The sequence below is a fragment of the Hemiscyllium ocellatum genome, chromosome 17 (genome assembly GCF_020745735.1).
Source record: "Hemiscyllium ocellatum isolate sHemOce1 chromosome 17, sHemOce1.pat.X.cur, whole genome shotgun sequence".
NCBI classification, from domain to species: Eukaryota; Metazoa; Chordata; class Chondrichthyes; order Orectolobiformes; family Hemiscylliidae; genus Hemiscyllium; species Hemiscyllium ocellatum.
Genome location: NC_083417.1, coordinates 61,664,469 through 61,808,647, shown reverse-complemented (window position 1 = coordinate 61,808,647; position 144,179 = coordinate 61,664,469). Strand labels below are relative to the sequence as shown.

The following is a 144,179-nucleotide window of genomic DNA, read 5'->3' as shown; positions in this document are numbered from 1 at the left end:
GCTGAGAAAATGGTGGAGGCATTGCTGGTGGTCTTTCAGGAATCACTGAAGTCAGGGATGATCCCAGAGAACTGGAAAATGGCTATTGTAAAACCCCTTTTCCAGAGGGAAACACAAGAAGAAAAAGTATAGTACAGTGAGCATGACTTCAGTCCCTGCTAAGATTTTAGAGTCCATTATTAAAGTGGAGATTGCAGAGTACATGGAAATGTTTGGTAAAAGAATGTTTCATCAAGGGAGGTCATACCTGACAAATCTATGAGAATTCTTTGAGGAGGTAACAAGCAAGTAGATAAAGGAGAACCAGTGACAGGATCTATTTGGATTTCTGAGATGGTGCTGTACTGGAGGATGCTAAATAAGATTCCATGTTTTAGTGGCAAAGTATTGTCTTGGATAGAGGATTGGCTAACTTACAGAAAGCAGAGAGTGGGGATAAAGGTGTCTTTTTCAGGGTGGCAGCCAATGACTACTGAAGTTTTACAGAAGTCAATGTTAGAACCACAACTATTCATGTTTTACATTATAAACCTTGACGAAGGAGCTGAGAGCAGTGGTGCTAAGCCTGCAGATGAGACAAAGGTTGGTGAAGGGACAGGTAGTGTTGACAAGGCAGGGAGGCTGCAGAAAAACTTGGTCAGGCTGGGAGAATAGGCAAAGAAGTGGCAGGTGGAACACAATGTGGGAAAGTGTGAGGTTATGCAATTTGGTAGGAAGAATAGAGGTGTAGACTATTTTCTAAATGGGGAAGGGTGTGGAAATCAGAAGCATGAAGGGACTTAGGAGTTCTAGTTCAGGATTATCTTAAGGTTAACATGCAGGCTCAGCTGGCAATTAGGAACGCAAATGCAATGTTAGCATTAATTTCAAAAGGGCGAAAATACAAAAGCAGGGATGTATTTTTGAGGTTGTTCAAGGCAACCTGACCACGTTTGGAATATTGTTTTGGGCCCTGTATCTAAGGAAGGAAATGCATCCTTGGAGGGGCTCAGAGAAGATTTATAAGAATGATCCTTGGATAAAGGGCTTGTCATATGAGGAGTAGTTGAGGATTCTGGGTCAGTAATCAATGGAGTTGAGAAGGATGAAGGGGGATCTCATTGAAACTTATAGAATCCTGACAGGTCTTGATAGAGTGAAAGAGGAGAAGATGTTTCCACTAGTAGAGATAACTAGTATCCAAGGACACAGTCAGAGTGAAGGGGCACCATTTAGAACTGAGATGTGAAGGAATTTCTTCGGCTAAACAATGATGGATCTGCGGAACTCATTTCCACAGAAGTCTGTGGAGGTCAAATCACTGAGTGTATTTAATACAGTGTATTTAAGACAATCATAAATATAATACCACTTGAGGATGTGGGTGATGTAGAATAGGTTAAAAAAGACATTGAATTCTGTAGGTTATGGAAATGGCATTCTCTCCTCCTGATGTGACAGCATAGCAAAACTTTAAATACATTGAGAAGCCTTAGATATGCAGAAGATTTGTTAAGAGAGGCAAGTTCTCATGATCTCCTTGTTTTGCACAGTTGTGGAGTGAGACTGTGCTAGTGCTGCTGCAGTATCACTGGGCTTCAGCCAAGAAAAAACCAATGGACCCAGCACCAGTACAGATGCAATCATATCAGTCACATCCATGTGCATAATTAAATAGGGTGTCACTTTTAGAAGAGTAAAAGCCACCATAATCCCAGATACCATAGACCTGCACTCTCATTAGAGATAAGTTTAACCTGGGTCACAACACCTTAGGTAAGGGGTGAGATTGAGAAACCAGGAGCTTCATTGTAGGAGAAAGTGAAGACTGCAAATGCTGGAGAGTCACAGTCAAAAAACACAGCAGGTCAGGCAGCATTTGAGCAGCAAGACAGAAAACATTTCAGGCATAAGCCCTTCAACATGAATGAGAACTTCATAGTAACCTCAACTGGCACAAGAATTGAAACCACACTGTTGACATCCACTGTTGTAAACCAGCTATCCAGTCAAATGAGCTCACCAAGCAGTGTTCCTACTGCTGAGCCAGGAGATCTGGTTCAAGTCCCACCTGCTCCAGTGGTGTGTAATAACATCTCTGAAAAGGTTGATTAAAAGAAAATGCCTTCTGGCAAAATTACAACATGGCTCCTTAATGAGCTGCGAAGCTTATTAACAACCTTAATTATAAGACCATAAGACATAGGAGCAGAAATTAGGCCATTCAGCCTATCGAATCTGCTCCACCATTCAATCATGGCTGATAAGTTCCTCAACCCCATTTTCCCGGTTTCTCTCTGTAACTCTTGATCCCTTGCTCAAGAACATATCTATATCAGTCTTAAATATTCTCAATGACCTGGCCTCCACAGCCTTCTATATTCCATATATAGCAATAAATTCCATAGAATCACCATTCTCTAGCTGAAGAAGTTTCTCCTTATCTCCACTGTAAAAGGTCTTCCCTTTACTCTAAGGCTGTACCCTCAGGTACTAGTCTCTCCTACCAACGGAAACATCTCAACATCTATGGCACGGTGGCACAGCGGTTAGAACCGCAGCCTCACAGCGCCAGAAACCCAGGTTCAATTCCTGCCTCAGGCGACTGACTGTGTGCAGTTTGCACATTCTCCCCGTGTCTGCATGGGTTTCCTCCGGGTGCTCCGGTTTCCTCCCACAGTCCAAAAAATATGCTGGTTAGGTGAATTGGCCATGCTAAATTGCCCGTAGTGTTAGGTGTAGGGGAATGGGTCTGGGTGGGTTGCGCTTCGGCGGGTCGGTGTTGGGCCGAAGGGCCTGTTTCCACACTTAAGTAATCTAATCTACTGTCTCCAGGCCATTCATTATTCAGCATGTTTCAATTAGATCCCTCCTCATCCTTCTAAACTCCATCGAGTATCGACCCAGAGTCCTCAAACATTTCTCATATGTTAAGCTTTACATTCCTGGGACCATTCTCGTGAATCTCCTCAGAACACGCTCCAGGATCAGTACATCCTACATGGGATATGGGACCCAAAACGGCACACAATACTCCAAATGTGGTCTGACCAGAACCTTAACAAGCCTCTTAAGTGCATCTCTGATTTTATATTCAAGTTCTCTCAAAATAAATGTCATCATTACATTTGCTTTCCTAACTATTGACTCAACCTGCAAGTTTATTTTGGACTAGAACTCCCAAGTCTCTTTGCACTTCAAACCTCTGAATTTTCTCCCCATTTAGAGCCCATCCCTCTCTTCTTCCTAACAAAATGCATGACCTCTCACTTTTGAAAATGTGTTGCTGGTTAAAGCACAGCAGGTTAGGCAGCATCCAAGGAACAGGAAATTCGACGTTTCGGGCATAAGCCCTTCCTCAGGACTTTTTTGACCTCTCACTTTCCCAAGTTGTACTCTGTCTGCCACTTCTTTGTCAACTATCCTAACCTGTCCAAATCTTTCTGCAACCTTCCCACCTCCTCAATGCTACATGCCCCTCTACCCTTGTTTCATCTGCAAACATAGCTAGAATGCCCTCAGTTCCTTCACCTAGATCGTCAATATATAAAGTGAAAAGTTGTGGTCCCAACACTGAGCCTTGTGGAACACGACTTGTCACCGGCTGCCATCCTGACAGGGTCCCTTTTATCCCCACTTTCTGCTTTCTGCCAGACAAACAAGCTTGTATCCATACCAGCATATTACCTCTAACACGACAGGCCCTTAGCTTAGTCAGTAGCCTTCTGTGCGGCATCTTGTCAAAGGCCTTCTTGAAGTATCCCACTATCATACTCCAGAACAAAATCACAGACTGTCAGAATGATGCCAGTCACAGCAGCTAGCAGGACAAAATTATGCACTTGCCTGTCACCATTCCAGCCTTCTACTTTCTGACTGGAAGTCTTGCTCCTCAAGTCAGAAATGGAAAAGTATTCCTCATTCTTTGCCATAGGGATATTTATAAATAAATGGGCATCACAATATGTTGTTCAAGGAGGTGGTCAATTCTCTTAAGTGTTTTCCAAAAATTACTTGCAGTCTAACCAAGATGCAAAATAGAATAAATCACTTGGTTAACAAAAGACAAAGATGCTACGGCGCGTAAAAGAATAAAAGAAAACCTTTCATGACCTAACCTTGCCCCAGAATTTCACCCTTTAGGAACATACATGAACACCTGCAGCATTAACAGTTCATGTTCAAGATCTATTTCTGTTGCAATCTGATATGAATATTCACTTTTATCTTTGGAAGGAAGCAGATTAATTGCCTGATTTGCACATAGTCCAAATTTTGTTTTCAGGGTGAATAACAGATGGCTACTCTTCAACCGCACAGTGGAGGCAAAAGTAAAAAAAAAATCACCTTTGAGGGCTATCAAATGTTTTCAACATATCACTGAATATCAATACAAGCTAGAATGTTATGATACATAGGGCATGGTAATGAACTCTATTTAATTTCGAGCTCTTGAACTCCATTATCTGCACAATGAATAGGCAATGGATCAATATTGAAATGAAGAACAGCAAAATGAAAGAGCTGGGCTAGATTTTTTGGTTTTCACTTTCAGCTGAGGATGATGCCTGTTTACTGGTTTGCTCCCTTGGATGCTCATTGAATGGGAATCACTCACATCATTGTTACGCACCTTAGTTGATCATTATTTGACAGATTAAGTTTTAAGAAATAATTTTAATAGATGGCCTTGAGAAGTGGATTTTACTTGAGAATAATGTGATTTATTCATATTCTGCAGGTGGGTTTTGTTTCTTACTCTCATGATTACTACCTACATTTTTAGAAGTGTTGCCATGGCCTTTCCCCAGTTTAAATGAGCTTCTTTATAGAAGGTGAAGAGGGTATTCAGTGGATGAGTATGACATGAAGACTATTCAGTGGGAGATTAGGCTTTGCATTGCTCTTTTATGGGTTTTTGGCCTGAGTTTTGAAGGTATCATTTGGAGTATCTGTGAACAACAAACTGCAAACATTGTCCCCTCCCACAATTGAATATCATCACACAAATGCATGAAGAAGCAGAAGTACATATTGTTTTCAAAACCTGGTGCATTTTAACCTTTTTTTCATACTCCTTACAACAGTAAATTTTGGATCCAACCAGAGATCAGGCTATACTAGACTGGCATCATGTAATGAGATAGAATTAATTAATGATCTCACAGTAAAGGCACCCCTAGGCAACAGCGATCAAAATATGATTGAATTTTAATTTGTTTTAGGGAAAGAAAAGGTCCAGGATTTGTATTTTAAGCTTTAATAAGGGGAATTATGAGGGCATGAAAAGAGAGCTAGCTAAAGTGAACTGGCAAATTTGGTTAGGGCAAAAGTGAATCAAGATCATTCATTTTGCACTTCTGGTTGATGGTGGTTGAAAATGTTTGCATTTAATTTTCTGGGATTCCCCATAATGGGGAATGGGTATAATTGTGAAACATTTGTGGTGGCAGGCTGCACAGTGGTTGGCACTGCTGCCTCACAGCGCCAGAGACCCGGGTTCAATTCCCGCCTCAGGCGACTGACTGTGTGGAGTTTGCACATTCTCCCCGTGTCTGCGTGGGTTTCCTCCGGATGCTTCGGTTTCCTCCCACAGTCCAAAAAAGTGCAGGTTAGGTGAATTGGCCATGCTAAATTGCCTGTAGTTTTAGATTAGACTTACAGTGTGGAAACAGGCCCTTCGGCCCAACAAGTCCACACCGACCCGCCGAAGCGCAACCCACCCATACCCCTACATTTACCCCTTACCTAACACTACGGGCAATTTAGCTTGGCCAATTCACCTGACACGCACATCTTTGGACTGTGGGAGGAAACCGGAGCACCCGGAGGAAACCCACGCAGACACGGGGAGAACGTGCAAACTCCACACAGTCAGTCGCCTGAGTCGGGAATTGAACCCGGGTCTACAGGCGCTGTGAGGCAGCAGTGCTAACCACTGTGCCACCGTGCCGCCCTAGTGTTAGGGGTAAATGTAGGGGAATGGGTCTGTGTGGGTTGTGCTTCGGTGGGTCGGTGTGGACTTGTTGGGCTGAAGGGCCTGTTTCCACACTGTAAGTAATCTAATCTGATCTTCCTCTTGTTAATGTTTAATTGTCCACCACCATTCATGAACCTAGATCTCCTGGCTCAGCAGTAAGGACACTATTTGGTGAGCTCATTTGACTGGATAGCTGGTTTACAAAAGTGGATGTCAACAGTGTGGTTTCAATTCTTGGGCCAGTTGAGGTTACTATGAAGTTCTCATTCCTGTTGAAGGGTTCATGCCTGAAATGTTGACTGTCTTGCTACTCAAATGCTGCCTGACCTGCTGTGCTTTTTGACTGTGACTCTCCAGCATTTGCAGTCTTCACTTTATCCTACAGTGAAGTTCCTGCTTTCTCAATATCACCCTTTACCTAAGGTGTTGTGACAAGTCTGCAGCCATTTGATCCATTAGCTGTGGGATCGTTTAGCTCTAACATTTGCTGCTTCAATTACTCCACTGCAAGTAGTCCTCTGTTGTAGATTAAGGACTACTTCATTTTACGGTCTTAAATGTGCTTTTCCTGGTATGCGGTCCTTCACTCTTAATTGAACCAGGGTTGACCCTTTCATATTATTGTTGAGAGTGTGGATCTGGAAAAGCACAGCAGGTCAGGCAGCACCCGAAGAAGAATCGATGCTTTGGGCAAAAGCCCTTCATCAGAAATAAGGCTGTGAGCCGAGTGGGTGATGAGATAAATGGTGGGAGGGGGAAGGGTTGCTGGGGGGCAGATAGCTGAGAGTGCGATAGGGAAATGGAGGTGGGGGTAATGGTGACAGGTCGGAGAGGAGGGTGGACCAGATAGGTGGGAAGGAAGATGGACAAGTAGAACAGGTCATGAGGATGGTGTCAAGTTGGAAGGTTGGAACTGATATAAAGTGGGGCGAGGGGAAATGAGGAAACTGGTGAAATCCACATTGATGCCATGGGGTTGGAGGGTCCTGAGGTGGAAGATGAGGTGTTCTTCCTCCAGGCAAGGAGGAAGGCAGAGGTGGCGTTAGGAATCTTGAAAGGTAGATAAGTCCCTAAGGCCTAATGGAACCTAACCTCAGCTACTTAGGAAGGCAAGAGGAGATTGCTGGAGCCTGGACAGAAGTCTTTGTATCCTTTTTAGCCACAGACAACATCCTAGAAGGGTGGAGAATAGTCTATCTTGTTCCTTTGTTTAAGAAGAGCAATAGGCACAATCCAGGAAATTATAGGCCAGTGAGACTGAAAGGTTCAGTTGGCCCTGCGGATCCGGCTGCAATGCTCGATGAACTGCTCCCTAAGTTTACGTTCGGTCCCCCCAGTGTAGAGAAGACCACACTGGTATCATCTGATGCAGTAAGCTAGGTTGGAAGAAAGACAGGCAGCTGGACCTCCCAGTCACTGCCCACTTCAATTCCCCCAACCACTCCCTTTCCGACATGACCATCCTTGGCCTTCTCCATTGTCAAAATGTACCACCGCGCAAACTTGAAGAACAACACCTTATCTTCCACCTAGGCAGCGTACAGCCCGGAGGATCCAACATTGATTTCTCCAATTTCAAATAATCTCCATCCAAATCCCCCAACTTCCTTCCCAACCCCTCCCCCTCCCTTCCACTGCTCCCTGCCACCAACCAGATTTTATCTTACTATTGACCAACCAGGTTGTACCCTCGACCTGTCTTTACCCATCCCCACTTCGCCACCCTGCCCCATCACTCCCTTTATCTGCAGCTCCCCCTACACCCACGCCAAGTCCTGAAGCAGGGTTATGCTTGAAACGTTGACTTACCCTCCTCCTCCTGATGCTGCCTCCTACCTGTCTATTTTGGATTCCAGCATCTGCATTTTTTTTTGTCTGTAACCGTGATTGAATGGTGGAGCAGACTCGATGGGCTGAATGGACTAATTTCTGCTCCTATGTCTTATGGCCTTGTGGCTTATATTTGCCAAGTTTGCTGTTGGTACATAAAGAAGGTGTGAGATTGATGTAACATAGGGCTCCAAAGCAATATGCCTGGACCACCCGTTTGATTGATCACTATTTGTAAATATGAAAAACTGCTTTGTGTGCGTTAAGAGGCAAGGCATGACAGAAGTATGGTGATCCTGTAAATTCTGAATGAGGCAGCAATGCAGGAGAAGGCATGGTAGAGATACTATGTGTGTCCGCGGAGGTGCAAAATGAGTGCAGTAAGAGGGCAAGTGAAGAGTGCTGAGAAACAGACTTCTCCAATCCATGAGATGGGTATCCGTCCCTGTATGCAAAGCGTCCTGGCAAAGGCATTCCAATGCAAGGTGTTGGTGCATTCCAAAGCACAGTACTGAAGTAGGTAACTGTGTTTGAAGTGAGTCAGACATGTACCATCATGATGCCATGAGACTGATGCCGTGTGTCCAATGCCAACCTCCATGGATGGAGATGTTGGGAGTTGAATTGAATTGAGTTGAGTTTATTGTCATGTATACCAAGGCACAGTGATGAAAAGCGTTGTCTTGTGAGCAATACAGGCAGATCACAGAGGAAGATTTGTAGGAGCAAGTGGACGAATTGGATTTACCAAATACCTGCTCTAACTTTCATTTTCATGTTGGAAATTGTCACTTTCTATTTTCTCTCTGCCAGAAAAGCAAGCTGCATATAAAGGGACTGATAAGAGGTAATAATGAGATGTTAATGCACAATAAGTACCTCTCACCATTCACTAGTGAGATTCCTGTCTCAACATTCAAACCTTGGGTGGAGGCAAAATCAGACATTTTTTTCTTGATGTTGGGAATCCCATTTTTTTCAATCTTGCTGTTTTTTTCACAACTGACTAACTATTGGCCACATCATTCAGAACCTGAGAAAATTCAGCCCAAGAAGACAGATTTAAGATAATTGACCAACAAACAGAAGTGGAGACAAGAATCCCTATGTAGCAATAAAGAATAGGGTTGTGAGACTGGACAGTCAGCTGTTCCAAATAAATGGCTCATGTCTGCCCCAAATGATTTCCTTCTATGTTGTTGGTATTTAAAATACATAAATAATATCAGTGGGAACAGATCCAATGGAAACATGAGCAACTGGTAAAAATCAGTTGGAAATTGTTTCTCAAGGAGGGAGAAGGGGGATAAGATTTCTGAAAATAAATTCACTGGCATGAGGCAGTAATATTGGGAAATATTGAAATATCGATTCTTAGCATCCAAGATGGAGGACACAAAAAATTGTGGCTGTACCAGCTGCTCCGTTTTTGAGGTATTTCGGGTGTTGGAACTGATTTCCTTGAATTCTAGGAGCGGTAATTACTGTTTTATATGCTGCTGCATTGTTATGGAACTGTGGGGAGAAAAGGATAAAAAAAAATTGGCACTTTAAAAAGGAGGAAGAGACCACATGGTCAGTGAATCAAATGAGAAAGAAACCTACACTGCTGTCTACACAGCAGTGAATCTGTACAGTTACTGCCTTTGCTGTTTGAGTTAAGGTAACTCTGGACATTAGAGTGCATCTAATAAAAATTAACAAACAGTGAAATTCACAGCTGACCGTGAAGAAACCTGTGTGGGTTCCTCACAATAGCAGCTGCTAAGTGTATAGTTTTCAACTGTAAATTATAAAACTGCAATAGTGAATAGGGCAGGTTCCTTTTTGAGATCTGTTTTTTAATTGAATTTTACAAATATAAAACATAGGTACTAAGTTAGCCTGCAGCAGTGTTTTTTTTACACCAGTTAGACTGTGCTATTTTCTGGTCGATAGATTGTCAAGATCCAAAGAAGGCTTTTAGTAGAGTGATGCACTCTTCCTGTTGGATGACAAAGACTAGACAGAGTTTCCATGTTACTGATGATGATGTCTACAAAAGGTGTCTTTGGTTGTGAATCCTATCAGATTGCATGGATGACTTGGAGTGACAGTTAGAGGTAATGAGGAATTTACAGGAGCTAGTGGGTGTGATGGATGGCAATTATAGGAAGGGAGAAAAACTGCAGATACAGTCAGGTAGTTGGTTTACCTTCAGGAAAGGTAGGAGGGGGAGGCAGGTAGTGCAGCAGTCTCCTGTAGCTAACTCCATCGCAAACAAACATGCTATTTTGGAAAATGTAGGGGGTCATGGACTCTTTGGGGAATGTAGCATGAACAGCCAAGTTTCTGCTACCAAGACTGGCTGTAATGTAATGAGGAGTATGTCATATTCCAATCGATCGATTATGTTAAGGGATTCTCTCGTCAGAGGCATAGACAGATGTTTCTGTGGCCGATAGCAAAAGATCAGAATGGTGTCTTGACTCCCTGGTGTCAGGATCAAGAATGTCTCTGTAATATGATATCCCAGTCCTGTGTTTCTAATCATACCCTGAATTCATCTGCCTCCCTTGTTAGGCATCTTGCATTGAACTAACTGAAGTTCAATTTATCAGTCCTAACTCGTTCTCTGCTTTGTTCCTGCCTGTTTCATTTGCTCCTTTTCCCAACTGTACCAGTCTCAGAGTGATCTCTTTCCTCACTATCGCCCTGCCACGCGCCCTCCCCTTACGAGTTTAAATCCTCCCGAGCAGCTCTAGTAAATCTCCCTGCCAGTATATTAGTGGTTAGGTGCATTCCGTCCTCCTGCTACAGGTCTCTTCTATCCCAGAAAAGATTCCAATGATCCAAAAATGTGAACCTTTCTCCCCTGCACCAGCTTCTCAGCCATACATCATCTGCTCGATTCTCCTATTCCTACTCTCACTAGCTTGTAGCACCAGGAGTAATCCAGATATTACTACCATCGAGGACCTCCTTTTTAATTTCCTGCCTCACTTACTATATTCTCCCTTCAGAATCTCATCCTTTTCCCCTCCTATGTCATTAGTTACAATGTGTAAAACAACCTTCTGCTTGTCCCTCTCCCCTTTGAGAATATTCTGCACTCTCCTGAGTGGGGGAGGAGATGAAGGTGATAGGTCAGGGGTGAGGGGTGAGTGGATAGATCGAAAAGAAGAAAGTCAGGTAGGACAAGTCATGGGGACTGTGCTGAGCTAGAAGTTTGGGGTGAGGTGGGGGAAGGGGAAATGAGGAAACTATTGAAGTCCACATTGATGCCCTGGGGTTGAACCCAGGACTTCAACAGTTTCTTCTATGCTACTTTCTCCCCAGCCCCATCCTCCTCTCACTTATCTCTCCACCCTTCAGGCTCTCTGCCTGTATTCCTGATGAAGGGCTTTTGCCCAAAACGTCGATTTTACTGCTCCTCGGATGCTGCCTGAACTGCTGTGCTTTTCCAGCACCACTCTAATCTAGACTCTAGTTTCCAGCATCTGCAGTCATTGTTTTTACCTTCTTAACAACACTAACAACCTGGGTGCAACTTTCAGGGATCTGTGTATATGGTCTCCAAGATCCCTCTGCACATCCACGCTACCAAGAATCTTTCCATTGACCCAGTACTCTGCCTTCTTGTTGTTTTTCCCCAAGTGCATCACCTCACATTCAGCTGCATTTAACTCCATTTGCTGCCTCTCAGCCCAATTCTGCAGTATATCCAAGTCACCCTGCAACCTGTAACATTCTTCCAAACTGTCCACTACTCCACCGACTTTCATGTCATCTGCAAATCTACTAATCCATCCACCAATGTCTGCATGCTATTCATTTATAAAAATGATAAACAGCAGTGGTCCCAAAACAGATCCTTGTGGCACAAGTGTAGTAACCGGATTCCAGGCTGAATATTTTTCATCAACCACAACTCGCTGCCTTCATTTGGAAAGCTAGTTTCTAATCCAAACTGTTAAATCACCCTCAATCCCATGCCTCTGAATTTTCTCCAACAGCCTACCACGTGGAACCTTATCAAAGGCTTTACTGCAGTCCATGTATATCACGGCAACTGCCTTGCCCTCATCTACATGCTTGGTCACCTTCTCAAAAAACTCAATGAGTTTGTGAGACACGACCTGCTCTTGACGAAACCATGTTGACTATCTAAAATCAAATTGTTACTTGTTAGATGATTATAAATCTCATCTCTTAATATCCTTTCCAAAACCTTTCCTACAACAGAAATAAGGCTCACTGGTCCATAATTATCTGGGTCATCTCTACTGCCCTTCTTGAACAAGGGCACAACAATATCAATCCTCCAGTCCTCTGGTACCAAACCTGTAGACAATGATGATTCAAATATCAAAGCCAAAGGCTTTGCTATCTCCTCCCAATCTTCCCAGAGAATCCTTGGATAAATCCCATCCGGCACAGAGGACTTGTCTACTTTCACTCCTTCTAGAATTGTAACACCTGTTTGCAACTAACCTCGATCCTTTCTAGTCTAATATCTCGTACCTCATTTTTTTCCTCTACAATATTCTCCTTTTCCTGAGGGAAAACTGATGAGAAATGTTTGTTTCACACCTCTTCGATCTCCACAGGTTTCACAGAGATACTAAACAAGCATTTTGCATCAGCATTTACTGTAGAGAACAACATAGAAGATATAGAATATGAGGAAATAGATACTGACATTTTGAAAAATGTCTGCATTACAGAGAATGAGGTGCTGGATGTCTTAAAATGCATAAAGGTAGTCAAAACCCCAGTACCTGATCAAGTGTACTCTAGAATTCTGTGGGAAGCTAGGGGAGAGATTGCTGGCCCCTTGCTGAGATACTTGGATAAATCCCATCCGGCACAGAGGATCAATAGTCACAGGTGAGGTGCTGGAAGACTGGAGATTGGCTAACATGTTGCTACTATTTAAGAAAGGTGGTAAGGAAAAGCTAGAGAACTATAGACCAGTGAGCCTGACATTGGTGGTGGGAAAGTTGTTGGAGAGAATCCTGAGGGATAGAATTTACAAGTATTTGGAAAGGCAAGAACTGATTAGGATAGTCAACATGACTTTGTGAGAAAAATCGTGTTTCACTAACTTGATTGAGTTTTTTGAAGAAGTAACTAAGAGGATTAATGAGGGCAAGGTGGTGGATGTGATCTATATGGACTTCAGTAAGGCGTTCAATAAGGTTCCTCATGGTAGACTGTTTAGCAAGGTTAGACCACATGGAATACAGGGGGAAATAGCCATATGAATACAGAATTGGCTCGAAGGTAGAAGACAGAGAGTGGTGGTAGAAGGTTGCTTTACAGACTGGAGGCCTGTGGCCAGCGTTGTGTCACAAGGATTAGTGCTGGGTCCACTGCTTTTCATCATTTATATAAATGATTTGGATGTGAACATAGGAGGTATAATTAGTAAGTTTGCATATGATACCAAATTGGAGGTGTAATGGACAGCGAAGAAAGTTACTTCAGAGTACAACGGGATCTTGATTAGATAGGCCGTGGGCTAAGGAGAGGCAGGTGAAGATTAATTTAGATAGATATGAGGTGCTGCATTTTGGAAAGGCAATTCAGGGCACAACTTATACACATTATGATAAAATCATAGGGATTGTTGCTGAACAAAGAGACGTTGGAGGACAGGTTCACAGTTCCTTGAAAGTTGAGCCGCAGGTAGATAGGATAGTGAAGGCAGCATTTGATATTAGATTAGATTCAATTCCCCACAGTGTCAGAACAGACCCTTCAGCCCAACAAGTCCACACCAATCCTCCGAAGAGAAACTCACCCAGACCAACCTTCCTCTGACTAATGCATCTCGTACAATGGGCAATTTAGCATGGCTAATCCAGTTTATCTGCATATCTTTGGATTGTGTGAGGAAATCGGAACACCCAGAGGAAACCCATGCAGACATGGGGAGAGTGAGTAAATTCCACACAGGCAGTCACCTGAGAATGTAATCAAACCTGGGTCCTTGGCACTGTGAGGCTACTTTGCTAACCACTGAGCCACCGTGCCACCTGGCACAGTATGCTTTCCTTTATTGGTCAAGAGTATCGAGTATAGGAATTGGGAGGTCATGTTGAGGCTGTACACGACATTGGTTCAGCCACTTTTAGAATATTGTGTGCAATTCTGGTCTGCCTCCTAACAGAAGCATGTTGTGAAACTTGAAAAGGTTCAGAATGGATGTTGCCAGCATTAGAGAGTTTGAGCTATAGGGAGAGGCTGAATAGGCTGGGGTTGTTTTCCCTGGAGCATCAGAGACTAAGAGGTGACCTTATAGAGGTTTATAAAATCATGAGGGGCATGAATAGGGTAAATAGATAGGGCATTTTCCCTGGAGTGGATGAGTCCAGAACTAGAGGGCGTAGGTTTAGGGTAGAGGGGAAAGATTTAAATGGGATCTATGGGGCAACTTTTTCACGCAGAGGGCGGTACTCGTATGGAATGAGCTGCCAGAGGAAGCGGTAGAGGCTGGTACAATTACAACATTAATAAGGCATCTGGCTGGGTATATGAATAGGAAGAGTTTATCTCTATTGTACATCTCCATGACTCTACATTTAGTAGCATGGACAGAGGGATGTTAATCATAAGTAAGAAGTGGTCAGTCTCCAACAAGGAAAACAGTAGAAAGAGTAATGGCATAACAAGTACAAATACTTGGATTGTTAACAGTGCTTGCAAAGAGTTGTGAAAGAAAAGAAATTCAAGTATAAAAATAAGATTGTTAAGAGAGAACAGTCATGGTCTTAAGTAGTCTGGTCCAATGTGGCAAATCCAGAGCAGATATATAGAGTAAAAGTTATGTGAAATTGAAACCTCAAGGATAATTGAAGACAATTAAGTAATATTGTATCCGAACATCTGAAACATACAAGGATGTTAGATTGTGCACAACTTATAACACAAATTATTTACAAAATGTCCTGAACTACCTTTGGCCCATACAGCAAACGTGCCATTGAAGCATTAAAGGCTATAAGCTGTCCCCCCCCAGAAAAAAGTTACTGTGATCAACTCCACCCTGTTAAGAAGATTGCATAAATTGATTTGTTTTCCTGAAAAGTCTAAGGTAAAAGTATGTTGGATTTAGGAAGTGAAACTAAGTCCTCTGGCCCAATAGAAGACTCCCTGAGAATCTAGACCAGATGAACTGATATACCAACCAAATGTATTAACAATATCAGGTAAAAGTATCCAAAACAGTAAAGTTTGCTTTGAGGGACATAACTCTCCATGTTTGATAAACTGCTATGCTTAAGACTAACTGGCTTCAAAACTTCCTAAGGTTTCTCCCATTCCTTCAGCAGAAGCCCCAAATAAACAGTTATTTTCAATTGTTTTATACATTGTCTCTGGTTGTCCTGTTGGCCTCACACTGCAGTGCTAACAGAACCTTGGAAAACTGCATAGTTTGAGAGACTTTTTATCCATGCTAGGTAAAAGTATTAAATCCGGATTAAAGACTTAAATCATGTGCTGCTGAGTCCGAAGGCATGACAAGAAGTTATATCCCTGAAGTAAGTTAGTAACCCCAAGGTGTGAAGTGAAGGTTACTCGCATTATTGCAAGTCAATTTTAAGAACCAAAGTTTGATAAGTAACCTGTCAAAATTCAAGCAGGAATAAAGCTATGTAATGCAAAGGACCTACCTGATGTGCTAATTGATTACGAGAACTCAAGAAAGGAGTAGACGAATAGATAACAAATCAAAGTGGGATCTAGATAACAATGAGCTGATACTCTAGGAGTAAATGATAATATACACAAACCGATTCTGACCCTGATCTAGGTGATGAACAAAATTTAAGGAAAATACAGCTCAATATACATTTAACAATTGTAACTCCAACATTCTGAGTGTAATATGTTTCATTTGTTCTGTCAAACGTGCATCATTGTGAAGAACAAATCTGGAATATAAAAATGAAGTGCTCTTAGTATTCCTTTGACTATTTAATTCAATGTCAAATCGACCTAGAGATGAAAGAAAATAATCTTGGAGCTGAACCAAGAAAGCAAGACTCCAGAATTAACCATTTGGAAGAAAAATGAATAGAGTCACAAATGGTTTAGTGATAGTAAATGTCCTACTATTGGTAAATAGTAGAAAACATCAGTGGTGGAATCTTCCACTCCTGGAGGAGGTAAGAAGAGTGGCAGGTGGGGAGATTAACTGGGCAAGAGTTAAAACTTCAGAATCTTCACACAGGAATAAGCTCTAGAAATTACATTTTCTAATCTTAAAAAGCAGGTTGACCTTCCCGACTTCAAATGTCTGGAAGCTTTCTGCACATTTTTGCATCGCATTACAAGCACAATTTGATGGAATTTAGACATGGCTCCCAATTAAGTTCTAGCACAGCAGGTCAGGCAGCATCCAAGGAATAGGAAACTCGACGTTTCGGGCATAAGCCCTTCATCAGGAATGAGGAGAGGGTGCCAGGCAGGCTAAGATAAAAGGTAGGGAGGAGGGACTTGGGGGAGGGGCGATGGAGATGTGATAGGTGGAAGGAGGTCAAGGTGAGGGTGACAGGCCGGAGTGGGGTGGGGGCGGAGAGGTTAGGAAGAAGATTGCAGGTTAGGAGGGCGGTGCTGAGTTGAGGGAACCGACTGAGACAAGTCTGAGACAAGACATCCCCCACCAACCCAACCTCCACTCCCGGCACCTTCCCCTGCAACCGCAGGAAATGTAAAACTTGTGCCCATACCTCCTCCCTCACTTCCCTCCAAGGCCCAAGGGATCCTTCCATATCCGCCACAAGTTCACCTGTACCTCCACACACATCATCTATTGCATCCGCTGCACCCGATGTGGCCTCCGCTACATTGGGGAGACGGGCCGCTTACTTGCGGAACGCTTCAGAGAACACCTCAGGGACGCCCGGACCAACCAACCCAACCACCCCGTGGCTCAAAACTTTAACTCTCCCTCCCACTCCACCGAGGACATGCAGGTCCTTGGACTCCTCCACCGGCAAAACATGACAACACGACGGTTGGAGGAAGAGCGCCTCATCTTCCGCCTGGGAACCCTCCAACCACAAGGGATGAACTCAGATTTCTCCAGTTTCCTCATTTCCCCTCCCCCCACCTTGTCTCAGTCGGTTCCCTCAACTCAGCACCGCCCTCCTAACCTGCAATCTTCTTCCTAACCTCTCCGCCCCCACCCCACTCCGGCCTATCACCCTCACCTTGACCTCCTTCCACCTATCACATCTCCATCGCCCCTTCCCCAAGTCCCTCCTCCCTACCTTTTATCTTAGCCTGCCTGGCACCCTCTCCTCATTCCTGATGAAGGGCTTATGCCCGAAACGTCGAGTTTCCTATTCCTTGGATGCTGCCTGACCTGCTGTGCTTTAACCAGCAACACATTTTCAACTGTGATCTCCAGCATCTGCAGACCTCATTTTTTATCCCAATTAAGTTCTACCCAACTGAAAATACATGCCTTCATATATCTGACTACATTTAACAGGGTAGAAATACAAGCTAGCATTAGCTGGAGTTCAGTAGTCAGCGCTTTCAACTTTGATTTTAAAAGGTTGTGGGTTCAAGCTCTACTCTGGAAATTAGAGGTGTCGTGTAATACAGTGACTGTATCCCTACCTCTGTGTTGGAAGGTCTGGGTTTAAGCGCCATCTGTTCTGGAGGTATGATATGTATATAATTTATCATAAGTTTGAGTTTTTGAGTTAGTAACATGTGGGTTTTCTTTGAGCTTCAAGTTAATAATTAACTTCGAAGTAGTTTTACAGACATAGTGATTTCTTTTATAAAAGAGCTTTTATGTCTGATTTTAGGGAGAATGGATTTGTTTGCCCCACTGTATGAATGGTGTTTTGGGTATTATACCAGGGATGCATTCTGAGTACAAGCTGTTTTGTTTCTTTTCAATTTATAAAGAAATGTATTGAAAGTAGTAGGATTTTATACTTTAATGTGTGTTTAAAAATCTTTGAATTGATGCTAAAAGTAGATAGTTTGGTTCATCCTATTTTATCTTGATTTCTTTTGTCTATAAACTTCTATCATTAAAGCAGGCTGCTGGCATCTCTGCTTGATGTGCCCTGTTTTCACATCTTCAAAATGCTGTCCCATAGCTGAATACATTGGCTCATCATCTACATGGGTCTGAGCATGGGCACAACCTCCAGCAGTCCTTTGAATCTTAGAGACCTCAAAGATTGCTTCCTCTGATACCTGTGGACCTGAGACCATGATGTGCTCACCAGGTTGTAACTCCAAATCTAATCTAGGTATGCACCACCAAGATTAATCTCTCTGAGGTGGAGGAGGATGCATGAGAATGCTGTGCTGGTGCATCCTCTGACCTCTCAGAGACATCATCCTTTGAGGTGGTCAGGGTTGTTGACCTAAGCTGAAAAAGATATGGAGGAGAATCTGGGAGAATGCTGTCCCCCTTGCTTCATGGTCTTGTTGTGCATAACACTTGGAGCGGAGAAGAGAATGAATTACCGGCTGGACCTGCACAGTCCCTAATCTGAACAATCTGTCATACTGCCTACACATTTGAAACAAGCAGACTGGCGGCATCCTCACTGGCTTTCTGTGAGAGTCCTATTTTTCCATTTTCACAGGCATGGTCAAGGTCATCCATTACCTGCTCTGCAGCCTCCTCTACGAAAGGGGTGAGGATTAAGCACACCAGGATGCTGTTCCAGAAACTTTAACTAGGAACCAGGAGAGGGAACTCTGGTGGTGGGTCATAGGAGCCTCTGCTTCTCAGAAAACCTGGGCTCATTCGTCAAGTAGCGTGTCAAATGAGATAATGAATGTCTACAACAGCCATTCTGGCAGGTAGACAATCACAAGTAACAAGCTAATCAGCGAATGATTGCTGTTGTACTGAACAGTAGCAATGATTGACCAAAAGGATTTGATTTTCACTGAGGTAACTGAGCATTTCCTGAACTTTCCTGGACTCCTTTCACCTGCGCCGAGAGAGAGGAAGATGCCAAGTTGTCTGCCTGGAGAGTGGTGGGTGAAGGAGGAGACTTCTGGTGGCAGCAGGAACACCAGGATGAGTCGGACATGGCTCTACCCGTTCCAAAGTCTCAGTGAGCAAGGAGTAGGTCCCCGGCTGACTCCTCTGGCTTGGACTCACAGGCTGAGCTGAGGCTACAGGTTGGCAGCTAGGCCTGGGCACCTGAAGGAGTAGAAGCATAGACAGCAAGGTCTGGAGGAGTGTAAAATGGGGAATAGGAGGTATGCAACCTATGCATCCGCAGGGCCATGGCTCCAGCTCAGATGCAGTGGTCACAGGTGGCGGCGGCAGAGGCCCGTAACTTAGATTCCAGAGCCCAATACAGGCACTCCACAGCCCGTTTCAGAGACTCCGGCCGATGTCAAATAGTGACTGAATGAGCAATGGAGGAGGAATTAGAAGAAGAGAGAAAGATGAATTCTATGAATATAATGCAAGATTTTATTGCAATGTTTCAAGATGGTGCCAGAGCATGGTGACACTTTGCATGTAACATGTGAAGAAACATTTTTTGCTATATTTTAATTTACGTTATAATAAATTGAAATCCTTTCTAGAGAAGGAAATATATTTCCTTCTAATCTCAGTCAGTACTCTGTGAATTACCCTAACACATTTAGGTCTTGGTTTTCTAAGCTAAAGAACTGAAAACAAACTAATGTACTTCAATGTTTACACTCCAAGTGGTGAACCAACACAGTTAAAACAATTTTCCGCTAACACTCTACAGGTCACTACTAGGTCACTGTTTCAGAAGGACAGTCTAACCCAGTTATGATTCTTAATTTCTCCCTGTATTCTTCAATATTAATGTGATCTTCCATCATAAAGACTGATGTGAAATATGTTTAATTCCTCTGCTATTTCCTTGATCCCGGCAACTATTCCTTCAGAATCACTTTCTAAGGGGCCTATGGTCATATTGACTTCTCTCTTCCTTTTTATCTATTTTAAGAACCTATGTTAGTTTTTATATTACTTACCAGTTTATTTTCCCTCTCTTTAGCATCTTTTTACTCCTCCTCTGCTGAATTTTGAATTTATCCCAGTCTTTGGGGCTTTTTCTTTTAACACAATACTCTTTTTAACCTTCTTGATTACATACAACCTCCTTGACTCTCAAGCTGAGAATCATGAATTACCTTCTTAAATGACCTCCACTGCTTGCTTCTGTCTTTCCTTCTAATCTTTCTGCTCAATCCATTTTTGCTAACTATCCTCATTACATTGTAATTCCCTTTATTTAAGTGAAACGTAATTGTTTCAGACCCAAGTTTCTCACTTCAAACTGAATATTAAATTTTTCATGTTATGTTTAATACTTGCTAGAGGATCTTTAACTCTGAGGTCATTTATTAAACCTACCATTACCTATTATAAAATCCAAGACAGCCTGTTCCCTGGTGGGGCATCATGACATACTGCTCCAGGAAACTATCCCTAATACATTCTATGAATTTGTTACATGCTCCCATTGGTTGTTGATATATATACCTTCTCCTACAGTGTGGCTACTGTCTGGGGGTCTATACACTATGCCTACTAATGGTTTCTTGCACTTGCTATTTTATACCTCCATTAAAATGGACTTTACATCATCACAGCCTAGACTGATCTCTCACAGCTGTCCTCATTTCATCACTGATTAACAGTTTTACCCCACCATCTTTTCTTCTTTCCTGCCTTTCTAAAAGGTCAAATACTCCTGCATGTTAAATTCCCAATTCTGACCTCCTTGTAATGACGACTCTAATGGCTAGCAGATCATATCCATTTACACTGATTTGTGCCGGCAGGTTTACTACCTTATTCTGATTAATTTCTGCATTAAAATACAAATCTTTCTTTCGGCTTACTTTTTGACATTTTAAATCATCCTAACTTTACTTTGTCCCATGGCCCTGTTTGCTTCTCACCCTTGATTATCCTGTCTACTGTTTTGCATTTTACAGCCCTTCCTTTTATTATTTTCCTTGGTTTTCTTTTCTTTGTCAGCCTGCTTAGATTCCAATACCCCTGCAATTCTAGTTTAAACCCATCTGGACCACATTAGCAACTACTCATTCCTGGACCTGCTCAGGTGTAACCTGCCCCATTTGTACTGATTCTACCTTCCCCAGAAGTAGTCCCACTGTATTAGGAATTTGAAACCCTTCTTCTTGCATCTGAGAACAATCTCAAATTAGGTCAGATCAGCAGGATCTTGAAATTAAAAAGGAGCAACACAGGCCAACTGATGCTCCCAGCTTGGAAAGAATGAATGCTTGTGTGGAAGGCCTGGCGCAGAGTGAAGGTGATGCCCGGTGTGTTCTGCTTCAAGGACTGTAATGCTGAACGTTTTATCTCTTTATTTTTCAAATTTACTCCTAAGATTTTGTACCTAGGTACTTTTGTACTTCGGATGGCGTCATAATTGGCAACTTTGTAAACTTTTCATTGCACTCATGAGTACGTGACAACAAACCTAATTCTAATTCTATATATAGTACCTGGATCTTCAACCTCAGACTATCCCAGTGGGAGCAAGAACATCCTGTCCAGCTCTGCCAATACAAGTCTCTGTTGAACTTGTCCAAAAATTTGCATGTATACAAATTGAGCTGAAAATCACACAATCTCACAAAAAATCTTGACCTACCCCAAGCAGAAATGATACTCACTTTTAGTCCTGCCCTAGGACTTCTACTTCAAAAGGCAGACTCAGGTCAATGCTTTAAAATAATTATTACCTAATACTAAAAACTCACTGTTTGCATTCATTCTGTTGTTGAGCAGAAGAATCAGTTAATCAACATTGAACTGGCCAAACCTGCCTTAGCATTAAAATCTCTATTAATTGTCAGGATATTAGGATCTGTAATTCACTGATTTGTTCTTTCTTTAGATGACAGTCAATGAGATGAATAGTCTGTTATCTTCATCATTTTTTCAACCTCTGGAGGTTAATGCCAACAATTCTTATTTTATAGCTGTTATATGTGCTTCACTAACTTAATTATTAAACATATATTTAGGGTACTTGTTAGAACTTGCTCAAAAGGAGAGGAAATATGGCAATAGTCATTTCCTGGGGCAATATTTGTTAACAAGCACATCCTCATTTAATTGTTCAGTCTTCCATCCCACGGTTCATGTACTAAAGATAGGCAATACATTCAGGAAGCTGAGACAGTTCCTGATGCAATCATTCTCCAGTTAGTCTCCTTGGTCACAGCTGAGCAACCCTGTTTTCTGTTCATGTCTTATGGAGTTAATAATTGTTGTGTTGTTCTGATTTTTAAAATCGCATTATACTTTATATAATTATCCCACACACACAAACACACATGCACATATAATATATACAGTTTCTATTGCAAAGTCTGAATAAAATTTAGCACTAAGAAATAAAAATAAATTATGCTGGAAAATACAAACCGTTAGATCTTACCAGCCCTCTGGAGATAGGTCAGGAGATGGGGGATCTCAAATGACAGCAGAAGGTGCCAGGATGATAGTATAGAATCGAATCATAGAAACCCAACAGCGTGGAAACAGGCCCTTCGGACCAACAAGACCACACCGACTCTCCGAAGAGTAACGCACCCAGATGCATTCCTCTACCCTATTATCCTATATTTACCCCTGACTAATGCACCTAACCTACACATCCCTGAACTCTATGGGCAATTTAGCATGGCCAATTCACCTAACTTGCACATCTTTGGGTTGTGGGAGGAAACCGGAGCACCCAGAGGAAACCCAAGCAGACACGGGGAGAATGTGCAAACTCCTCTCTTCATGTATGCTTGCTACTATGGCATATCAGAAGTGGGAATAACTGACCAATTACTACCCACTTTCTGCCTGCACCAGCATAGTACCAGCTTCTACAGTGGCTACTATTGTAAGGGCTGGGCCACCAGCTAAGCTTGCTGACATTTCATCAGTTTCATGAGATATGGGCATTGTTGGCTAGGCTAGCATTTATTGTCCATCCCTAATTGCCCAGGGAGCAATTAAGAGTCAAACACGTTGCTGCGTGTCTGGAGTCACATGTGAGTCAGGCTAGGAAGGATGAAAGATTTCCTTCCCTGTAGGGCTTTCGGTGAACCAAATGGGTTTTCACAACAATCAACAGTCAGCAGTGGTTGCAAGATTGTGGTTAGACTTTTTTTATTTCAAATTTTTTTTATTAAATTCAAATTTCACCATCTGCCATTGTGGGATTCAAACTCATGTCCCCTGAAACACTAGTCTGTGGTTCTAGATTACTAGCCCTGTAACATTACCACAACTGGTAGGCCAGGGGTGAGGGTAGGATGCTCCTTTATGGATACTTTCTGGTCCACGGAGGTTCCCCCTCAGTAGAAATGGTAGAGGACTACAGGGTTGCTCTCTCTCATAGAGAGAGATTACTGGTGGTGGTTTTAACCTGAGATCACCTTTCTTCAAGTAAGGGTGGAGGTTGAGAATGAGATTCCTTCATGATAACCTCAGCCAGTGCAGGAATTGAACCCATCCTGTTGGCATCATTCTGCATCTCAAACCAGCCAATTAGCCAACCGGGCAAATCAATCCCCTATCGGGGGCAATCGGGAAGGCAAATGGAATGTTGGCCTTTATTATTAAAACTGTACAAGGCATTAGTCATTCATAGCTGGAATACAATTAATAGTTTTTGGACCCTTATCTAAGGGAAGATATTATGGCATTGGAAAGAGTCCAGGGAAAGGTTCACTAGACTGGTAACAGGTATGGAGAAACTGTCTTATGAGCAGAGATCAAGGAGGTTGAGTCTGTACAGAGTGGAATTCAGAAGAATGAGAGGCTCATCTTTGTTGAAACATACAGAATCATATCATCCAGAAGAGGCCCCATCAAATCTGCACTGACAAAAATTACTCTAAATCTACATTTGCCTCACTTTCCAGCACTTGATCCATAAACTGGAGTATTAGAGTCATTCGGCATGGAATCAAACCCTTTGGTCCAACTTGTCCATGCTGACCAAGTTTCCCATTTGTCTGTGTTTAGCCTGTATCCCTCTTATTTAATAACATTTCAAGTGCTCATCCAAGTATAGTTTAAATGTTGTGAGCTTTTCTAACTCGCAGATTGTGCATTCCAGATTTCCAACACCCTTTAGGTGAAAAAGAGATTCCTTGAATCCCTAAAATCTCCTGTCCTTGCAACTTAAAATTATGCCATAATTTCTTGGGGGATTTAACAGGGTAGATGCAGAGTGGTCATTTCCCCTCGTGGGAGAGTCTGGGATCTAATGACATTACCTCAGAGTAAGGAGTCTCACATTTAAGATAGAGATGAGTAAGAATTTCCTCTCTTCAAGTGTAGGACTGCCAAGGCTGGGTCCCTAAGTATATTCAAGGCTAAGATTGACACATGTTTAGATTAGATTAGATTTCCTAGTGTGGAAACAGGCCCTTCAGCCCAACAAGTCCACACCTACCCACCAAAGAGTAACCCATCCAGACCCATTTCCCTCTGACTAATGCACCTAACACTATGGGTAATTTAGCATAGCTAATTCACCTCACCTGCACATCTTTGGAGTGTGGGAGGAAACCGGAGGACCTGGAGGAAACCCACGCAGAATATGCAAACTCCACATAAGGCTAGAATCAAACCTGGGTTTTGGTGCTGTGAGGCAGCAGTGCTAACCACTGAGCCACCGTGCCACCCTTTTTTATCTGTTATTCTAAATGTAAACCACACCAATCATCTCCATAAGATTCCAGTCAGTAACTCACTCTTGGGTATCTGTTATTCCATGTATAAACCGCCCTGAAACTTTAAAGTAGATTTCAGCTTGTATCCCACTCTCAAGTATCTGTATATAAACAGCCCAAACTCCTCAATTAGATTCACTCCACAGTGTCAGTTAAGCAATATATGAACCACACCTTACCCTTTGACTATACTCTGATCTGGAACTCACTCACTGGTACCTGTTACTCTATGTATAACATACTCCAAATCTCTCAGTTAGGTTTCAGACTGAAACTCACTCCATGTTGTGTTATGAAATACATAAACACGCTGAGACCATCAATGAAATTCCAGTCTCTAACTGGATTTGTCAGAAAAGTTGATGCCCATGTGACTGAAGAGTCAGTAGCAGATGTTTGAAGCTGTTTTTCAAAAAAAAAGGCAATTGATCCCAGATCAGTTATGTAGAGTTGCAATAATCTGATGCCTTTTCTTTACTATTCTCCTCCAATCCCTGGGAAGATCTGCTCCCACACCACGTTCCATCCAAATTGTAGACTGTAGCATCGTGTTCAATTGCTGTGTTTTGTCTTTTCACTTGAAAACCCCAGACCTCCTCTGAACAAAGGGTTATGGTGAAGTTTAGGCAGGCAAGTGGAGTTCAGGGTTAACAGATCAGTGACAATCTTATTGAGCAGATTCAATGTGATGAATGGCCTGAATATCTGGTTTTGTTGTGTTGTTGAAGGGGACTGAGTGAGTTGCTACATATCTAGTAGGTAATATACACCACTGCTAATGTGCATCATATGGAGAGAGTAAATGCTTAAGGTGGTAAAGGAGATGTATGTCCAGTAGGTTCATTCTTTTCTGGACAGTATTTTTGAGTGTTCCTCGATCTGCAGTCATCCAAATGGGCAATATTCTATCACATCCCTGATTCCCATTCAAAGTGGTTGGACGTGCATAGAGTTCATCCGTCAAACATGGGGGGGGTGGGGGGGGAAAACGACTGAAAAGTTGCGAGCATCTTTTGCAATACATGGACTCCCAGAGGTGTTGGTCAACGGGCCATCAGGGAATTTGAGTATTTCCTAAAATTGAACGGCATTCGATATGGAAGGACAGCTCCATATCATCCATCGACCATTGATCTGGTGGAAACAGCAGCCCAAATTTTAAAGGCAGGCTTAAAGAAACAGCCTACAGCTTTGCTTGATATCAACTTGTTCCAATTTATGTTTGATTATAGGACCATTCCTCATGCAACTATAGGGACAGCTCCAGCAGAGTTGCAAATCGGGAGAAGACTCCACACCAGGTTAAACTTGATCACCCTGGACGTTGCGAGGGGAGGGTGAAACGGCATCAGAAACGTCAATGCTGGACGCAAGCCTCCTCTAAATGAGAGATGCAATTTATGTCAGGGAATGGAGGAATTGGGAGAATGGAATAGACTTTTTCGGTCGGTGATGGTCGGTGATGGTCGGTGGGCGGCACGGTGGCACAGTGGTTAGCACTGCTGCCTCACAGCGCCTCAGACCCGGGTTCATTTCCCGACTCAGGCGACAGACTGTGTGGAGTTTGCACGTTCTCCCCGTGTCTGCGTGGGTTTCCTCCGGGTGCTCCGGTTTCTTCCCACAGTCCAAAGATGTGCGGGTCAGGTGAATTGGCCATGCTAAATTGCCCGTAGTGTTAGGTAAGGGGTAAATGTAGGGGTATGGGTGGGTTGCGCTTCGGCGGGTCGGTGTGGACTTGTTGGGCCGAAGGGCCTGTTTCCACACTGTAAGTAATCTAATCTTTTTACAGGAAGCAGCGAGTGGGGATGTACAGTCAAGGTAACTTGGTTGCTTTGTAGGGAATTCAGATACTGCCTTGATGTTAAGGGCAGTCATCTTCACCCTTTGCTAATTCTTTAATGGAATGTGTGTACCATCAGCAAGGCTAGCATTTCTTGTCTGACTCAAATTGGCTTTGAATTTAGTGACATCTAGACTGAAATTGAGATGAGCAATTAATTCTAGATTTATTATTTAGCCTTCATCCCTGAAGCGTTAACTTAGGCCTCTGGATCGCTGGGTAAATGCCTGTTTTATAGCTATGCTGGAGCAGCTTGGCTGAACTAAATTTAGTTTTGAAGTACACGTCCTCTGTGCGTCTCCTAAATGTTGTCAGGACACATATCCATCACATTATACTGCCGTAATAAGGACTAGAAATCCTACATCAAAGGACCTCAGGAGTCAGTTGCATTCGATCATGCACTTATTACTTCTAGCTGACAATGAATGCAAATGCTTGACCCCTATACCGATGTGTAGGCTTCCGTCATAATTGGGATTGGGGATATTTATGGAATTGCCTCCTCAACTTTAATTGACCATCACCATTCAGGACCAGATATGGCAAGACTGCAGAGCTTAGTGTTGATCAATTGGTTTTGAGATCACCTGGTTCTATTTATTAGGAGCAAGTGAGGACTGCAGATGCTGGAGATCAGGTTTGAAAAGTGTGGTGCTGGAAAAGCACAGCCGGTGAGGCAGCATCCGAGGAACAGGAGAATTGATGTTTCGGGCATGAGTCCTTCATCAGGAATCAAGTCTTCCTGATGAAGGGCTTATGTCTGAAACGTCAATTCTCCTGCTCCTCGGACGGTACCTGACCGGCTGTGCTTTTTCAGCACCACTCACTCGACCCAAGTTCTTTTTATTGCATGCTGCTTCTATTGTTGGGATGCAAGTAATCCTGTATTATAGTTACTTGGAGATAGTGAGGACTGCAGATGCTGGAAAGTCAAAATTGATAAAGTGCGGAGCTGGAAAAAACATAGCAGGTCAAGTAGCAGAGGAGCAGGGAAGTCTGTGTTTCAGGTTAGAACCTTTCATCACTTTATTGACTCTGTGTTATAGTTAGACTATTTAACATGCCACACCTTCTTTAGGTATACCTTGTGTTGTTGCAGGCATTCTCTTTTGCACTCTTCATCAAATCAGACCTGATCCGTTGCCATGGTAAAAATGTTAGAGTAAGGAATATATTGTGCATGAGAATACAGATTGTGGTTGAACACAATTCTACTGTTACTGATGGCCCATTGTGTCTCATGAGTACCCAGTTTTGAATTGCTTTTTTACAAAATTTTGCACACAGTAATTCCATTGACAACTGTGTAAAGACAGAAAAATATTAACATCTCAAGTCTGTATACCTTGTCTACCAAAGTGAAAGTCCACATCTGAAACAGGATCCTGTGTTTTACAAGAATTACTGTAGCTCTATATATTTGAGGTTCCTTCTTGATTTTAAGAGTTGTTTTTGCTGTAAACTAGAATAGAGAACACTTATTCTAGACACAACGCCATTTGACCCATGACCCAGACCACATCTTCAGCACGAGCCTCCCCAGCTAGCAAAATAACACATGTCTCATTGCCCCCATATGACCATATAACTCCCCTACCAGCTTCTCAGTCTGGCAAGATCAATCTCCTGATTCAATTCTACTATAAACTGTTGGTCTCTTATCAGTTAGTTCACTTGAGCTAGCACGATGGAAATGGCTTCAAATGAGGAAAGCACTCATATGGAGATAGTTATGGGAAGGGTTGGATTCAGAGTTTCGCCAAGTTATTTTCCAGAATCGGCCCTATGAAGCGAACCAGTCATAGTGGAAACCACAGGGCGACAGTGTAAATGATTGAACAATTTTCAAATGCAACTACAGATTGACATAAATAGAATCTTTACATTTGTATAAGAAACTTTCTGTAACAAGCAGTTCCCAATGATTAGTGTTGCCACATGTATCAATAATATAACTGCAACAGAGTTTGTTTCAAACCTAGTTAATATCAAAGAACACAAGTACAAATCTAACTATGTTAAAAATCACACAACACCAGGTTATAGTCCAATAGGTTTAATTGGAAGCAGATTAGCTTTCAGAGTGATGCTCCTGATGAAGGAGCGTCGCTCCAAAAGCTAGTGTGCTTGCAATTAAACCTGTTGGACTATAACCTAGTGTTGTGTGATTTTTAACTTTGTACACCCCAGTCCAACACCGGCATCTCCAAATCAAATCTAACTATGGTTGTTTCAAAACTTGAATTTAGTTTAAAATAAAACTAAAGAAGCACATCTTAAAAATCAGCTAATTAAATTAATACATCAATAAGAGAGATTGTAAAGCCATCAATATTTCATTATCATCCCAGTGGTTAAGAGACAAAATATAAATTGCTGGAAAAGCTCAGCAGGTTAGGCAGCATGTGTTCCAGCAATTTCTATTTTTGTTTCTGATTTACAGCATCTGCAATTCTTTCAGATTTTAGTTGAATTGTGTATATTAGGGCAGGAAGGTTTTATTCTTGTACCAAAACTAACTGGTGGAATCCTAACTGTACTCTGAAACCATTAGGCTGCAGAAACTCACTATCAGCTGTTCAAGAAGAAAAACCATCCTCACTTTTCTAATGGCAACTGGTTTGGTAATAAGCAATATCCCTGGCAGCAATTTTCACATCCCAAGAATTAAAAATTAAAAACGCTTTATGGGAGATCCAACATGGCAGCAATCTGAGCCCAGCCGTGGTGATATTTTTGCACCCCCCACCTTACTTTTGTTTGGAGAAAATTGATGTTAAACGGTTGTGAAGCCGTTTAAATCCATTTGCTGTGGAGCCTTGATTGTCTGAGCGAGACGGGCAGGGAGCTTGGGTGGCTGGAAACAAGTGGTAATCCATGAGTGCCGGTTGTCCAAGTGTCTCTCGATTATCCGGCAATTCACATCATTGTTGCTGGTTAGCTGATGGCTGATTGAGTGCGGTTATCAAACATCTCTCGGTTATCCAGTGATGTACACCATAATGCCGGTTAGCTGATAGCTGGGTTGCTTGGTGCTCTTTTTACAGGGCCTTGGGATCTTGTTTGGATTTTCCAGGATTCAGATGATTGATGTTCGGATAGTCGAGGTTCTACTGCAAATCTTTTTTGAGTGAGCAAGGATGATGAAAGGAAAGCATACAACCAAGCTCCAACACACAGGCCACCCGCCGAAGGCATCGGCCGGGCTCAAGACTCCTACTGCGGATGCAGCTGCATCTCCCTCAGCAGCTGAGAAAGAGGTACCTGTGCATCAGAATGCCGCTGAACAACTCGTGGTGACCTGAGGGATAATCAAGGAGTTGATGGAAGACAACCGTAATCGGCCGGATCTGATCTCGGTCATGCTACAAAAACATGAGATGAAGTTGGAAGGGCTGGGAAGCAAGCTGAAGAGGTCGAGTGGTGAACTGCAACCTTGGAGACTGAGGTTGATCCTCGCCGGGGCAGATCCAGGCCCTCGAAAAGCAGGTCCGGGCCTTGACTGAACAGATCGATGATCTAGAAAATCAAGGTGTGAGGAAAAATATCCGGGTCATTGGGCTGCCGGAGAGAATGGAAGGTGGGCACTCTTTTGACGACTGGCTTCCATAGTTTCTTGACTGGGATGCCGAGGCAGACCGAGTGAAGGTTGACAGAGCTCATCGGGTTGCAGTACGCAGATCTAGTCTGGATCAGTGCCCCTGCCCGGGCCTGGTACGATTTCTAAGCTAAAGGGACAAGCAGAGAGTCCTGGAATCTTTTAGAAGGATGGGGTAAGATCCACAGGCCCTGACCTATCAGGGAACTAAGATGATGTTTTTCCAGGACTTTTCTGCAGCGGTAATCCGTCAAAGGAAATTGTTTGATGAGGTCAAGAGATACTTAAGGGACCTTGGTATTCAACATTCGATAAGATACCCAGCGGTGCTTCATATTACTCATGGGGAGATGGTGCGGTCATTTGACACCTCAGAACAAGTGAAAAATTTCTTGGACACTTTAAAATAATTTGGATGGATTTATAGACGTGGACAATAATGTTTGTTTTTTTTCTGGCTATGTTTCTTGTAATGTTACCCTTTCTTAAAGAAGTGCTGTTGGTGTTGTTTTCCTCCCATTAGGATTGGTGTTGATATATAGTTGGGGGTGGGCGGAGTGCTCACTATTTTGTCTGTTTCCTTCTATTGCTTGGGTCTGGGGTGCAGCTTGAGCTGGATGGGGGAATGGAGATGTATGTGGGAGGTGTAAATGCCTTCTGTGGGCAGAGGGCAGAGTCCCCATTATATGCCTTTTATGTTTTGTAGTTAGTTTAGGGTTTTGGTTTTTCGTAAATAGACTCCATGAGTCTTCTTCTGTATGGGCCCCGCATGCTGTAAGTTGAATTCTTCCTCTTGGTAGATCAAAAAGTGGTTGTAAAGGATCATGTCTAGCAGTTTCTTAAATGGTGCACCTGGAATGTTCGAATGATCCATTCGCCAGTTAAAAGGAAGAAGGTGTTGTCGAGCCTCAAAAAGGAGAGGGTGGATGTTGCCCTGTTGCAGGAGACTCACCTTAATGACAAAGAACACTTGAAGTTACAGCAGGGCAGGTTTGAGAGGGTGTTTTTCTTGGTCTTTAACATTAAAAGCAGGGATGGTAGGCTATTCTCATCTGGAAGAATCTTCCAATTAATTTAATAGATTGTGTTCAAGATGAAAATGGTCGGTTTGTTATCCTTAAGGCTCAAATAAATGGCGAGGAATATGGTATTTTAAATGATTATTGTACTCCAGCCCAACTTCTTAAAGTTTTGACTGATGCACTAAGCTGATGGTCTTTGCGTTGCAGCATATTATATTAGGAAGGGACTTTAATTGCCTTATGGATCCTGTGCTGGATAGAATGCCAAAAGGCCCCCCAAAGCTTTCTTCATAATCTAAATAGTTGGGTGATCGAAGTATGGAACTAGGGTTGGTAGACATTTGGAGATGTCTCTACCCCATGGGCAGGGACTTTATGTTCTTTTCCAATCTTCATAAGTGCCATACAAGGATTGATTATTTGTAACTCCCGCGGCTTTTCTAGAGTTGGTGGTATCTTGTTCAATTGGGAATATTGCCATCTCTGATCATGCAGCAGTATACTTAGTGGTCGATATTAAGGGTAATGCAATGGACTCAGTACTGGCAAATGGATCCCTTCATCCTCAAAGACAGCAAGTTTGTTGAGTACTTTTCTAGCAAATTTGAAGCATTTTTGGGCACCAAGTCAGGCACAGCTAGTAATCCGTCCATTCTTTGGGAGACTGCTAAGGCCTATGCTAGAGCGATAATTATCTCAGAGTCAGACAGTCAGAGGTGATGGAAGGGACAGCAGCAGCATCTGCTCAAGGCACGATTGAAGGCAGCTGAACAGTACATTACAGTGGCTAAGCTGCAGCTGATCACAGCCCTTCGATCTGCCTTAAACATGCTCACGCATATAGCCAGAAAGGAACTTTCCTTTGTGAAGCAAAGGTTGTTTGAGCACGGTGATATGCCAGGTAAATATTTGGCATATCTGGTTAGGAAGGTTAATGCCTCCCAATCTATTGCTTCTATTAGGGAAGGGAATGGAACTCTTACTTGTAATGCTAAAAAGATCAATGCAGTGTTTCAGAGGTTCTGATCTGAACCAAATCAGTCTGAATGTTGTGAGGATAGATGGGATAAAATGGAATCTTTTTTAGGAACTTGGATCTTCCTGGGGCTGTCTGCTGAACAGGCTTCTCTCTTTTGTGCTCATTAACAGAGTAAGCGATACAGGAGGCAGTGGGGCAACTTCAAAGTGGAAAGGTGCCCAGCCTGATGGTCCTCCCAGTGAGTTTTATAACGAATTTGTAAACATACTGTCAGGACCGATGCTAAACATGTACAACTATTCATATAGATGTGATTGTGGTGCTGGAAAAGCACAGCCGGTCAGGCAATATCCGAGGAGCAGAAGAATTGATGTTTCAGGCAAATGCCCTTCATCAGGAATGAGGAGCACTTATGCCCAAAACGTTGATTCTTCTGCTGTGCTTTTCCAGCGACACATTTGTGACTCTGATCTCCAACATCTTCAGTCCTCAATTTCTCCATATAGTCATGATTGCCTTCCGCCATCGTTGGGCGAGGCCAATATTTCTCTTGTCCTCAAGAAAGGGAAAGCCCAGAGGACTACAGAGCCATCTCGCTTTTAAACTCTGAATTTAAAATTTTGTCTAAGACTTTGGTATTGAGGTTGGAAGGAGTATTGCCCTCTAATATTAAAGAAAATCAGACCGGCTTTATAAAAGGTCACAGACCCTCTAATAATGTTAGGAAGTTGCTTAACATAATTCAAGTGTGGCAGCAGCAATCGGTTCAAGGGTTGGTGGTCTGTTTGGACATGGAGAAGGCATTTGATTGGGTGGAATGGCCACTTCTTTTTTATACCCTGGACCTGGGTGAAGTGTTTACTAGATGGATAAGGAGAAAGTGAGGACTGCAGATGCTGGAGATCAGAGCTGAAAAATGTGTTGCTGGAAAAGCGCAGGTCAGGCAGCATCCGAGGCTTATGCCCGAAACGTCAATTCTCCTGCTCCTTAGATGGATAAGGGTCCTCTACAGTGATCCCCTGCCAGTGGTTCTCACTAATGGTATATGGTCTGACAATTTTAACATTAGTAGGGTCAGTCAGCAAGTCTGTCCCCACTAACCTTTGCTTTTCACATTGGTGAGTGAGCCATTGGAGGAGGCCAATTGTGAGAACCCTAATATAGCTGCCCCAAAGAGGGGGTCAAAGGTGCATAAGATTACTCTATATGCGGATGATGTTCCTATTTTTCTTTCAAACCTGACAGTCTTGGTGCCCTGTTTGATACAGTGTATTAATTCATTTGGTTCTTTCTCGGTTACTAGATCAATTTTTCAAAGTCAGAATCTAGGCCTACAGGGGTCTTGGGGAATACGTGATGTGGAAGGTGGGTTCCCCTTTAAGCGGGCACAGGGATGTTTTCTTTACTTGGGCCTCTCTGTTACCCTTTGATCAGTTATTCCAGGCTAATTTTGTTCATTTGTTTGACAAGATTAAACAAGATCTTCAAGGATGGGGGCCCTTCCAATACCATGGTTGGGTTGAATCGCTCTTATCCCTTATCATACCCTTTGTGGATGCTCCCTTTCCTCTTTCCGAAGCAAAATTTTAGAAATTGAAAGTCTGCTTTAGTTCTTTTATTTGGCAATGTAAGTGACCCCTTATTAAGTTTGCTAAACTGCAATTATCCCAGGGACTGGGGGAAGTGGACTTCCTGGACATTAGAAGATATTAACGAGCTCCCTCCTATCATTTGTAAGTGATTGAGCCTGTGGGGACTTAAAGTGTCTACATGGTTAGACATTGAGGCCTCCCAGACAAAGTGCCCTCTTAACAACCTGCTGTTTTTAGACAAAACGAGGACAGTTGTGGAACATTGCCATAATCCAATAGTTATTACCATGGTCAAAGCATGGAGGGCAATGAGGCAGATGGAGGGTAATATGATTAAAACAACTTTTCTTACTCCATACTTGGCATGCTAGGTTTATGGCCAGAGACAATGGATCCTGGGTTTAAACTTTGAGTAGATAGGGGAGTCTCTTGTCTGGGTGATCTGTTTGAGGGTGAAACGTTGATGTCATTTGATCAAATAACTCGGAAATATGGATTGTTGAGTAGGGACCTCTTCCGTTTCTTTCACATTAGCGATTTTATTCGAAAGGAGACCACGCTCTTGATTGAGTGTTATAGATCTGATACGGAAAAGAGGGCGCTTCAGGCTAAGAGCACTCTTTCAGTGAGTGCTCTCTACCATTTGTTGGGGGAAGGTTCCTCGGTTGACATCGAGCATCTATGAGAGGTCTGGGAGAGAGAGAGTTAGGAATTGAGATCACTTCGGAAACATTGGAGGACATCTGTGCAAATATGAGGAGGATTTCAATATGTAATAGGATCCATGCTATACAGTTAAAGATTCTTCATAGGATTCATTTGGCCCCAGATCATCTTGCAAAATTTAAGCAGGGACCAGCTTCAACTGCCCCAAATGTAAAATAAATACAGGTACCCTCACGTATTGTCTGTGGTCCTGCCATAGGCTCCGTACATATTGGAGCGCTGTGGCAGGAGTAACAGAGAGGGTCTTGGGGATCGAAGTCAAGGTGGATCAGGTCTCTGTGCTACTCGGATTGCCGAATTTACCTCCCTTTGATGTACATGGGAAAAACATTTTTAACATATTGCGTGAGGAAGAACATTCTGATGGGCAGGGTGTCTGAGAACCGCCCCCCCCCCCCGCCCCCAGATCTGTCAGGGTGGTGTACATTAATTATAGAACACATTCCTTTAGATTTTCTTACAAAAATGGTGCACCAGAAAATGGACAACCTTTATAATATATGGCAGCCCTTTTTGAATTATTTGGAAGCAGATCTGTTCAGCATTTTGATTAGGACTTTTGTTTAGCCATGATGGTTTGGTCTGATAAACTTAATACCATGAGAGGAAGAATTTCGAACAAATGTTGGTTTAATAACTGAAGCTATGGGGTGTGGTTGTGCTCAGTGACGTTACTTTTTGTTTATTGTTTTGGAATAAATGTAGTGATTTCTTTTGTTGAGTAGTATAGTAGTTGGTTTATTGTTGTTTTTGATGTTATGATGCTACATTTTCATATTTTTGTAACTTTCTAATTGTGTAAAGAAAAAATTTCAATAAAAATATTTAATAAAAAACCCTTTATGCCATTAAATATTAAAGATAACACTCATCAGATACCGAGAACTTGCTACTCAAACACCACTTGCAATATAAATCCACCTAATTGATGAGTTTCTAATGGAATATTATTGACTTGAATTATTGGGAATACTTTTTCCCATTAGCTTTGGAACCCCAATGCAAACCATAATCCTACACCTTGTGGAAAACACTCACTCAGCAGTGAATTTTCTTAAATTAGCCAAGTATTGGTCAGCAGGCAACCTTTCCTTTCAATTAAGGGGAAGGGAAAAATGCTGAGAAGAACAGCAGGCTGCCTTTTTCAAACTCAAAAGATGCAGCAAGATAGAAATGTGTTCTCTTCAACTTTTTTAGATATTTTCTTATCAACCTGTTCAGAGATGTTGTTATACACCACTGGAGCAAGGACATGAACCTGGACCTTCTGATCCTGAGGTAGAAACACTACCACTATGCTACCAAAGTCTTCGATGTCCAGGTCCCATGAATGAATAGAAGAAAATCTTAAATTAAAAAAGGATTTCGCTGCTGGCCAAAGGTTCAGTTCTGCTACCCTCTTTAACAACAATGTTTTGCACTTCGAGGTTAGAGATGATCAATCTGTGTTATTCAGCATTTTGAATGAGTGATGCAAAACCAATCAGCTTAGTGAATACTGGTGGCATCAGATCAGGTCAGGGGAAGTTGTTATGCTTCACATGATTGGGAAAGGTTATGTGACTCGTACAGAGATCCATCAGAACTTGCCAATAAAGAATACATTAAGGTTATCATGGGAATCAAAAAGATAATAATTTCCTGAATTCATTTGATAAATAAATAATTAGCAGTGAAAATAGAGCCATGAAAGAAGAGTTTCCTTTTTGCATCAGTCATGCAAGTGTTGGCAGCCTTGTTCAGGTAATATCCTGCGTTAGTGAGACTAGATGGTAGTAAATATATAAAATTGCACCTAATACAAAATCATTTTGAAAACCATCTGTGTAATAAGTGCACTTAATGACTGGGTGAGAGGTGGCTTCACCTTGTTGACAGGATATCTTGGTTCATTTTTCACTTATCTTTAGTTTCTAACTTCATTCAATGCAATCCTCTCCCAGTGCTCCACTGGACATTTTGCAGTCAATCTTCCATTCATATTAAGTAAGTAAAACAAAAGTAAGAAACTTACTTAAACACTTAATTATTAACTCATTTTCATACACATAAGTACTTGTGTTGAGTTCCAAGATGTCCATTTATTTTCTTATAACATAAGAGTTGGACTTCAGTAGCAAAAGTTGAGATTTCCTGATCTGGAAATAAAGATGGCACAGTGGAGCCTCTCTGTACTTTAGTGCCCTGTACGTTTAATTTTTAAGCAAACAAAATTATCAAAAACTAAACTGATAGATTCTGAAAAAAACTATACAGGACTTATAATTTTTTGAATAGTTTGACATATTGTGTAAGTCAAGTAATTAATTCACTGTATTATCTTACTTCTGAGTAGTTATATTTCCTGCACCAATTTTAGCCTGAAAAGTATATGAAAGTATTCTATTTGTAACAGAGCAGAAATCATTATGGGCAAATCATGAATATCAATTGTTTTATGCCTTCCTTTATGGCATGCTGTTCTACGAAATGTGTAAGATTTTAAATTTCAGATCAGAAAAGACACAATCCTGTTTCTGGATACTTATTTTGCTGTGAACCACAATTGCAATTTATTGTCCAAACATTTTATTATAGATAAGAATGACTTCTTATTCAGGTGTTATGGATGTGCAGATACACGTTGTGCCACTTTGCATTCTCACAAAATGTGAAAGGATCAACTGACTAGTCATTGCAAAAGCGGAGAGTTTCATTTGTGGCATTTAATTTTAACACACGCCCAGCATGAACCGATTTAAAAATGAACATCAGAAACTCTAAATACATGAAGCTAAAGTATAACCATATGTATAACATTTGTTTCAAAACTGCATGATTTTTAGTGATAGTCATAATTGCAGCTTAGCAATGTTTGGATACCATCACTGTAGTGGCTGATTTACACAAGTGCAGAAGCCAGTATCGGACAACAAAAACAGTTCAGTGGTAATGCTCCCATATTTAATTTGTTATTATTGTTTTGTAAATACCCGCAATATAAATCTAATATGTGACTGCCTGGTTGTACTATGTACAATATACACCGTTAGCTGCCCAGATCACATTGTAATACCCTGATGAAGTCACTGTTGAATACCTTCCCATTACTAGAAATTAGCACCAATTTCACAAGATACCTTGAAATCACCACATCATTTTGGACTGATTAAAGAGCTACCATACAAAAATTAATTCTGATTCTAATTGAGCATTTAAGCTGTGATCCTGAAAGTTTTAAACTTTAAACTGCAACTTGAAACAGTTAGGTTAGAATAAAGAGAAAGGCTGTTAGATGTTCCCACCTTTTATAAATACTTAAAGTAATGTGCAGTGTGAAATACAGACCCAGTGTGATCTCATTATGTCCTGCTCAGAATTGCCACCCATTTGCTTTGGATCAGACAATCAAGGTTTTGAGTGGACGGTCTGAACAAATCTCAAACATAAGCTGTGACCCTGTAGCAATCCACAGTTTCTGGTCATTATCCAAGAAATAATAAATCTTCCTTTGGTCTCCCTACATCTTATGACAAAATGCAACATGTGACTGGCTGGCTCAGAATTGAAATGTGGGATTCCAGAAACATTACAGAAGTGCATACAGGAATATCTGCAATCCTAATCACATCTTTCAATTGCCTCTTAATGATTTCAAAGTTTTGGCTGCCTTGCCTAGAAATCTATTTCAAATATTGATTATTCTACAAAAGAACTTTCAGACATTAGACCTAAATTTACCGTTCGATAGATTGCATCTGTGTATTGTTTCCCTTTTGTAAGCCTAACTTGGTAAAGATCCAAACTTTATCATTTTATATTGTCCTTAAGCTAACCGTTCAGTCATTTCCTGTCATGGTGGAAGAAACAATGTTTCTATAGGGTTCCCTTATAACTATATTTCTCTAGCATTAGATCTTCAATGCACCACCTAGGGAACTCAAATGTCTTTTTAAGAAACACTAGCGTTTAATAGATTAATTCTTTATTCAAACTTACGTATGCTGTATGTAGCTCAAACTTGCAACTGCTCTAATATTATTTAACTTCAAATGTCAACTTGAGAGACAACCATAAGTTTCTCCTGGTTTTACCCTCATGTATGCCAAAATAATTCATGGCATATCAATCATTTCCCTTCTGATGTGCAATAATTTACATTTACCTGCACATGGTTTCACCATTACTACTATTACCACTTAAAGATTTAACTAACTCATTCTTTAGTTTCTTGACTGCCTCACTAATATTGATTGCACCACCTGATTTAGGAATTTTTTTTCATTTCTGAAATATTAACTTTTAGATTTCGACAGCCAAAGTGCTGTGGCTTACTTGAAACAGAAGGAATTCCCGTAAAGAACTTATTGGCTACACAGCACAATAATTTTTCTGTCCACTATCCACCCCACTGGTGCGCTCAATAAAAGTCAACAAGTGAATGCTGCTTCCTAACCACCAATCACTTTCTTAACCATTTCCAGGTTTTACATTAACTTTCATCAATTTGTTCCAGATTCTTGGACATCACTCTATCAAAACCTTCTGGAAGTCTAGTTAACACAACAATTAATTACATTTTTTAATGATCCTCATGAAAAGAAAAAAAACAGGTGTTTGACATTGGAGAATGTGAACAGTAGAAAGGAAAGATGAAATGTATCTAAGAGAAAGTGCACAATAAAACAGAATGCATTTCAGAGGTTTGAAAGGCAAAACGAAAGATAGTAGGAGAACAGGCAGAGAGCATCACAGCTGAAAGTGTGCCCAATGATGTACTTAAAGTCACAGAAAACAAGAAGTTGGAGTTAACTGTACGTGGGTAAATGGATGGAGGAAATGCAGGAGGGAGCTATGGATTCCAGGTAAAGCATTAGAATCTTGAAGTCAATACTCTTGGAGTGTGGTAAACCAACAGAGTTTAGAAAAGACTGGAATGATGCAACTGAAGAATTTTTGCGTGCAGGATGAGAACCATAGAGTTCTGAATAAGTTGTACTTTGTTCAAGATGGAAACAAGAACGTGAGGTGAAGGTGGAAGCGGTGTAGCAATGTAGAGGTCATCTTAATAATTGAGAATGAGAAATGCGACAAAGTTCTATAGAGTCTCATTTAGACTGATGTGCAATTACAGAAATTAATGGACATTTGGGAATCATCAGCTGCTGAAAAGATTTCAGATTTACTGAAATACTAGTTGTGGAAAGTTTAGACCACCCAACTTTTTCTACTGGACTGGCAGATAGAAATTGTATCAATAGCCTTTGGAGGAGATGAAGAGGTAGAGTTTGATTCTGTTGATTATATGCCTAACCTGACCCCATGCTTCTCCATAATTTCATCAGGGGTCTCCGTAATTTGATTGAGGGAATTATGGATAAATAATGAAGAAACAACACATCATAAAACTTCCTGCAGTTCATAAAAAGTTAAAAGTGAAAGTTAAGTTTTGCTATATTTTAGGGCAACCTTGATGATCTTCTAGCATTTGTTAAACTAAAGGCTGCAAATGTGAATTCTTCCAAAGTTGAATTATGTACTTGGCAAAAAGTGATGACCCCATACTTTAGACATTCATTACATGCTGACATTCTTCTTAGGTCAAAGCCATTTGATGTCAAATTATCCTCATGCAATTTCCTCCACTAATTGACTATCTCCATTCTATTACAATTCTGACTCCAATCCAGGGACAGGTTGTTTAATAGATTCGAATGCTAACAAGGACATCATCACTCTTTATGTACAATATATTCTACAGCTATCAGAATATAAATGATCCATAATGGGAATTTTTAACAGTTAACTCTATCCAGTTAGAACTCTATCTTGATCTAGCTTGATAAGAATGACTGTAATCAGCAGGTTTTAGTCTTCGGCCAGGAGAGAGAAATCTGCATTCAGCAGGCATCAGCCTCTAGATTCCAGCCCAGAGTAAGGTTACTGTCAAGGAGACCCTGCTTTCAGCCTAAGAAGGTAAGCCAGGACTTCTGGTAAACTATTTTTGTGATGCTTTTATGGCAGCAACAACCAAACCTATCAGAAAGGCACAAGTGCAAAGCTTTAAAAATAAATTGATAAAGTTCTTTGGTCCTCTACTAAAGTCAGTTGAAATTACCTTCTGTACGTAGAACAAGTGTAACCACATTAGAATCATAATGTTGACAGGACATCTCATTGAATCAGCTAGGTCTAAGTATTAGGAGAGTAAATGACAATTTCCAAGTGTTTGTGATAAGTTACAGTAAGTAACTTACAAAGGTACAATGGAATAGCAGATATCTCCCAATTACTTAGTTGTATTATTGAAGCTCACTGAATGTAATTAATGTAACTGCAATAAGTCTAAGGTATGAAGAAACAAGGCAATTTTTTTGTACCTGCTCCAATGAATGTATGATTTTTCTAAGACTCACTGTAGTTATCAGCAGTTGTCCCATCACCAAATCATGATGATCCTAGCCAATATTCAGAAAATCTTCTTTCAGTTAAGGAGTGGCGATTTTTCAGAGGACTAAAGCAATGGGATTAGATAAAAAATATTTATGAATTAATCCTAATGAATAACGTGCACATATGGTATTAGTTATTTCAAGCCTTGTAGTTCATCATCTCTAGCCAGTAAAACTCCTCTTGGGAGCCTTCTCAGGCCACGCTTCAAACTTTTGTACCATCCCACTCAGCACAATTTAAGGGTTTGGAGATAAAGAGGTATGGAAAGCATTCCTTGGAACCACATCACAAATTCTTTTAACCCGATAACACTGGCACCATCTCAAAATACCCCAAATTCTCTATGTTTCTTATGTTAATGCCTTATTTAACATCATTGAGCAGGACTGTATAAAATAAAACAACAAAATTGAGAAGTAATGTCACCTGGACTCAATGACTGTGACCCAACTGCGAGCCATCTAGTAACAGCATCAATGAGAGAGTCAAACCCATTCCTGCATTGACCGTTTACAATACAGCAGGAGTCTTGGTGTGCCTTTCTTCTGCAGCTGGAGTATGGCATAGATCAATCCCAAAATGCAGAGCAGCAGAATTAGTGGAACAATGACAATTACTATATTCATTGTTCTGGTATAGTCATCTACAGGGATGTTAATATGGATATCCACTTCTTCTTCTCTCTCTTTTCCCTTCTCTTCAGTTGTCTCATCTTCTTCATCATCCTCATCATCAGTATCATTAGCATCATCAAAATCATCAATATCAAAATTAGGCTCCTTGTCATCAAAACCAGGTTCAACATCCTGATGGCATCCCATCCAGTCACGAAGAATGGATTTTGGATAACCAGGTTCTGTTCTCAGCAACTGGTTGTTAAACTTCCAGTATTTGGTACCTTTGTAAAAATGCGTGTAAGCTGTCAATCAAAATATAAATAGCTTTAGAAATGACATTGCAAGAAAAGTACCACATAATTAGTTCATTCAGCATTTTTACTCGATCGATACTTTATGTATTGATGATCATTATGTTATTGACAATTTTAACACAAGACGAAAACATTACATTTTTAGATGACATCAATTTGGGACAGTGATGCTTAGTCAATACTGAGGAGGGCTGCAAAAATTTACATGACTCCATAAAAAAATTCACAGAATGGACATTGCATTTCATTGGACATGGCAATTTAATTTCAACACATAATTGAGATATTTTAATTTTTGTAAGTAAAGAGGGCACATATTAGTTGTAAAACAAAAATGTATATAGGACTGAAGAGTAAAAAATTTGAGTGCAAATACATGAATTACAATAGGTAGCAAGACCAGTTAACTGGGTCATAATGAAAAGCAGCAAGCACTAAGGGTTATTCAGAGTAACAGAAGAGTCCAAACTGTACTTGGGCATAGAAAGCTCGTTATAAAGCAGTAACTAATAGCTGAAGTCCAGGTTGCATCAAATTTTTTTAAGAGGATTTGTCGCTGTGAAGCTTAGTGCTTTCTTTCACTCTATCCTAACAAACTGTCCTAATTAATTACCAATCCTGCCCCTGTGGAGCCTCTCTTGTCCAATTTCTGCCCCATCTTACCATAACCCATTCCGAGAACAACTTGCTACTCACCAGTGGAATTCACTGACATCCTTTGTACCCATGCCATCATACAGACCTGTTGTGCACCCAGTCAAGCATTCAGTCCCGGACTGCCCTGTATGGTTCCTGACATTTGCTCTTGGCGTAGAAGACAGGGGGAAATTGACAGCTCACTTTGTTGGCAGGGTCCTGTAGGCTGTGCAGGATGGGATGGTGCTGACATAGAACTTCCTTTCCCACCCCAGGACCAATAGTGATAGTCACAAAATCAGGCAATGCCAGCTGGGTTCGTGATTGTCATCCAGGTTAAAGATGTTTGGAAGAATGCCCAGCACTAAAAAAAAGATCAATGTTCTTTGCCACTCCACCAAGATTAGGCTCAGCATCTCCTTTCCAATGACTCACACTTACTCTAATATTACTCCTGCACTCACTTCCCACCAAGGTTCATGAACTACTACTCTCACTACTGCCAGCAACATCTTCCCTTACCTGTTCTCACCTATCCCAATCTCCAACACCACTAGCCTTGCACGCCTTCTACACTGCTTATACACACTCTTGGACCAACTCTCCATCTGCATCAAATGTGCAGTCACTGTAGTCCCAGAAGATCAATAGGTTTGCTCTTTCATTAGACAGAGACAATTGGTGGTGGGTTTAACCTGAGGGTCACCACAGCTCAGGCAAGGGGCAACATTGGGAAGGCAGGGACCTTCATGGCAACCTCAGCTAGTAGAAAAATTGAACCCTTGCTGCTGGTATCTTGCTGCATTGCAAACTAGCTATCACATCAACTCAGCTAACTAGCTTACCAAATGTCATAGCTGATCCAACAAATTTTATCTCCCCTTACCAGCCTTTCTCTTTCATTCCAGGAGGGAACAACCACAGTAGAATAGAAAAAAATCAAGACAGGTGGAGTGCTGCCTGATATGTAGCTCCTCACCCTGATGAGATCCTGACTTTGACCATTCTAAGAAGGGCCAGAATTGGCATTGGAGGCTGCCCTTTGTTGTTCCAGGACCCCAGAGTGAAGGTGATCCTCTTTGACTTGGCTAAGATCCACTGGTAACAATGATAAGTGTCCTAGTTTTGTGCCTGCACAAAATGACAAGGCAAGACAGCTGTTCTGTGAGCATGGTACCAATGTCTGAGTGGGCAAAGCATTAAAAAGCAAGAACTGGTGATGCAAGGCAGGAACGCTATGAACACCCAGGTATGCTCAGACTGAGTAAGCACTATAAGAGCAAGCGAAGAGCCAAGAGATGCAGCCTGGCCCAGTTCATGATCTGGGCATATGTCCCTGAGTGCACAGTGTCCTTGCTGTAGCATTAAAATGATTGCTGACTGCGATACAGAATTGAAGTGCAAAGGTGCAGAAGCCACATGTAAGTGAATCGGAGATGTGCCATGAGGGTCCTTACGGGTTGGCACATGTCCAATGTCGAAGTCTGTGGACATGGGGTGCATTTGTCCACCATCTACAAGACACAAATCACAAATGGGGAAGGCTATTGCCTAGTGGTACTATTGCTTGACTGTTAATCCAAAGCTCAGGTAATGTTCTGGGGACCTGGGTTCAAATTCCAGATGTTGTCAGATGTTGGAATTCAATAAAAATCTGGAATTAGAGTCTAATGATGACCATGAATGCATTGTTAATGATGGAAAAATCCATCTGGTTCACTAATATCCTTTAAGGAAGGAAACTGCCATCCTTACCTGGTCTGGCCTACATGTGTCTCCAGACCCACAGCAATGTGGTTGACTCTTAACTGCCCTCTGGGCAATTAGGGATGGGCAATAAAGCCTGGCTTAGCCAGTGATGCCCTCATCCTGTGAATGAATTAAAAAAAGAAGTGTGATGGAATACTCCCCACTTACCTGGATGAATGCAGCTCCAATAAAACTCAAGAAGCTTGACACCATCCAGGACAAAGCAGCTCACTTGACTGACACCACAACCATTCACTTCCTCCAACAACCAACACTCAGTAGCAACAGTGTGTACCACCTACAAGACACACTGCAGTAATTCATTAAGGTTCATTACACAGCACCTTCCAAACCCATGACCACAGCCATCTAGGACAAGTTACAGTAGAACACCACCACCTGCAAGTTCCCTAAGAAACTCACCATCCTGTGTTGGAAGTATACCACCATTCCTTCAATGTTGCTCGGCCAAAATCCTGCAACACCCCACAATAACACAATATGTGTTTACCTACAAAAGATCAACTGCTGAGGTTTAAGAAGACAACTCACTACTACTTTCTCAAAAGCCAGTAGTGATGAGTAATATATGCTGGTCCTGCCACAAAGCTTACATCCGATGAATTTTTTTTCAAAAATGTGGCTAATGCTCATGGAGAATGCCCTAGGATATTGGAGCACGGTTCCCAACAATGGTTCAGGGCAAGAGGCAAATTACATCTGCCAGGTGCTCATTCTGGTCTTCTTGTTGAGTTTTCCAATGTTTTGCTTATTTGGTTAGATGCGAGTTTGAATAGTAATAGAGTGATTTGTGGCATTAACAATAATGGCCATCAACTGGCATCACGTCGCTGCCTTTTAAGAATCTTGCTATGCTGCTTCTGAAAATCAAAGAAGATTGAGCAAGACTTTCTCAACCTTTGAGATGGGCGTCAGTGCGCGTGATGCCTGATACTGCCACACGGCTTGCTGTAGTCCACATCACTCAGACCTCATGAGATTCTGCCCTAAGTGACTATTTTTTCCACTGTTATACTATTGCTGACCTTGCACTCTTTATAAAAAATTATGTTTCATGCTCACATCATATAACAGTATAGCCATTACCTGAAGTTAAATGCAATTTCTTTTCATTTATCAAATAGAAGCAATTTCCAGCATACAATGTGCTCAGCAGTTTCCACTTAACTGGACTTGCTATTTTCTTATAATTCTCCAAATGGAGATTTTGCTTACCTCCATCATCAGTAAGGAAGGCCCCCTTTGGTGAAGGTGGGATACCTTTCCAAACACTGATAGGCTTTGGATAGCCATTATCTACTGCTCTCCTTTCTTCACTGAAGCGCCAGTACCTGAAATTATCAGAAAGTCTAATCAATATCCAGTGTTAATCAACACCATAAAAGACAAATCAGTCTCTCTTAAACTCACATTATTGTCTACATAAGGGATATTAAGTCTGAGTAGGTAACTCTACATCAAAGGCCATACAAGGTCAACACACCAGGTCAGGTAATTAAATTCAAGGCAGCAAATAACTCAAATGAAATATGAGTAGACATATTTATACAAAATACTTTTTGAAGTGCATTGGGCAGGGACATGTTATTGAATACTTCCAGTGCAGAATCTGTGCCAGATCACCATCAGTAATGGCCTGAAAACATTTTTTGTTATTATGGAAGTAAAATGTCTTTGCAGTACAGTTAGAGAAGTGAAGATCGTTGCAATTCTAACACTAAGGCCAGAGCTCTCTTCTGCAATCCCACACGAATATCTAAATGTAAAATGGCATGAAACTCAAAACAAACCTGTCACCTCTGAAGAAGTATGTCTGACCAGTGATTTCCCACCAAATAGCTGCATCAATCCTGTCATGAGGCATTCCAGCACCAAGTTCCATCAGATGACGAGGGTACCCTGGCTCCAACATCGCTTCATTGAACAGCCAGAATTTGTCACCTGGAAATGAAGAAAGAATACTATTAACCTTTCAATCTAATTTGAATTCTATAAAACATTGAAACCTCAAGACATTATTCTTATGCTGCCATAAAAATATCTTTATTTTCAAAGTTAGAAATTTAATGGGTGACATCTTACATCCTGAATAAGCTGTGTCATCAGTTTCTTCCATTTTGTGTAAGGTGGATATTGTTACAGATATAGGTAGATCCTACCTAAAACACTGGTGTCAGGAATTTCCTTGGGTAAATTTCCCACTCTGCAACTATATTATTGTAATTCTAATGAAGAAAAAGAAATCAGGAGGAAACAGCCAACACAAGTCCACAACAATCTAAAAAGAGCACCGTCATAAATGGGTTTCTACCAATCTGCACACAGAATGAGCACCATGGTTAATACAACAATTTTGAAGCAATTTTGGCCCATTTGTTTCTTTTGGCATTTATATAAAAAAACGTCATCCCCAGCACCATCACTGAAACTAGTTTCCCAAATGAAATATCCTTGCTGAAATGTTTGGAACAAGTTGAGGAGTATCTGAAGCAATTTGTGTTGTGTGAGAGGTACTCTAATGTCTACCTGGTGTTCACATATATGTATATCTACAGACATAGGTCAAAGGGCCTTGAATAGCAGAAAATCAGAGCCAGGGGTGGGGGGAGTCCTAGGTTTCTAGTTAGGTTGTTACAGGAGGTGTGATGGCGCAGTAACTTGGAAGACTGAGGAACGTTTCAGAGCTTCAGAAGCATACTATGCTATCAGGATGCTACATAAAAGACATGCCAAATGATCGTCACTCAGTGAAACCAAATGCCTACATGTGCCAACATGCTAATAAGTATATCTGTAGTCAGTTCTGCACTTGCCTCAGAGTAAAATGAGGGGATCTGTTTTTCAACCTTTCTGTAAGTCTCTGCTTGAACTCAATCATGACAGTTTCATCCCAGTCAACTGGAAAAGTCAGCATCAGATGGCGTCATGGCAGATTTAAAGGGCTGCCAGCCCTGTACTTAAAGAATCCATCAGATTTATTGAGACACCCGAATTGCATCTTCATAAGCCAAGTGGCCTGCTCAATGGTCACATGTTGTCCTTTCATAGGTGTTATAACTCTCCTTTGCATCTGTACAAGAGATACTCATAGACATGAGGATCCAGAGCTTTAGTGGGTAGATCTTGTCAACATAGTACACCAGCTGCAGTCTAACCAAGCTGTTATACAACTGAAGGAGTACTTCTCTACTGCTTTGCTCAAATCCTCTTGTGAAGGCTAACATTCCATAACCTTCCTAATTGAAGATTGCACCTGCACACTAGCTTTCTTTGACATATTAACAAGGATACCCAGTCCCTTTGTATGCTATATTTACAGTTTCCAACCTCTCGCTATTTAAGAAATAATCTGCAAATTTGTTTCTCTTACCAAAATGGATAACCTCACATTTTCCCATGTTTTCTGCCCATTCACTGAGCCTGTTCAAATCCACATGAAATCCTTTACATCTTCCTCACAATATAATTCCTGCTTAGCTTTGCATCAATTGCAAATTTGGAAATATTTCATTTGGTCAGTATGTCCAAATCATTGATATATGTTATGAATATGGGGCACATGTACTGATTCTTGTGGGACTACAATAATCAATCTGCCAACACAAGAATGACGCATTTATGCTGACCCTGTTTTCTATCCGTTGTCAAATCCTTAATCCATGCCACTACATTAGCTCTGATTCCCATACGCTTTAATTTTGCTAACCAACTTTATGTGGGGGCCATCAACAAAAGCATTCTGAAAATTCAAGTATACTACATCCACTGACTCCCCTTAATCAATTTTGTTAGTAACACCCTCAAACAGCACCAACAGATTTGTCAAACATAATTTCCACTTCACAAATCCATGCTGATTATGCCCAATCAGTTCATTATTATCTAAATGCCCTTTTATCAAATCCTTTACGATAAATTCCAGCATTTTCCTTACTACTGATAGGTCTGTAGTTCTTTCTTGTCCTTTCTTAAATAGTGTGGTGACATTTGTGTGTTTTTAATCTTCAGGAATCATTCCAGAATCTATGGAATTTTGAAAGATAACTACCAAAGCACTAATCACCTCGATAATCAGCTCCCTCAACACTGGGATGTAGCTATCAGGTCGTGGCATCTATAAACTTTCAGCACTATTCAAATTTCTCAATATAGCCTCATGTTAATTTCCTTCAAATTCTCATTCTCTCAAGTCACTTGGATTTCTAATTCTGGGAGATATTTGTATCTTCTTCAGTGAAAACAGATACAAAGTAATCATTTAGTTCTCTGTTGTTTCTCTATTTCCTGTTACAAATTCTCCTGAATCTGTCTATACGTTTCTGTTTCACATATTTGTGGAAGTATTTAACAGTCCAAGTTTACATCTCTTTTCCTAGATTGTATTCATATTCTATTTTTCCTTTTCTTCTCAGTTTCTTGGTCTTCCTTTGTTGCATTCCAAAAACCTTCCAGTCCTTGCACTTATTACAATTGGATGCCACTTTGGAAACAATTCTTTTAATCTTATATGACCCTTCATTTTCTTTGTCACCCATTCTTGACTGGCCTTTCTGCACCTGGGAGAATCAATGATGGCCCCAAAGCTGATGATCCCACCGAATGACTGTCTGGATTGGTGTGGTAGCACATACAGTTAACAGCTCTCTTAAATGTCCCTTGGTCACATCCTTAATTAAGATCTGCAGACTGTGAAATTTTATCCATCTCTCCAGTAGATTCCTATATAGGGCTGAAAAGTTGATAAGCATAGAGATCTTTGGTGCAACTGACATCAGAAGTCCATTAACTTTCGTAAATGTCAGTTCATCCTCTAAAACAGTGCAGAGATCGATGACAGTCTGTCTGGAGAGTGGTTGGCTTCACTGACACTTGGACTTTTGAAACAAGTTCGACCTCATGCATTCACTTTCTCCTCAAGATAGCTTTTTCTGTACCTTTGGCTTGCTCCTATGCATATTTCTATGACTGTTCCTGAGATTTCCAATGTGCCCCTAGCAGTGGCTGAACCTCCCTGTCTCTGAGATGGAACTCCCTAATGAGGATCTAAGGCCAAGGTGGATGTGCCTTACAAGATGAATCTCGTCCTTATTTCTGGTCTTTCTACTGAGTAGGCTTCCCCATCGTAAAACCCATCTATCCGTTCTTCTTCAGAGAAGTGCCACTGCTCCAGATGAACATGCCAACACATCCACAGTTCTGCCGATGTCTGGTAGTTTCCTTTGTGAACCGCACATCCTGCCACTGCATACTGACTCTTTCGATGAATACGTAACAGAGCCAACACTTGACTCCTAATTTAATAGGGTTGGACTCAAAAGAATTCAAAGGGGTTCCCATGCGTACATGGTAAGATGAGAAATTTGCCATGAAATTGCAGTAAATTGGTAATTCAACAAGCTTAACTGGTATTTCTACTGCCTTGATGACTGAAGTCTGTGCTCCATGGTTCCTGTTAGATAAATACAGTCTTCCCATTTTCTGGCTGTTCCTAGCTGCTTCCAAACTCACTTTAAATCAACAGGTTAAATTCTAGTCCGTATTTCTGCTGAAAAAATACTGGCTGTTATTATCAGCAGCAGAGTTAATGTTTGAATCCAGTACAAATCTTCCTCAGTACTGAAAGGAGCTGGGTAATGCTCTCCCCATGATTGTCTGCAGCAATGATCCAGGGAGAAAATGGGGACTGCAGCTGCTGGAGATCAGAGTCAAAAAGTGTGGTGCTGGAAAAGCACAGCCAGTTAGGCAGCATCCAGGGAGCAGGAGAGTCAATGTTTCGAGCATAAGCTCTTCATCAGGAATGAGGGGATGGCCCCAGGGAGCTGAGAGATAAATGGGGAGGGGGATGTAGCTGGGAATGTGATAGGTAGATGAAGGTGAGGGGTGATAGTGATAAGTCGGGGAGGAGGTGGAGTGGATAGGTAGGACAGTTCAAGAGGGCGATGCCAAGTTGGAAGGTTGGACTGGGATAAGGTGGGTGGAGGGGAAATGAGGAAACTGGTCAAATCGACATTGATCCCGAGTGCTTGGAAGTTCCCAAGGTGGAAGATGAGATGTTCTTCCTCCAGGCGTCAAGTGGCTAGAGATTGGCGGTGGAGGAGGCCCAGGATGTGGAAGAGTGGAAGCACAGGTTTTGCACTTTTTGCCCTGGCAGGCGTAGGTGCCGGGAGCGGAGGGTGGGTTGGTGGGGGGCATGGACCTAACAACGGATGCACGGAGGGAATGGTCTCACCGGAATGCAGTTAGGACTCTAAGTTCTTTGAATTCTTTCCTTAAACCTTCTTTCTTCTCTTCATTTTCATCTTCTGAAAAACTACCATTTTTATCAAGTTTTGGGTCATTTGTCCCAATAATTCTTGGGAGTGGTTTGATGTCAAATCTTGCGTTAAAGTTCCTGGGAAGCATCTTCAGGTATTTTATCGAGGTGAATGCACTATATGAATACTATTGTCACTGTCAGAACAAGAGCATGCCGGCAACCAAAAATTCTCCTCTGCTGATCCTCCATCATGAAGACACTGCACAGTAATCTCAAGAACAAGAAGGTCATTTTAAAATTGGATATTATAAACATGGTTTTGGAGAATGGGAACAGATTGAACAGGCAATACCTTTGCTGCACAGGCACAGCCTTTGATGTGTGTGAACTCTTTACAGGGCATGGAAGAAAACTGAAGTCCCTTCCCCCCACCACATCCAGTGGTGGATTCAAGACTTTCCTAACTTAAGACAAATAATACTGTTTGGCCAACCTAAAAAATGTTGAAATAATTTATGATTGCTACTCTATGACTAGTAACTATTTTCTATAACAGAGGCTTTGCTAAGAAATTATTTTGGACCTGTGAAACTACTAAGCCTATTCACTTTCCACAGCCAGCATCTGTCCAATTCTGGATTTGGCAAAGGGCAACAGCCCTATCAGTATGCTGCATGGTTTCACTCATTGTGTGTACTTGTAAGGAAATAGAATCTGTAAACAGCCTTCTGGGAGTGCTCATGTGATGCAGAGGCTGCCTCACCCACAGCTGTTCTGTGCTTATGTTTGGGAAATCTAAATGTTCAGCCTTAGCCCTCGATACAAAGTAATGATGTTTCATCCTGCCTGGAAACAATGGTAAATATACAACAAACACACATTTTCCTGCACTTTACACCAAAGTCTCCTGAAAAAGCAGATAAGAAGTCAAGCCACTTCCCACCTATAAAAGAATCGTTGTTGAGCAAATACAAAAAAAATAAGAAAAAGGCTGAAGGTCAAAGGTTTAAGCATCCTTACAAATTAAAAAAAATTATATTGTTTGCACTTTCAATTACTTCCATGCTGAACTCTCATTTGCTCTGCAGGGCACAGAGCCAATAGACACAGTCATGCAGAGGGAAATTTCAATCTCTCCCAGCAGGTGGAAACTGGATAATTAAACAGAATAGATTTAACACCAACACCAAAAAAAAGTCTATTTACACAGCATCTTTAACATAGTAAACATTCCAAGATATTTCACAAAAGCATTATGAAAAAAGATCTGACCCCAACCTACATGAGGAGATATCAGAGTGGATAATCAGAACTTGATTTTATAACATTTTAAGAAGTTGAAGGAGATCTAAGAGGTAGAAAAGCAAAGGATTCAGGGAGTAAATACAAAGTGAAATAACTCCATGAAGGCTGCTATCCTGTCACCAAGTCACCCTTTGTTTACATGTGCAGAGTACAAGACACTGGTCCAACTAGGTCAATGCCAGCTCCAAGAGCGAACAGAATCCCTGACACTCCTATTTAAATCTGTCTGCCAGCACTGACTGACTGGACCAGGTTAACAGCCCAAATCAGGAACTCATATTCTGAGATCTATCTGGTTGACCTTGTTCTAATCACTACATCCCTCCCTCATCTAATTTCTGGTTTGTAAGCCCATTCTTACTCCTGTTGTTTCACACAAGGCATTTTCGCACCAGGTCTAGTTCCCCCACCTCTGTCTCGAATACTGGTGGCATGTACTGGACCGTAGCCCACCTCTTGCACCCAGAGGACTCAGCCAAATCTCATCATCTTCTTCAGGCGGTAACAGTGTGGAGGCTTCGGCATCTGCTGTGTCCATCTCATCCTCAGAGGTTTCTTCAGCACTAAGCGGAGCGGGAAAATCCATTAGTTCTGAGAGCCTTGCCGCATGTTTTGAGGAGCTGGGTATGTTTTGTTCCTACCCAGTTTGCAAGGTTGCAGCTTTCACGTGATCCATGTGCTTGTCCAGGACCACCTCACTGACCCGAACGTTGTATGTCATAGGACCTGACCTCGCATCATTGATGCCCCTTACCCATGTAGAGCTATTCTCATGATTTTGACACCAAATTTTGTCCTCTGAAGTAAACTGTCTTTTTCATTTCGAGGCATTTTGTGTCCACATTTGATGTCGTTTCACCCTCCCTTCCACCCTCCACCCGCCCCCCCCCCCCCCCTCCCCCCTCCCGCCCAGGTTCAGGAAGATCAGGTTTAATCTGGTGCAGAATCTTCACCCCATCAGCAACTCTGCTGGAGCTGTCCTTGTAGTTGTGTGAGGAGTGATCTTATAATCAAACATGAACTGGGGACTGAATGGTATCAAGTGAAGCAATACGTTGTTTCTTTAAGCCTGCCTTCAAAGTTTGGACTGCTCTTTCTGCCAGACTACTGAACGATGAATGATATTGAGCTTCAACTTCAGGAAATACTCAAATTCCCTTTGGGAAACGATGGCCCATTGTCTGTGACCAACCCCTCCAAGAGTCTGTGTGTTGCAAAAGATGCTCACAATTTTTCAAAAACCAAGTTTGACAAATGAACTCAATGCACATCTAACCACTTTGAATGGGCATCGACAATGATTTAAAAAATTCAGCCTAAGAAAGAATCTGTATAGTTGACATGTAACTGAGTTCAGGGTTTACCTGGCCATTCCTATGAAAATTGGGGTGCTCTGGCAGTAATTTTTCTCCTTGTTCACACTCTGGGCACTGCCCCATCAACACAATTATATCAGCATCCAATCCTGGCTAGCAGACATAATTCTTGCCAATATCTTTATTTTAGAAATCCCTGGATAACCCTGGTGGGGTTTCAGCCAGTATCTGTTGGTGACCTTTGCTTGGGACAATTTCTCTTGCTCCCCATAATAGTATGCTGTCTCTACATTGATCTAGTCTTGCTAGGTCCAGAAAGGTTTCAATTCTGGTTGTAATGGCCCTTTTGATTCTCCCATCACCACCAGCTGTTTACCCACAGTCTGATATTGTCAGCGGTGACCAAAACAGTATTCAGAAAGTTAAAAATCAGAATGGACGCTTCTTGTGGCAACACCATAAGTGTGTATTACCAGTGGGAGGCGGCTCAAAGCATCCCCATTTGCTACTTGGCCTCCCAGACTGTAGTCCAACTTGCAACTGTTATCACTCAGAACGCTGAATTTATCCTGAAGCTATGGGCGAGATGACCTGGTCCTCTTTAAATCGCACTAGCAGAGGGTGTGGTCCATTACCATTACAAAATTCTGTCCCTTAATGCATGGGTGAAACTTTCTCAAACAAAGATGGCCGCCAAACCTTTCTTCTCAATCTGGGCATTTCATCTAGGCATAATGTTTGGGAATCATATGCTATCAGGTATTCCTCTCTGCTGAGCCATCAGTGAGCCAACACAACCCCAATACCATAGAGGGAGGCATCGCATGTCAGCATTACATCTTGCTTGGGATTGCTTTCTAGCCTCTTGATCTCTGCCTCTACTTTTGCACGTAGGTATTGTGGCACTGGGCAGGTCTTGCAGAATTGTGGAATTGCTTCTCTATTGACATATAAAGTCATAAGTTACATAACACCAGTTTACAGTCCAACAGGTTTATTTGAAACCACAAGCTTTTGTCAGGCAACAAAGGAGCAGTACTACAAAAGCTTGTGATTTCAAATAAACCTGTGGGACTATAACCTAGTGTCATGTGACTTCTGGCTTTGTCCACACCAGTCTAACACCAGTACCTCCACATCACAACATATAAGGTGGCCTTGGCTCCTTTGATATTCCCTAGACCTTCCTGAGAAATGTCCAGGTCTTTAATTAGGACTTCACTCAGCGACTACTTCATAACTGAAAAGTGTTAAGTCAATCAAGTTGAATCTTTCTCAACCAATTTTATCTCATCAAGCTTGGGCCTAGGTCTTTTACTGCAACCAATGTTAACTGAACCAGTTGCTTCTCATAAAGGACTGGTACTAAAGTTGTACCCTTAATCTGTAGGGGCTCCCCTGCATTGGGTCTCAACTTGGCCGAGCTCTTACACAAAATTAAGGATTGGAGTCAAAAGCAAATTTTAGTAAAGATTGGTTCTGCAATCATTGATGCAGCCATGCTGGAATTGATGTCCATTAGAATAGGGTGACCATTTAACCAAATGGTTTTTTCATTGTTTCTGGTGGTCTTTCCAGGGTGTGCACTCTCATGGAAATGGGCATATGAGCTCTTTACTCAATATAGGCCTATTAGGATTCTTTTGCTGCCTCGGATTCACATAATGGCAGCAACTACAATGGACTGCTGGCCCAGATCCTTGAGAAATTTTAAGCGTTTGGCAGAGACTTGGCTTTGTTTTGGGGTTTTGCTATTAGCTGAGCTAGAGTCCCTCTGTTCAGGAAACGTCTTGAGTGAGGTTATACAATTGCCTTCAGTCAAGTGGTGTTCCCCAAGTTCAGTCAGCCTGGAGAGGATGTCCACTTCTGTCTGAATAACTTGTAATTCATCAGCTCCACTTGCTGCATTCTCTAATGATAAAGCCCGTTGTACTGCTTTTTAAGTCCATTTGGGCTTCAGTTAGTAGGTGCTTTTGCATGGTCACATCATTAATTCTGCATATCAAACAGTCGCTCAGCATCTCACTAGGATTAAACCAAACTTCCAAGGCTCTGCTCAGGAATATTACGACCCCAAGCTTCCTCTAATTCACAGGTTCTAAAAAGAAACAGTGCAAGATAACAGATGATGACATATCCCACCAGATCTGCCCAACACCTTCTATGCTTACTTTGAGCAGAATTTCGGCAGAGAGATAACACCTATTCCAACAAGTCCTCGCAAACCTATCCCAACAGTCACTGCATCAGGGGTCAGGTCAGTTTTCCTTCGTGTGAATCCAAGGAAAGCGATGGGACCAGACGGAGTACCAGGCCATGCACTCAGAGCATGCACAGATCAACTGGCAGAGAGCTTCAACCTCTCCCTGCATCAGGCCACAGTCCCTGCCTGTTTCAAGAGGGCCAACATCATCACTGTGCCTAAGAAGGCTCATGCAGCATGTCTCAATGATTACCCCACCAGTGGTCCTAACTTCGGTGGTCATGAAGTGCTTTGATAGGCTGGTCATGCCATTAAGCAACTCCAGCCTCCCCACTACTCTTGACCCACTCCAACAGATCCATGTCAGATGCCATATTACTTGCCCAACACTCCTCCCAAGAACATCTTGACACCGAGAATGGCTACTTAAGAATCCTACTCATTAACTACTGTACAGCTTTCAACACGATTATCCCCTCGAGACTCATTACTAAACTTAGTGATCTCGGACTAAGCCCCACTCTCTGCAACTGGATCCTCCATTTCCTGATCCACAGGCTAAAATCAGTAAAGATTGGGGACAATATTTCATCGTCACTAACACTCAATACTGGAGCCCCCCAGGAGTGCGTATTCAGCCCCCTACTGTACTCACTGTATACTCATGACTGCGTTGCCAAATACCAGAATAATGCCATTTACAAGTTTGCTGATGACACCATCATAGTCTGTCAAATTCAGATGGCGGCAAAACAGACTATAGACTGGAGGTGGTAGACCTGAAAAATGGTGTACTGAGAACAACCTAGCTCTCAGTGCCTGCAAAACCAAGGAACCCTACTTTTTTACTTATGTCCCCCTACACATTAACAGCACAGAGGTGGAACTAGTGGAGAGTGTCAAGCTCCTGGGAGTGGTCTTCCACAACAAGCTTTCTTGGATTCTTCATATGGACGCACTGGTTACAAAAGCCCAATATCTCTTCTTCCTCAGGCAGCTGAGGAAATTTGGTATGACGGCGAATACCCTTGCCAACTTTTATAGATACGCTATCGAGAGCATTCTGTCTGGATGTATCACTACCTGGTATGGCAACTGTACTATTCAAGATCAGAGATGGTTACAGAGAGTGGTGAACTCGCCCCAGACAATCACAAAGGTCAACTTCTCATCCATAGAATCTATTTACCAGGCCTGCTGTCAAGAAAAGGCCACCAGCATTCTCAAAGATCCATCTCACCCTGGCAATGTTTCTCTACAACCTCTACCGTCAGGAAGAAGGTACAGAAGCCTGAACACATGCACCAGCCAGTTTCGCAACAGTTTCTACCCTACTGTTGTCAGAATATTGAATAGGCTCACAAACTCTTAACATTTGCCTGTATCTGTGTTTTTGCCACTGTTTACCTATTATTTACTATCTATGATACTTAACTATGTAATCTGCCTGTATTGCTCGCAAGTCAAAGCTTTTCACTGTGCCTCGGTACACATGACAATAAATTCAATTCAATTCAATTACCCCAGCTAATGAATCAGTGATCCCCCATTCCATGCCCTGAGGATAGCAAAGACACAGAATGATGGGACAGCACAGGGTGTGGCGATGATGACTCAGTGTGAGGAGGAACAAGTGCTACATTGGGAATTGGTATGGTTGAAAATTTGGTTTGGTGGGGGTAAACAGTTTCTCTTTGTTATAATATTTTTTAGCCTTTAGTAGCTAAGCTTTAGTAACTTAACTGATTAAATAATTAAATAAACCCGGTTAGACAGAAATGAAAAGGATGGTATTGCACTGTGGCTGCAAAATATGGGAATCTGTAGAATGCTGTGCTGTCCCTGATGACCTTATCTGTAGTAAATGTCCATGGCCTGAGCAGCATCAGCTCCAAGCTGTGAGTGCAAACACTTTGAACATCTGGTAGGGAACAGTTGTTGGGCCAGCTTGTTCGAGCAGACTCTCATAGGCTAGGTTGAACTTAAGAGCAGACCAATACTAAGAGGTGGAGCTTATCACTGTGTTAAGTGGCTATGGGTATCTAACAGATCATGATGGACTTAGCCTTTTGACTTTTAGAAATTTGTTGATCTTTACTTTAAACATACTCAATGACTTAGCTCCCACAGCCCTTTGGGATTGCGAATTCCAAAGATTCAAACCTTGCTGAGTATAAAAGAAATTCACATTTTGCTCCCAGTGGTAGCCTTGTTATTTTCAAATTTAATTCCCTAGTTTCAGATGCCCCAATCATGAATTTTACATCCAACTACACAGTTATCTCTTAAAATATCTTGTAGGTTTCATTGAAATCACCTCTCATTCTTCAAAATTCTAGAGAATATGGCCTATTTTCCCAATCTCTCTTCAGGGGGCAGTCCCATCATCCTTGGAGTCTGATAAACCTTTATTGCACTCCCTCTATATCAATAATATCTTTCCTCAGGTAAGGGGACCAAATGCAAACAATACTCCAGGTGCAATCTAACCAAGGTTATACACAATTGAAGCAAAATTTCATGACTCACCTTGTGATAAAGGTTAACATACCATTAGCTTCTTAAATGCTTGCTGTACATGCACCTTACCCTTCAATGATTTATTGAGTAGAACAACTGCTCTCCTTTGTATATCTACATTTCTAATCTCACATCTCCACATTATATTTCAACTGCAATATTCCTGCCCACTCACTAAGTCTGTTTAGTCCCTTTGAAGCCACTTTGCATTTTCCTCACATCATTAATATTCCTACCTCCTCTTGTGTCGGTTGCAAACTTAGAAATATTACATATGATACTCACATCCAAATCAGTGACGTATACTGTGAGCACCTGAGACCCCAGTACTGATTCTTGTGTTACACCAATAGTCACTGGCTACCAATGTGTACTTGGTCCATTTATTCCTACTCTCTTGTTTTCTACCTGTTGGACAATAATTATTCCATGCGAGGACATTACTTCCTACTCATGTGTTTCATGTTTCTAACCAAGTTGATTTGGAGAACGTTATCAAAAACGTTCTAAAAATGCCAAGTATTCTATGCTCACCTATTCACCTTAATCAATTCTGTTAGTAACATCAGCAAGAAAACTCCAAAAGATTCAGCAAACATGATTAAACATTCCCAAATCCATGTTAATTATGTCCAATTATATTTTCCAAATGTCCATTTATCTCATCATATATAATTGATTCTAGCATTTTCATTGCTTCTGCTGTAAGGCTGAAAGATCCATTGCTCCCCTTTTTCTTTTCCCTCTCTACTTAAACATGGGCTGACATATGCTGCTTTCCAATCTCCAAGAACCATTCCATTATCTTAGAATTTTGGAGGATGATCACCAACACATTCCCTATCTCCATAGCTACCTACTTCAATACTTGAAAAGTAGAATATTATATCTCAGGAACTTATCAATCTAGAGTTCCACTTATTTCTCCAACACAACCTTCTTATTACTACTTATTTCCACTTAATTCTTCATTCTCTCTACTTCCTTAGATCAATGATTTTGGGCAATTTCTCGTACCTTCCTCAGTGAAGGCAGACATAAAGTTATCATTCGGCATCTCCGCTAATTCTCTATTCTCCATTATAATTTCTCTTGATTCTGCCTTTAATGGATCACTTGTATGTCCACCAAGTATTTCCTTTTATGGACCTACAGAATGCAGGTTTTTTTGCATACTGGTTTGCATTCATATTCAATTCTTCACTTACTTATCAGTTTCTTGGTCTTCCTTTGCTGTAGTTTAACATCCTCCCAATGCTCAGGTTTGTTACTACTTAAAGGTCTTTTAATTTTAAACAATCCTTAACTTGCTTCATTATCCATAGACGACTGACAGACTTTTCATACTATGAATGAATGCATAATTGCTGCAAACAAAAGTAGTATTTCTTTAAAGTCAATGGATTACATATGTATCATCAACTGTTTTTAATATATTGACCCAATCCATTTCAGCTAATTTGCTCTCATACCTTCAGGTTTTATTTTATTCAACATTAACAACCTGGCTTCAGATTGAGTCTCACTTTCAAATACAATAGAAAATTCCATCATATTATGATTACTCATCCCGAAAAGTTTTTTTATACAAGATTATTAATCTTTTGGCAGTATATCACCAGCTCTAAAATAGACTATTCTACGGTAAGTTCCTCAAAACACAATCCCAAAATACCATCCTCAACACTTCCAAAAACTCATCCTCCATAGCATTAGTGTTCATTAGGTTTACCCAACCTATATGCAGATTGAAGTCAACCATGAATCTTATGTTACCCATGTTACATGCTTTTCTATTCCCCTAATACCATGTCCCACACTACCACTGCTGTTTAGTTGTCTATAAAGAACTCTAACTAATGTTTGTTGTTGCTGAACTCCACAAAAACAGATTGCACACTTTCTAATGAAGAGTCACTGGACTTGAAATATAACCGTGCTCTCTCCCAACTGATGCTACCAGAAGATTCTTCAGCAATTTCTATCTTTGTTACACATTTGTTCTTCTAATCTGAGATCTTCACATACTAATGAATCAATCCCATCAATTATTATAAGCACAATATCATCTCCTTTTCCTTTCTTCCTGTTCTTCTTAAATGTTAAATGTCTATGAATATTCAGTTCTCAGTCTTGGTCTTCATGCAGCCATATGTCCACATTGACAATGAGATTGTACCCGCTCATTTCTATTTAAATAACCAATCTTGTCATGAATGCAGTATATATTCCTGGCTTCTAATTTCACTTTCCATTTTTTTTACTTTTAATTACCAGCTTTACTTCCTTCGAATTTGTACTGGCTCTCGGATTTCCAATTGCTTGACAAGATAGGTCAAACCCTCAACTACACCTGCAAATTTCTCTGTAACGATAATGGTCCCAGTGCTATTAAGATGTAACCATCTAATTTGTACTGCCAGAACCAGTCCTAATGCCCCAGAAATCCTCTCCTAACCATTTTTTCAGATAGTGTTAAATCAATCAATCCTCCTATTCTTATTCTCATTACCATGTGGCACTGACAGAAATCCTGAGATTACTACTCAAGGAACAGATTTTAATTTCCTTTCCAAGTGGCTAAAATCCACTTTCAGGACATCATTCCTCTTCCTAAATATGTACCAATGTGGACCATGACCTCTGATGTTCAATGTCTCCCATAAAGATGACCTGTAATTGCTCCCCGACTTCCTTGATCCTGGCACCAGGGAGGTAACATTTTGAAGTCATGTTTATGACCACAAAAACATCTGTCTGATTCTTCAGATTATTGAATCCTCAATCACTATCATTCTTTCATTCTTATTCTTCCCCTCGTAGACAGCTGAGTTCCCCATAGTGCCTGTAAAGATTGCTTCTTTAAAATCTTGGACAGCAAGGAGAAAGATATATTTTTACAGACAGGGCTTTACCAGGGTGGTTGCATAATTTCACAGCAAGGAATTTGATACTTGTTGTGAACTCTGCTTTGTATGCATTAGCTCTTGTAATGTACAGACAATAAGAAGCCAAGCATTGTTTATAAGTGAATGTGTTTGGATCTTGACAAACTGAGCAGGTTAGAATTGGAAACAAATTAGAGAGATACAGAAACAGAGAGAGAGAAATGAACAGAAAGGTATACAGAAAGGTCTCCTCAGTAGAAACCTCCTGTTTCTGTGGTTAAAAAAAAAATCTCAGTTGAAACTTGACAAAACCAGTTGCCTTTGCTACAACAATTGCTGTGGACTGTGACTATTGAGCTGGTAAATCAAGAGGCATTTTACAAGTGAAACATTCATTCTGAACACAAACGGCACATTCAAATAGAATGTGTGTGTGTGAGAGAGAGAGAAAGAGAGAATGGGGGGGGGGAGGTGAAGTTATAAGGGAATTAGAGTTGTAGTTACTTGCGTTATAAGCCGATGGTTTATATCTGTTAACTGTTACTATAGTTTGATTATTTTTCAGTGCAGAAATCTGGTCCTTGTTCTCTCAAACATCAGTTGTCAGGTAAACTGAGTATTATGCATACCCTAAAAAAAGCTTTAACATTTGGTACGATTCAGGAGTGGCAGGGCTCAATTTACTATCATAGAATCCCTACAGTGTGAAAATAGGCCCTTTGGCCAGTAAGTCCACACCGACCCTCTGAAGAGTTACCCACCCAGACCCATTCCCTATTATTCAACATTTATCCTGGACTAATGGACCTAACCTGAACACATCCCTGAACACTATGGGCAATTTAGCATGGTCAATTCACCTAACCTGCACATCTCTGGATTGTGGGAGGAAAACGAAGCACCCGGAGGAAACTGACGCAGAAATGGGGAGAATGTGCAAACTCCAGTCACCTGCGAGTGGAATAGAATCCGGGTCCCTGGCACTGTGAGGCAGCAGTGCTAATCACTGAGCCACTGTGCTGACCTCTAAGGAGCCATTACTTCCCCAATATCTGAGGCCTGGACCTCAAACTTCTGAAACTGGTGACACCTTCTGCAGATACATTAATTTAAGGCAGTTGGTCTATCTGGACCTCTGGCTGACCACAGTAAGTATATTCCATTTGGCAAAGCTGACCTGCCCTATCATAGCTTTTACAATGATTGTTTACAATTAGAAGAAGAAGAATAAGCCACCAGTTACTCACAAATCAGGTTCTTCACTTTACCAAAGTAAGAGCTAATTATTGGAGGCTAAAAATATATAAAAAGGAAGGAGCGTCTCCTTCCCCTCTTTGCATTATTTGATTTTTAGATCTGGTCATATTACTACACACCACATGCCCCACCCCATCTCCTTTTCTGTTAAGCTGGCATTGAAGGCCTGTTATTACATTCGGTAATCTTTGTTATGACCACATCACCCAGATAGGGATTCCCAATTCATTATGATTCCAGATGAGACACCCCAAAGTCATTACATTCCCAGTGAGGAAGAGGAACATGTTCACCCTCTTTATTCAACCTCTATGCAGACGAGTAGCACTGAGGGTGGCATCTTTTTCTGTTCTCAGAAAAAAAAGTATTCAAGCTTCTAAACCCATTTTACAATAGCCAACTCATTAGCTAGGTCCAGCTGCTCTTAGAGAGCTTATACATTTCTTTTTTAAGGCTGGAATGAAACATAATTTCCTTTACTTAAAGACTAATTAAGGGAGGCACAGAATCCTTTTGATCCACAACTCGGTGACTTTTACTTTAGTGATGGAGAGGGATAAGTGTGCACTGCAGGGCAAGAGTTATAGCTGGGGGCAGGGAAATTATGATGCGGTGAGGCATGACTTAGGATGTGTGGATTGGAAAAACAGGCTTCAAGAGAAGAATACTAATGATATGTGGAGATTGTTCAAGGAACAGCTACTGAGTGTCCTTGATAAGTATGTACCAGTCAGGCATGGAGTTAAGGGTCTTGTGAAGGAGCCGTGGTTTAATAAGGAATTGGAATCCCTTGTGAAAGGGAAGAAGGCGGCATATGTAAAGATGAGGCGTGAAGGTTCAGTTGGGGCGATTGAGAGTTATAAGGTAGCCAGGAAGGATCTAAAGAGAGAGCTAAGAGCAGCGAGAAGGGGACATGAAAAGTCCTTAGCTGGTAGGATTAGGGAAAATCCAAAGGCTTTCTATAGGTATGACAGGAATAAAAGGATGACTAGGGTAGGTATCGGTCCAGTCAAGGATAGTAGTGGGAAGTTGTGCGTGGAGGCGGAGGAGATTGGAGAGACACTAAATCAATACTTTTCGTCAGTATTCACTCAGGAACAGGACACTGTTGCTGGTGTGAATATTGAGTCACAAGTGATTAGAATGGATGGCAATGAAGTATGTAGGGAAGAGGTTTTGGGAATACTGGAAAGGATGAAAATAGATAAGTCTCCTGGGCCTGATGGCATTTATCCTAGGATCCTCTGGGAAGCTAGGGAGGAGATAGCAGAGCCATTGGCCTGGATTTTTATGTTGTCATTGTCAACGGGAATAGTACCAGAAGACTGGAGGATGGCGAATGTGGTCCCCTTGTTCAAGAAGGGGAGTAGGGATAGCCCGAGTAACTATAGGCCAGTGAGTCTGACTTCTGTGGTGGGCAAAGTCTTAGAGAGAATTGTAAGGGATAAGATTTATGAACATCTGGATAGGAATAACGTGATCAAGGATAGTCAGCATGGTTTTGTGAAGGGCAGGTCGTGCCTCACAAACCTTATTGAGTTCTTTGAGCAGGTGACTAAGGAGGTGGACGAGGGTAAAGCAGTAGATGTTGTGTATATGGATTTTAGTAAGGCGCTCGATAAGGTACCCCATGGTAGGCTAATGCAAAAACTACGGAGGTATGGCATTGAGGGTGCATTAGAGATTTGGATTAGAAATTGGCTGGCTGGAAGGAGATAGAGGGTAGTAGTTGATGGTATAGGTTCATCTTGGAGTGCATTTACTAGCGGTGTACCTCAAGGATCTGTTTTGGGACCATTGCTTTCTGTTATCTTTATAAATGATCTAGAGGAGGGGCTTGAAAGCTGGGTGAGTAAGTTTGCGGATGACACAAAAGTCGGTGGAGTTGTGGATAGTGAGGAAGGATGTGGCAGGTTACAGCGGGATATAGACAAGTTGCAAAGCTGGGCAGAAAGGTGGCAAATGGAATTCAATGTAGCTAAGTGTGAAGTCATTCACTTTGGTAGGAGTAACAAGAAGATGGATTACTGGGCTAATGGTAGGCTACTTGGTAGTGTGGATGAGCAGAGGGATCTTGGTGTCCATGTACACAGATCTCTGAAAGTTGCCACCCAGGTAAATAGTGCTGTGAGGAAGGCATATGGTGTACTGGGCTTTATTGGCAGAGGAATTGAGTTCCGGAGTCCTGAGGTCATGTTGCAGTTGTATAAGACTCTGGTGCGGCCTCATTTGGCGTATTGTGTGCAGTTTTGGTCGCCATACTATAGGAAGGATGTGGAGGCATTGGAACGGGTGCAGAGGAGGTTTACCAGGATGTTGCCTGGTATGGTAGGAAAATCGTATGAGGAAAGACTGAGGCACTTGGGGCTGTTCTCATTGGAGAAAAGAAAGTTTAGGGGAGATTTGATAGAGGTGTACAAGATGATTAGGGGTTTAGATAGGGTAGACACTGAGAACCTTTTACCGCTAATGGAGTCAGCTGTTACAAGGGGACACGGCTTTAAATTAAGGGGTGGAAGGTATAGGACAGATGTTAGGGGTAGATTCTTTACACAGCGGGTTGTGAGTTCATGGAATGCCCTGCCAGTAGCAGTGGTGAACTCTCCCTCTTTATGGTCATTTAAGCGGGCATTGGATAGGCATTTGGAAGTTATTGGGCTAGTGTAGGTTAGGTAGGATTCGGTCGGCGCAACACTGAGGGCCGAAGGGCCTGTACTGCGCTGTATTTTTCTATGTAGGATTCGGTCGGCGCAACACTGAGGGCCGAAGGGCCTGTACTGCGCTGTATTTTTCTATGCTCTAAAACCATTTTGCTCACTGAATGTACCAGCTCTTGGAGCATTTGAGTCAGTGCTGATCTCTTGTCTTTTTCCTGTTGTTTCATCTAATTATCTAATGCCTGCTCGAATTCCTCAATTGAACCTGTCTCCACCACCTTTTAGGTATTGCCTTCCAAACTCTATACCACTTGTTCTATGAAATGTTTTCTTCTCATCTCACATTTGCTTTCTTTCACGACACTAAATTTTAGTAAATTGCTAAATTAAAGATAAAATAAAACTTTTCACAGAAATTAATCCTTATAACATTCTCACTCACAAAAGCTCTCACAACTATGGTATGCACTAATTGTCATATGGTGATGCAGTTTAGATAATTAAAGGCTGACCTCAAACAGTGGTGAGAGAAGGGATTTAATTTCAAGGTGAACTAGCACCAGTTCTTAAGAAAGACAAGGAGCTGTTCCATTAGGATGGGATCCACTTAAATTAGACTGTGAATAGTATCTTGACGAATCAAATAACAAGGCCTATGGATTAGACTTTAAGCCACGTAGATGCGGAAGGAAAATTTGGCTGAAAAAGATTTAGAAATCTTAAGAGAATAATTGAGGCAATGGAGTAGTATAGCACGTAGGAGACGATACAACGGGTGGGACAGAGAGGGAACTGAGTAAGTTCTATGTGAGGAATAGGAAAAAAGAATAAAGACTCTGTATTTGAATGTACAAAGCATCCACAATAAGACAGATCACAGGAGTGACACAAATAGACAAACATGGTTTAATCATAATTACAGAGACATGGTTACAAGGTTACCACAGTTGGGAAATAAATATTCCAGGGTATATAATATTTTGAAAAGACAAACAGAATAATAGAGAAGGATGGGTAGCCCCTGGTAGTAAAGGAGACGTAAGGACATTAGTAGGGAAGTATCTTGGCTCAGAAATTATGAAGTAAAGTTTATCGGTAGACATTAGTAATAGCAAGAGTCAGTAAACAGGACTCCTAACAGCAGCTATACCATTGAACAAGATTCAGAATATTGGAGTGGATCACAAAGGCATTGCAATAATTTTGAGGTACACTGGATGAGGCAAGGTATCCACAAGTGAAGGATTCCTTGTGTGAAATTAACCTTGATGCAACCAACCAAGGTAAGGGGAGAGGTTGAATAAAGAGGGTGGACATGTTCCTCTTCCTCACTGGGAATGTAATGACTTTGGGGTGTTTCATCTGGAATCATAATGAATTGGGAATCCCTCACTGGGTTTGATGGGGTCATAACAAAGATTACCAAATGTAATAACAGGCCCTCAATGCCAGCTTAACAGAAAAGGAGATGGGGTGAGGCATGTGGTGTGTAGTAACATGACCAGATCTAAAAATCAAACAATGCAAAATGTCCAACTGGATAGACTAGCTGGGATTTCTACCCACCTTCTGCTTCCCTTCACCATCCCTGCACTTAACCTTGTTTGACTTAAGTATTAAAGAGGAAATGGCATTTGGCTAAATTGATGTTTTTAATCTTTGTGCCAGGGAAATCCAGGACCTTTTTGCCCTTCTATTTGAAATGAGGCTAGAAAAGAAATGGAGATGAATTGACAGTGGGAGGTGGTATTTATGAGAAGGATTCTAGGGATTACCATCCGGAATGACCTCATAGCAGTTCACAATTTTTACAAAGACCGCGTAGGCTCAGTAAAATGAGACTGGGTCAAATTATTTCTGACCAAGCTAGTAGTATCCTCAAATTTATGTCCCATGAATGTCAGAGAGCAAAATGGGAGATGGTGCAGAGGTTATGGGACAATGAAGACTTTTCTAGTGTTGAAGTATTTGAAAATAGAGCTGAGGCAGTGTTCAGCACATCAATAGCTGCAGCACTGTTCACTTGAAGGTAGCTTCCAAATGAAGGAATTGAACAAATAGGGAAAACTCAGAAGTCTACTGAACAATATAACCATATTCATCTTCACCTTTGAAACATCAACAGCATACTGCCATGCTTCCAAAGTGATTAAGCTATTCTGCCAATTTTTTTATAACAATATGACCCACTTTTACTTTCAGAATTTAAACCTGTCACATCTCAAAGTCAATAAATTCACCCTGTAAAAAAAATCAACCTGTATCAATGAAAATGAGTAATAAATCAACATGAATTCGATATGAAGTACTGAACATTTGCTACAATGCCACCATCAAGCAATTCACCTTGTCAGATGAATTGTAATAAACTCTTCCTTCCATACCTTGGGAGTAATAAGCACACAAGGGCTAATTTTAATATTTGTTGAAAAGCAGTAATTTGGTGGGCAAAGTATATTCTCCAGCCAACTTTGTTTCTGTCTTGTATCCAGATTAATTTTAAATCCTGAACCACATTTGGATATAACCGATTGGCTTATGGAGCTAGCTTGTTGAGGAGAACAAATTTGGCCCCCTCAATTGCAGATTAAGTGGAATATATTTTACTGGGTCAGAAGCACCATTTCTACACCTCCTTACATTATAAAAATAAAGGTAACAATAACCTTAAGCAGATTTTTGACTGGTCTATTTAAGGACTGCTGAGAGGCAGCTCCAAGCAAATTCAAAATGGTACTCCACTTTTGTGTAACTCAAAATTCCAACACCCATTGATTCCCAAATTAAGTGCAACCTTCAGTTTGAAAAACTTCAGTGATCCATATATCTCTAGTGTTGCTACTGCTGAAATAAAACCATCAAACCTATACAGCAGATTAATTTTATAGCAATTAATACAACAGTTTATTCATGAATCTCAAGGTTGCTATTTGTGACCATTGGCTCTAGTAACAGTGTCTTCAACAAATGTAAACTAATACATTTGAAGCAAGTTCATTGTCAATATGGAGATGTGACTGGTGAGGAGTTTTGACCTCTTCTATACTGATGTTCCATCACCTCTTATCTATGCTGCAGAACTATTGGAAGTCACCTGCTTTTGTAGAGTGCAGAGCCTCCAGAATTGCAGCAACTTTATTCATGCTGGTTTGACACCGATGATAGCTCAGCTCAAAGTGGTAACCTTCCAATGTAAATAGGGTATTAAACTGTACTTGAAAAGATGGTGATTAAAAAAGACACGTAATGCGCTGTCCTCATTCTCGTTCCCTACTGGATACAGTCAGTCAGAATTCATAACCAACCTTTAAAAAACACAAACTTTCCATCATGCCGTTCATATGCTGCATCAATATTGGGTGGCAGTCCTCTCCAGAAATGACCGATAGGCATTGGATAGTTGTCGAGTACTCGGTTATTTCGAACCCTCCAGAACCAAAGACCCTATTTAGAGATGAGAGCAAAATCAGGCCGCACAGACACCAAATTTTGGATCTGTACAAGTTCAAAATTTCTCACGTAGTATATAATTTATAGATTTTTAAAAAATGTCTGTTATCATAAAAAATAATCCATAGTTGTAAGGGACCAAACAAGCCTAACTGATTAGTATAATTGTTATACAATGGTATAACTGTAGTCCTGTGAATCAGTAAACTTTGGTTTAGTAATATCATCCTTATAGGCATCTTACAATAATAAGTGATTCAGCATCAAAATTATATTACTAACCCAAAATCTGGGTACACATCTGGATAATTCCTTTATTGTTATTTCCAGTTGTCTAGTAATATATGTTTACATAGAACAAGGCAATCAGATAACTTCTTCCGCAGTTACTGCCTCTCCACACATTGTTAAGAGACACAACTAATTATTTATGATTATTCCTCTTTTCTGCATTACTTACAGGGGATGGCAAGAGTATCTGTAGACCACAAATTTATCACTGTTAATTCTGCTGCAGGTTACTTGACATTCATTACCACATGTTTGATCTTAAGATTTTAAAAATTTACGACACAGACGTACTCTGGTATACTTGACAAATATCTACATTTTTTAAAAAAACTCAATAATAACATGTAGACTATTTTTACCTTAAATACAAACATTTCTCCCCGCAACATGGCCATAGAATCAAAATTGCCATCGCATATGTTCGGACCATATTGGGTAGGTCCATCGGTAGATCTGGGAATATTTGAATCAGGGTCCCTGGGAGATGGTTTTCTCTCCGTAGGTGTTTTGGGTTTCTTTGGTCTCCGTGGTGTCACAGTTGGCAATGAATTTGTAGGTTTGGGTTTGCTATCTGGTGGACCTAGAAACAAAGCAATGAATTTTAAGAACCTTAAGGCAATCAATAAATTACACACTTGCAGGGGAGAAGTGAAGAAGGAATGAACTGAGGGAGAGATGCAAATAATAAAACTCACACACACAGTGTGAGGTACAGACTATTAATTATATGAAAGATAATTGACTGATAGGTTAACTCTAGTTTTCTCCCATTTGTTTTCTACTTAAGTTGCCAGAGCAGCAGAGTGCTTCCTGGAACTTTCTGCTTTTATATCAAAATTCCAGCATCTCATTTTGATTTATTATTTTTACTAGATCTCTTGTGATTCAATGATTAAATAGATGTAATAGTGTGGCCCTCAACCACAAAGACCACCAAAGTCCTTGGTTCATCACTGTTCTGTATTGAACTAGATAATCTTTACTCTGACTGAGAGCACTGTAATTGGTCTCTTTCCAAGCCAGCAGAGGGAAAAAAAACAGAAAATAACCAAGGTTACTGCTTCTGATACAATCCTAGTGCAAAAATGACATGGCATAAATGTCAGGAGACTGTGTTGGCACTGATGCTCACTATATTTGGAGAACAGTTACTTGGATCAATCCAAAAAGCTGTCAGTGACCATGGAAGCATACTTCAGTGTGAGCCAAGCTTTTAGAAATGCATATGGCATCTGTGATTAAATTGAAAGTCATGACGCAATGGAAGCATAGACCAAGCTTAAATTAGAACTGTATTCAAACAAAAATTGGTGAAGAAACTCATCAGGTGTGACATCATTTGTAGAGAGAGAAACAGAATTAACATTTCAAACTTAGCAATCCGTCTTCAGAACTGGAGTTCTGAAGCAATTTCTTGTTTTGTTTGTTTTGGACCTCCAGCATCCACAATTCTTTGTTTTATACGGCACTGCTGTGTACTGTTATTAGGAATTTGTCCAAAGGCTGAAACACCTCCTGCGTGTCTACCAACAGTCTTCTTTGCCTTCAAAATATTAGAAGCATTCTTTACCTGCTGTGAACTTTCTTTAATACATAGACAGAGCTGGGAATTACAAATGAATGATCACAAATGAATCTCACATCAAAATATAATTTAGAGGATAAAGAAAGTAATATCCCTCAAGCTCACCATAAATTTGCTGTATCCCCCTCAGATCATCTTCTGGAAGCACAAATTTCTCTGTATCCATCCATTGGTAAAAGGGTGCCATAATGGCACTTGGGTTATTCGAATGTTCTAGGCCCAGAGCATGGCCCAACTCATGTACTGCCACAAGGAACAGGTCATTTCCTGTAGACAAAAGCAATAGATTTTAACTAAAACTAGTTAAACTGTAACATACCACAGTATAATAATTTTGAAAACCATAGTAAGATACATTTTTCATTTCATGTTGGAGAACAAATGTGGCTAAAGGACAGAAGACACGGGGAAATTTTTAAAAATGCAAATGTACTGGTTAACATAGCATCAAATATGACATGGGATCAACATAATTTGTACTTCAGAGTACAGTTAGAACAATGCATTGATATCATTTGACTCTACTAAATGGGGAACAAAATAAACATCAGATCTATAATTTTAAAAATTGCCAAGAAGCAGCTGGAGAATTGTAGTAACGTTACATATATTCAAGAAATAGTCATTTGTCAAAGATAATTAGTTTATCTCCCATCATAAAATTCTCAAAGTAAATCAAGTTGATGCTGCATATATTTCATAATGTTCTCTAACAATCCAATTTACTTTGAAGAATTTTGTAGAATGACTTTCGTTGTTATGTGTACTCAAGTACAGGAATACAAGTATATGGTGAAAAGTGTACAAAGTGGCCATTCTATGGTGGCATCATAAGATACAAAATCAGAATTTACAAAAGAGAAATGAAAGAAACCACTGCACTGAAAAACGACTGACTCTCCTTTATATACATGTTAATAGATATTTTCTAATCAACCTGTTTAGGAATGTTATGACACATGTCTGAAGCAAGTGGAACTTGAACTCAGGCCTTCTAGTTCAGAGGTAGGGACACTATCACTGTACCACAATAACCTTCAATATACAAGTCAATAAATTGTTCATCTTCAAGACAGGTCCTCACTAGCAAGGCAAGCATTTATTGTCCATCTTTAACTCCTGCAGCGGAAGGCTGCAGATTTATTTTTAATAAACTTGTTCATATATATTATGACAGCTCTGGAGCAGGTAGGATCTGTACCTGGACACCATGGCTCAAATGTAGGGACATTGCCACTGCAATACTCGAGTCTAATGTACATGCTGATTTTTTTTCCCTAATCAACCTGGTCAGAGATGTTATTTCATTAGTGAATTGAATTGAATCGATTATACAATCTTTAATATGAATTATTATACAATCTTTAACAAACCCTATATTCCATTCATCTTGAAACAAAAATTCTAACATGAATATTTCTATTTTATCACAATTTATCACAAGGACATCAGCAAATTTCTTGAAAAATCACTTCCTTTTGTTAAGCAGTCCAATGTTTACTTGTGTCACCCCACTTTATTTTTAAAACTGACTTTTTTCTTAACGTCCTTTACATACATAAGGTTCATTCTTAATTTCATTTCTGTAATACTGTGCATCAAGTGGATGTGACCCCAGAGTGAACAATCATCAATGTTGCATTCTGTAGGCACATTTTCTCCCCCAGTTGGCCCATATACAAGTTATATTAAAACATTAGGTGAATACATAGCCATATCTGGCACTTCTACCAGCACAACTATCTCTGTAACCAAGGGATTTCAACTATGCTTTTTATGTTTGTCGATTCCAAAGCACATTTCCTCCCAATAAAAGTTTAATGAATCCTGCTGCACTTGACAAACTATCAGGATGATTAGCAAGTGAGGTATCATTAAGAATTATGAATTTAATTCCTTCCAGATCACCAAGGGCTGGAAATCTGAATATATAGTGTTATAAACTTAATATTTTTAATATCTTATTTGCCTTGAGCACTTCTTTAACTATCAAATTTCAAAATGGTATTAAATTCTAATACATCAAGGCATGCATCCAGCAGTTTGTGTGCATAACCAGTTTATTTACCCAATTAAATTTCTCAGCTGGTCTGTCTCTTCCTTATTTATGGAGTCTTCATTTTACTTGGATCTAATCTGATTTATCAATATCCTATTAACATTCTCCAGGTAACACTGTTAATTCAGAGTTATTCCCAACTCAGTCTGGTGAATATCTAATCCTATATATTTAAATGTTCCTGAAGCTTAAGTACAGGTACCAGATTTGAATTCTGCCTTAAACCCATTAATTACAATGATTTCAAATTCCTTACTTGATCTGCACAAAATATGACTCCATCTATCAGAAAGACACCTGAAGGTTTCACCCATAGTGCCAATAAAACATGGCAAGGTCTGCAATAATTGGAGTTAACAAAATTTTAATGGGATGGAATGTACTGAAACATACTGTATTCTAGAGGCATCCTCCAGGCAACAAAGATTTATTTAACTTCTAAAGAGCTCAAGTTACATATGGTGCGTCTTTTCGAGAATGTGGAAACATTTACTTCCCTTTCTGCTGACTGGCCTACAAATATGCAGTTGAATATCAATTGATCTATGTTCCCAAGTATTTGTTGCTAACAAACCCAGTAATAATTTCAAAATTGCTTTTTCTGTAACAGGTGAACCTACTTTTATATCTTCTTCAAAATCTCAGACCACAAGCCTGGCTTTAGGATTGTATGTTCCATCAGGAAGCACCTGCATTTCCATACACAGCCATCTATATGATAGGGCTGGCTGTTCCCTGTTTTGCACTAATGTGTACATCCCAAATCTTCTTCACCTTTGCAATTCTGGTTAATCAGCATCTTTTGCTAATTTGTCTTAGTCATTGAGGTCTACAGCATAGAAGGCCCTTTGACCTTCTATGCAGGTCAAAATCGACCATCTAATAATTCTAAACCCATTTTTCAGTACGTGTCCCATAATATTGGATGCTTTGGCACTGCAAGTGCACATCTAAATACTTAAATGACACGGTGGTGTCTGCCTCTACCACCCTTACAGGAGGTGAGTTCCAGATTTCTACCACCTTCTGGGTGAAAACATTTTTCCTTCCATCTCCTGTAAACCTTCTGCCCCTTACCTTAAATTTATGCCCTCAGTCAGTTATCCCTCAACCTAATCACATCTTCTAATTGGTTCATTGCTACTAAGTATTTTGCCTTTACTTTATCTATCACTTGCTGCGTATGCTGTTTTATAGCTTCACCATATCCATCTATATCCATCTATATGATAGGACTGGCTATTCCCTAATTGTACATTCCAAATCTTCTCCAGCTTTACAATCTGGCTGAGCAGCATCTTTTATTTATTATGGAGCACAATTCTGCTGCTGCTCATAGCCCACAGTGCCTGATCGATGCCCAGTCTTGAATTGACCGATGCCCAGTGTTGAATTGCTTGGTCTGTTCAAAGTCTATTCCATTCAGTGCATTGATCATGTCGTAAAACATAACGGAGAGTATTCTCAATGTGAAGACAGGAGTTCATTTCCACAAGGATTGTGTGGTGATCATCAATACCAATACTGTCATGGATTGCAACAGGCAGATTCGTGAAGGTGAAGTCAAATATGTTCAAAGATGGTTTTTCCCTCTTTTTGGCTTCCTTTAGGACATTACCAGCACAGTCAGTAGTCCCCCTTGGTGGTGGACAGAGGGCACTCCTTCCACCTTCAGTGTTTTTGCTAAATGCAGTTCAACATGAAAGAGTACTGAGTCATCAGCAGCTGGATGGAGGGAGGAGTACAGATTCAACGTTGAGGATTCCTCAGGCAACTCCCTCCTAAATGTACACGATTTTTTCACCACTTTTGCTTGTCTGTCCTGTAGGGGGATGGTGATGGTGTCATCTGGGGCATGGTGTTTTCATGATTCCATGAGTATGACTATTTTAGGCTGTTGCTTGACCAGTCTCTAAGACAGCTCTCCCAATCACTAGCCTTGAAATGTTATTGAGGACTTTGTAGAATCAACAAGACTATGTTTGCTATTGTCATTGGCAGTGCTTCAGCCAATGCCAGGAGGTCCATACAAAATCATTCCTTTTTTGCTTGCTACTGGTTAAAACAATAGCTAGGTCATTTCAGACAGCAGTTAGGAGTTGACCACATTACTGTGGGTTGTATGTCATATATAGTCCAGACCAGATAAGTACAGCTGTCTTCTTTTCTAAAGGGCATTAGTGAAGCAGGTGAGTTATTAAGACAATCGATTGTGATTCCATGGTCATTTTATTTTAATTCCAAATTTTTATTGAATTCAAGTTCCATAATCTGCCCTGTTGTAATTCAAACCCAGGCCCCAAAACATTACCTAGGTCACTGAATTTCTATTACATGACAATACCTTGAGGCCTTTATCTCCCCTTTACTTTGTCTACTATCTCCTTCTGGACAGTTTAACATCTTTCTCCTATGAATAGATTCCTTTCAGTGGTTGTGGTCTCTTTCTGAGGGCATGCTCACTCCCAGACCCACTGTCCAAGCTTACACTGTGTTTTCTGATCTTCAACGTGGTAATATTTCATATTACTAATTTTTTATTCCCAACCCTGATCTCTGGCTGTACATTAAACCAACGTAGAATCATAGAGTCATGGAGATGTACAGCATGGAAACAAACCCTTCAGTCCAACTCGTCCATGCTGACCAGGTATGCTAAATTAATGTAGTCCCATTTGCCAGCACTTGGCCCATATCCCTCTAAACCCTTCCTATTCATATACCCATCCTGATGCCTTTTAAATGTTATAAATTGCATCAGCCTCCACCACTTCCTCATTCCACACATGCACCATCCTTTGCATAAAAAAGTTACCCCTTAAGTCTCTTTTAAAGCTTTCCCCTCTCACCCTAAACCTATGTCATCTAGTTCCAGACTCCCCCACCCCAGGGAGAAGACCATGTCTACTTACTATTTACTTTCTAGTAGCCATCCCTGCTGCACTTAAATAATTGTCACATTCTCCACAGACTAGCTTTCTGGCACGTGTTTAGCTGTAGTACCCATTCATATCAGTTGTTCTTTGAGACAATGCAGCCTCATTTTGATTATCAGGCCTGACTTGTCCATTATCAACAGTTTGAGCCGCATCGTTGTGTAACATTTGGCTATGAGGTTTACCTGGTTCCTCCTTGCTTTCCCTGATTCCTTTAAAATCAGCAAGTTAACGATCCATACCAAGCAACCATGAAAAGTATATACAGTTACTTCCCATGTTGTACAGTTATGTTTCTGTCTTTACCAATATCCTTTCCTGGTCCTTTCCATTCTTTAAGCCTCTTTCTCTGGAGGTAAAACACATCTCCATGTAGTAAACTGATTTCCAACGGTCATATATTATATTTTAATGTTCACTAAATTCCTTGAGTCCTTGGCTTCAACATAAGTTTTCTGTTGGCATTCAGTGCATTCCCTTCCCAAGCTGGGGCTGATCACGTATTAATGATGGAATGTTAGGAGTTCTACCAAAAATTAATGGAAATGGATTATGTCCTCAGATTATTTGCTCAGTGGTTAATACTGTTGCGTCACAGCGCCAGGGACCTGGGTTCGATTTCAGCCTTGGGTGACTATCTGCATGAAGTTTGAATATTTTCCCGGTATATCTGTGTGTTTCCTCCGGGTGCTCTGGTTTCCTCCCAAAATCCAAAGATGTGCAGATTAGGTGGATTGGCCATGTTAAATTGCCCATAGTGTTCAGGGATGTGTAGATTATGTGCATTAGTTAGGGGTAAAGGTAGAATGATAGGGTAGGGGAATGGGTCTGGATGGGTTACTCCTAAGTGGGTCAGAGTGGACTTGTTGGGCCAAATGGCCTGTTAACACACTGTTGGGATTCTCTGATTCTCTGATAGTGCTCATGATAACTTATAGTTTAGTTGCTATGCCAAAAGTTCTGAGCTGTTTTGTGCATTAGGGCTAAAAGGAGTTCTGCTGCCATATTTATATCCTTTATGTTTATATTTGTACACATATTTCTAAGTTCATTGTTATCAAATTATCCCCTATTACCAGTGAAACATTTTGTCAGTGGTCCAGGTCTGATCCTTACCCACTTTTCTATTACCTTTTCCACAATTATCTTATATTTGCTAGTATTATCGTCAAAAGAAAATATCTGGTCGCTAAATCAACAAAGTGTAAAATGATTTCTTTTCTTGATCCAATGTTTTTAAATGCATAGCCCCTGCATGGTTGAAATCTCTTGGTTGGGGCAGATTTACTATAGTTTGTGACAGTGTCCTTCTGTATTCCTTACAAATCTCATATTTATTATTCATCCCTTCTATAACCTTATTAAACACTCTACCCCTTTTCCTATATCCTTTACTAAAATTCTTAACCTTTTTTTGATGGCGAAATGTCATTGCAGATTTACTTCAACTGAATTTTTGTTCAACAGAAGTGTTCATTTTTTTCAATAATATAGAAGATGAGTAGTGCTGAAAAATATACAATTTTGTCAAAACTTTCCATCTTTCACTCATCAGGACAATTCACAAGAATGCCAATTCAAGCAGAAAAACAACATTTATACCACAGGAGAGTGCTGATTGATGGGTAAGTGGCTTTGGATTGGAAGAGGTATTGTCGTATAAAATGCATCCATAAATGGTGACTGAATTTAACTGCCAGGCTTTAAATTTTAAACCAGACAGGTTGATTCTGATTGGTTAGGACATTATTGTGGGAAACAAATGAACAAATGGCTGTCACATATTTTAATGAGTGGAAAGGCACAGTGTCTGTATATATTCTTTTTGTGTGCAAAGATCTGGTTTCTGTATATTATTATATATAGTTTTCAGTACAGGCACTATATTGCCTTAAATTGGTTGTCAGCGTGATTCTTCACACACTCAACAGTCCAACAAATTGTTTTCGCAATAGCAGAGGATGGTTTCGATCCATCGACCACGGGGTTATGGGCCCAGCACGCTCCCGCTGTAATGACATTTTAGCAACAGCAAAGGATGGTTTCAATCCATCAACCGCGGAGTTATGGGCCCAGCACGCTCCCGCTGATGAAGGGCTTTTGCCCAAAACATCGATTTTCCTGCACCTCGGATGCTGCCTAACCTGCTGTGTTTTTCCAGCACCACTCTAATCTAGACTCTGGTTTCCAGCATCTGCAGTCCTTGTTTTTACCTACTCCAACAATTGTTGTCTAACTGCCAAATCGCATTTAATGATGGACACTGCGTTGAGAGTTTTGCAAATTTGGGCAGGATGGGTATGGTCATTACCTGGCCTGTTGCAAACAGCTGACGGACTATGTTGTTTGATATGATCTGCCATTCACATAGCCATTATAGCTAGCGACACACCAGCACAGAAATTCACATGCATTACTAACATGTAGATAGGCAAAGTGTACTTTTGACTTGACAGCAACATCCCATAAGTGTCAAACACCACTTGTATTGAGACTGCATGATAGAAGTGTGAATTAATTAGCTTCATTTGTTGCTCGTACATTGAAATATCTTATCCTGCCAGGGTAACCTGAGGTCAACTGGGCACTTTTCAAGAACAAAAGTTTAGCTTCTTTCTGTGATATAAAGCGAGAAATAATCTGATCAAGATAACCATTATCACAGAGATTGGTTTTGATGCGCCCTATTTCAGCATCAAGTTGGCAGTGTGGACAAATCACTAAAGCCATATTTACAAGGTTGCCAATCTCAGAGTGCATAGAACTATGGTATCAAAACCTTTAGGGATGAGTGATTATATGTTTGAATATGCTTGAAATTCAGTCTGAATCCAAGATATTAAGTTGGAATAAAGGAAATTATGAAAGTTTGAGAGACAAATTCATTGTGGTGCATGCAGACAAAACTTATTATAGCAACTATATTTTCCTTCAAAACAAAATCCAAATCAGTCAACTGCAGTTAACAAAGATAATTAAGGATTGCATAAAATTAAAAGAAAAGGTTTGAAAAGAAATAGTAATAAACCTGTGGATTGGGAGGGTTAAAATAGAACAAATGAGAACCAAGAACTTCATAAAGAAATGGAGAATGGAATATGAATTTAAACAAAGAAAATGAATTGCATAATATTCCACTGCTCCTCTGAAAGCCTTAACTGCGACATATGTCAATTGAAATCCCAAGAATTTATAATGGAGAATAAATAAATGGCATGAAAGCCAAATAGCCAGATTGTGCTATCTTCACTGAGCAAAATACAAAGAAATCTTCCAGGATTAGAGATGCAAGGGACTAGGAAGAATAAAAAATTAACAGAAATTAGTATTAGTAAGAAGATTGTATTGGAGAACTTAATGGGACTCAAGTCAATACGCCTTTGGGAGCTAATACTCTACATCTCAGAGTGATGGAAGAGTTGGAGATCAGGGATATATTAGTTATGATCATCTAAAACTTTACAGATTCTGGAATGGTTCTTGCAGATTGGAAGGTAAGGAGGGAGAACAAAAACAAGCAATTACAGAACTGTTAGCATTATGCAGTAATAGGGGAAAAATCATTTAATAAGAATGTGATGAATGAATACTTGTATAATGATAGTTAGCTCAAATTTGTGTATTGGAAATAATTTTTGATGAACCTGTTGGAGATTTTTGAGCTGTTACTAACATGTTTGATAACGTAGACAATTAGTTTCCTCAGATTTTCATAAAAATGTTCCCAATATGAGATTGGTTAGCATAACAAAATGCATGTGAGAGGAAATGTATTAGCTTAGATTCAGAATTAGCTAACAGACAGAAAACAGACAGTAGGAATAGATGGGTCAAATAGGCTATGACTATTGAAGTACTGCAAGGATCAGTACTTTGATCCCAGCTGTTCACAATATTTGGCACTGAATTAAATGTGTGGACAAATGTCCCTATTCCTGAACCGAGAGGCCCAGGTTCAAGTCCCACCTGCTCCAATCGTGCGTAATAACATCACTGAACAGATTGATTAAAAAACTAGGTATTTTTTAAAAAAAACAAATATTTCCAAGTTAACAGGTGACTCAAAACTAGGTAGGAATGTGTGCTGTGAGGAAGATGCAAATCAGCTAGATGAGGATTTGGACAGACTTAGTGAATGGACAAGAGCATGGCAGGTGGAACATAATGTGTATGTGTTAGGTTATTCACTTTGGTAGAAGGAACAGAACGCACAGAATTTCTTAAATGGGAAGAAGTTATAAAACACTTATGTACAAAGAGGCCTGAGTGTCCTCATCATTAAGTCACTGAAGGCTAAAATGCACGTGCAGCTAGCAGTCAGGAAGGCTAAGATTATAGTGGGTATTATCGCAAGATGATTTGAGCATAGGAATAGTGAAATCTTGCTTCAATTGTATAGAACCTTAGTCAAACAGCATGGAGTATCCTGTACGGTTTTCTGCCCTTACCTTAGGAAGTTATTATTGCCTTAGAGAAAAGGTAACAAAGGTTCACAAGACTGTTACCAGGGTGGTAGTACAGTCCATAAAGAGATATTGGAGAAATTGGGCCTGTATTCTTTTGTTTCAAAGAATTAAAAGTGATTTCAAACTAAAAGGAGACACAAAGTCAAAGCTTTTCAACTAGTACTCGTCAGTTTTTGGATGCAAGAAACAGACTTGTGGAGAGGAACACCAAGTTATAGGGCATGAGAACAGGGTGATTATTGGTTGACCATCATTGGCATAATGATGCAAGAACAATTAACTATCAACTTTAGTTTTCAAAGCAGGAAGGCAGACTCTGATTGGTCAGAGCATTCTCATGGTATAACATAGAATTTGGCTGTTTCTATGAAACAATTGTAATGTATATAGGATTTCTTTTTACCTGCATTAAATAGGGTCCTGTGTAGACTGTAGCACTTGCAAATGCATCACACCATAAGCTCGACCTGTGATCTTAAATTGGCTTCCAGTGTAATTCAAAGCATAGATCAGGTTATTTAATAAATATTTTCCAATAGAAGGATCATATCTAATGGCAGACACACTATTCTGAGGATCAACAAGCATAGACTGAGCATGATTGGTATGCTGTCCGCTGAGAATTGTCAATGGGACATGTTGCTTGATACAGTCTGCCAGTAATTGGGATTTATAGCCCAAATACATGGCATCACACAGACAATGAATCTCATCCATCAAATTACTCTTTCAATCACATAAGTGGTTTGATGGCAGAATTATGTTATTGGAAAAAATTACTTGTGCATTTACTGTGAAGTTGCAGCATGAGATATCTAGCTGTTCTTCAAATCTTTTAGACATCTTCACCTACTGGGGTATCTAAGGTTAATTGGGTACTGTTAAGGCTAAAGGTGATGGACATAGAACCTTGCATGAGTTTTTCTGACATACAGCAAGTGATGATTTGATAGTCACATAGAAATAGTTTTGATACGATTATCTCAACATCCCTCCATTCAAGCCTGTTTCTTGCATATTAATCTTGATGTACAAACAGACCTCAGCGTAAAGCTTTGGCTTTTTAATCTCCTTTTGCAATATTTAAAAGATGATCTCATTGAAACCTACAAAATATGTGAAGGGATAGATAGAACATGCAGGTAAGATGCTTCGCCTAGATCGAGAGTCTCGAACTAAGGGAATACATTTCAAAATAATGGGGCAGCCACACTGGATCAAGTTGAAAAGATTTTTTCTTTTCACTCAGAGGTTGTGAATCTTTGGAATTTTCTACCCCAGAGAGTGATGAAAACTCAGTCATCATTTAAAGTAAGATTAACAGATTTCTAAACCTCAAAGATACAAAGGGATAGTGTGGGGAAAAGGTACTGAAGTGGATGATCATCCAAAATATTACTGAATGGCAGAGTAGGTTTGACGAACTGAGCTGCTTAGTTCTTCTCCTAAGTTCCTCTGTTTCTACGTTGAGTGCAGGCAACTCTTAGCTTTCAACTGGGATAAGTAATTGCTGCTTGAATCCACATGTCATGGCTGTAAGCAAGTGCTAGATCTCCTGCACTTTCTCCATTCACCAACTGTTCCTTAGGTCATAGGTTTTATTGTTAAACCTCAGTCTTTCTTTTCTGTAGGCCTGCTTTCTTTCACCTTGATTTTTTGGTGGTGTTTCCAGTTCATGAACACCTTACACTTGTGGTTTAGCTGTTGCGGAATCTCCTGGGCATTCTCATCAAATCAGTCTTAATGCTTCCTCATACAGAAATAGTACCTTCATATGAGCTGTTTAGGACACAGAAGGGCAACCAAGCACTACATCTTTGGTTCCCATACATTGATCATTATCACGCTGACTGTGAGACACTCAGTGAGTAAGTCTTTCTCGTCAACCATCGACACTGTAGTTTTTGTGGCAGCTCTTCTGCTGCCTCTGCAATTTTTGGACCAGGTTGAGAGAGATAGTAAACAGGACTAGACTATGGTCAGTCCAGCAGACATCTGTCATGGCGAGGATGAAGCAGGCATATTTCCAGTTCTTTGCTCAGATGATGACATAGTAAAGCAGGTTATCAATGTCAGGAGTGAGGTGTTACCACAAAGTTTTTTATTTGTCTCTCTGATAAAACAGGGTATTCATTATGATCAGACAACTTTCCAGGCATTTTGTCAAAAGGAGGCCTCCAGTGATGTCAACCGCACCTTTCCAGAGGTTTGAGTCCTTTTCAACTCTGGCATAAAAATCACTAAGAAAATAAGTCTATCTCCCTTTGATAAACAGGTCAATAAGCCTGGAGTACAATTTCTCTTTGTCCTCATCCATTGCTACTAGGGTTGGGGCACTGTTGTGCATTGATTACTGTGTTACACTGTTTCTGGATTAGGCTTAACCAAAGGGTCATGTGATGGTCATTTATCTAATAAGGCGACTCACTGAGAGACTCAACTAGTTTGTTTGTTTTGGTGAAGCCAGCCCCTTGAAGTCTTCTGATTTACCTTTTGAGAAGAAGGTGCAACCATTTTTTCCTCTGAGCTGGCCTTCTCTTGCCCATCTTGTCTTTGACTTTGACATCATAACACTGAAACTCCTGGACAACGAACCAGTTCAACATTCAGTTTGTTGCTTCTGGGGTTGTCTATGAGAGTTTTGGTATTCCAGGTCCTGTATGTATTACATTTTGAGAGTGAAAGATGCCTGTATATGGGTTCTTTTAACGTGAAGTCACCACTGTACGTCATGTTCACTACAGTCCTAGCAGAATATGGTTTTGGCCTTCAAAAGGATAACGGAGCCAACTGGAGACCAGGCTCTATTGCACAGATGGAAAGGTGGTGATGTAGTGGTAATGTCAATGGACTAGTAATTCAGAATACTTGGCTAGTGTTCTGGGGGCAAGGTTACAAATCCCACCATGATAAATGGTGAAATCTGAATTCAATAGGAAAAATTTGAAATAAAAAGCTAATCTAACGACAAACAAGTAACTATGATTGTTGTTAAAAAAAATGCCCCATCTAGTTTAGTAATTTCCTTCAGGGAAAGAAACTTGCTGTCTGGCCTAGATGTGACTCCAGACTCATGGCAATGTAGTTAATTTTCAACTGCCCTGTACGCAGTTAGAGATGGTAAACAATAGCTGTCCTGATGTGACTCAAGGTGTGTTATCCATATATTGAGATCATTCATATTAGAGTTTGGATTTTGAATTATAGGCATGTAGGTTTTGGTTTCCATGTTTTAAGGGATTTAATGATTAACTTGTCAGTGTTTCTGGAGCTATGATTTATTTTTAAACTAATATTAAAAATAAAACAGAAAATGCTGAAGAAATTCAGCAGCATCTGTGAAGAAAAGGTAGTGTTTCAAGTTAAAAGTTTGATATGACTCTTTTTCAGAATCCTGAGAGAAAGATCCCCTGGATTGATAATTGGAACTTCTTTACATTCGGAAAGCTTTAAAAGTGGACAGTGTAAATGTTGAACAGAATCGACTTGCTTTCTGGAAGAAGAATCAGGAATTGATTTTTTTTAAAAAGTGCTCAGAGGAAAACCTATAGCTTGCAAAGCTTTTGTTTTACAGAAACATGGAAAAATAGTAGCATGAATCAGTCCTGCCATCCCAGGAATCTTCACTGCATTCCCTCTATAACAAGAACATACTTCCTCAGATAAGGAGACGAAAACTGCACACAACATACCGGTATAGTTTCACCAGCGCCCTGTATAACTGCTGTGAGACAACTATGCTCCCACAGTTGAATTCTCTCATTATGAAGACCAACATTGCATTTCTCTTCTTTTCTGACTGCTGCATCTGCATGTTTACGTTTAGCGACTGTATATGAAGACACCCAGGTCTCATTGCTCTCTCAACTTATAGCCTATGAGATAATAATCTGCCTTCTTATTTTTGCTTCCAAAGCAGATTACTCACATTTGACATGCATTTGTCCACTCACTCAGCTTGTGCAAATTATATCAAAAATTTTAGTTTGCAGAATTCCTGGTTGGAGTTAAATGTGAAAACCCATGTATAAAAATTCCACAAATAACATTCCCACCCCCTGAGGAACCTTTCACAGGCTCTTGACTCTGCTGACTGTGCTTTTAAACAGTTTCTAGCCCCATTCACCAGTATCCAGCATCACTCCCTAGGCTCTGGTGGCACTGCTTCTCAACGTCTTTGGCTCTCCCCTCATTTCCTGGGCTGTCAGGCTTTCAGTTATCAGTGCTCTTCAGTGTTGTAACCCTGCCAGAGCAAATCATTTCTGCTCATCTCGAAAGGGATATTTTTCTTTTAATTTATCAGCTTCTTGGAATCGAATGTTGGCTCATGTAGTTCATCATAATACAGTAAACCAGAGTTGACAACCACAGGTTAGAATGTGGTAAAAGGAAAAAAAAAGTGGTTGGAGATAGTTCTATTATGGAGAGATGTAAATCCATAGACTTTATGGATTGCAGGTCAACAGGTTGTCCAAGAATAAGATATGAGAATTTACACAAGAGGCAAGAGTTAAGGAGGACCATAATTGTAGCTAATTCAGAAGATAGAAGGCCACAGAAGCTAAAATTGAGATTGAAATCACTGAGGATGAGGAGTTAATCTGTGCAAAAGCTGAGCGAAAAAGGATAATCGAACCTCAAGCCTGTGATAACTCAGGAAACTGGACCGGAAAAGAACATGATTTATTGTTGAATACCAAAATTCAGTCACTCCTCATGGTCTACATAGACCTGTCCCAGCCTGGGACAGATAGTTCTGCACGTTCACCCCTGGGCCTGCATTTTTTAATTTTTATGTCCAGAAATGCTCTTACACATAACTAAAACTTTTATTAACCACTGCCAGTAAATCACATATGTTTCCAATTGAATAATGTATGTGCAGAGGTGACTACACAAGCCTCTCAGGTCCAGGGGCAGGCTCACTGACACTGCATCAAAAGAGGGCCACACGTGTGCATCCAACTTAGTATTTAAAAGCAAAGCTCAATATGGGCAATGCAAATATTGAGTGATTTTATTTTCTATTTAACCTATTTTTCTGCTCATAGATATTATTACACATCTCTGAAACAGGTAGGACTTGAAGACAGGCCTCATAATCCATGGGTAGGGATTTTACCACTTTGCCACAAGATGGGTTCCCCCTAGGTCTGCTTTATTGTTTTAAAATGTTTTTAATTATAAAGGGCTCAAGAGATGAGTTCCAACTGGCCAAGCCATCACCAGTTACCAAGGGAACTCAAATGCAACGTTTTCCACAAGGAGATTAATTAGAATTCCTCATGGGCCTTATAGGGGCTATCACAAAGCCCATTTATTGTTCACTATTTTCTTTCGCATCTGAGAGAGAAAAAAAATGCTTACCCTGAAGGTCAATGTTATCCAGTGTCCAGGGCTCATCTGAATCAAAATGCGTGTCGCCACCCATTCCAGGGCCAGGGAAATAGGCATGAGCAAGGAAACCACCCTCACCATCAAATGGGGAACTGTCCCCATGGAAACCAGAGGCAAAGAAGACCACGATGTCTGCATTCTTCCTGCGGCCATATCGAATATCGTAATAAGGAATCTCTTCAAAGATTAATGGTGTAGCTTTCTGCCAGACTGAAAAAGCCTTCCGGATGGCCTGGTATGACTTATGTTCCCCCACTTTGGGTGTATAGTTCTGAATACTGTGTGGAGAAATAGTAACTGTTAATTTGGAACTGCACTTCTTAGTATAAGTTTTGAAGAAAGATATTGTGCACATAAATCAAACTTAAAAAAATGATGCCTCATGCTCAGATAGAGCACACATTTTAAAAAGAGTTAATTGTAGACAGACTCACACTATAAACAGATGTAGCAATACACAAACAAACAGAATGCCATAACATTTGAATGAGGTTTTAGGATTGTTTGAGTTGTTTACCTGAATGTGACACGTTCCCGGTTCCACTTTTGTCCTGTGAGGGCATACCGTTTACGACGCAGATTTGTCTTGATTTCTGTACCAAAGTTGTCAGGAACACCACAGCGGGGTTTCTTCATCCACCTGGCAGGGGTTATCAAAATAAAAGTTGAAGTGAAACCTACATCCTGTTCTCGACCATTATTGATGATGCTGCTTGTTTGTTCAGGCCACCCTGAATATGCTTTCCATTTCTAACTGGGTTTGCCCACACTGATAAGATTAAAGCTTTCTAGAGAACCTGACAGCAGCCGAACATGCTTACAACTGAAACTTAAATACTTTGAATTGGATTTCCCTCTGGGTTATTTCTTCAAAGGCTTGAACTCACCACTGGTAAGGTTATGGATTGGATCTCCAGCTGATACCCTGATCTACTTCCCCATATTGGGGGTCATAATGCATGCAGGGTAGATTTCTGACAGCACTCCTACAAGACAGATGGAGCTCACAACCTCATGGGTGCAAAAGTAGCTGATACCACACCAAACGCTTGCTGTAGCATTAGTAAAGGAAGCAATAAGCTTTTGAAAAAAGCTGAATTGTATTTGGAATTTTTTTTACTTTCAAGACAGACTGTACGTGGGCCAAGGGATTTCTGATAAGATTTAATATTAAATTTGCTCCAAACTTTTCCAGAAAAGACAGACTCCTGCTGCCTTAGGATCTCTCGTTTTACTGATATTTCCATATAATAAAACAGGTGGTGCTATGCAGTAGGGTGGGAGGTGACAGTGGGTGTGAGAGATAATGGGAAGCGGAGAAAAAGCACCTCATGGTACTGACAGAGGTTGAAATGGAACAGCAAATCTTCCTGTCTGACCAAACAAAGTTATCTGAGACTGGGAACAGAAAGTGCGCTTTGATATCTTGACCATGTTATGCTTTGATCTGGCAGTCCTTGATACTAATGTTGAATGCGTGATTTTGGAAAATGTTGCATTCATTTGAAACATTTCTTGTTTTATCTTGTAAATTCACTTCATGTTTAAAGGTTAAAATTTTAAAAAATCAAAAGCTAACTAAATACAAACTAAACCAATGATATTAACAGCCCCAGGACATCACTGCAGGCATTCCTCGGGTTAGTGAGTTCAGCCAATCCCTGTTCAGCTCCTTCATTAAGATCATAAAGGCCAGAAGTGGGGCTATTCACTGAAGGTAAAACAATGCACAACTCAATTCACGACTTTTCAAACACAGAAACAGTCACAGAGTCCTACAGCACAGAAAGACCCTTCATACTCACACTGGTCATCAAGCATTCATCTTTTCTAATCCTTTTTTCCAGGTCTTGGTCCATAGCCTTGTATGTTATAGTATTCCAACTGTTTATCTGAATAGTTCTTAAATGTCATAAGGATTCCTGCCTCTACCATCTTCTAGGGAGTGAATTCCAGGTATCTACAACCATCTGAGTGAAAAATATTTTTCCTAAAATCCCCTCTAAGCTTCCTGCTCCTTATCTTAAAACTATGCCCCTGGTTACAGATCCCTCTACTAAAGGAGAAAGGTTTGTAAAATCATGAGGGGCATGGTTAGGGTAAATAGTCAAGGTCTTTTCCCTGGATTTGGGGAGTCCAGAATTAGTGGGCATTGATTTAGGGTGAGAGGGGAAAGATTTAAAAGGGATCTAAGGGGCAACTTTATCATGCAGAGGATGGTGCGCATTTGGAATGAACTGCCCGAGGAAGTGATGGAGGCGGGTACAATTACAACAATTCAAAGGCATCTGGATGGGTATTTGAATAGGAAAGATTTAGAGGGATATGGGCCAAATGCTGGCAAATGGGACTAGATTAATTTAGGCTATCTGGTCAGCATGGGCGAGTTGGACCAAAGGGTCTGTTTCCATGCTGCACATCTCTATGAATCTATGACCTATCCTGTCTATGCCACCCCTCCCGCTCCCCCTCCCCACCACCGAACTTTGTCCACCTCAATAAGATGCCCACTCAGCCTTCTCAGTTCTGAGGAAAACAATCTAAGCCCTTTTTAGTTTTGCTTCATTGTTAAATCCCTCCAGCCCAGGCAACATCCTGTTGAACCTTTTGTGCATCCTCTCTAGTGCAATTACATCTTTCCTTTACTGTGGTAAACAGAATTGCTGACAGCACGCCAACTGTGGCCTAACTAATATTACATACAGCTTCATCATAACATCTTTGCTTCTGTATTCAATGCCTTGAATAATGAAGGCAAGCAGCCTGGATTACTTCTTCACTACCTTATCTATCTGTTTACTGCCTTCAAGTAGATGAAGATTATCGTGATCCTATGTGCTTCCAAGTGTCCTAAATTCAATGTGTATTCCCTTGCCTTGTCAGTCTTTTCAAAATGCATCGCCTCACATAGAGTCGAAGAGTCGTAGAGATGTACAGACCCTTTGGTCCAACCCGTCCATATTTCCCAATCCAATCTACTCCCACCTGCCAGCACCCGGCCTATATCCCTCCAAACCCTTTCTATTCATATACCAATTCAGATACCTTTTAAATGTTGCAATGGTACCAGCCTCCACCACATCCTTTAGCAGCTCATTCCATACACGTACCATCCTCTGCATGAAAAAGTTGCCCCTTAAGTCTCTTTTATATCTTTCCCCTCTCACCCTAAACCTAAGCCCTCTAGTTCTGGACTCCCCGACCCCAAGGGCAAAACTTTGACTATTTGTCCTATCCATGCCCCTCATAATTTTGTAAACCTCTATAAGGTCACCTCTCAGCCTTGGACGCTCCAGGGAAAACAGCCCCAGCCTGTTCAGCCTCTCCCTGTAGCTCAGATCTTCAACCCTGGCAACATCCTTGTAAATATTTTCTGAACCCTTTCAAGTTTCACAATATCTTTCTAATAGTAAGGAGACCAGAATTGCATGTAATATTCCAACAGTGGCCTAACCAATGTCCTCTTCATGACCTCCCAACCTCTGTACTCAATATTCTGACCAATAAAGGAAAGCATACCAAACACCCTCTTCACTATCCTATCTACCTGCGACTCCAATTTCAAAGAGCTATGAAGCTGCACTCCAAGATCTCTTTGTTCAGCAACACTCCCTAGGACCTTACCATTAACTGTATAAGTCCTGCTAAGATTTGCTTTCCCAAAAAACAGCACCCAGCATAGCCATAGAGATATATAGCATGGAAACAGACCCTTTGGTCCAATTTGTCCATGCCGCCCAGATATCCTAACCTAATATAGTCCCATTGGCCAGCATTTGGCCCATATCCCTCTAAACTCCTCCTATTCATGTACCCATCCAGATGCCTGTTAAATGCTGTAATTGTACCAGCCTCCACCACTTCCTCTGGCAGTTTACTTCGTACACACACCACCCTCTGCGTAAAACAGTTGCTCCTTAGGTCCCTTTTATATCTTTCCCTTCTCACCCTGAACCTATGCCCTCTAGTTCTGGAATCCATCGCCCTAGGGAAAAGACCTTGTCTGTTTATTCTATCCATGCTCCTCATGATTTTATAAACCTCGATAAGGTCACCCCTCAGCCTCCGATGCACCAGGTAAAACAGCCCCAGCCTATTCAACATCTCCCTTTTGCTCTGAGGATTAAATTCTATTTGCCACTCATCCGGCCAACCCATCTATATCATCCTATAATCTAAGGTTTTCTTCCCTGTTTCTGTCATCTAAGAACTTACAGATCATGTCTTGATCTAATGTACACAACTGTGTGGTACACCACTAGACATAGACTTGCAGAGAGAATGGTAAGCATGACTCCTTGACTCATTGGCAGTACCACTGTTTAATTCCCCATTATCAACACCTTAGGGGGTCACCATTGATCAAAAACTGGATGAACAAGATATATTATGGCTACAAGAACAGGTCAGAAGTTAGGAATTCTGCGGTAAGTAACTCAATGCCTGCACACCATCTAAAAGGCGTAAGTCAGGAGTGAGTTGAGATACTCTCCACTTGCCTGGACGAATACAGCTCCAATAACACTGAAGAAGCTTGACACCATCCAGGATAAAGCAATCCACTAGGCACACCATCCACCACTTTCGGCACTCCCTTCAACTATGATGCACAGTGACAGCAATGTGCACCATCTACAAGATGCACTGCATCAAGTCACCAAACAGCTCCAAGCTCCAACAGCATGTTCAAACCTGCAAGCTCTACCTATTAGAAGGATGAGGACAGAAAATGCAAGGGAACACCACCTACAAGATCCCCTCAAAACCATAGGCTATCCCGACTTGAAAGCATACTACCAATCCTTCAATGTTACTGGGTCTAAATCCTGCAACTCTCTTTCTAGCTTCACTGTGGGTGGCCCTACACCTCAAAGACTGCAGCTCTCCACAACATTCTCCAGAGCAATTAGGGATGGGCAATAAATATTGGTCTAGCCAGTAACGCAACCCATGGACAAATTTTTTAAAAAAGCTTAGCAAGGGTATACATTACTCATAATAACGAAGCAAATAACTGCAGAGCCTGCAGACATTCATCTTTGATATACAAAGTCAAAGCAGGCACTTCAACATAAAGTTACTTTAACAAACACTTATGTTAAGTCTATGCACATCACACTTGGAGAACAGGATGGCTGGAAATGGCAGAAGTTCCAATAAAGTTAGAGTCCATTTCAATCTCTGAAACAATACCTAGAAGCATCTCATCTTTTTCCTGGGCAGCAATTAGTCGTTTGTGATAATATTTCATTTGAATAATCTATCACATTAACACAAGGTGCCATGACAACTGCAGAATCAGTGCACATTTCAACCACTGATTATGTGCAGTAAATATTAACTGATCAAAATTATTGTAAAGCAATTCACCAGTCTCTGCTTACTCATTTCACTTAGTAACTGTTGGACCTGGGAGCATCTTCAAGAAGTAAACTACAACATCCAATCTTGTAATAATAGAAACAGATATCCTACAACAAGGTATCAAAAGATGAGGACTTTGATTTTGTATCGGTAACATTCAGAAGAAATGCAGATATTACCTTTTTGTAAATTGCTGGGAGCCATAAACAATGCAATTGTAGCCAGTCTACTTTACTCATGCAGCACGAACAGAATAGAAGACACAACTTTAAAACACATTATAGGGAATTAAGTTGATTACAATTAATCAGTTTTAAATAAAACTGCAGGAATTCCGACTGAATAATGAAACTGCATGTCAAAAAGCATACTTTTAGGATTATCAAAGTTTTCCTCAGATACAACCATTCCCAAAATTGATGAAGTGATGGGGCACTGTGTCATCTGTGAAACTGGAGACCATGGTAAGCAGCTTCTGGTCCTGGTAGTGGTGATCTTGGAGATGGGAAGCATCATCCAATCCCAAGACCTCTACAATCCAGAAGGACAAGAGTAGCCAATGCATGGGTACATCATCACCTGAAAGTTTCCTTCCAAGCCAGAAGCAATCCTACCCTATAAATATATCATTGTCCCTTCACTGTTTCTGGCTCAAAAACTTTGGGTTCCCTTCTGAACAGTACTATAGTGTACCTTCACCAGGTGGACTGCAGTATTTCAAGAAAGCAACTCACCAGCACTTTATCAAGGTAAATAAGGCATATGCAATGAATGCTGGTTTTGTCAATGCTGCTTATACCTCATGAAAGAATAAAAATTATATGTTGTGAAGCAAAAATATAATATGGTGGGAGTTCAATATTAGATTAGATTAGATTACTTACAGTGTGGAAACAGGCCCTTCGGCCCAACAAGTCCACACCGACCCGCCGAAGCGCAACCCACCCATACCCCCTACATTTACCCCTTACCTAACACTACGGGCAATTTAGCATGGCCAATTCACCTGACCCGCACATCTTTGGACTGTGGGAGGAAACCGGAGCACCCGGAGGAAACCCACACAGACACGGGGGAGAATGTGCAAACTCCACACAGTCAGTCGCCTGAGGCGGGAATTGAACCCAGGTCTCTGACGCTGTGAGGCAGCAGAGAATATATTGAGCCATTTGGCAAATAGTTTACTACAGGTCAAACATCTTGTATTATTATGTTGTATCGAGGGTGGCATGTATCTGGGTGTTGATCAGAGACTGGTCTAAGACTGAATTATTTTCAAGCAAGCTCTTACAGTTTTGTGTTTTCATCCAGTTCCCCTGTTACTTGAATTCCGTAGAACCTCTGCATGTTAGCAATGGCATTGGAGAGTGTCTGCGCTGATCTCATCGTGGACATTCGTAAGCCACCTTGAGGAATGTATCCATACGTCTGTAGCCAAGACTAAAATACAAACAAACAGACTGGTGTGCGATCTAATTAATTCAATCATGTACATACTTGTACCAGAACAGCGATTAAAATCAGTTTGACAAATGGATAGAGTGGTGGATTAATCATAATTGAGCCTTGTTAACATCTTAACAGACATTCACTACAGTAAATCCTCTGTATCTGCAAAGTATGAATTTTTTGGCCTATCTGTGCCAAACAAACCACCAAAAACCAACACTATGGGCAAAAATCGCTTATCTGTGATTCTGAACTATTTTTAACCTATTTTTAATGAGCTCTGCACTCACAAATTTCAACATTCATGGGGGTTCTCAGAAACAGAAACCTTGCAGATATGGAGGAATGACTGTTTTAATCAACAGAATGGCAACAACAATGTGTAACAACGTTTCCATCAAAACCATCATAATCATTGTTAGTCATGTCGAACAAAAATAAGTCCATCTGCTGATGCCATCATTCAAGTCTGCTTGTTTCGTTCATGCTCAATGTGCATTCACAGGCCACAGATTCAGCAAACATCCAAGTAAAACCTCAGAATAAAATCATAAGATGCCGAAAAGGCTGAAATAATATTAGAAAAAGAACTGCAGTAAAAGAAAACATGATCTCAACTGACGGCTACCAAGTGAGTTGGAGGGGAAGGGAGTCTTTCAGGCGGAACAGTTGTGGCTTTGGTTGTTTGAAGGCTGGCATACTTTGAAAGACAATCTTTGATAAAGACAGTGACTTTGACTTATAGGTCTTATTTTTGACTTGGAAATTCTCAGATTCACTTTCTGCTACAACTGTACTAGAAGACCAACTGTTCTTGGTAAGGATTCTGTCCATACTTCATAACCTGTTTCTTACATTGCTTGAACCAAAGCTGCAAGTGGCTCTTAAGTGAGGCAGCAATCGGGGTACAGAGCTGTGAATGACCTGTATGCTTTTGTACATCACCTAAAAGGGGAGATAATTCAAAATAGCAGGAAAATATACATACATATACATCTTTAAAGGCCAATGTAAAATGCACCCTCTCTGTCTCCCTTTCGGAGAGACTTTATGATGTGGTGTTAAATTCCTGAGTCATCACATTTTCCCAACTATAACGATAATAGTTCAAAGGGTTTTGCAATCAAGACAGGAAGATGATGTTGAGACGGCAACCACATCAACTATGATATTACTTAACTTTGAGTAGGCTTTGAGCAGGCTCAGTGTTGAAAAACTAACTCTTAATTCCTATGTTCCCTCAAGTAATCTTTTTATTAAATATAAAACATATTTGAGTTTGAGGAAGCAACATAATAAATTTACTTAGCAAAAATGCTTTTAACATTTAAGTTAGAAAGTGCTAAATGTAAAATAATAGAATAGCAGGATTGGTCTCGAAATTGCTGCTCATGTCAGTGCTTCAAGAATCTAAAGATTCTCAAACTGATGACAGATTCCTTTCTGGCACTTCTGGTGAGACCCTTTCTTGTTCTCATGCTTCAAGGGGCAATTGTTGTCATGCTTACACTAGAGGCATTCAGAGTGAACAGATTGTATGTAACATCACTCAAAATCTAATGCTGTTTTGGTAGACAATCTGTCATTATCGATTTCCTGTATTATCGCGGCACTTTCAGGTGAGATATTTTTGACTTTTAGTGGAAGCAATGCTTACTGTGCTGTTGGAGAAGCTCTCAAATATTATTGGCACTGAGAAGGGAGTGGTGCTGTTTTTTTTCCAAGGAATTCAGTAAAGTCTGAGGATGCCTCGCAAAGTGCTATCCAAATATGGCTGGTAGAAGGCTGCTGACTTTCATACGAGATACTACAGATGGCCTTACAGAACAGCCTTGAACAGCTGTGGGCTGTAACAGCCTGGTTTCAAACTGCATCACATTAGCTTGGGTGAAGCAATCTGGACGGGCTGGCTAAGGGACATCAGTACTACTAGAAAAGCAGTAGTAATAAGATCATGAATGCTGTCCTTTTGAGAGAGAATAGTGGATCTGTGTACTTCGAAGCAACAGCCACTTTCTCCAAGATGATGTCAGCAATCTTAGTAATCTGCATGGGGATAGGTTACTGGACTGCCTTGGAAAGCCAGCATGCCCCTTGAAGAACTGACGTTGAGAGTCATGATGGTAGCAGCACTGCAACAAGCAAGGATTGCATGGCAATATATTCCAATCTTATAGCCTCAGTCTGCAATTCTACTGTAGAATTCAAGTGGCTTCTGCACACTGTGCCACAATAGAAGCCAAGGCATTAGTCACCAGATGTTGAAACATGGAATAGGCCACCACTTTAACAATGGAAAGGAAGATATAATTTTCACAACCTTCAGTATCTGGAAGTGGGCTTGGAGGGCATATAAAACAGGTTGTCAGCACACAGCATTCCTAGCTACCTTGGCTTCAAATGACAGAGGCAAGAAATATGTCAGGCAGCTTGTCCTTCTTTAGACCTTTTGAAGCCTTTAAGTGACAATAAACTGACTTTTTAGTAGCTCAAAACAGTTCTGTCATAAATTTTGAGTCTGTGGGAGAAAGCAGGGGAATGATGAATAGCCTAGCATTTTTCAATGCATCAGCTGTTGTTGAGTGTGAAGGTGTGGATTCTTTCTTTGGGGTCTCCTGTCCTCATTAGGGCCACATTATCCCTTTAGCCTTACCCTTTCACTCTCTAAATGTGAAGCCTCAACATCTGCTAGACTGACCCATTTAAAATTCTTTGACATACCTGAGTTCCAAGATCCAGGTCAGCAATAGCCTTGGCATCCCAGCAGAGGGCAATACAAAATTCTGGTGTGATTGGAACTACAACGCCGTCTAGAGCAAAACTGACTATCCCAAATTATTGCTGTGGGCAGCCAGATTTAGACTGCTGCACTGCTAACTGGTTTTACAGCTGGGGACTAATCTGTTCCCCTGCAGTAATCCTCCCAGTGAACTCCAAGCATGACATAAAGTTCTGTTCCAGTGTAAGTGAGTCATGTGATTTGTTCTGAAAACTGTTCGACAGTAAGAGGTTTGATTGTTAGAGATCAAACGCAAGCTCAGATTGTTTTATTGGAAGATATTTATGAGTGGAGACAATGGCAGCAGGTACTGAGTTTACAATGAGTAGACTCGGTTTCCAATGTCACAGAAAGGAGTTATAGCTATGGGGTATAAACAATTATGTTGTAAGCTACCTATTTGCATCTAAGATAAAATAGAATTGGCATCAAGGATTGCTAATGAACAGCTCTATTTGAATGCAAGTTTAATATGTTTCATTCTCTGCTCTCCTTACCAACTCCAACCTGTCTCCCTTTGAACGTGTTGCACTTTGTACTCTCAGGCTGAATTTCCTATATTGTAGAAGTTATCACTGCCCAGAAATTGAACTGGACGACCTATTTAAGTACTATGGCTATGAAAGCAATTCAGAGGTTACAAATCCTGCAGTGACAGACTCACCTGATTCCCCGAAGCCTACTTACTATCTACAAAGCGCAAGTCATGAATATGATGGAATAGTCCCCATTTGCCTAGGTGAATGCAGTTCCATTAACACTCAACAAGCTTGATAGCATCCAGGACAAAGCAGTTTGCTTGATTGGCACAACGTCCATAAACATTCACTCCTTCTATCACAAGCATTCAGTAGCTGCAGTGTATACCCACCTACAAGTTGCAATGAAAAATTTTACCAAAGCTCCTTAGACATCATCTTCCAAACCCATGATCACTACCATCTAAAAGGACAAGAACAGCTAATACATGAGTACACTATCACTTGTTAAGTTCCCTTGCAAGCTGCTCACAATCCTGACTTGTGAATATTTTTTATGGTGGAAGGGTCCTCATTGGGTCGGTGGGAGAAGAAGAAATGGAGGGCTTTGAGGTCTTTGTCATGGTAGATGGACATATACAAGGACTGGATATCCATGGTTAATATGAGGCATTGGGGACCGGGGAACCGAAAGTCATGGATGAGGTGGAGGGCATAGGTGGTGTCCTGAATGCATGAAGGGAGATCCTGGACCAAAGGGGACAGGACGATGTCAAGGTATGCCGAGATAAGTTTGGGGGGGGCGGGAGCAGGTGGAGACGATGGGTCAACAAGGCCAGTCAAGTTTGTGAATTTTAGATAAGAGATAAAACAGAGTGGTGTGGACTATGAGGTTGGAGGTTGCCTCTTTGTAGGGTACATGGAACGGTCCATCTTCCGCAGTTACACCAGCACCATTCCCACCTTTTCCTTCGCTACATTGACAACTGTATCAGCACCACCTCGTGCTTTGACAAGGAGGCTGAACAGTTCATCAACTTCAGAAACACCTTCCGCCCTGACCTCAAGTTCAACTGGACCATTTCGGACACCACCCTCTCCTTCCTGGTCCTCTCCATCTCCATTTCTGGCGACTGACTCAACATAGACATCTACTTCAAACTCACTGATTTCCACAGCCAAGTGGTCTACACCTTCTCCCACCCTGTCTCCTGTAAAAATGCTATCCTTTACTCCAAATTCCCTGCCTCCACAGCATCTGCTCCCAGGAGGACCAATTCCACCACAGAATATCCCAGATGGCCTCCTACTGCAAGGACAATTTCCCCTTCCACATGGTCAATAATGCCCTCCAGTGCATCTCCTCCACTTCCTGCACCTCCACCCTTGAATGCCACCCCTCCAACTGGAACAAAGACAGAAGCCTCCTAGTCCTCACCTTTCACCCCACCAATGCATCAACATCCACCATTTCCACCACAGTCAGACCATTGGAGATGTATTTCCCTCACCACGCCTTTCAGCATTCCACAGAGACCATTCCCTCCAGAACTCCCTTCTTAGATCCACAGTCCCCCCACCAACACACCCTCCACATCCAGCAGGTTCCCTTGTCACTGACAACTCTCCCCTCACCTCCACCCAAGGCCCCAAATGATCCTTCCACATCCAATAGAGATTTCCCTGCATATCCAAACACTTCATCTACTGTGTCCCTTGCTCGCGATGTGGTCTCCTCAACATTGGGAAGACAGGATGCTTACTTGCAGTACGTTTCAGAGAACATCTCCAGGACACACACACTAAACAACCCACCGCTCTGTGGCTCATCACTTCAACGCCCCTTCCCACTGCCAGGACATGCAAGCCCTGAGCCTTCTCCACTGCCAAATCCTTGCCACCCCGACGTTAGAGGAAGAACACCTCATCTTCGGCCTTGGGACACTCCAACCACATGGAATCAATGTTGATTTCACCAGTTTCCTCATCACCCGTACCCCCAGCCTTATCCCAGATCCAACCTTCCAATTCAGCACTGCTCTCTTGTTCTGTCCTACCTGTCCATCTTCCTTCCCACCTATCCACTCCACCCTCCAGTCTGACCTATCAACATTGCTCCCCCCCCCACCTTCATCGAGCTATCGTATTCCTACCTTCCCCCCAGCTCAACCCCCCAGACATTTACCTCTCAGCCCTCTTCGGCACCGCATCCCCAGTATTCTTGATGAAGAGCTTATGCTCAAAACTCTTCTGCTCCTAGGAGGCTGCCTGACTGGCTGTGCTTTTCCAGTGCCACACGTTTTGACTCTGATCTCCAGCATCTGCAGTGTTTCCTTTCTCCAATGTGAGGTCAGGTCTAGTGATGAGTAAACTTTGGGTAGGTGCAGCATTCCCAAACAAGCATGTGGACAATATGAAAGCTGCAAACTCGCAACTGGTGCTGGAGCAAAATGTGCCCGACTCCTCAACTGCCTTTCTGATTGTTCTGGAACCCGTGGGTTCTCCGTCTCTATCAAGTATTGCCAGTATCCCAGAATCTGAGATGGACATGGCAGATGTTGCCAACTCAATGCCTTTGCCACTTGAAAAGAAGAATTTATTTTGAGCTGTTCCAGGCACAAGAGACAAGCTGCTGTGCATTACACACCACATGTATCAGAGGCAGAGTTGGAAGAATATGACCCAGCGTTAAAGCACACCAGGAGGAACTACGAGAAAAAAGTCTATGTTCTTATACTCAGTGATTGGAATGAGGTCAGTCAGGTGGACCTCACAGAATATGTGTTCCTTTATTGAAGCTGTGAATCTGGTCCAATCAGGGAGCCCAATGAGAATTATAAACAAGAGTGTCAGGCGATCTATTCACTCTGAGAACTGGCTCTGTGACAGCTGGATTACTGTTAAGGACTTTCTCTTAAGGGTGACCTGGTACTGGGATACCTGCTTCTGTGGAGTTATTTCACTGCCTGCATCATCTTGATCAGATGTTGAGTAACTGCAGAAGAATATTTTTAATTGATTTTCTTTTTGATGAAGTTAAACATGGCAAGTAAAGTACAAGACATGAACAACCTTTTTTCTGGTCCTCAGAAGAAAAGCATTTTTATAAATAAAGGATTCTCTCAGATAAGATTTATTAACTTGTATCTAATGTCTACATGTTTTGAAGGAAGAATGTAATCATTTTCTTTTCATGTTATTTAGCATATTTTTTTTAATGCCTCTGAGATTGCCCATTATTTATTGTGTCACTGAGACAGCCATCTGTGCTTCTTACAGAGGAGTTTTACATGAATAATTTTTTTTTCCATGGCCCACAACTCAGAATTTATTATTGGTGCGAAATGAAATTTTATTCCCCAGGAAATCTCAGCCAAAATGTAAAAAAAATTCTCAACTTTCAACAACTCATGCAGTGACTACCAATCCTACTCCACCCAACTCCAAATGCACTTTGTTGAAAGATTGGCTCTTGGCCATTAATCTTTGCCAAAGTAATAAAGCATGGATAGAAAATCCACAATTAACTACCTAAAGCTACAGTATTGAGGAGTATAAGGCTATTACACCAAATATGGTTAATGAAACCAACTTGTTTTATTCCCCATACAAATCTAAGAGCTTGTAACAAGTATACTAAAACTTTTCCTGTAGAAACACAGCATAAAGAGGTCTTTCTGCAAAATTCATACCTTTTCTTTGATGTTGTTTTTTTCAGTTATTCTAACTGGTTACATCAAATTCTAAAATGTTTTGTAATAGGATAAAATAGGATCTTATTGCATGTAATGTGGGTAAAATAAGTTTCAAACTCTATTATTAACTGACTTTTCCTAAAAATTCAAGAGAGATCACCAAGGGAGTAATGTAAGGAGAATATTAAGTCATCACAAGGAAAGAGCAGAGATGATTTAATGGCCGCTATGAACCATTAAAGATGGAGAGAAAATAGATTGCGAATTACAATGAAAAGAGGGATGATCCTAATGAGGTATTTAATTATAAATGCTAAAAACATTTGAAAGAAATGATTAAAAATGAGGCTGGTGTTGCATTTGGAGCTATTGTGTAATAGGGATTTCAGAAACTTGAACTAAGTTCCCAATGTCAAACAGAAACAATGTCAAACAAGGGTTAAGACTGCTTCGCAGAACACCTAGATTCTGACTGTGAAAAACACTCCGAACTTCCAACTGCTTGCCAGTTCTCTGGTCAACATCTCTGTCTCAGGCTTGCTGCAGTGCTCCAGAGAAACTCACTGCAAGCTGGAAGAAAAGCACCTCGTTTTTCCACTTGGGAACCCTGCAGTCTTCTGCACCTACTATCGTGTTCAACAATTTTACGGCTTGAGCACCTTTCCCCATGCTTTCCTCCATGCTACCATATATTACTCATTGTCAGCCACTAACAGTCGCCATTAGCAGCTAATGCTTCCCTCAGACTGACTTCTAACTACTCCTTTGTCTGTCCAACTGTTTTTCTCTCTCTTTGGGTTTTATCTCCATCTATCATTTATTCTCCCCCCTTCCTGCCACCCCATCTCATCCAAAAAACATGCTTTTCCTAGTGAAGAAAGATCACTGGACCCGAAACACTAACGCAATTTTTTATCCATAGATGCTGCCAGACTTGCTGGGAATTTCAAAGATTTTCTGTTTTCGTTTTAAGTGTTAACAATATTCGGCAGGAAAGGTTCTGAAGTAGTTCGTTATGTCAGACATAGGAAGTTAATCCATTTTATGAGGTTTTCCAAATCAGGTGTTTTGTACTTTGCAGGATACAAAGAATCTTTTTTAAGATTAGATTAGATTTCCTACAGTGTGGAAACAGGCCCTTTGGCCCAACAAGTCCACACCGACTCTCTGAAGAGTAACCCACCCAGACCTACTTCCCTCTGATTAATACACCTAACACTATGGGCAATTTAGCATGGCTAATCCACCTAATCTGCACATCTTTGGATTGTGGGAGGAAACCGGAGCACCCGGAGGAAACCACACAGACACAGGGAGAATGTGCAAACTCCACACAGACAGTCACCCGAGGCTGGAATTGAATCTGGGACTTTGGTGCTGTGAGGCAACAGTGCCAACCACTGAGGCACCATGCCACCCAAGATCCTCTGCAGTTTTTCAGATCAAAGCAAAAAGTTTATAGGTAACTGTACACATAGATAAGAAAAGTGAAGCAGGTGCCCAGAATTAGCAAAGAAAAGAGGGAGCATTGACACTGCTATGATCATGAGATCACCAGAAAAACAGAAAGTACTGGAGAAACTCAGCAGGTTTGGCAGCATCTAAAGAGAGAAAAATAGAGTTAATGTTTCATGTCCTGTGACCCTTCATTCTCCTCTCTCTTGCACTTTAGATATTGGTGATTGCCTTCATGTCCTCCTCTCTCTCCACTATTAGATACTGATGAGTGCCTTTGGGTTCTCTCTGTCTCTCGCACTTTAAGGTGCTGGAGACTCTCAAAGAGTCCTTATTTCTCCTTTGTAGTCTAATAATATGACACTGACTCAGACGGTCACACACATAAAGGAAGGACTGAAAAGAAGAGTGAGCTAAGAGTGACATTAAGGCCTTGTGTGACCATATTTGGCAGCAAGGAGTCCCAGCAAACCTGGAATCAGGGAAAACTCTCCACTGGTTGGAGTCATACTTGGCACATAGAAAGATAGTTACAGTTGTTGGAGGTCAAATATCTCAGCACCAGAATGTATCTCCATGAGCTCCTCACAGTAGTGTCCTCAGCCTAGCTATTCAATACTTCTTTCATCACCGAATCCCTCAGCATCAACACTATCAAGGAATCTTGCAATGAGTAACCTAACTCTTGATTCTCGTGAGCCTGTCTGGCATCTAAAAGGCATAATGATGGAATACTCCCCACTTGCCTGGATGACTGTAACTCCAATAACGTGCAAGCGGTTTGACACTACCTAGATCAAAGCAGTCACTTGACTGGCACCACATCCGCAAATATTCACTTCCCAGCAGTGTGTACCATCTACAAGATACACTGCAGAAATTTACCAAGGCTCCTTAGATAATACATTCCAAATGCATGACCAATACCATCTAGAAGGACAAGAGCAGCAGGTATATAGAATCACCACCACCACCAGTGAGTTCTTCTCCAAATCACTTATCATCCTAATTTGGAAATATATTGCCATTCCTTCAGTGCCGTTGAGTCAAAACCCTTGAACTCCCACCCAAATGACATTATGGGATTACATACAGCAAATGGACTGCAGTGGTTCAAGAAACCAGTGATACCCAAATCCCATGAATGAATTAAAACAAACTTTTGCAGGCTTTGTTAGCCGCAAGGGGCACCACCTATGATGTCACTGCAAGTGATGCAGTAGGTAACTGCCTGTATAAAAGAAGAGACATAACTAAAAGTACTTATTTTCAAATATTTTTGTCAATTTATAACTGTTTTAAGAGTGATCAATTTCAAATAATCCACATTGAATAAAGTTTGTACAGTGAATGTTACTGAGTACAGGTAGACAAATCTATGATTGCGCTAAAATTAGTATGTGGCTAAATCAATGTCATTTTTGCTAAGTTGATGGATAGTTGACAATTAATACTAGACAATGCTACTATAATATACTATAGCTAAATTAAACAGCTAAAAGCAAGCTTCAGCAAATAGTATTTACCAGGTCTATAACCACAGCAAATACAAACTACAGGAGAGGATCAGAGCCGAGAGTGTGGTCTGGAAAAGCACAGCAGGTCAGGCAACATCTGAGGAGCAGATGAATCAACGTTTTGGGCATAAACCCTTCATCAGGAATGAGGCTTGTGGGCCAAGGGGCTGACAGATAAATGGGGAGGCAGCGGGGGGGGGAATTAGGTGGAAGGCAGCTGGGAATGCAATAGGTAGATGAAGTTGGGGGGGAAGTTGATAGGTCAGAGAGGAAGATGGAGAGGATAAATGGGAAAGGTGATGAACATGCCCAGTTGTAGGCTTGGAACTGGGATAATGTGGGGGGAGGTGAAATGAGGGAAAAGGTGAAATCCATATTGATCTTGTGTGGTGCAAGGTTCCAAGGTGGAATATGAAGCATTCTTCCTCCAGGCGTCAGGTGTTAAGTACTTGGACTTGCATATCCTTGGCGGATTGGGAAGGGAGTTGAAGTGTTCACTCACTGGGCGTTGGAATTGGTTGGTGCAGGTGTCCCAGAGATGTTTTCTGAAATGATCCGCAAGTTGGCTTCCTTTCTCCCCAATATTGAGGAGACCACATCAAGTGCAACGGATACAATAGATGACATTGGTGGAGGTACAGGTAAATTTTTGTCGGATGTGGAAGGATCCTTGGAGGCTTTGGATGGAGGTGAGGGGGAGGTGTGGGTGCAGGTTTTGCACCTTCTGTGGTGGCAGGGGAAGGTACCAGGAGTGGGGTGTGTGCTGGTGGGGGTCGTGGATCTGATGAGGGAATTGCGGAGGGAATGGTCTCTCTGGAACACTGATGGGGTAGGGAGGGCAATATATCTCTGATGGTGGGATCCATTTGTAGGTGGTTGAAGTGGCGGAGGATGATACGCTGTATACATAGCTTGGTGGGGTGGAAGTTGAGGACCTGAAGTTCTGTTCTTATTGCGTTGGGAGGGTTGGGGTTCAAGGGCGAAGGTGTGGGAAGTGGAGGAGACATGCTGGAGGGCATTGTCAACCACATGGCAGGGAAAATTGTGATCTTTGAAGAAGGAGGTTATCTGGGATTTTTGACAGTGCATTTGGTCATCCTGGGAACATGTAGAGGTGGAGGATTTGCTGCAGATGTCCAGCTTCTGCAGTCCTCACTTTCTCCTACAGGAAAGGATCAGAAAGATATGACTCAACATCTTGTTTGTCACAGAGGGTAGAAAAAAACTGCACCATCTTGGATTTTTTGGATAAAATGGGATCTTGCTGGATTTTAAAATAACTGCTAATGAACATAGGAGAAAGTGAGGACTGCAGATGCTGGAGACCAGAGTCGAGACCGTGGCACTGGAAAAGCACCACAGGCGAGATCGCATCGAAGGAGCAGGGGAATTGGTGCTTCTGACATAAGCCCTTCATCAGGAATGGACATAGCTATTGAATGGGCAAATTAAATGCTTCCAGCAATTACCAAGACAAAAGTGAACTCATCACCTCCTGGAATACATAGCAAAGACATTCCAGCCAAGTCAGTGCAAAGCCAGCTCAGAACAAACAATGCATTAAGACCCACGTGTTCAACTTGGTGCTAACAATTTTACAATTATCTGCTACAAAAGATAAAAGGTTTTGACTTGGACATCAAACCTCATTTCTTTCTCTTAGTGACTAAACTGGGAGCTCTAGTCACATGACTAAAACTGTTGGTTTGTTTGAATCTCCTTTAATCGTACTGCTTTCAATGTCCTTCTGAGTCTACTCGTAACAACAGAAGAGTAAGTAGCTCCAGGTTTAGTTAGCACCTGCCTCTGATCACAATTACTCTCAACATTCTGAGAAAATCCTGTATTTCACCTGCAAACTAAACCAATTTCCAGTTTACAACTGCTGCACTGTCACGTGAAATGCACCTGCATCAGAGTTCCTGTGAAAGGGACTTAGATACAAAACTAAACAATCATCAACTAGATACAGAACAACCTCAATTATCTGAATAGGATGGGCAGGGAGTATTCTATTCAAATAACTGAGAGTTTGGATAACAGATTGTTCGGATAATAGATAGTGTTTTTACTGGATCTTGATAATCCAAAATTTGTCTAAATGATGTTTTGGTTATTCAAGGTTATTCTGTATTCACTTGCTTGACTGTTTGATTCATTAGAACTAATTCTGATATTTTTGATGTTGTGATTTTTAACGCCTTTTTTTGTTTTTTTAACCTTAATGAATTTGATGTAGATCATTTTAAATTGGATTTCTCTATCACCTTCTTAAAAGGAAAAATAAATAAGATAATATAACAACACTTTGTTATAGGTTGTGGAGGAGGACTGTAAAATGATTTATCTCTAGGACATGGATAAAGGAAAATTAATTCAAATGACCTCACCCCAATTGATACAAGACCTATTAGCACACGGTTCAATGCCATGCAAAAACCCATATGTAGTAATTAAAACTGTTACTTCAAAAAAAATACTCCTCAATCCTTTCAATGACCTTATTCTAAATGTTCATGGAAATACAGACAGGGGAAACTAATTTAAGTATTAAATGAAATTGAACACTTGCTGATGTTCTTGATTCGGGGAGACCAAGGCCAATTTGTCTATCTTAACGCATACAACTGTTTCCCTACTGTTGCTATAGCATTAACTCAATCATAAAATAAATACAAAGGCAGCATTCTCAGGGCCAAATAATATATTGCCATACTGTACGTTTCAGTAAGTGTACAAAGACTCCATGTAGACACTTTCACATTGTTAAGCTAAGGTTTATGATTCACAGCACAGAACACCAACAAGATTGGAAAATGAAACAGTGATAATTCAGAGTGTAGGAATTAGATTACATTAAGTTTAAGGACGTAAAAAATAGGAGAGATGTAGGTTACATATCCCCTCAAGCTCACTCAGCTACTCAATAAGATCACGGCTGAATAAAAATCCAGTGACCTGTGGACCTGTAAATCAGAAACAAAAACAGAAGTTGCTGGAAAACCTCAGCAGGTCTGGCAGCATCTGTGAAGAGAAATCAGAATTAACATTTTGGGTCTGGTGATCCTTCCTTGGTTTTCGTAAGTAGGTTAAAAGGAGTTTTCTTTTTTGTTACTAAGAGCTCAAAGGGATCCCATGTGGTTTCTTGGAACTGAGGTCAATTAACTAAACTAGGTTGTGAGCCAACAACTGATTATAGAAAGTCAGATAGCCTTAGAAAATACTCAAGCAAAGCCTTTTGGGAGATAAGAGATGATATTAATCACCCTCAGCTGCACAGAATCCTATGACGGTGTTTGTCCAGTAAGATTTTCTGGCCCTTTTTTTACAAACCTGGGTAAAATGCTTCCAAGGCTACAATAAAGATACATGTCTCCATCCTCTTGGTTGAATACTTAAGAACCTGATAAAATTTTTACGTTTCAGTACTTTGACTACCTTCTAAACCCTGGAAATCTGAACTGTGTCCAACATCTAAAGATGGACACAGCTTGATTTCCATACAAGCTGAAACCTTGCTTTGAGGATGTTCTATTGGTCTATGGCAGTCAGCAGCATGATTCTGTCAATAAGAAACTAATTCATTGTGAGAATTTATCAACTTCTATCCTCTGTTTTCTAGACTATTGGCCAATACTGATGCTTTTCATTTGCTTTTCTTAAAAAAAAATTTCTGCAAAATCTATGTTGTCTTTTGCGTTGTGTTCGTACGTTTATGTTAGGATTAAAAGGGATATGGTTTTAATTCTGGATTATAGCTTAGAATAGATCTTAACCAGTTTCCCTTTTTTTGTGAAATGACTTTTGTTTGTGAGTTAATTAAAGACACTACTGAGAGTTCCTTTTATTCTGGATTGTATTACAAAAGGAGACAATTGAGCATTTTGATGAGTAAATCCAAATATGTATTATAATACTGTTTGAGTTTAAAAGATTATTGGTGGTAGGAAGCAAAGAATGAGTGAGGCCATTCTATCTCCAATTCTGACAGGTATCATTTCACCTGCCTGCTTAAAATTCCGTGCAATTCTATAATTGAATGTCAGAATATTTGTGTTATTTCATCATATATACAACAGTCTAAGATTCAAAATGGAACTTTACACGTGCAAAGGCTTGCCAGCTCTCTCCACAGATACTGATTGACATATTGAGCGTTTTCAGTATTCTCTTCTTCTGTTTCTCTTTATGACATATTCTGATTAGCTAATTGAATCTTCCACTTTGACATAAGCAGTTAAAGTTCAACAGTTAAATGAATACAGTGGCTCTGTGTATGACTGATTAAATATAACCTCTCAGGCTGAATTTCCTCCATGGTATTGTCTCATTCAGTCTTTGCTTTTCTATTCAATACAGTGTCAGCAGCATCTCAACTGCTGACAGGGTTACTTAGAAACATAAAGAAATCTTTAAGCCACAGAAAATTTTCTATTCAGTAGGCTTTATTCTGAGGGTGTTTGCCATCTCCCATCACTACACTGATCCTTTCACCAAAACCTTGAATCGGGGTTTATAACTGTTTACATCAGAATCATAAGTGAGTTATGATAAAAGCTGAACAGACACATATTGATCATCACTAAAAGATTATTTACTTATTCAAAAAATTTTTTTCAATATTTCCACATGTTCCCAGAACACATTTTCAAGCTTGGAAATTTATTTTTCTTGCGGGTGTCAATCAGAATTTTGCTGTTTCTGAAGGATTCACAATTCTGTCTTTCTGTGTGTAGAAATTGGCTGTAGACCTGAAAATATCAGCCAGCATTCTGGGTGGCAGAGTGCCATAGGATTTCCATTTCAAAGATGTTCTCTATACAGAACCTTCACAAAGAGATAAGTCACTTGATAGGAAGTGAAGCAGTGAGCTCTGTCAGTAAATGCTCACTCTAATGCATCACTGCAAGTTCAATAGAACAATGGAGACTATAGTTTGTTATTCAGCTGTTTTTAAGTAATATTCTGCTTGCGTCTTCTCCTACAAATATAAAGAACAGAGCCAGACTGTATCTACCACTGACAAGATATTTTAACAGATAGAAACACAGGCTTCTAACTCTGCAAAAAGTGCTAAAGCAAGCACAGGTTATTAATTTGCCAAATTTACACCACTAGATTTAAATTTTCTGATGCGTTATTTTCCTATCAACACCAACAATTTATATTAAACAAGTAAACACGGGAATTAAAAATACCCCAATCACAAAGTTCCAATGCCAGTTTGCAGATTAAACTTTCTGCTCTTTTGTGCTAAGACCCAGACTGGTCTGGCTGGTGTGACCAGAAACCCAGCTGCAAACCCGAGATACAGTGGATACTTTAGGCGCCACTTCATGTTCATTAATATGAGGACTTCAGGCCTAACTAAAATAATAATGATACATTTCAATGATCGAGTGTCACCATTTAACTTTACTGGCTCAGCTGCAGCATGGATTAGAAGCTGATTAATGCCCTCCTTCTATTCTATCCAACACTGTTTCTGAAATGCAATGCCAAAAAGAACATACTACTTATTGAGGCAATAAAGGGGAAAATCTTAGCCAAATTGTCTAAAATTGCATGTGAAAGTCAGGACACAAATATTGACTTCATGAAGTTTTATTTTACCAAATATAAATGGATTATAATACATGGCTTGTATCAGAAGACCTTATTCAGTTTCAAACAACTGGATCATCCTTAGTGAGTTGATTAAACTCTAACCAGGCAGGTAAATTCTGATTTGTAAGGTCCTTGCGATGGGGAATGTAGCAGGAATTGGCAAACTCCACAGATGTTTAGATTTTTCTTTAGATTACTTACAGTATGGAAACAGACCCCTCAGCTCAACAAGTCCACACTGACCCTCCGAAGAGCAACCCACCCAGATCCATTCCCCTACATTTACCCCTTCATCTAACACTATTGGCAATTTAGCATGGCCAATTCACCTAACCTGCACTTTTTTGGACTGTGGGAGGAAACCGGAGCACCCGGAGGAAACCCTCGCAGACACGGGGAGAATGTGCAAACTCCACACAGACTGTTGCCTGAGGGGGTAATTGAACCCGGGTCTCTGGCGCTGTGAGGTAGCAGTGCTAACCACTGTGTCACTGTGCCACCATGCCACCCCTAAGTTATTATTATTCTTTCTGCTACTTGTTTCTATCTGTAAGGTTCCACTCAGGCATGAGACTTACTGAGTGAGCAAAGTCAAAGATTATACTAGATCATCAGACTCAGTGAATGAAAGTCTTTATTTCACCACTATTATCTCCAGTCCAATGTCCTGAATTTTTAATGAGAACGGTAATGAACACAGAGACAGCCAAATTACACTGTGCACTTTGACCATCAAAACATTCATGACAACGTATGGTATGATAAAGACTTTTAAAAACTTAGGTTAATGTTTACAAGCTGAGTCCCAGTCAGGGATTAGTAACTTCCCAGAGAGGAGGTAGGAGAGATAGTTAGATTACAGGATATTAAATGTATGCCACAGCGACTGTTGGATTTTTTTTTGTGCAGACATATATGATTTGGACTCATAATCTAAGTGGTGAGTTCTTTGATATTCTGCCAGAGGGGTGAGATGCCAAAAGCTGTAACCAAGGTCTTAAACTCTAAGCATGATATTCAACTTAGCTCATTTTTTTTTTACTTTTTACTGTGGAGAAAGAAATGGAAGCTACAGAACTCAGGGAAATAAATATTGATATTTTGAAAACAGTTCATATTACAGAAGAGGAAGTGCTGGAGGTCTTAGAAAATATAAAGTTGGATAAATCTCCAGGACCTGATCTAATGTATCCCAGGATTTTGTGGGAAGTTAGGGAGGAAAATGTGGGATCCCTTGCAGAAATATTTGCATAGTCTATAAATATGGGTGAGATGCCAAATGACTGGACAGTAACTAATAGTGTGCCTTTGTTTAAGAAAGGATGTAAGGAGAAGCCTGGGAACTATAGACCTGAGAGTCTGACTTCAATAGTGATAAGTTGTTGGAAGTGAGTCTGAAAGATAGGAGTTACATGCATTTTGATAGGCAAGGAATGATGAGGGACAGTCAGCATGGTTTTGTGTAGAGGAAATCATGCCTCATAAACTTGATTTGACCTTTTTGAGGAGGTAACCATGGGAATTGTAGAGAGCAGAGTAGTAGACATTGTTTACTTGTACTTTACTTTTTTAGTAAAGCCTTTGATGAGGTTTCACATGGTAGACTAATCAGTAAAGTTACAGCACATGGGATTCAGGCTGAGCTTGTCAATTGGATACAAAATTGGCTTAATGGCAGGAGACAGAGAGTGATAGTGAAGGGTTGTTTTTTGTCTGGAGGCCTGTGACCAATGATGTTCCACAAGGATCAGTGCTAGGTCCACTTTTGTTTGTCATTTATATAAATTATTTAGGTAAGCATATAGAAAGCATGGTTAGCAAGTTTGCAGATGACATCAGGATTGGTAGTAGAGTGGACAGTTAAAAAGGTTATCTAAGATTATCAAAAAGAGCTTGATCAACGGGGTCAATGGGCTGAAGATTGCAAGTAGAATTTAATTTAGATAAATGCAAGGAAATTCCACTTTGGTAAAACAAACAAAGACAAGACTTATACAATTAAAAGTAGGGCCTTGGGCAGTGTTGTAGAGCAGAGAGACCTCGGGGTTCAGGTACATAATTCTTTGAAGTTTAGCATGCTTGCCTTCGTTGCTCAGACCTTTCAGTATAGGAATTGAGACATTATGTTGAGGCTATACAGGGTGCTGGTGAGGCCTCTTCTGGAGTAATGTTTAGAGGGATATATGAGCCAAGCATAGGCAGGTGGGACTAGTTTAGTTTGGGATTATGGTTGACATGGACTGGTTGGACCAAAGGATCTGTTTCTATTATGTATGACTCATTTAGTCTATGGTAGATGGCAAATTATATTCGATTATAAGAAAATATTCTGGGAATAAAAGCAAAGCAGTTGAATGGGACTGGTGGTTTAGGAGATGGTATAATCAACTCATCAATTGTGATGTCCAAACATGATTTGGAGATGCCGGTATTGGACTGGGGTGTACAAACTTAAAAATCACACAACACTAGGTTATAGTCCGACAGGTTTAATTGGAAGCACACTAGCTTTCAGAGCGACGCTCCTTCATCAGGTAATAGTGGAGGGCTTGATCGTAACACAGAATTGATAGCAAAACTTTACAGTGTGATGTAATTGAAATTATACATTGAAAAATTGATTGTCTGTTAAGACTTTCATCTGTTAGAATACAGTGATAGTTTCACTTCTTTCATGTGTAAATCACAAAACCTTTTTTTAGAAGTTGCATTCTCGGGTTAGCTGTTAACAATGGTGATAGCTAGACAATATGTTGAAGGTGTTGGCCCCCTGTGTTCTCTGTCTATGCCATGATGTTTAGATTGATTCTAATCTAAAAAGTGAGATAATGGAGTTTTACATAAATTCATGCAGTTTTTGAGCTCAGAGTTCTACATGAATGCATGCAGTTTTTGAGCAAAGTACAATGTAACTCTGCAAGTACAAATTCACCCCACAAAATATATGTGTGCATGTAGGTCTTTGTCTGTGTGTGCGTGTGTGTGTGTGTCTGTCTGGGGTGGAGGTTGTGAGTGTGAGAAAGTGTGTGTGTGTGTAGTGAGTGCAGAGTGTCTTAAGTCTGTGAGGGGGTGCATGTGTGAGTGTGGGAGTGTGTGTGTCTATAAGGGTGTGTGTGGGTGTCTGCGTGTCTGTATGTACCTGTGTCCGTGTGTATGTGAGAGTGTGTGTATGTGTGTGTGTGTGCAGGAATATCTGTGTGTTTGTGTAATGCAATGGTGATCACCTGTAATGTGACATGAACCCAAGGTCCTGGTTGAGGCCCTCTGCTGAGAAAAGTGGCCGAGCAGAGGCTGATAGTTAAGTCCGGTACCCATAGGGAGGGCCTCAACCGGGACCTTGGGTTCATGTCACATTACAGGTGATCACCATTGCACTACACAAACACACAGACATTCCTACACACACACACTCTCACATACACACATTTCCACACTCACACATGCACCCCCTCACAGGCTTAAGACACTCTGCACTCACTACACACACACACACTTTCTCACACTCACAACCCCCCAGCCCAGACAGACACACATACACTGACAGACAAAGACCCACATGCACACATATATTTTGTGGGGTGAATTTGTACTTGCAGAGTTACATTGTACTTTGCTCAAAAACTGCATGCATTCATGTAGAACTCTGAGCTCAAAAACTGCATGAATTTATGTAAAACTCCGTTATCTCACTTTTTAGATTAGAATCAATCTAAACATGATGGCATAGACAGAGAACGCAAGGGGCAAACACCTTCAACATTTTGTCTAGCTATCACCATTGTTAACAGCTAACCTGAGAATGCAACTTTTAAAAAAAGGTTTTGTGATTTACACATGAAAGAAGTGAAACTATCACTGTATTCTAACAGATGAAAGGCTTAACAATCAATTTTTCAATGTATAATTTCAATTACATCACACTGTAAATTTTTGCTATCAATTCTGTGTTACGATCGAGCCCTCCAATATCACCTGATGAAGGAGTGTCGCTCCGAAAGCTAGTGTGCTTCCAATTAAACCTGTCGGACTTTAGCCTGGTGTTGTGTGATTTTTAACAATGTCCAAACAGTGTGAGAAACCAATAAACTAAAACAAAGAGAACAGGAGGTAGGATTATACTGCTAAACTAACTCTGGAAATCATGCTAAAGCTGAACTGAGGATGGTTAGATCATGCCTGAAGTGCTTAAAATACAAAGGAGAAAAGCACTGAGAATATAGTTAAGCTTTCATAGAACTGGCACAGACAAACATTTATCAGACTGTCTTAAACTGTGTTAAACAATTTTATGATCTGTTTATCTCGATTGAAAAGAAACACATGGGGCCTAAGGACAATGCAAAGAAAATGAGAAGCTAACTACTGACAGTTACACAAGTATGGTTCATCAGTTTCTTAGAAACACCCTTGTATTGGTATATAAGATACATAAATGAATTGAAAAAGACAAAATTGACAAAATAATTTTAGTACTTAGATGTGTAAGGTTAGCCATTTTTAATATTTATTATTTAGATTTGAACAACTTTGGCAACATTTATTGCTAATCCATTACATCGCCATTCCTCCAATGTCATTCTGTCAAAAAACATTTTCTTCTGAACATAATGTCATAAGACCATTAAACACAGGAACAGAAATTAGGCCATTTGGCCCACTGGGTCGGCTCCAACAGTCAATCATGGCAGATAAAATTCTCAACCTTATTCTGCCTCCTTCTCCCCATAAACTTTGATCCCCATAACAATCAAGAACTTATCTATCTCTTAAATGTACTCACTGATCTGGCTTCCACACCTTCTGGGGCAAGGAATTTCAAAGATCCACCACTCACTGCCTGAAGAAGTTTCTCCTGATCTCCATTCTAAAGGGTCTTCCCTTTACTCTGAAGTTGTGCCCTTGCATCCTAGTCTCTCCTGCTAACGGAAGCATCTTCCCAACATCCTCTCAATTGAGGCATTTCAGTATTCTACAAGTTTTAATTAGATTCCCTCTTATCCATTTGGTACAGATTCAGAGTCCTCAAACATTCCTCATATGTTAATCCTTTCATTCTTGGGATCATTCTCGGGAACCTCCTCTGAACCCGCTCAGGGCTGGTACATCCTTCTTGATGTATCCTGATGAAAATTGCTCACAATATTCTAAATATCGTCTGACCCTGCATTTATGTTCACATCCTCTAGAAATAAATGCCAACATTATATTTGCCTTCCTAACTACCGACTCAACCCTCAAAGAATCTGAGGATTCCCAAGTCCTTTTACACATCAGATTTCTGAATTTTCTCCCTACTTAGGAAATAGTCTATGCCTCTACTCTTCCTACCAAAGTGCATGACTTCACAATATCAAATGTTGTATTCCAGCTGTCACTTCTTTACCCTCTCTGCTAACCTGTCTAAATCCTTCTGCAACCTCCCTGACTCCTCAATCCTACCTTAAAGACAAAAACTGCAGATGCTGGAATCCAAGGCAGACAAACAGGAGGAGGCTGGAAGAACACAGCAAGCCAGGCAGCATCAGGAGGTAGAGAAGTTGATGTTTCGGGTGTAACCTTTCTTCAGGACTGGGGTGGGTGTAAGGGGAGCTGCAATACTACCTGTCCCTCCACCTTTCTTTGTATCATCTGCAAACATAGCCATCTAGATCATTAATATATAAAGTGAAAAGTTGTGGTCCCAACACTGACCCTTGTGGAACACTACCTTTTATCCCCACTCTCTGCTTTCTGCCAGACAGCCAAGCTTCTATCCATGAGAAACAGATGCAAAAATATAGTAGAGAAGATTTGTCTCCAAAAGCATTAGAATACAAAAAAAAGGTGCAGGAGTAAATTATCTGACCCTTAAGATGATTCCACTATTCAATAAGTTCATGGATGATCTTTTATGACTTTAACTCCACTTTGCTATCTGCCCCAAAACCTTTTATTGCCTTCTCGACGAAAAATAAGTCTATATCCATCCTGAAGATATTCAATAAGTCAACCTCCACCACTGAGATTAGGAATTTTAATTGTAAATAATCCTCTGAGAGAAGAAATTACTTTTCATTTCTGTTTTAAATGGGGGACCTTTAAACCAGTACCATGTTTTTCCCTCATAGGGTAAATGGAATAAAATGCTCCCTGCATATAGTCCAATAAAAAGCACTTTGAAATAAAGTTATAGAAATGTACAGCACGGAAACAGACCCTTTGGACCAACTTGTCCATGCTGACGAGATATCCTCACCTAATCTAGTCCCTTTTGTCAACACTTGGCCCATATCCGTCTAAACCCTTCCTATTCATATTCCCACCCAGATGCCTTTTAAATTCTGTAATTGTACCAGTCTCCTCCACTTCCTCTGGCAGCTCATTCCATACATGCACCACCCTCTCTGTGAAAAAGTTGTCCCTTAGGTCCCTTTGATATCATTCCCCTCTCATCCTAAACCTATACCCTCTAGTTCTGGACTCCCCCACCCCACAGAAAAGACCTTGCCTATATTGGAAGTTTGAATAAGACCAACTCTTACTCTTCAAAATACAATGACTTTCGGCCCTATGTGTCCAAACTTTCCTCATAAGTGAACCCCTTCATCTCAGGAATCAACTTCTTTGAACTACCTCCAATGCAAGTATTAGAATAGATTAGAATAGATTACTTACAGTGTGGAAACTGGCCCTTCGGCCCAACAAGTCCACACCGACCCGCCGAAGCGCAACCCACCCATACCCCTACATTTACCACTTACCTAACACTACGGGCAATTTAGCATGGCCAATTCACCTGACCCGCACATCTTTGGACTGTGGGAGGAAACCGGAGCACCCGGAGGAAACCCACGCAGACACAGGGAGAATGTGCAAACTCCACACAGTCAGTCGCCTGAGTCGGGAATTGAACTCGGGTCTCTGGTGCTGTGAGGCAGCAGTGCTAACCACTATGCCACCGTGCCGCCCCAAGCCCTTCTTAAATCATGTTACCAAAATCCTACACACTACGGCTTCACAAATGGTCTGTACAGTTGTAGAAAGGCTTCCTTAGATTTATACTCCATCTCCCTCATTATGTTTTGGATCTGAAAGCTAACTTTTTGTGAATCATGCATGAGAACCGGCTTGGGCTGACAAGTGGCAAGTAACATCCGTGCCACACAAATGCCAGGCTATGACCATTGCCAAGAGACAATCTAACTACTGTTCCTTGACATTCAATGGTGTTACCATCACTGAATTCCCTATTGTAAATAAACCTGTTGGACTGTAACCTGGTGTTGTGATTTTTAACTTTGTCCACACCAGTCCAAAACCAGTACCTCCACATTATACCTGCTATGTTCACATCCAAATCATTTACATAAAAGATGAAAAACATTGATTAGAAAAATAGTTTATAAACAGCAGTGGCAGGTGTCCTGCTCACTCTAGGAGCTGGCACTTAGCTAGTTGGGTCAGTGTCATGTACTATGCACATGTAAATAAAACGTGACTTGATAACCAGATGTCTACAGGGAGTTATTTCAGGAAGATCTCGGGCAATCTCCCAACTCAGCTTATTCTTTGAAAGTCAAAAATTGCTATTTAAACAGTTTGACAAGCTTTGATTTCAGTCACGTGACAAGGACAAGCATTTCATTTGATGATGGCTCAGTGGACTAACTGGGAGGTCATTAAGATGACACTGTAGCCTCACTTCCCCAATTGGAGTTTTCACAATGAGGTGTCAAAGTATTCATAAAGCATTAGCATCAATTTTAGCATAATGGGTCTTGATATTTTTCTTTGTGGTTGATCTTCGGCACTTTGTGTCAAGTTTAGCTGGAACATCTATGCAATGCAGGAATTCATCATCTGATCATACCACAGTCATTTTATGAATCCAGCAAGGTTGTCCATTTTTCAAGGAAACAGAAATTATACACCAAAATACAGAGGAAAATTCAGTTTTCTTTTGCCATGTCACTTTTCAAATGGACAATAATTAACTGCTTGAATCAGTTGCCAAGAATCTAAAATGTATGACACAGGTTATTCAGTCCATTGTATTGCTGTCAGCCAAAGAAAGTTATCTATTTTAAGTTATGTTCTTGAGATTTGTTGCTTTGTAAATGACAACACATCTTTTTTTTAAAATGCAATGAGCTTTTCACCTGTATCATTCTTTTAGACAGTGAGTTCTAGAATCCCAATATCATGAATCATTCAAAATTGCATCCTTACAATACAGTTCTAGCATAACTTGTATATTATCTCTCAGCTAGTAAAGGCAAGATTTTTTTTCTAAATTAAAGAAAGCAACCTGTGTCTTTTTAACTCCCATTGTATGGTTGTCTCCAATTCTCCATTGCCTCTATACAGATATAAATCCACCCTGAGGATGCTCACTCTCAGGGAAGGAATACCATCGCCAGTTATGTTCAAAAGAATGACTGCTGCCAGAACACCAGACTTAAGAAATGTTTATTTACCCTAACAGGAAAAAAGCATTTGGTTTTCTATAAAGATCATGTAGGCTGAAAGTTTTTCATCCCAAATTTTCTTTGTGACCTTGTCAGAATAAATTGCTTATTTTATTCCAAGCCAACTGGACTGTGCCAACATTTAAACACTGAATTGCAACTTCCTCCAGCTGAACAGTGTGATAACTAAAATAATTATCTTCAGCTGCCAGCATCACAGAATCATTCTCCCTTTTGGTTATTGTTTCCTCTGAACCAGACCTTGCAATCTTATTAGCCAGTGAATCCAAATTTAAGCCAATTATCTTGTCCATTACAAAGACCACCAGTTTCCACTTCTACTTTTACTTCTGCTTACATGCTACTTATCCAACACCTTTGGCACTTCCATTCTCAAACATTCCAATAAAAACAAAAAAAATTGGAAACACTCAGTACCTGCTGCAGTATTTGTGGAAAAAGAGTTAACCCATAGGATTTTCTGTTTTATGTGAAGACACAATATGGATATCGGATCCCACACCGTGTCAGATAAGGAAACATGACATTACATTTTACTGTATTAGCCAATTAGTGGCCAGAATGTCTACATACAAATTGAATATACCGAGTCGAGTTTTTGAAGCTGGAGGACTGAAAATATTTAGAATAGATAACACCTGACACCTACATAGATACAATAGACTGAACATTTTCCTTATGGTCTAATTTATATGATATAAACTACACACTGTATTAAATAGTTTAATTCATGGCCACATTAACCTTAATTCTTTTATCACGGTTTGTGAGTCTTCCTTCTGAAGTCAACATTTTATACTACTCAAATACTGTATATATACATTTACCGTCATGCTCCAGTTGCCATTCTTTGGAGCTAGGCAGTTGGTTCTGTGACAGCTTAGTTGCCTGAGAAATACTAAAAGGACAATTATTTAATAAATTTACACCACTGTACCATTACGTACCATTACATTATTTTGTTTATAAGACCATAATACATAGGAGTGGAAGTAAGCCCATTCGGCCCATCAAGTCCACTCCGTCATTCAATCATGGCTGATGGGCATTTCAACTAAACTTAATAATCCCATTCATAGCAGTTTCTTTTATAGATATGCATGTGAAATATTTTCCTATTTCATTTCCTTGATTACTAAATTTTACAGTTCCTCTTTGCCTTCCTGACTTCTGTTGTGACTTCTCTCAATCTTTTTGTATTCACTCTTATCATGTATTCTCTTCTGCTTGCTACCTACTTAATGTGTCCATTCCTTATCGAACAATTATTACTTCTGCCTCTATTTGTACGTGAAGCCTCACTTGTATTTATTCTGTTCTTTAGAAGAATATCATTTTTTCTGTAATATGTTGAACCCATTTTAAATCTTTCACAAGTTTCACTTTCAGTCTCTCAAAATTAGCTTTACACAAAACCACTAACTAGGTTTTCATCAAACTTACATCCTTCTCTACCGTCATTTTTAAGCATATTATCCTATGGCGATTATTGCCTACATGTTCATGTATTTTTATTACTTTTACATTATCTAGTTATTTTCCTATTAATAAACTCAGTAGTAATTCATACCTTGTCAGGTTATCTACATATTGTCTAGAAAAGAATCGTAAACATATTGTAGGAACCTTATTTCCTTATTCTCTTTACCCACCTCTTCTCTTGAATCAACATAAAGATAACTGAAATTCTCCTTTGATGATTCTCTCAGTTTTCTAGATAGTTCTTCTTCCACATAGTCTGTAGACTGTCTATTAGTGTGATTGATCCTTTAGTATCTTTTATTTATATCCATATGTATATTTCTTTTATATACCTTTTCTCTGCCGCTGTTACGCTAGGACTAAACAGTACTGGAACTCCAGTTCCCTATTTCTTTTAAATATGCTTTATATCCTGCACTATTTAATTCCCAGTCATGATTTTCCTGTCTTAGTTAACCCTACCATGTATGATTTCTCCCAATACATGGTTGTCTCCAATTCTCTGCCTCTATACAGATATAAATCCACGCTTAGGATGTTCAATCTGAGGGAAGGAAGGAATACCATCGCCAGTTACATGCCAGCTGAGACATTTAATTTGGTAGGCCTTCCCGAAAACAGGAGGCATGCGGCCCTCAACAGCTTTTCACCTGGAGGGCAAGAAAACTGTCATTCACATTAATTATCACTGCAGCCGTATCAATCAATCACGCAGTCATACACTAGACCTTTTGGTCCAAACTATTTGCACCAACCACATATCCTAAACTGATCTAGTCACATTTGCCAGCATTTGGCTCATATCCCTCAAACTTCCCTATTCATGTACCCATTCAGATGGCTTTAAATGTACTCTCCTCCACCACTTCCTTTGGCAGCTCATTTCATACACATGGCACCCTCTGCATGAAAAAGTTTCCCCTCAGGTCTCTTTTAAATTTTTCCCCCTCACTTTAAACCTACGCCCTTTAGTTTTGGATTTCCCTATCCAAGGAAAAAAGACCTTGGCCAGTCACTCTAACCATGCCCCTAATGATTTTATAAACCTTTATAAGGTCACCCCTCAGCATCTGACACACCAGGGAAAAAAGCCCAGCCTATTCAGCCTCTCCCTACAGCTCAAATTCTTCAATCAAAGCCAAACTTTGTGAATTATGTACAAATGGTGCACTGTGCACCCCAAAATAGCCAATCATATGTGAGTATAATCTACTTTTCTTTAATTTGATGTGGCTTGTTGTAACAAAATCTTTACTTGGTGGCAACAATTTTGGACATTATTCTCAATGAGCCACATATCACCATACAATTGCTTTCACAACAATTACAGCCACTGTGTGTAGGCAGCAACCTAACCCATTCAACTTATCGATCAGCTATTGGCCAATAATAAACTCTTAAGAGAAACTGAAGGAAAGTGAGCAATGGAAATGGAAGAATTTAAATAGATTCTGAAGACCGATTATAGATTTGATCTCAGTTGGTTCATGTACTAGCAATATATTCTCTGAGGTGTAATTAACCCTACAACACACCAACTTGGAAATATAGTATGTTGTTCCACTGTCACTAAGCCAAATTCCAATTATGTGGGTATACATTTGATACTCAAACTGCAGCTGTTCAAGAAAAAGATGTTTCACTACATTGTGGAATAAAAGTTAACCTTGTCAGAGAGGCAATCATCTCAAGAATTAATTTTTTAAAATGTGAGACTATGATGAGCAATCATACAAAAACCTCAACCAAAGTACAGCATGATTACATATTTTCCAATCAGCATCAACAATTTTCAACAGATATAAAGCAGTCAATATAAAATGATGCTCAGCGGCAGATTGTCACCATACCATCAACTGTTACTTTGAATGGGCAGTGCAAAATATCCAAAGTCTGTCTGTCTGGGCCTATTAACCCAAAAACTCAGCTAATGTTCTGAGTACTCAGGGTTTGAATTCTAACATTGCAGATGGAATTTGAATTCAATAAATATTTGCAATTAAAATGATGATGTCTGTGAAATCATCAACAATAAATAAAAAATGTTGTTTGGTTTGCTGATGTCTGTAGGGAAGGAAATTTGCCATTTCACCTGGTCTGGTCTACATGTGACTCCAGTGCCACTGGTTGACTCTTGACTGCCTGCTGAAATGGCCTAGCAAGCCATTCAGTTGTATCAATCACTATGGAGTCTCAACAACATAATGAAACCAGACAGACCACTTGACATCAATCAAGGCATAGAAATGACAATGTCAAAAATAATCCTGTTAACTCAGAAATGTCCTCCTTATTGGAGGCTGGGGGTTCGTGCCAAATTAGGGGAGCTTTCTGATAGGCTAATCAAGCAACAGCCAGATCTATTCATACTTTCAGAATAATATCTCGACAATATTCCAGACACCATCATCACCATCCCTGGATATGTCCTGAACCACGGGTAGGACAGATCTAACAGAGGTTGCAGCACAATGTATACAATCAGGAGAGAGTTGTCCTGGGAGTTCTCAACATTGACTGTGGAGCCCCTGTGGTATTTTGGCTTCAGGTTAAACATGAGCAATGAAACAGCCTGCTGGCTACCCTGAGCTAAGGAGTAGGGTGGGTAATAGAAGTTAACCTTGCGAGTGATGCGTTCATTCGTAGAATTCATTTTTTAAAATGTGAAACAGTGATGAGCCAATGATGATATTCTTCTCTCCATGTTCAACAAGGCACAACTGCTGTACTGGGTCTCTGGCCAGTGTTGAGGAAACAAATAAGACTGAAAAACATATTTGACCTCATCCTCACCAATTTGCAGGCTGCAGATGTATCAGTCCATGACAATATTGTCAAGAGTGACCATCGCATGGTTCATGTGGAGACATTGAGACTACCCTGCATTGTATTGTGTGGCATTTTCACTGTGCTAAATCAGGCAGGCTTTGAACAGATCTAGCAACTCAAGACTGGGCATCTATGAAGTACTATGGGCCATCATCAGCACAGCATCATACTTCAATATAGTCTGCAACATCATGGCCCAATTTAACCATTACCATCAGGCTAGGGAATCAACGCTAGTTCAATGCAGAGTGCAGGACAGCATGCCAGAAGCAACATCAAGAATACCTAAAAATGAGATGTCAATCTGGTGAAGTCACAAAATAGGATTACTTGCTTGCCAAACAAGTGAAAGAGAGAGAGTTAAGCAATATCACATCCGATGGAATAGATCAAAGCTCTGTAGTCCTGTCACATCCAGAAGTTAGAGGGCTACAGAGATAGGGGTACAGAGTGGGACTAGCTGGGTAGGTCTTTTGAAAGCCTGTACAGACACGATAGGTCAAATGGCCTCCTTCTGTCCTGTAAAATTCTATAATTCTATCAGTCATGAATGGCAGTGGACAATTAAATTACTCACTGGAGACGTGGCTCCACAACGCTCTCCATCCTCAATGATTGAAGGGTTCAGCACATCAGTGCAAAAGATTAGCTTCAAGTATTCGTAACAATCTTCAGCCAGAAGTTTCAAGTGTATGATCCATCTTGGCTTCCTCTGGTGATTGGCACAGATGCCAGTTTTCAGCCAATTCAATTCACTCAATGCGATATCAAGAAAAGCTGGAGGCACTAAATACTGAAAAAGCTATAAAATGTGTTGCTGGAAAAGCACAGCAGATCAGGCAGCATCAAAGGAGAAGGAGAAGCGACGTTTCAGGCATAAGCCTTTCTTCAGGAATGAGAAGGATGTGCCAAACAGGCTAAGATAAAAGGTAGGGAGGAGGGACTTGGGGAAGGAGCGTTGGGAATGCGATAGGTGACTGAGAAAAGGTGGGGGAGAGGGGAAATGATAAAGGTGGAGAAATCTGCATTCATCCCTTGTGATTGGAGGGTTCCTAGGCGGTAGATGAGTCGCTCTTCCTCCAGGCATTGTGTTGCCAAGGTCTGGCGATGGATGCAGTAAATGATGTGTGTGGAGGTGCAGGTGAATTTCTGATGGATATTGAAGGATCCCTTGGGGCCTTGGAGGGAAGTGGGGGGGGGGGGGATGGGTGCATTTCTTGCGGTTGCAGGGGAAGGTGCCGGGAGTGGAGGTTGGGTTGGTGGTGGTGGTGGGGGGGGGATCTGACAAGGGAGTCACGGAGGGAGTGGTCTTTCCAGAACGCTGATAGGGGTGGGGAGGGAAATATATCGTTGGTGGTGGGGTCCATTTGGAGGTGGCAGAAATGACGAAGGATGATCAGATGTATCTGGAGGTTGGTGGGGTGGTAGGTGAGGACTAGTGGGGTTCTGGCCTGTGGCGATTGGAGGGGAGGGTTCAAGGGCAGAGGAGCAGGAAGTGGAAGAGATACGGTGGAGAGCATCGTCAACCACATCTGAGGGAAAATTGCGGTTTTGGAGAAGGAAGCCAGCCTCCTTCTTCAAAGACGGCAATTTCCCCTCAGACATGGTTGACATCTGCTGCACCCGATGTGGCCTCCTATACATTGGGGAGACAGGCCGCCTACTTGCGGAACGTTTCAGAGAACACCTTTGGGACACCCACACCAACCAACCCAACCGCCTCGTGGTTGAACACTTTAACTCCCCCTCCCACTCTGCCAAGGACATGCAGGTCCTTGCCCTCCTCCATTGCCAGACCATGGCAACATGATGCCTGGAGGAAGAGCGACTCATCTTCCACCTAGGAACACTCCAACCACAAGGGATGAATGCAGATTTCTCCAGCTTCCTCATTTCCCCTCCCCCCACCTTTTCTCAGTCCCAACTCTCAGAGTCAGCACCACGTTCTTGACCTGCAATCTTCTTCCCAACCTCTCCGCCCCCACCCCCTCTCCGGCCTATCACCCTCACCTTAACCTCCTTCCACCTATCGCATTCCCAACGCTCCTCCCCCAAGACCCTCCTCCCTACCTTTTATCTTAGCCTGCTTGGCACACTCTCCTCATTCTTGAAGGGCTTATGCCCGAAACGTCGATTCTCCTTCTCCTCTGATGCTGCCTGACCTGCTGCGCTTTTCCAGCAACACATTTTTAAGCTCTGATCCCAGCATCTGCAATCCTCACTTTCTCCTAAAAAAAGCTATGGAGTCTTACAACATTCCAGCAACAGTACTGAAGAAATGTGCTTCAGAATGTGCTGCATGCCTAGCCAAACTCTTCTTGTACATCTACAACACTGACAATGTGGAAAATTATCCAGGTATATCCTGTAATTAAAAGGTCAAATCCAATCCGGCCAACTACCACCCCATCAGTCTCATCTTGAATATCAGTAAGGTGATGGGGTGGTGTCATCAATAGTGCTATCAAGCAACACCTACTTAGCAACATCATGCTCACTGATGCCCAGTTTGAATTTCTCATTACTGAGTTTATTACAGCCTTGGTTCAAACACGGACTAAGAGCCAAATTCCAGAGGTGAGTAGAGAATAACAACCCTAACATCAACACTACATTTGATTGAATGATCAAGGAGCCTTAGCAAAACTGGATTCCTAGGGAATCAGAAGAAACCTCTCGACTTTTTGGAGTCATATCTAGCTGTGGGACAAGATTTGCAAACCCACGATGGGCCCACAAAAGCAAAATTGGCTAAACTGTATCAAAAACACCCAGAATTCCCCAGCAGGCTCACAAGCCAAATTAGACAGCCCACGCAGACAAGCACTTCAAGTTCCCACTAACAATGGCAGAGCTCCACAAACATCTCAAAGCCCCAAGGGCAGTTTCACAACCCAGCAGTGCCAAAGCCACATAAAGAGCAGGTCAGGCAGAGAGGGACCGGCAAGGACATGCTCCAGGAACAGGACAATGGAGGCACCTCACTACTTCAGAGGAGACATTAACATCTACCTGTGAAGAAGAATGGAACCATCGATACTGTCAGGATGTTGCATTGTGTGAAGGAACAGGACATTCATCCAATTCGCATCCTTGCAACTAGATTACTCCATTTCCAGATACATTGTAGTTTCCCATTTCTTGATCAGTCTCATTGTGCAGCATTATTATAAAACTGGTCTCATCCTCAGCTCTGGGAAGAGTAATCTGATCTACCTGTACAGACTGTCAGTTCTGTGTCAGCCGAGTCTGTTTCTCTTCCAGCAATAAACTGCTTGTCAATTTCACTTTGAGCTGTGTTTTATAATCTCTAACCTGTTGAGAAAAATTTCTACGACACTAGCACACTGGAAGACAGTTACAGTTTGTGGAGGTCAGTCATCCAGTACATCACTGCAGGAGTTCCTAAGACTAGTGTACTAGCCCCAACCATCTTCAGATGCTTTTTCAGCACATAAGGTCAGAAGTGGGGATGTATACTGTTGATTGCACAATGTTCAGCATCATTCATGACTTCTCAGATACTGAAACAATTCATGCTCCAAAACAACAAGACTGGGAAAATATCTAGGTTTGGGTTGGCAAGTAACAGTTGCGTCACACAAATGTCGAGCAATGACTATTCGCAATAAGAGGCAATCTAACCAGCACTCCTTGACATTCAATGGCATTACTATCACTGAATCCGCCACTCTCATCATCCTGGGACTACCACTGACAAGAAACTCAACTAGACTTGCCATGTAAGTACAGTGGTTACAAGACCAATTCAGAGGCTTGGAATACTGCAGTGAGTAACTCACCTCCTGACTTCTCAAAGCCTGTTCACCATCTACAGTCAGGAGTGTGATAGAATACTCTCCTCTTGTCTGGGTGCGTGCAACTCCAACAGCATTCAAGATTTTGATACCATCCAGAACAAAGCAGTCCATTTGATTGACACCACATCCACAAGCATCCACTACTTCCATCATCAACAGTCAATAGCAACAGTGTACACTATTTAAAAGATGTACTGCAGAAATTTGCCAAAGATGCTTAGATAGCACCTTCCAAACCCACAACCACTTCAATGTAGAAGGACAACAGCAGTAGATATATGGGAACACGATCACCTGCAAGTTCCCCTCCAAGTGATTCACTATCCTGACTTGGAAATATATTGCTGTTCCTCCACTGTTGCTGAGTTGAAATCCTGTAACCCCTCCCCAAACAGCACTTTGGATGTACCTACAGCACGTAGACTGGAGTTGTACAAGAAAGCAGCTCACCACCACTTTCTCAATGGCAACTAGGGATGAGCAATAAATTTTGACAAGCCAGTGACACTCATGGACCACAAGAGATTTTTGAAAAAATACACCTCGACACATATAAGTAAATTAAAAAAAAGGAAATATATTGAGTAGTACTTAATAGGGGACAAAGAAGATCAGCACTGCTTCAGGAGGCAGTCATACCCCTTAGATTAACGATCTCAAATTTAGCCAATGGTCAGCTAGAGGAAGGTGTGACTCCAAACAAGGTAGGGAGCTTGATCTAGAATAGAGTGCTGCAGCAACCTCAACCATTGAGTTTGTCTAACAGGTTTGAGGTTCTTGCTCCCTGTGTGAATGAGAGCAGGGACTGCAGGGAGAATGAGCAAACTGATAATAATACCATGGTACAGGGAACCATTCAAGAGGGGGGAGAAAAGAAAAATGTAATTGCAATCAGGGACAGTATTATCAGGGGAATGGACACTATTCTCTGTGGCCAGGATCGAGAGTCCTGAAAGTTGTGTTGTCACTCTGTCTGGTACCTGGGCTACAGAGGAGCTTGGAGCAGGAGGGAAAGATCCAGTCATTGTGGTCTATGTAGGTACCAATAATTTAGACAGAAAGAGGAAAAATGCTCTGCTGATGGGAAAATATGCATGTAGGGGTTAAATTAAAAAGCAAAACCAAACGGGTAATAATCTCCAAATTACGACCTGAGCCATGAGCTAATTGGCATGGGGTCAATAATATTAAAGAGGCAAATGGCTCAAGGATTGTTATGGGAGAAATGGGTTCAAATTCAGGGAACATTAGCACCAGTAAAGTGGAAGAAGGAATCTGTTCCGATGGAACAGGCTTCACCTGAATTGAGCTGTTACCAGAGACCTGGTGAATCACATAGCTAGAGCTGTAGATACATCCTTAAACTAAATTGTGGGATTACTGGGTTCACTTACACAGAAAATTAGAAAGTAAAAGATAAAGGAGAGGTGGGACTGCAGGTTAGTGATGGGGCTAATTATTACCAGAAAATGAAAGGAAAAGACAGAATGCGTAAATGTCATATTGCACCAAGGAACCACTGAAAGTACAGGGAAATTCAAATAGAACAAATTTAGAGGATTTGTATCTCAAAACACAAAGCATTCAGAATAAAATAGACAAATTGACGAGGTGCAAATCAAATGAGATAAATATGATCTCATAGCTATTACAGAAACATGGTTACAAGGATATCAAAACTAGTAACTTAACATAGAGAGATGTTTGATCTTTTGGAGAGACAGGAGGGATGAAAAGGTGAGCACTATTAATAAGATTTGAAATGAGGACAGTTGTGAGAGACAATCTAGGTTCAGATGTTAGGAAGTCCAGCAAGAGAAAGAAGACATTGGTACGAGTAGTGTGCAGACCCCCAAACAGGAAAGGCTATAAATCAACAAATAATAGAAGCGTGCAAGACGAATACAGCAATAATTATGGGTGACTTTACTCTTCATGTTAATTGATTTGATCAAGTTAGTAAAGGTGGTTACAACAATGAACTCGTTGATTGCATGAGGGATAGTTTCCTAGAGCAAAATGTCAATGGAGTCAACCAGGGAACGGGCTATCTTGGTGATTCGAAATGAAGCATGTTTTAATAATTGACCCCAAAGTAAAAGATCTCCTAGGCACTAGCGATCATAACATGGGAGAATTCAATATTCAGTTCAAGTATAAGAAACTTGTCTTGGAAACAACTATGTTTAACTTAACTAAAGGGAACTGCAATGAAATAAAGATTAGCAGGAATATGGCAGACATTTAAGGAGGCAATCATGATTCTCAGTAAAATACATTACAGTAAAGAGAAAAGACTCTAAAAGATGGATAAAACAACCATGGATAACAAAGGATTTTAGGAGACTAATAAGTTGAAAGAAAAAGTATACAAGGAGGCCAAAGTAATTTTAACCCCGAAGACTAGGACAAGTTCAGAATCCAGGTTAGGAAAACTATGAAGACAATAAAGGTAGAGAAAATAAACCATGACAATGCATTAGTGGGGAATAGAAAATTGACAATATAAGCTGTTTTGAATATATAAAAAAAGAGAGGTCAAAGTGAACACAAGACTCTTAGCACATGAATCTGGGGAGATAATTATGGGGAGCAAGGAAATGGCAGATGAGTCAAAACAGATATTTTGTATCAGACTTTATGATGGAAATTACTTCAAACATCCCATTAATACTAAAGAATATGGAGCATGAATTAAGTACTATCACCATCACAAACGTGGTAGTATTAGATAAACTAATGGGACTAAAGGTAGGAAAGTCCCTCAGCAGATAAGTCCCTTCTAAAAGAAGTAGCTACAAAGATAGTGGATGCATTAGTTGTAATTTTCCAAAAATCCTTGGATTCTGGATAAGTACCAGAGGACTGGAAAATTGCTAATGTAACACCCCTATAGAAAAATGGAGGAGGATGAAAAGCAGGTACCTAGAGGCCGATTAGCCTAACATCTATTGTTGGAAAAGTATTGAAATGAATTATTAAGGAAGTTAAAGCAGAACATTGGGAAAATCATAATCAAATCAAACAGAGTCAGTATGGCTTTATGGAAGGGAAATCATATCTGTCTAATTTATTAGAGGTTTTCGAGGAAGTCTCAATCAGAATGGATAAAGGGGAAGTGGTTAATGTGTTGCATTTCTATTTCAGGACAGTATTCAGCAAGGTTAAGTTATAACAGCCCTTGATATTGGAGGTGGTATATTGGTATGGAGAAAGAATTGGCTCATGGGCAGGAAACAGCAACTGGGAATAAAGGGTTCTTTTACAGAATGGCGACACATGACCAGTAGGGTTCCATGGTGATCATTGCTGGGACTGCTGCTGTTTAATGACTTGAGGGAAGGAAGTGAATGTACTGCAGCCAAATTTCTAGAAGATATAAAATAGGTGGGAATGCAAGTTCCAAGAAGGATACAAACTATTTACAGAGAAAAATTGATGGATTAAGTAAGTGAGAAAAAAATTTGTAAATTGAATAATATGGGAAAATGTAAGGTTGTTCATTTTGGAAGGGAAACATAAAGAATAAACTTCAATGTTGAGGACTCTGTAATAGTCATTGGGGCAATGGGGATAATACCAATTAGGTATTGCATATTAAGTGCAGAGAACACTATGGGGTAAAGAGTCGAAAGTGTGGTGCTGGAAAAGCACAGCAGGTCAGGCAACATCCGAGGAGAGTCAATGTTTCAGGCAAAAGCAGTTCATCAGGAATGAAGGTGGGGGGAGGGGGCTGACAGATAAATGGAGGGGGTGGGTGGGATTGGGGTGAAAGCTAGCTGGGAATGCAATAGGTGAATGCAGGTTGGGGGAGTGCGTTAATTGTGATAGATTGGTGCTGAGATCCTTGTGGGGGAGGAAGAGAACTTCTTCAAGGTGGGCATCCTCAGAAGAGTCTTCACAATAAGGTTTTTAGCAACTAGGAGAAAGTGAGGACTGCAGATGCAATGAGATAAATTGGTGTGCCAGGGAGGGAGGAAAAGCAGTAGAATGGAATGATGAGGGTATAAGGGTGAGACTGGGCATGTGGGTCACATTGGATATGGATGAAGGGGAAGAGCAGGAATATCCCAAGAGGTGATGAAAGAACTGATAATCAAAATGGGGACTGAAGAAGGATAGAGAGAATATGAGGTGGAAGAGACCATCAAAGGTTATTGGTTGAAAGCATACTCGAAAGATAGAGGGTAAGGAGTCGAGCTTAAGGTATAACACTGCCTTCTTGCACCAAACCATTTTTATTTGAAGATTTGGGAGAATGTAAATCAAAAAAGAAGTGTCCCAGATCTCTTTGCAGGTGCTCAGGCAGAGCCACCCCGTACTTAAAATAAGATATCAAAACCGAAAAAGCTAGATGCTATTGCAAGAGCAGTCGTTTAAGAATACTGCTAAACAATGTTAAACAATATTTGAAGGTGTTTATGATCTAAAAGCAACAAACAAGTGAGTTCCAATCATTCATTCATTCCTTACACTTTCATAAGAAGGTCACCTAAGGTTCAGCAGTCATACTGATGATGGGGTTTGGGATAGCTGGTAGAGAGTAGGGAGAAACTAATGCATAATTATTCATACTCAATGAATCAGAGGTCCATGCATGAGCGAGTTATGTGACTGCAATGCAAGCTGCACCTTTACTTCGACACCAGCACTGGTTCTTTTCAGAGCACAAATGAGTACTTGCATGCCTCTCCCTTGACAAGAAAGGTATTAGGTTTGTCTAGTTCACCATGGACCCCAATAGCCAAGATGCCCAAACTGTGCATTTTGCAGCTTTTGCTGCGTTGCCTCAGGTGCAAGTGGTTGTCAATTGCAGCATGGGGTACTCAGAATCCCCTGGCATTATCCATCCAGCTTCTTGAACTGGAAGGGATTTTACCCCTCAATATTCAACTTTTTTTGACTACACAAACACATTTCTCAGGTTCATCCCATGTTTGTTTTGTACATCATCTCCAAGGCTGGCTTATAATTGACAAGAAAGTAAGGCTAATAAGCCCAGTGTGAAACACTCAGATGGATTTCGAACAGAGCCACAATGCAGCTTATGCATCTAGAAAGGCCATCAGTGATTATGCAATTGGTCGTTTGAGAATGTGTTTCTGTTGTCTGGATCATTAGGAGGACTCCAATGGATAGTAGTACAAGCATCCCTTAATTTGTATTAAAAATCTGATTCTTGATGTGCAGATGTGGGAAGCTGTTTTAAATGTTTGCATTAGATAGGTGGACATATCCAATTTTCCATAGTGCACAAGCCTACTTCCCATGTTCAGCAGTTTGATCTTCAAAAATGGCGAGGACTTGGAATTCAGGCATGCTGCCCTCTGTGTTATTACAATTTCTACAGTGTGCAACAGCTTCTCTTGTAAAAGAGTAGTGCCATTAAGAGACACTATATGGGAACATGAACAGTTGATGTGGATTGATAGTACAGGTAAAGCTACTGATGTGAACTCGCAGATCTGTGATTGTCCATGTGAGCCCTGCTAACTAGTTTGGAGAACAGTATGACTGAAAGGGTTCTGAGTGAAAGACACCTGCTGTGGTGAACAAGCTAAATTGATGGATTTCAGTGAAAGTTCATATAATGTGCATACATGATTTTTTTTCTGAAGTGTCGATGGTAAAGGCACTTTATGTAATAGTGCCCTTATCCCACATAAGCCTTTGGTGAGAGGCATGGGATATCTACATTATTCAAAAGGTGAATTAATTGATGATGAAATGATGTGTGAGCTGCTGAGTACTACTAGTCTATTTATGTTTAAAATAGCACATGTGTGAGATCCAATATCATTGAGTTGCTCTTAGTCCATGGCTAAGTCCAAAAAAAGAAAGACACTGATTAGTCATGAGGCATATGATGAAGGTTATAATCAACTGGGAGAAAGTGAGGACGGCAGATGCTGGAGATCAGAGTCGAAGAGCGTGGTGCTGGAAAAGCACAGCCAGTCAGGCAGCATCCAAGGAGCAGGAAAGTCAATGTTTTGGGCATAAGCCCTTCATCTTGGCCAAGGAGGCTGAGAGATAAATGGGAACGGGATGGGGCTGGGCGGGGGAAGGTAGCTAGAAATGTGATAGCTGGATGAAGGTGGGGGATGATGGTGGTAGGTCAGAGTGGAGGGTGGAGCGGATAGGTGAGAAGGAAGATTGACAGGTAGGACCATTCAAGGGGGTGGTGCTGAGTTGGCAAGTTGGGACTGGTATAAGGTGGGGGGAGGGGAAATGGGAAACCTGGTGAAATTCACATTGACCCCATGTGGTTGAAGGGTCTATCATCCAAGGGTGTGTGTATTGGTAAGCTTATTATGCTAAAACACAGTCATAATGCTATGAAACAATTAGTAGACATGGTACTTACTCTGGCAGACTGCATAAGGTAATTCTTCGTCTTGTGGCACTGCACCCAGTTACATCTTCAGGTTTATTGTGCACTGACTGAGCCACCTCCACCTCTACAGAATAGCTTTTTGTTGTTATCCCTGAGAAACAAAATCTCCTAATGCTCATATAAATCCCTCAACGGTGTGGTCACTAAATGTTGGGTCTGTCTTGTGCAACTTTTCTGCCATCTCCAGGATTGGGTACGAGTCCTTTGATGGGGCTGAGATTCAGAGAATGAAGTGCTGTCCGAGTGTCTATTAAATATGGTTTCCAGATATTAGAACACAAAATGCCCCAGCGGAGCCAGCACCTCCTACCTAGCCATCACAGGAATTCACAATGGGCATGTTGGCTGCTTCCAGAAATCTCTAGTAATTAACAGGTGTTACAATCAGTTCGCTAGCAAAATTCCTCAATTTATTATGGTCCCAGATAGAATATTCCAAATTGTCAAGCTTTAGTGAGGATGGATGAATTGATTGCCCTTCTTTATTCACCCACCCATCAACTGGTCACAACAAGGTTAATTTCAAAATGGTTCTTTCCCTTGTTGATGCCTTTCTCTCAGACCAAATGAATTAATGTTTTTTAAAAGAGCCAATTTAACCGGGCTTTCCTGAGGTAGCAAAGGGGTATGTTCATTAATTACAAAACACAAGAAGAAATAGTAACACATAGAGATTAAAAATACGAGATGAGTTTTTAAGAAGTGCCTCTCGTTCAGGTTGCTCTCTTTTCTCTCATCATGTTCACAAATTGAGATAGCTCACAGGAGCCTGTAGTTCAATTCTCAGTGCCTTTTTCCCTTTGAAGTCCTTCACTTTGAAGTTTCTTGACACTGTGTATGACATTTTGGGGTGTCTCTCTCTGGGCTGACAATAATCCATACAGGCTTTTCAATCACTGGAATATGTTGCTCAGAATTTATACTCTCAAATTTTTTTTGGCTGTATGTCCTCTTTTTAAAAACAAAATTAAATGTTCAATATTTCTTAAGATGGTCTAAGATAATGATCTAATGTAACAATACAGGTCTAGCCATTACTCGTAGGCTTTCTGTAACTTAAATTCACTCTGATTGATCAATACAGTCATATGACAAGTCTATTCATCTTCAGCCAATCTGAGTTATTAGTGTGGACTTTTGGTTTATATCAGGCATCATTCTTTGGGATGTACTACTCTGCTGGAGGGAATTCTTGATAAGATTAACGCAACTAATTTTGTGTTTTTCAAGTTTATCTCATTGTGATTTCACTATATGTTCTTTCTTCCTAGCTTTTGTACTTAGCTAATTATCAACTGGCATTCAGAATTAAAATAATCACAATTTTATTCACATGCATACAATAAAGGTTGAAAAATCACAAATTGAGTAAAGCCAACTCCACTGCCTCATAAATCATGAGGCTAACTCCTAAGAATCTAAAGATGTGGCATAAAAGGCATGATGTTTTCTTTTTCAAACATAAATCAACATAGTTTTACAGTCTATGAAACTCGCGAATGGTTTACTTAATTTCTAACATTTCAGAGCTCCTTACAAAAATTACATTTTGTATCTGAAAATGGTTTCAAAAAAAATCTTAACAACTACTGGATTCAAAACATCATTCTTTTCTCAGGAGTCAATGAACCTGCATCAACAAGCACCGGTTGTAAAACTCAGGCCTTACAGCCATTAGATGTCAAAGAGAGAGAAAGAGAGAGAGAGGAAATTCTTCATCATTACTTTACTTTATTGCATATATATCAGTCTATTCGTTAGATCAATGCGTCTTGATTGTTACCACTTAAGTGAAATGAGCTGTAAATATTCATTTTATGAGCGCTTATGTTAGTACTTCATGTACGTGACTGTGCTATTTTAAATACATTTGTGTATTAATTGATTAATAAGTATGATTTTACCTACGTTTGTTTCTTATAAGTGTTATTATGTGTTGTTAATCAGTGGTGAACCTTCCTTTTTTAAAGTAATTCTATGCAGTTATCAACATATTTTCCTGCAACTTTGAATTTATTTCTACAGATTTCTACCTTGTACGTGTTTATTTCTCTCTGTTTTTTCCTCATTCCAAATAGCTCTGAGACAACAGCAACAATCAGAAATAGTGTTCACCAACATATTACACTTGCTGATTGCCAACAGACTTCCAGTGTAGAGGTGATTAAGGTGGAGCTAGAATGAGAAACATCTGAACACTGTCTTGGATTGCAGCCCAGAACCTTTCTGAGGATTCTGTCACTGGCAGAGGTGCCCAAGGCTGACTGTCCAAGTGCCACCATTCCCTAATAATGACAAAGTGAGTGGATTGGGGAAGATGCAAGTAAAATCAGGCCCAGAACTCAAACAGCAAATCAGTTTCAGGCTTTAGTTGGCTCTGATTTTTCTGCAGTTGGCTCCCTAGAATCTGGGCATGTGCCAATGGATGGATATAACTTAACAACTAAGTTTTGTCAAAAATCCCAAGATTACAGAGCCTGCTCACACGATTGTGAATGATGTTCAATTAAACTTTGAAATCTTATCTCTTTTGATCAAATTCTGAGACTTAGCCGATCAATCTGAAACCTACTAATTGAATAAGGGAGAGAGCAAGGAAATCACTTCAAAATACCTCTTGCAAAATCCTTACAGCTGCCATTTCTTCACAGTATCTTAAATAGACTCCTCAAAAACAACTTCGTAACTCAATAAACAAGGAAAACATGGAGGTCACAGAATGATCATAAATAAAACTTGTGAAAAAGTTCTAATTTTGAATCTCTTAATGCACATCTCATAGATTCGTGCACCACAGAAACAGACACTTTGATCCAACTCGCCCATTCCAATTAGGTTTCCCAAAACCACATCCCATTTGCCTGTATTTGGCCCATATCCTTCGAAACCTTTCCTATTCATGTGCCTGTCCAAATGTCTTTTAAATGTTCTAATGCATCTACCATTTCCTCTGGCAGTTCATTCGATATATGCACCACCATCTATGTGAAAAAGTTGCTCCTCAGCTCCCTTTCCAATTTCCAAGATGGCGGCAGAGTAGGATGCTTCAGATGCAGCTCTTACTCTTCAGCTGTTTCTTTCTATTTTTTTTTCCTTTTCGTCTTTTTCTCTTTCTGCTTTTCTTTACCCTTAGCCTCAGCACAGACTAGTGAATTGTCATCTCAGCCCAGTACTGTCTCTGCCTGGTCTCTTGGTTTGGTGCGATGATGCTTTGGCATGTGAGTGGGTCCTGCCCGAGCATGGAGTTCCGGTGTACCTGCAGCGGTGCTATCAAGAACAGGCAGCTAAGGTTTCTTGAAGACCTAACTAAGCAGAGGACTTGTCAAAGACTACTGAACTTTTAACCTTATCTCTTTGTTTTTCCAAATATTCTATTAAGGTGATGCTTAATATTTTTTAATTTTGTGTCTTTTAGTACCTTGTACCTAAGATGGCATTGAATGTGGCAACATTACGTACCTTTCACGGTACTCCTGTACTTGAGTACACGAAGCAATAAAATCTAAATCTTTTAAATCTTTCCTCTCTTACCTTAAACCAATGCCCTCTACAAGGAACGAAGTACAAAACAGCACAGGACCTGGTTCCTTGGTCCTCCAAGCCTGCGCTGTTACATTTCTAGTTTTGAATTCTCCTACCTTAAGGAAAAGATCTTTTCTATTCACCTTATTATGCCCTTTACGATGTCGCCCCTCACGCTTCAGGTTGAAATATTCCAGCCTATCCATCCACTCCCTTGAACTCAAACTCTCAGTCCCAGTAATATTGTTTAAGTATTTTCTGTACCCTTTCCAATGTAATAATAGCCTTCCTATAGCAGGGTGACCAGAACCGTTGCCAGTACTCCAAAAGTGGCCCCACCAATGCCCTATACAGCCGCAGCATGATACTCTTACCAGGCGATCTCAACATTGCTCAGAAGCCTGGAACTATATATGGTATGAGGCTTATTCACTTTTATTACATTTTTCACTGAAACTTTACACACGATTTCTCATTTTGAGCATTGTCTTGACTACAAACAATATGATGCACAAGTCAATGTCTACTGAACATGCAGTCAATTGTCTGTAGCTTCTATCCTTCCATCATTCATACACATTACCTCTATTATTCACACGTATGCAACCACTTTTCCATCTTGCATGTCTTGAAACTGATGCAAAACAGCAGTCAATCAGAATCAGGGAATGATTTGGAGGTGTCGGTGTTGGACTGGAGTGTACAAAGTTAAAAGTCACACAATACCAGGTTGTAGTCCAACAGGTTTATTTGGAAGCATTAGCTTTCGAAGCACTGTCTCTTCATCAGGTGGTTGTGGAATATAAGATTGTAGGAGACAGAATTTATAGCAAAAGTTTACAGTGTGATGTAACTGAAATTATATATTGAAAAAGACCTGGATTATTTGTTAAGTCACACATTTTTTAGAATGGGCATGTTGGTTTCAGTTCTTTCATCTGTAAATTCCAGAACTTTCTTAAAATTATATTCTCAAGTGAACTTTAACAATAGGTGCCATGTTGGCCCAGATAATGCATAGAAGGTGTGAGGTGCCTTGTGTGAGGCTGTCTGTGCCCAATGTTCAGACTGATTCTAAACAGGGAATAAATTTTTCACTGGTTGGAATCAAATCTAACCCAAAAGAAGACAGTTGTGATTGTCGGAGTTCAATTATCTCAGTCCCTGGATATCATGGCAAGAGTTTCTCAGAGTAGCACTGTCCAATCATCTTCAGCTGCTTTATCAATTACCTTCCTCCTTCATAAGATTAGAAGTGGGATGTTCACTGATGATTACACAATGTTCAATATCATTTATGATTGCTCAGATATTGAGTCAATCTGTGCCCAGCGTCCATGAGCAACACACCCTAACAGCATCCAGGTTTAGCTGAAAGGTGGTGTGTAATATTCAAATCACACAAGCACCAGGCAGTGATCATCTCCAACTAAAGAGGATCTAACACCTTCCCTTAGCATTCCATGGCATTACCACTGTTGAAACACCATCAATATCCTAGGAGTTACATTGATCTGAATATGAACTGGACCAGCCAAAAAAATTATGGCTACGAGATTAGGCCAGAGGCTAGGAATTCTGCAGCAAATAACTCATTTCTTGATTCCTTAAATTCCCCGTCTAAGAGATACAAGACAAAATTAAATACTCTCCACTTGCCTAATTAAGTGCAGCTCTAAGAACACTGAAGAAGGTCAATGCTATCCAGGACAAAGCATCACACTTGAATGTCACCCCATCCACCAACTTCAAATTCAATCCTTCCACCATTGATAGACCATAGCAGATATTTGCACCATGTTCATAATGCATTACAGTAACTTGTTCACCCATCTCTGACAGTACCATCCAAACTCACAACCTCTACCACCTAAAAGGAGGAAAAAGCAGACATGGGAAGAATACTACGTGCAAGTTCCTCTCCAAGTTAGATACTATTCTGTTTTGGAAACTATGCTAGCTCCTTTACTGGTGCTGTGTTAAAATCTTGAATGTTTCTATATCACATGGACTGTCACAGTCCAAGAAGACAGTTCACTGCCACTTTTCAAAGGGCAGTTAAGGATGGACGGGAAACACTGGTCTAACCAGCAATACCCACACCCTTTAAGAATGTCTGCTGACATCCCAAAACTGCGCTCTCTATGCATTAGCAAACCAGGGATGCACAATACCCCTGCCAGCACCGTTGGTGAAGTTATTCCATCCTGTTTGTTGTATTTATTTTGCTTATTTCAGCACCATTCTCTTTACTGGTAGAGCATTTCACAAAGTTTGCATGAGCAGAATATTCTACATACACAATATGAACCTTTCAAGATGTCAGGAGACACAGCTTATTCCTTTTAAGAATAAAGAAAATACCATCTTCTTGCAACTGCTGAAAGATTTCAACATTAACTAAGACGTTTATTTTCAAGTTGTAGTATCTATTTCCTCCACTTCTACTCACTCTCACTCAAACTGTTCTGGTATTGGTGGTGGGATAGTAAAGTCCACAGTGAGGAAAAATACAACAATGCACAGGACTATATGAAACTCCTGGAATTTGAGTTTAAATAATGCCTAATCTGATTTATATTAAACATTCCTATTATTTTCTAGTTGTAAGTGGATTATGTGAAATGTTTGAGACATAAAACTGCCTCTAACTTGCAATTAATTATCACCAAATTTGAATCTTACTCAGAGACTTTACAAGGTGACTGACCTGACAAATGAAAAAAACACACACAGCAGATGTAAACAGTGGTCTTCTACAATTAGAAATAGACTAAAATATAAATAAACATCAAATCCTTCAACTGGAAGTGCTTCATCCTAATCCTGGATGTTTGGTAGCTATGTTTCCTGGTATTAATATTCATCACAGAATTAATTAAATGTATTCATGATATACTATAAGGCGAGACAATAGGGGAATCCTGATCAATAAGGGAATCAAGGGTTACAGGGAAAATGCAGGAAAGTTGATGTGAGTAATGTCAAATCAGACTTGATTCTATTGAATAACAGAGCAGGCTTGAGGACTGAACAGCCTATTCCTGTTCTTAGTTCTTATGGCCTTTTTTGGCAATTCTGTTCAGCATGTCATTGAGTTCACCAAGATCAATTATAAAAACACTCTACAGCAAGACTTTGAATTTTCTGTATAGCACATTTCTGTGTCTACATATAGAGGATACTGCATTTGCATGTATCTGTATCATTCTTGCATTTTGTTACACAATTTATTTACTACTACAGCGTTCCTCATGAAAGCATTGTTAGCAAAGTGAAATCCTTTAAAAGAAGAATTACTCATGTTAGGAATATATTTGACTTAACTGTACAGTATGGCGGCATGATGAATCAAGCAAAGCAACTCTTCTCCACAATGAGCTGAATGGATATATAGATATAAACATTATGTATAGCACAGAATTAGGCTATCTGGCTCAACTGGTTCATGCTGGCGTTTATGTTTCTTATCAGCAGCTCCCAACCCTTTATATCTACTATCAGCATAACCTCGTACTCTTTTCTAACTTTGTATTTATCCAGCTTATCCTTAAGTGATTGATATTTGTTCAAACTAGCTCTTCCACATTCTCTGAATACAACAGCTTTTTCAGAATTTCCAATTGATTTAGCAGTCTCTATGTATTTTCCCAGTTTTTCCAATGTTTCCCAATGTAGAAACATTGATGGAAAGATTGGATAAGACCAGAAAATAAGTGTGGGAATTTTATTTCTCAAACTTTGAGCTGTCGGTAACTTAAAAGATGATAATATGCAGCCCAGTGCTGCGTGTGCTACTGAGGGGCTGCACAATTCACCATGAACCAAGTTCATGAAAATCTAGCACTATTTTAAAAAGCTGGATTGCATTACTTAAACAGTCTGTAAGTCTTACACAGAAGGTGCATTCTGGCTGGAGCAGGTGTTGACAGAGTCTGGGAAAGAGTGTCTAACCTGAAAGAATACTGAACATAGTACCACAGGACAAAGAGTGTGCTGCAAGGTTCTCTTAATAACACTGGAAAGTATGATGCAAGAGGTGGACAGGAGTGAAACCCTTTCTCCAAAGGGTACTAGGAGATCCAATAGGCAGGCACTGAGAAGTTGACAGCAATAGATAGACATCATAATCAGTGTTATCAGTCTTGTCCCAAGAATGTGAAAGCAGTGTCAAAAGAAGTTCAGTGAATTCACAAGCGGTCAAGTTCACTGAATCTTCAAATGCCGTATTCTTGCAAATGAACCATTCAGTCTCCACAATGTTCCATTCACCTCACACAATGTTACACATGCCATCAAGCCTGCCACATACATCCCAATTTCAGTCACCGTTCCTCATTTTCAATTTCAAAATTTTACATCAGAGGCAACTCACAACTTTACATCACTTACACAATTATACTGTTACTGCATGCCTCACTCATACATCTTGCAGCTTACATGCACTACCAGCTATTTAAACATGACAACAGCATTATCCAAACAACTGCACCTTATCACTGATGCATGTCCTTTTCTCTTGCAGATAAGGCAACCACAGGCTGAAGAACCAAACCCAGCAAGGAACAAACACAAATGCTGTCTTCACCCTAATGGAGGACACTGTCCCAACTATTATTGGTACAGTTGCAACCATCCACAGATGATCTAATGACCTAAATTATTTTCTTGTATTCCATTCCCCATCATTGCACAATTTCTTCTGAGGTGAACATGTATCTTTTGATTTTTCCCTATTTCCTCAATGGAACACTACCCTTCTCTCCATTCAAATTGTCAAGAACACCTAGCTTATGAAGTGGCATAGCAGCATAGAATCTGAGAGGAACAAGACAGCGTGAAAGAAGCACCATCTCTCAATCTCTCACTTGCAGCCTACAGCCCAGACACTGGCATTCTGCATACTTTAGAGGTCAACACAGAAGCAGGATCTGCACGTGGTGAGTCAGCGGGTATGACTGGCCAGCAGCCAGGACAGAAGGAAAAGCTTGCATAAGTTCCATTTCCTGACAATGCTGCTAAGAACGTTACTGCAAAAAGCTAATGAATATGAAAAATGCTCATTGTACTGGTAGGTCTGCCAGACAGGCTGTTGTTACGAACTACGAGCATTGGGGAGTCTCGTACAAACTTGGCACAGGGTTTTGTTCAGATGTGAGAGCCCAATTTTTAAGTAGTGACTGCAAGTGGACACATGCAAATCTTAGTACCTTAAATGTTGATGCCTTAGCTTACATTGCAATACCAAATAGAGCCAGCCAGTATCTGAGTTCAGCAGTGGCAGCACAAGTTGAGGTCATTTCAGGTCACATTCAAGCAAGCTTAGATTATGCTGTATTGTCATGTATAACTTTGCTCAAAGGGGCTTGTATAGCCTGACAGCAGTTTAGGAGAAAGTTAGGACTGCAGATGCTGGAGAGTCAGAGTTGAAAAGTGTGGTGCTGCAAAAAGTACAGCAGGTCAGGCAGCATCTGAGGAACAGGAGAGTTGACGTTTTGAGCATAAGCCCTTCATCAGGAATGTAGAGGGGGGAAGGGGGCTGAGAAATTGATAGGTGGGTGGGGATATGGCTGGGGTAAGGTAGGTGGGATGGCAATAGGTAGATACAGTTAGGAGGTGATTGTGATAGGTCAGTGGGGAGCAGATGGGTGGGAAGGAAGATGGAGAGGTAGGTCAGGTCAAGTTTGAGGGTTGCATCTGTGATGATGTGGGGGTAGGGAGATTTGGAAATTGGTGAAGTCAATGTTGATACCATGTGGTTGTAGGGTCCAGAAGCAGAAGATGACGTGTTCTTCCTCCTGTTGGCAGGAGGCTTTGATTTGGCATTGGAGTAGGCCAGGATTTGCATGTACTTGGGGGAGTGGGAGGGGGAATTGAAGTGGTTGGTCTCAGGTTAGCGGGATCATTTGGTGTGAGTGGACCAGAGATGCTGCCTGAACTGCTCCGCAAGTTGGCGCTTGGTCTCCCTGACGTCGAGGAGACCACATCGAGAACAATGGATGCAGTAAATGAGGTGGGAGGTTGTGCAGGAAAATCTCTGCTGGATGAAGGTGAGGCAGTAGCTGTGGGTGCAGGTTTTGCATCTCATGTGGTGGCATGGAAAGGTGCCGGATGTAGAGGGTGGATTGATGAGAAACGTGGACCTAACGAGGGAGTGTAGGAGGAAATGGTCTCTGCAGAACGCAGATAGGGATGGGGAGGGAAATATATTTTTGGTGGTGCCAATGCCAGTGTCCCTGCTGTTGCTAGTCAGTCAGCCAGTAAAGATTGTTGCTACCAATGTCAAGGAGATGCAGTCAAAAGGCAAGCCTTCTATGTCAGAGCTGCCTGACAGCACCCTCCATAGCCATCCATTGTCTCTTCTGCTGAAAATCACCACCTTTTCACCAGCGCAAAAAGCAGGCACCATTGCTGCTCCCAGGATAATGGCTATTCAATTGCTTGATATGTTCACCATGGTCATACATCAAGAGCATCCAATGTAGTGCTTCCAAAACCACCAATAAGCAGTCACTGATTGACACCATGCATCAAAGGGAAGCCTGTTAACCTGACAAAGCACACATCATGCAAGAAATGTGCATGCAGAATGCAAATGCCACTTTGATATCAAAATGGCACCATAGCATTAAATGTACAGGCATTCAGAAGCAAACTTTGCAACCATGCTATCTGCACCTAACTCATCACAAACAAACTGTTTCATAATTAGCTTTCCATTTTTCAAAAAAAGAACCCCAGCCTGCTAACTCTTTACTCATAGGCATAATCTCCCAATGTTGGTATCATGCATTAAAATATTTTTTCCCATTACCTCTGTAGAGTATAGATTAATATAATGCACCATATTCCAAATATAGTCTCCCTAAGATTCACTATGGCTTCTCCACTTTTTAGCTTTCCCTACAGAAATAAAAGTCCATAAATTTGTTTGCATAACTTATGGTGTTATTAAGCTGTGTTACTAGGTTTAAGATTTGCATAGTCACAAAAAAAATCTGATGATAATGTTATATTCCCTGAAATTATAACATTCAGTATATAAGTAAAATCTTTAATATTCCTGAACCTCACTGCTAACAGAATATTTGTACTGAACAGCAAGTTGTTCTGCATGCATTTAATGAGTCATTTGGGTTCGGGCCAGTTAACTCGATTGGCTGGTTTGTAACGCAGAGGGACAGGAATAGTATGGGTTTAATTCTTGTATCGGCTGAAGTCACCACAAAGGTCCCACCTTCTTGACCTTGACTGAGGCATGGTGATCCTCACATTAAACCACCACCAGTCATCGTTCTCTCATGAGCAAGCAAACTCTATGACAATCAGACCTTTAATAACTCAATTAGTGTTGTGCAATGGTTCCCCACTATTAACAGCATGAAGGGCGAACAATGTAGTATACTTTACAGAGTCTATCAATGCACAATAATCACACCTTAAAGTCAGTCTCAGCTCAATAAACAGACAATGTAATCAGATGTCCAGTTCAGTTAAGGTCAGTGTCTGAGCAGCATACAGTTAGCAAATGAGATGCAATCTAATTGTATTTGGTAATATTTAAGCATAATAATAAAATATTACTGAAAATTTTACTGAATGAATGCACTCAATATGTTAAACAGCCTTTTCTATTCCAAATCCATTGTATTCTCATGCTCCAATCCATCATGCATATTGATATGAAGTTGATTCATGCCTATTAATATTGGGCAATTTATATATATGCAGTTTAAAATTACAACTTTATTAGCAAGTTTATTGCATCGAGTATATGCATGCATTTGAATACTGCAAATTAACCAGTACAGTAATATTGGATAATGAGCACATGCACGCATCTTCATGTTCTCTTGCACACTGTTACTGGACAATACACCCATGCGACTTAATACTAGGAATTTAGAATTTGTTAGAGCATTTTAATATTGAATAATGAGACAATGCATGTATATTAATAAAATATTTTGAGGCTATCCTTCATATTAGTGTGATCAACAAATCTATTCTTACATATCAGCACTGTAGAATGAATAAATGCATGTATTGGAATAAAGTACAGTTTTATTAGCATAATTTAATACTTAATAAGGTTAGATGTAAATATTAATTCTGTACACCGAATCAAACGTTTCAAACTCTGGACAATGAGTAAACAGTGCATATGAATATTTCAGGGTTACCACATTAACACTGGACAATACTGGCCTATGCATATTGATACTGTAATATTAGTAAAGCCATAAATATATTATTAAACACATCAATCGTGCATATTAATACGATACAAATTATTTGCATGCTTTAATATTAAGTCCAATCAAACACATTTAATACTGTACAGAAATAAAGTATATCATCATTGTATTTCCCCGTGCTGTTAACACTGTACAGTCAGATCGGCAATAGCTATACGAAGGTGTGTTTTGTCTGTACGAATACTGTAGCTGCTGTACATGCATGAACCCGACTTGGAAACTGACTCCAACCGGAGTTTGGATGTCTTCTTTACCTCTGCACTAAAGTTGTCCTCCTCAGCCCGACTAGAAATAGCGCAAAGCCCTAGAATGAGAATGGGCACTGTCCAGCTTCGGGTCCAACACAACCCTCCGGCCATTTCTTAGCGATATGTTTTGGCTCTACCACCCCGAGCCTGGGTGATTCCCCGCTGCTCTCCTTTTCCTTCTCTCCCAATCTGTGAACACACTGATCGAGAAAGCCAGCGCCCTCTACAGTGCTAACACAAGACCACAAGTACTTAAAGTCGAAGGACTGCCTCTTCCCGAACTCTAATTATCAGTGTTCATCACTCCACTTCCTCTTTCACTTGCAATTAGTGACCGCGGTGTTCTGTCGATATTTTGCTTTCAGCTGCAAATTTGTCTCCCCTACGTTTTACATTCACGGATCGTGCAGTAAAACAATTCCTACCGGTCATTTTGCATTTCTTAATTTTTTTGTGTGTGGTTTCTTAGACAAAGGCAAAATCAAGATCAAAACTTTCCCATACGAGTGCTGCAATTTTCTTAAGAACACACATGAAAACATATTTATATTTAATATATACGGTGATAAGTACATACAACCACACTTTTCAGCATTAATATATATGAAATGACATGTATATAATGTATATGTACTGTACTGTATAACGCGTTAATGTAATTATGTAAATAAGACAGTCGACATCATCTTTTGGAAGTGATGTAACGTCACATGACAACAAGTCTATTCCTTCCAATACCTTCTTGGCAGAAGTGGAATTTTGGTCTGTGTATAGTTAGTGCGTAAACAAACAGGCAATATTTGAGCTTACATCAAAATGTCCTTGTAATATTAACCAATCTCGCTGTTAAATCTAACCACAGTACTGTATATAGTGGCAGCAGGTGACTGGGTAACTGAAAAGAACAGCCAATGACCTAACAGCATGTACAGAATAGCAAACAAAACCAAACTGGAGAAGTCGTTGCCATTTCAAAATGCTAGCCCAATCCAGCCTGATAAGTAGCTAAACTGGCACCAGAAATTCACAACATACTGCACTTTATCAGGTGAGCTACAGCAAAAAGTAGATTGAAGACTCTTGTGGTTTATGGGAGGTTGTGCAGATGATAATCTAGTGAAGACAGGAAATCACATTGGAAATGAACCGGTATCTATGGATGAGCTGACCAAGGCCGTCAAGTCCTTTAGAGAGAATAAAACTCACGGAAGCGACAGCTTACAGCCGATTTGCACTCAAGTTTGAGTCTTAAATGACCGGGACCTGCTTTTGGTATACGACAGCATGCTTCCAGCAGGTACCATGTGTGAATCCATGAGTAGAGATGTCATTACCCTTACCTACAAGCAGAAGGGGAAGAAGGAGGAAATTAGGAACTGGCTACCAATTTTACTGTGGATTGTAAAATTCTGTCTAAAGTCAGGTCTGCTGTAGGATCAGTGATTTACCCCAACCAAATCTGTGCTGTACCAAGCAGGAAGATCTCTAAAAGCCTTGCATTCCTCAGCATATGATCAACTACATGCAGGACAAAATGGATGGACAGCTGTCTCATCAGCCTGGACCAAGAGAAGGTCTTTGACAGATCACAGACCTACATGAGGGATGTATTCTCCAAAATGGGCTTTGGGGAGAGAATCTGCAATTGGATCTGACTGCTCTCCACTAACATCAGTAGTGCAGTCAATGGGTGGGAATCAGAAAGCTTCAAAATCAGATCTGGAATCAGACAGGACTGCCCACTCTCTCCTGCTTTGTGTGTTGTAAAGAAACATTTGCTGAGTCCATCAGGAAGAATATGAGCCTGAGAGAGGTGACTATTCCAGGCAGCAGAGATCTGCAGGTCAAAGCCTTCCTGAACATGGATGACATCGCTGTTTTTGCTCAGATCAGTTGTCAATGTGCAGACTCATGTGCATCTGTGACCAGTTCAAACTACCCCTGGGAGCCAAGGTAAATTGAAGCAAGACCGAGTTCTTTGGGAAATGGCCAACTGATCATTTATCCCCTTCACCATTGGTTCAGACTATCTGAAGATGTTGGTTATATGGTTCAGAGAGGCCAGGGCATATTACCAAACATAGGAGGACCTTATTGTCAAGGTGAGGCAGAAATTGGGCAGATGGGAGTACCATCCCCTCTCATTGCGGGTAAAAACTTCATCG

General features: G+C 40.7%; 1 protein-coding gene across 1 annotated transcript; it reads right to left on the bottom strand.

The window, feature by feature from the left end:
- Positions 1–36,843: 36,843 nt before the first annotated feature.
- Positions 36,844–142,209, bottom strand: mmp15b (matrix metallopeptidase 15b). Its single transcript, XM_060838225.1, has 10 exons — positions 142,021–142,209; positions 91,303–91,451; positions 85,165–85,287; positions 84,618–84,925; positions 69,895–70,056; positions 68,564–68,784; positions 67,769–67,907; positions 45,852–46,002; positions 45,277–45,392; positions 36,844–41,643 (listed from the first exon to the last, which is right to left on the bottom strand). Exons 1-10 carry the CDS (start codon positions 142,123–142,125, stop codon positions 41,210–41,212), a joined length of 1,908 nt encoding a protein of 635 aa, XP_060694208.1. The 5' UTR covers positions 142,126–142,209; the 3' UTR covers positions 36,844–41,209.
- Between the last annotated feature and the right edge of the window lie 1,970 nt (positions 142,210–144,179).

Excerpts from the sequence above, each read along its gene's own strand:
- mmp15b (XM_060838225.1), bottom strand. The coding sequence starts at position 142,125 with ATGGCCGGAGGGTTGTGTTGGACCCGAAGCTGGACAGTGCCCATTCTC. Across the intron at positions 70,057-84,617 it reads GGATAACATTGACCTTCAGG|GAAATGACCTGTTCCTTGTG; the intron begins GTAAGCATTTTT and ends TTTTGTCTACAG. Across the intron at positions 41,644-45,276 it reads CTTCCTTACTGATGATGGAG|CTTACACGCATTTTTACAAA; the intron begins GTAAGCAAAATC and ends TTTGATTGACAG.